Below are 144,179 nucleotides of genomic sequence, written 5' to 3'. Positions count from 1 at the left end.
GGGCTTTTCTATTTGACTTGTGCTGTGGCTATGATGAATTCTGACACTCATGTTGAAGGGATAGTTCACCCAAAAAATGAAAGTTCTGTCATCATTTATTCACTCTTATTTCATTCCAAACCTGAATGACTGTTTTTCCTCCTTAGAACACAAACGTTTAGCAGAATGTTTGACCTGCTCTTTTCCATGCAATAAAAGTGGATGTGACCAGGGCCTGGAAAAGCACCAATAAAGCATCATATAGCCATTCCATATTGCTTGTTTTCCTTTGTATAAAACCAAACGATAGCTTTGTGTGAGGAACAGACTAAAATTTTACTTGTATTCAATGAAAATCTTGCTTGACAGCCGTGGTCACCGTTCGCTTTTATTGTGGAAAGAGCAGCTTAAAAATTCAACCATAAATATCTCTGTAGAAAGAAAGTGGTGCTGGTTTTGAAAAACATGAGGGTAAGTAAATGATGACAAAATTATCATTTTTGGATAAACAATTCCTTTAAAACAATGCATCCAATATTACATGTAATGTAATGTAAAGTGTGTGTGTGTGTGTGTGTGTGTGTGTGTGTGTGTGTGGTGCGTGTGTACGTGTGTGTGTGTGTAGCATCCATGTTCCCCGAGGGGCTCGTAAAACAGATGTGTTCTATTTCCACATCTTTGATAGGACTTCGCTACATTTGTTTCCCCTTCATTTACACAAACACACACACATGCACCAGCGTGCGGATGCATGTACATACTTGCACTCAGGCACGCACACGCGTGTCATGTGACTACACTGGAGTCTCTTCTGAGTTCTTTGTGTGGAGCCTCTCACGCTGTCATTCGCACACGTGTGTTCCTGCATGTGTGTATGTTCTCTGTTGCTCCAGCATATTTGCGCATACACACACACATGGCATGGGGCTTTGTGTGGGTGGTGTAGTGGTGCTGTACAATGATGGGTTTTTTAGTCTGTCTGCTCGCTTGTGTGAGGATGAGTGTGTACGTGTGTATGTAAGTGTGCTTGTGAGTCTTCAGTGTTCTGAAGCACTAACACAAAGGTAAGCACTTTCTTCTATTATTCTGTCCTTTATTTTGTCTTTGTGTGATTTCTTGCAAAATTCTTGTAAGATGTTTTGTGAAATTCACTTTTCTAAGATGCTGCATGGGGTCTATTGTCATTCCTGTCATATGATTTTGTTGAGCTTGTCACTAAATGCAAAATCAATGATGAAAGCGTAGACAAAATTCATTTGAATTTTCAGCAGAGGTTTCTGTAACAATATAGGGATGGGCAAGGAGGAGGCAGGAACCAGCTGAACAGTCAACATAAAGGTTTAATGATATAAATGAACTTAAAACAACATAAAACATAAACGAACAGACACATATGCAGTGCGGCCGCGTGCATCTCTCTCTCTAACCGGCGTCTCTGGCTGCCCTTTTTCTCGCTCTCCCGCTGATCAGCTGATTCTGCGCCGGCCATGCTCCATCACGGCCTGGCCACGCCCTCCTCCTCGTCACAGTTTCCAACCACGGCCTTTGTCTTCACACCACCCACTTACCATATGATCATGTGTTTTATATATATAAATATATATATATATATATATATATATAATGTGGAATTTTTTTATCGTGATGAAGTCATTGTGAATGGATGATCAGAACATACATGATCATAATTCTTTTTTTTTTTTTTACTTTTTTCAGATTCATTTTTGAATTCCATTTTTTTAAATTCCTTATCAAATACTTTTATTATTATTATTATTATTATTATTATTACGTTATCCACCATCCATATACCTTTTTAAATACCATTCTGATTTCCCCCCCCAATTTTATTAACCACTATCCAAGTTCCTCTTAAAATTCCACATAAAATTACTAATATTTTTAAAATTCCACCATCCAAATTCCATAATCCATTATTCAATGTCCTTTTAAAATTCCTTATCAAATTCCTTATTTTTTTCATATTCCACTATCCACCAATTTCTTTTAAAATTCCTAATCAAATTATGAAAAAAATTCAAATTCCATTATCCACCATCCATGTTCCTTTTAAAATCCCTCACCAAATTACATTTTTTTTCTCACATTTTAATATCCACCATCCAAATTATTTTTTAAATTTCTTATCAAATTACTATTTTGTTTTCACATTTTAATATCCACTATCCAAATTCCTCTTAAAATTCCTCATAACATTACAATTTGCTTTTTCAAATTCCATTATCGACCATCCAAATTCTTTTTAACATTCCTTATGAAATAACTATTTATTTCTTTTATTTTTTATTTTTTTTATTCCATTTTCCACCATCCAAATCCACATTTTTAAACTCTCCATGTCACTGCATGTACTGTGCTTCCCAAAGACTCATTCCATCACACACATTTATGGAGAGGGGTGATTTGTCTGGCTTTTCTGCTCTCTTTTTCTCTCCTCCTTTCCTCCCTCCCCTCATTGTCTTCTTTGGCTGCCTGGCAGAAACGTGCCGAATCTGTGTTCACCTATTTCCATATCATAAGGTGAAGTGTCACCACGGGATTTATAAGTGGAAATTTCAGTAATTATTATGATGGATGATACTAGCTCTTTTTAAATCAGTATTGGGACCAAAGAATGGTTTGATTGAATAGGTTTAATTGACCTATTTTTATAGGTTTCACCTTGGTTTTATCTGTTCGTGCCTCTACCAGCCGTAAGAGGCATTATCAGAAAGGCTTTTTGCAGCTTTCAGATGCCTGTGCCAGAACTGCTTTCAGCTGTGAGGAGATATTGTGCACTATTCTTATCAAAAGAAAAGTACTTGGTGTATAACAGTAGTGTATGCAGAGATATGAAGTGCATAACCTTTTGTTCCTTATTTGTAACAAATCCTAGTTTTTATTGGGTCAGACTGACAGATTTGCACACTGCACATATTTAGCTCTCTGAAAATGCTGATTCATGATCATCCCTTAAGAAAAAATTAAACGAATAACAGTGTATAAACATGCAGCATAACAATAGATCTATTCTTCCAAGTATTTCACTTCCAAGGAATCAACTTCAGAACTAACTTCACTTTTCTTAGCCATTTTTTAAAATTACTTTTAACCAACTTGACCCAATGTTATTCTTAGAGGATTTATTCAATCAATTCCCATCATGTTTCATCACATCACACTTATGGATATATCCCACTAAAACCACCATTGTCTTACAAACAATTTTTTGTCAAATTGTTTTGCTTGAAAAAGCACCAGTGCTATCTTTCAGAATAATAAATGCCACTTGGATTGATATTTTGTAAAATAATGCACAGATCACAGATTTGACTAATCAGGTGTTATGATTGCATCCACTTTTAATGAAATACAGTATAAGAGAACTCTACCAGAGTACTTTGACATATTTCTCAGGGCTTTGTAGTGCAAAGAGGCATCACTTCTGTGTTCAGTAGAGTAGAAGAATTTGGCTTGAACTGTAGACTCAACCTCATGTAAACTTACTCACTCACTCATTCACTCACTCTCTCTTTCTCTCTCTCTCTCTCTCTCTCTCTCTCTCCTTTCATTACAGCTTGCTGCACAATGGTCAGGAGTGTAAATCACACTATAGAAATCCATGTTAAAACTGCTGAAAATTTACCAGATTTTATCTTCTGTAAAAGCTACCTTTGTCCAGCTCAAGACAACGTGTTTAACAGATGTCTGAAAGAAAATGGGATCGCGAATTTGATGTAATATTCAACTACTCAGTTGAGCAGGTATAAATGTCAGCCAATTTAAACACAAATGAGTTACATTTATCTGGCACCTTCATGTTATTTTGGCTAATTAGTGAGAAATGCATGGATTAATTGGGGCCATTTAGTACAGTATTTTTTCTTGCAAGACTACCCTATTTAGTATCCTTTAAAAATCTATGACTAGCCACCTTTTGCTTAGAAGCTTAAAATTCTAACTATACATAACATAAATGTACTGTACTTCAATGATGAATTTTTATCTTTAAGTAGTGTGGCATTCAAAATGAAGCATATCCACACTAAAATGTTTTCCTTTGAAAAAGCTATAATTTTGCTAGGTTTACGCCTCTCATCCACACTAAAAGGGTGCTTTCCTTCATCGAATATAGAGCGTTTAAAAAACGCTCTCCATTAATGCATATTTTAGAAAGCGATGACGTTAGGAAACTGAAACCAGAGTTTTCAAACAAGGATAAGTGTGGATGTTGCCTAAATCTACTGTAGACAGTTTGCTCTTTGCTCCCTTTTGTCAGACTATATATAGTCAATTCTCCATCAAAAACAGTTTTGTTCTATTCCTTTACATTTTATTATCATTATCGTTAACCACACAAACAAACAAACAATCAAACAAACGACTGAATTAAAAGGAGGGGGATGCAGGGTTTTTTTTACTGCCAGGAGTCATGATTTGACAAACTTTCTCCATATGACACAACTATTTTGCCCAATAAAGCCAAAAAGCAGTAATTGAGAATGAGAAAAATCACCTCTTTTTTTGTGCAGCCAAACATGGATAAACAGAGTTTAAGCTCATACAGTAGAGTTCAGCTTTGTCATTTATGAATAATGCAGATGATAACTGTAAAAACAGTCAATATTAATGCACTGAAATTGCATTGCAAGTGTATAAGAGGATTAGTTACATGGCATTAGTGTGCTGTCGGCATCATGACGGCACTGGGATAATTGCCATATTTTGTGGAATGCCAGGAAACAACCTGTGATGACAGAAGTAAAATCGTGCATTTAAGGGCAAAAACAGACCCACATGAGGTCAAAATGGTAGAAAACCTTTAATAATGTTTTTTTTTTTTTTTTTTTTTTTTTTTTTAATTAATGTTGATATGTAATTGAACTGCACACACATAGGGTCTGTGGTGTGTGAGTGTGTGTGTACTGTACACACATAGTTTGGGGACAAAACTGAGGTATTAGAAAATTCTTTAGCTCAGTATGAAAATGGAAAGTCCCCACAAGGAGAGACAAAGAAGAGTGTGTGTATGTATGTGTGTGTGTGTGTGTGTGCGTGCGAGGATCAGAGCAGATTTTAGAAATGGTTGCCGTGAAACCTGAATTGCCGTGGCTTTATTATCCTGAGGAGAGCTCTTCACATCACATGCTCTTATTATGTGTGTTTTAATAGAATGTAATACCTAAATAACCGCAGCTCTGAAGTAATTCTGTTCTTGGCTCTCTCCCTGACCCTTTCTCCTCACCTTATGAAACACAATCACACATTCACGTGTCCTACACAAAACTAAACTTCACAGTTCATCCGTTCAGCCATCAAATGCATCGGTTCTTGCTCTGCACATGATGGAGCGACACACAAAAGGCTTGTAGCACCAGTTTGCAGAGCCTGTTTTTTACAGGATGACATTGCTTGTGCCCGCAGCAGTCTTAAAGGGATTTCACACCCGTACCTCCTCAGTGGGGGATTTGTTGCTGCGGGGCTCAAACTTAGCCACAAACTGTCAGCAATTTTAAATTTGCTGCTTGAGGATCACAGATGCTTCCTTTCCATGATCTCTAACTGCAGGGAGTGAAGAAAATATGGATTAATGATAACTTAATTGAAACCAATATGGTCACATTAGGATTTTTCAAATGGACATCTGCTTGGAAAAGAGGCACTTTAGGAACATTAGAGGAAAATTTACTGTAGTTTTCTTTTATCAATTCTTGAACATATGGGAAATTGACAAAAAATACCTTTGTGAAGTTGACGGGTGGTGGGACATGCATATTTATTAGCATTTTGCTAATTGCTTTATTGTGATTATTATGCAAGCAGCTATTATGAACTCATATTAATTGACTATGTTGACTATTTGTATTTTTACAAATTAATTTGTCATAATAGGGCCATTTAAAATGAACTAGTTAAGGTGAAAGGGGATTTAAAAAATGGTTGTGTCCAGTATAGCTCCCAAAACAAACATTCCGTTAAACACTTAAAATCTTTGCAAAATGTTACATTTCACACTTTATAAAATGTATTTTTTTTCAGTGTATTGTATCACAAAATATCCAGCCAAGTGGCATCTGCATGGTGTTAGAGCTTCAGTTTTCTGAGCCATTTTTGTAATTATTTTTAATCAACTGATCCCAAGATCGTTTTAGTGGATTAATGAAGTCAATTACTCAAATTAAAGATTTAAATAAAAAAACATTTTATTTTTATTTATTTTTTTACTTTGAATCAAAATAATTTGTCTTAATTTTGAACAATATAGATATATATTGTTTTACATTATTCCATAAATTGTATTTATTTTGTTTAAAAAATGCAAGAACATTTTTAAATGTGGCTTAAAAATATTTCTGGGGCCACTGTGAATTTTAATTTTCAAATCTTGATGTTAATATAAAGTCAATGGGCATATTATGCATCAACTACCCATTTATACATGGTCCAATGCACATGTACACATACGCACTTCACATTACTCATAAATTCAGGTTTTTCTTAATTCCCTCTTTCAGTGGCACACTTTAGTTGAGTCCTGCCTGAGTGGAATATGACTTAACAGCAGATATCAAATCAAAAATAATCCCTTGAGTGTCAAGGGCTCTAAAATGGGAGGGAGATGTGGCAAGAATGGTTGTTGAAAAAAGCAGGTTTAATATGGTAATCATATCTGTAATGTCAGTGTTGTCTTTTACACTTTACTCTCTATACTCTGTCATGTGTCTCAAGATACTTCAGTCCGCATTTCTCTCTTTTGCTTTGGCAGTATTCATCACACTGCACTGCGCTGCTCACAGGGCAAACAAGAATAATCATCTTTTAAACACTATTACACTCTCAGTCTCTCTTTATGTAGAGCAATGTGTTGATCTAGATAATGGTACAGGTTGCCCCAGTAGCAGCAGAGATGGCTTATACTGTATGGCAAACTATATTTTTACACAATTTAGAACAGGCAGCAATCATGTGGTTCATGCCCTTGGGCTTTACAATAAATCTGTAAAATTAAAAGTCTCTTTTTTGGCTGCTCCAATTTCCCATCCTAATTTTAAGAGGTTGTGGACATATATTCTTTTATCACCTTCAAAATGAGCTGAAGGCATTTCTGTTCTCTGTGAGCGCAGGAGAGAAAGATCTACAAAGATCTCAATTAAAATAACCAGTGTGAATATATTAATTGTAATTATCACTCTGAAAACAGATTTTTGTGTGCATTTCGCTGTTAAAATAATGACTTTTGAGACTAAATCACTTGTTAACACACTCTTTCATTCATTCATTATGGTGCTAGCTAAGGCAAACATCTTTATTACAGCTTGAACAAACCTTTAACTCTATGTATTCAACTTTGGCATGTACTGTAACTCGCACTGTTTTTTCTATGAACATGAACGATACCTCAAATCATATGGCTTACAAGGAGAATTTTAATTTGGCAGATGATAAAATGGGCAAAAAATTCAATAGATTTACATATAAGGAATGTCATAGAGACCTGGGGATGATTGACCTGAAAGCAACCACCTATAGCAACCACCCAGAACCCCCTTTGGTTTTGCAAGGGCAAACATCACTCATATTTCTGCAGAAAATGTAAAAATGTAGTACATTTTATTATTTTCTGCCAATTTTGTAAAACACAACAAACATGATTCACATAAAAACTTTAGATATGTCTTTGTCCTTAAAGTAATTATGCTAGCGTTGTCACTTTTATAATCAACACAATTATACTCTTGAATAATTCATAATACTCTACCAAAACAATTTCTGCTAAAGAAACACCATTTCCTGCAGTGAGAGAACTGAAGCTTCACAGATTGAATCAGCAAGCAGGAAGCAGGCGATTATCTGAAAGAGAGAAGGTTAATGTACTGTACACTTAACCGTCTATCAGCCTGTAGCCCACACCACAAATGATCTTTGTTATGTCAGTAATGGCTTTCTGTAGAGTAATCAACATGCGTATGTCTCATAGAGGTGAAACAGCTGCGCTAGACAGTCTAACTGCTGAGAGCGTGCTGAGCTTGACTGTGCTGAGTTCTACACAGCAAAATCCCCGGTGTTAAATTAACACTCCTTGGTGTCTCCACGAGTCCAAACTACAAGAAACTAACACTGAGCAGTGTTGAATCTACTCTGTGTTGTGTTGAATGTTGAGTTGGCCAAACAGTTAATGAGATCAAGTAGATGCACTCTCTGAATGATGATTGATCATTAGTGATGACACCTGCTGTTAACAAGCAGAGTCTACTGAAGGAAAGAGGAACAACAAGAACAGGAAAACAAGAGAACAAACCAGCAATTGAATCTGTCTTACTGAGATGTACAGTACATCAACTGCAAATAAAATACATTATTGGACAACAATCTCTTAATATGTTGTGTGATGATGTTTAAGAAATGCAGGTTATTTTGTTTTCCATACGTGTACAAAAGTTATTTTTAAGAGAGGTTTGTCTCTATTTAGTATTGCTGATGTCATTATACTGTTTCATTTGAAGTCACCATTATGGTTATTAGTGTTCACTTTGGTTAGACACTTGAACTTTATTTTATCATACAACAAATTCTTTCCAGCCAGTGCAATATTGTTCAAGAGAACAACAATACTGCATTGTGATGGAGAAAAAAACATTTAGTTAAGTTCAAGTATGTCTAACTAAGACTCAAAACAAAATATAATTTGGCATTCTAATATGATTTGGGAAAAATACTTTTAAAATTCAGACTGAATATGGTAATAAAGAAGGCTCAATGTGATACTGTTGTGACAAGTTGAGCAGTTACTGTCTTTAGAGTATATAATCATTTGAGCTGACAATAAGACACACAGACATCAACATTTCACATACAAAACACAACAACGGTGAAAATCACAATTTACTACTCATTTTCAGCCTCATGCTGCAATTCATGCTGGGTGCCAATGTTGAGTTCTGTACTATGTAGACACCCACAATGCACTGCGGCATGAATCTGAAAATGAGTTTCTTAATTGTCACCGTTGTTGCATTTTGTATGCTGAGTCTCGATGTCTGTGTGTATCATTGATAACTCAAGTCTTTTATACCTGAGAGGAAGTATGTGCTCACTTTGTTAAAACCTAATTGCATTTACCCATCAGAATTATTTACAAATTATATTTCCATAGTAAATGCAAACTTTAAATTAAGCTATGACTTCTATTCTTTACACTTTGAATGATGTCTAAATGAGGTACTTGAACTCATCAAAAAGTATCCTCTTCATACAACTGCTCTCTTGAACAATACTGCACTGGTTGGAAGAAAATAATTTTATGATTATACAAAGTTCAAGTGTCCAACCAAAGTGAACACTAATCACCATAATGGTGACTTCAAATGAAACGATAAAATGACATCAGCTACACAATACAGAGACAAACCTCTCTTAAAAATAACTTTTGTACACATATGAAAAACTAAATAACCAACATATCTTAAACATGCTCACACAACATATTAAGAGATTGTTGTCCAATAATGTATTTTATTTGCAATTGATATCTACTGTGTGTGTGTGTGTGTGTGTGTGTGTGTGTGTGTGTGTGTGTGTGTGTGTGTGTGTGTGTTTGTGTGTGTCTGTGCCTGATCTCACAATGAAATCGGAAAGAGTAGACCGACTTTTCTTTCAACAAAATCGGTATACGTTGACCCAAATTTCGAAACACTGCCCCCCAGTGGTCAAAGCGGTAAGTGTTGTAGGGCATATGGGCACATGTGAGCTCCATTTATGTCCAGGAGAGGTCACCAAAAGCTAGTAAAGTTGTTTTCAGCTTTCCAGGACGTTATACAATGAAAAGAAAAGCATATATTTATAGATTCTATCCCCCAACCCAAACCCAAACCTTACCTTAACCATTAGTGGAGTAAAAAAGTAATGTTAGAGGGAAAAGTGAAACCTCCAAATCATGCCTGGCTTTGAACCCTAGTCTCCCACACAGCTGATGCAACGCATTGCCAATCGCACCAGGTGGAAACGTGAACGTGCTGAAACCACTGCAAACATGTCTGATAAGAATGCTTCATGTCAGCGCGTCGGCATACAATCGCTGATCCTAGGGTACCGAAACTATCGGAAACACACGACTTCACGTGTGATCATATTGATTTAGATGTATCTCGGGTGATCCGATCATATGTAGTCAGGTTAGACACATCATCTGGTCACTGAAATATGTCTCCTGTGACCACTTATGATCAGATTTTGAGGGGATGGTCTCTGATTTCAGGAAAACATACATCAATCACCATGTCAGTGTGTTACTGCATGACATTAAAGTGCAACAAAGTCAGAATGGCACAGTGTTTCTCTCAGATGCAGCTGAAATTTAATCTAAGCACAAATGCAACATTTCAAGCAGAATTATCCATTATTTTAATGGATAACCTGTATTAATGGAGCTTCAGATGTTCGTACTTCTCATCTGTGTTGATATCAAACACACTGAAGAAGATCTGTGAAGCTCTCGTGCTTGTGTGTGTCCCCACTTTTTAACATTTTTCGACATACACTGTTATTAAATAAATAGCATTACGTTGTCACAATGGGAACCTGCATTTAAATATCTTGTTACAGGCATTTTGCCAAAATGTAAACAGTAAAATAATTCATAAAACAAGAAAAATGTGAAAGTTAACATACAAATATATCACACTTCTTTGATATCATATATCATTGTTTGGTTAAGACAAATTGGATGTATTAATAAATTAATAATAAATAAATTATTTATAGCTAATTAATTAATAGTTAATAAATTATTATCAAGTAATTAATTAAAACTTAATAAACTGCATGAAACTACAACGTGTGATAACTTGCCCCAACCAGACATTTTTGAAAAATACTTTGTCATGAGAACACAGTTCAACCTTTTGTGTTAAAATCTTCCTTCAAAATAGTTGAACCTTGCCTGAATGTATTAAAGTGTGTATTTACTTGTGTTCACTTGCATTATAAAAATATGATTATATTGTAATTGTAGTTTGGAGGATAGAATTCACAATTTTTAATTATTAATTAACTTAATTTTATTTAATAATAATTGAGTAAAAAGGTTCTGTTTGAAATCATCATACAAAACCACTGCTAGAGAAAACACAGATTTGTGCAATTGCACTCAAAACCTTGTTACTAACAAATAGCCCTTGTGACAATTAGCACTAGTCCACATTTTACACATTACTTAGAGACTGTCTATAGATCACATCTCTATCACCATTAATTGACATAAGTGATGCTCTCTAAGTGGGAACATTCAAACACAGTACGATATTTCATATCCGCTCATCATGAGTGAATGAATGATTGCAGCATCCCATATCGTGTGATCACAAATCAGAAGTGCATTATTTGATGAAAGTGAATCCTTTTTTCAGGAACATATTAGCATGACAAATTTGTTAATTTGATCCCAGTGGTGCAAGGGAAGGGGGAATTTTTCATGGTCTAGTTTGTCAGCTTTTGTCCTTGAATCGCTTAGTCAATTAATAAACAATCGGGCCAGAGCAGTACCGCGCAGACAGCTGGAGAAAACCCCCGTTCAATCAATGAGTGTAATCATATGGCTTAAATCTGATATTGAGCCCGAGTGTGAGCCAGGTGTTTAATGACAACGTTAACTTTGATTAACGAGTCTGGCTGTTGTTGAAACACCCCCCTCATGGACAAAGCTAGAAGTATACTATTGTCCCTTTTCTGTTAGTCTCTCTCTCTCTATTGTACTATTTGCTTTCTGTTTGTAAAGGCTGGCTCCGAGATTTTTCTCAAGTGTCCAGGATACCTGTACTGCATTCCCAAATAATTTCATGCTAATTTGATGTTCTGTTTAAGATCAGTCAACTGGATCTCCCTTCAGAAATTGAAATTGATGTTTAAATATTTAATTACAGTTCATCACTTTTTAAAGAAATTTGAGGGAGATTATGGCTGATTATCTTTTTTCTTATTTTGTCTTTCTATATATTAACATTTCAAAGTTTATTGATAATCCTATTTAGTTGTGTCGACAAAGAAAGAAATGACTCAAATTTTTCTTAATGCCTGATTCCTGCCTCCATGCCTCAATTTGTCTCAGAAACCACAACAAAGTTTAAAAAATAATGTCGCCAATTTATCCCGTGTTTTCTTGCAGCAGTCAGAATGGAGCTTCCTAAATGATGTTAAATAAGACCACGTCAACCCTCTGAACTGTAAGTATGCAGCAGAAACAATGCCTCATTTTGTCCACATTTTGATGTTCTTCTCACATAATATGAATCCATCTGCATCATTGGAAATCTCATAAACAAGTGATGTCAAAACTACTGTATATTCTTGCTGTTCATGTTTACATCATTATGAAGCACCGCTGGATAAGTATTAACAGACAGTAAAACTCAAACTGAGCTTATTCTGGTGTGAGATCAGTGTGTCAGCATGAAACCCGTCACCAACATTATAAAACAACACTGAGACAGGATGCAAAAATAGCTACAGCCTCTTTCACGTATGTAAAGACTCATTTTCTGATGGTATCACAGACCCTATTTTGAATTGTGTATTAATCTGTGTTTAAAAGTATAAGAAAAGTTGCATATTTTATGTTACAATTATATGAATTTAAAATAGGGAAAGTGTATTTTGGGTCATACAATGTTTGTTTTTTGTTTTTCTACCTTTTTTAATCATGTTTTTGCATTCACTAGTTCATTTGAAATGGTCACTGTGACAATTTATTAGTAACACTTTACAAGAAGGTTGTATTTGTTAAATTTAGTGACATTAGATATCATGAACTAACAATGAACATTACTGTATATTATTACAGCATTTATTGTGTATGTTTACAGCATTTTTATTTTAATTTATAAATAAACAATTGTTCATTGTAAGTACATGTAAGCTCAAAATGCATTAACTAATGTTATACAACTTTACATTTAAAAAAAGTATTAGTATATGTTGAAATTAACAGAAGCCAAGATTCATTTAAGTGCTGTAAAAGTGTTGTTCATTGGGAGTTCATGTTAACTCATGTAGTTAACAAATAAAGCCTTAGTGTAAAATGTTACCAGTTCATTTTTAAAGTACAAATAATCCATGTAGTCTCTGAATTAATGAGGGCATAAAAGTTGCATGCACAATTAACAAATCTAAAAATTAAAAAAAAAAAAAAGACAAAATGCTGTTTAAAATATTTTTAGTTGGAGTATAGCATGTCACACGCAGGATATTTCAAAACACACAATTTTCCAATAGCATTTTATGGCAAGTACCCAAAACTGTATAAATGATTTCAGAAATAGGCATTTAATAGTCATGAATTGCTATTTTTCATGTATGCAAACTAGTAGGCTTTAGTATTTTAAACAAAATTACATTCAAATTATGCGTTCAATTTATGGCTTGTAAATCTAACATGTATTCAGCAAATAGCTTGTGGAAAAAGCTCTGTATCAACACTCATTTTGAATAAATTACTCTGTTTCTGCTTTGTCATGCTTTTTGTTGCCATGGCTTTGTAGCACTACTGTTTGTCGTGTAGCACAGTTATATTTCCTTTCCTCTCTTTGTTTCGACTGACAGGTAGAAGAAGGGTAAAAGATCTGCCGCGTGCCCATTGTATCACTGTGTGTGGGAGTGAGTGTGTGACTTTGAATGGTGTGAAAGCACCAGGCTAGCATTCCAAAAGCGCTTTTCAGCAAATATAACCCCGACAGCATGCCGTCTTCCTCTTATTTCTTTTATTTCATCGTTCTCACTTTCTGTCTCTACTTGTGTGGTACACCATTAATCAGATTATCAATTTAAAAAAAAAAAATTCTGCTAAATCCTCTCGCGACTGACTAAAGCATTCCTGTTCGTGTCTGTATCTTTACAAAGTAATCTATTTTCAGCTGAATCTGAACTGCTAACTTTTTTTTTTTTTTTTTTTTTTTAATTAGGCCTACATTGTGAGGTTTATTTATTTAAAAGCATTACATGTTGTCAGGTAACTAAATACTATTGCTACCAAATGACATAATATAGTAATCCACATGAAAAGCTTAGTAAGTTCACAATTTTGAGAAGGCTAATTCAGATGTGCACCATTTAATTTATAGATTAAATTTGTATCAGAGCGCATTTAAGTGCCAAACAAATTCGGATGCTTTTGGAGGTGTTAAAAGTAAAGTGTATGCCTTTACACGTTTAGAAACATCATACTCTTCAAAAGCAATTATAAATGCTTGGATAAAAATACAAATTTTTTACATTTCCTAGAAGCATATAATTTTCAGAGAATTTTGCTCTAATTCTTTAGCATGGCATAAATGAAATAATCATTTGATGAATGCAGAGCACAGTTTAAAAAAACTAGAAATATATGAAATACAAAAATAGTACATATTTGGTTCTGCATATCATGCACAAAAATATTATTCTATCATTTTATCATTCTACTAATTTAAAAGTAATTTGTTAATATGCAATTTTATCGCATATTACGGTTTATGTCTTTACTTTTGCAATAGGTTATTAAAAACATCTTTTATCCACTTCAGCCACGAAATTGTTGTAAGCTACTGTTACTTCATGTTAAGACATTTCAAAAGCATTCAAATGCTTTCAAAAACACAAAGCACTTTCATCAATATTCAGTTATATGACCAGACAACTCTTATGGACCAAATATTTAATGGTACTAAATTGGATCATTATGTTTGAACCATTTAGCAACCTATTGGCCACCATCAGCCGTAACTGCTTATTACATAATGTAGTTAATGTTGTGTGTCTTGTACATCATGTTAGAGCAGTACTTCTCTTCTGCCTACCCCTGTAATGAGTCTGCAGTCTGCTGTCAATCTGAACTTGCTCACATCATGTGCCACAACAGAATCATGTCGTATGGCTTTTTTAATAGCGATGATGATTGGGGAAGGTCGTGATGGGGAGAAGGAGGGGACTGGAATGCCTGCAGAATGACTTGCATTTTGTGGATTCTGCAGGGAGGCCCATAATCATACCAGGACTAATTAGCAGAAGACAACTTTTAATGGAGTTTCTCAAGCATCTCCACTCAATGTCCTCACTGTCCATCTGTTCAGTTTTTGCATGGCAGAAGGTAGAACACGAAAAATTGTCCCAGTATCTACCTAATACATTTTTAATGCAGGAAGTCCCAGATTTTAAAAGAATTAACTTCTGCCATCCCTCTGTATTTAACATAATGTATAGTTCAAATTAATTAAAAGTGATCTCCCTTGATAAGTTATTACGATTCCGTGGAGATAATGGAGATAATGGAGTGTTTTTCATCAGTATGTTCCAGGCGTAGTTGCCACTTGTCCGGCGGCATAAGAGAATTGTTTACTCTTTATTTCTTTATTTTATTTTTTTGGAAGCTTGTGTGCTGTTTGGCCGTAATGCTAATTGATTGGTTAAGTATTTAAAGTGTGGGTGCTCAGAAGTGCAGTAGAACTGAGAGAGAAACAGTAGACTTCCTCCTCTCATGCCACTGAACAAATTACAAATGACTTCATGACCTTCATTGACTTTCAAATGAACACAAATATTTGTTGCCTCTTGCACCCTTTCCTTTCCTTTTGTGTAAGTCAAAGAATTCCTTTGCTTTCCCTTTGCCTTAAGTTTAAAAATCTTTTTTTTTTTCCATTTCCTTTCCTTTCATTTCCTTTTATTTTATTTTTCTGTGAGTCAAAAATTCCTTTCCTTTTCTTCCATCCTTTCCTTGCCTTTCCTTCCTCCTATAAATTAAAAATGTGTTTTCTTTCGGTATGCCTTTCCTTTTCCTGTAAATAATATATATATATATTCCTTTCCTTTTCCTGTACATAAAAAAATATATATTCCTTTAATTGTTTCCTTCCATCCTTTCCTTTAATTTTTCTGTAAGTCAAAAATTCCTTTCCTTTCCTTTATAAGTAAAAAATTAGTTTTTTTTTCTGTGCCTTTCCTTTTCCTGTACATCAAAAAAGTATTTCCTTTCATTTTCATGTAAGTAAAAAAATAATTTCCTTTCCTTTTCCTGTAAGTCAAAACTGTATTTCTATTAGCTGCAGCACTGATATCTTGGCTGAATGACTTTGTCATGCTGCATGAAGCCCATGTCAAGGAAAACTCTCTATCTCTCTCTCTCTCCAGCAATGCCACGCCTGCCCAACACAAAAATGCTCTCAGACTCAGGTACGTTTACACGACAACGATGTACTAAAAACGGGAAAGTTTTTCCTTTGCGTTTTTGAAAAGTTTTGCGTACAGACGACAACGTTGTCAAAACGATCCCCGTTCACACGGATCTGCGAAAACGACAAAAAACGCTGTATTATGCATGATAGGCCAGTAGTTGGCGAAGAAACACTACGCACCTGCGCACATAAGCAGTGAATACAAACAATGAAGATGGTGAATGCATTGAGCAATTTTGTCTGGACGGACGATGAGGTTGCTTTATTACTACAATTACTTTGCTGGAGAAGCGTCAATAAATTCATAACCTTGAGCAACACAAACACAGTCCTGTAGTCCGCCATTGTAGTTTTGAATGTCTCGCGCGCATGCCTATAGACTGAACTCTCAAGATTATTCAATAAACTCTGCTCATTTTTACCATCACTTCGTCTCCTGCCTTCTTCTGTATTCCCGCTGCTGACTCTTGGGCTGGTAGGAGAGTGAGTTAACATAATAAGCTGTAGATGTTGACTGGTTTTGGAAGTCAGACAGAACTCTGATATATGGATATCTTCTGATGGAGAGAGAGGTCTTGTGTACACTGGATCTAACATGCATTGCCTCATGTTTTCATATTCTAAGCATATCATTGAATACTGTACATGGCATCACATCTCTGTCTATAGGCTATATACACAAGCGGTAGGTGAATTAATTGCAGGGTAAAAGGTACATCAAATATAATTAAGTAAATAAATAAATAACATTTAAAATACAAATACATTTTTCCCATCTGAATCCATACATTAATTTCAAGATTTTCAAATTGCTGGTTCTTCCTACTGTACAATGTTCACACTCCATACAAAACAATCCAGATGAATAAATTGTTGATTATTGTTATTTGCAAAGACACCGGTATTCATATTGATAATTATACATCTCAAATCGATGCCCATCAATCCATCATTCTTTATATAACATGTAATACGCGTGCGCATGACGTCATCGTTTTCAAAAATTCACGTTTCTGTATGTTTACACGGAGATGATAACAGCATCGTTTTCAAAAACTTGTACTTTGAAACCCGTTTACAAAAGTTTGCGTTTTCAGGCCCCAAAACGGCGTTGTCGTGTAAACTAACAGCCAAAACCAATAAAAAGTTACCGTTTTTAGTTGAAAACGTTGTCGTGTAAACAGCCCCTCAGAGGTCTGTATACAGACAGCTTCAGATAAGCCCAAGCCAACAGTCAGACGTCTAGTTAAGAATGTATCTTCCAGGGGCCTGGGTAGCTCAGCGAGTATTGATGCTGGCTACCACCCCTGGAGTCGTGAGTTCGAATCCAGGGTGTGCTGAATGACTCCAGCCAGGTCTCCTAAGCAACCAAATTGGCCCGGTTGCTAGGGAGGGTAGAGTCACATGGGGTAACCTCCTCATGATCACGATTAGTGGTTCTCGCTCTCAATGGGGCACTTGGTAAGTTGTGCGTGGATTGCTGAGAGTAGCATGAGCCTCCACATGCTGTGAGTCTCCGCGGTGTCATGCACAACGAGCCACGTGATAAGATGTGCGGATTGACTGTCTCAGAAGTGGAGGCAACTGAGACTTGTCCTCCACCACCCGGACTGAGGTGGGTAACCGCGCCACCACGTGGACCTACTGAGTAGTGGGAATTGGGCATTCCAAATTGGGGAGAAAATGGGATAAAAAAAAGAAAAGAAAGAATGTATCTTCCATGATTTGAATGTGTCTTGATGATCATTTAAATATTCACATAATAGGAGAGTGATGACACTTACTGTACTAACTTTGAACAAAGGAGAAATGGAGCAAACTTGGCATTTAGCATTGCTAACAATTTAACAGCAAATAGCAGCATGTAATGGGTGATAAAGACAGCCATTTTGTGTCTCTGGCTGTCCCTTACTCTCTGACTACAACAGGGAACACAGAAATGGAGAAACAGACATACAGCGTGGAATAAGATTGACTTAAATTTATCCTCCTATATTAAAAGTGATTAGCAGATTTGTAATCAACTTCAGAATCCTTACAGTAACAGAATGTTTATGCCATTACAAAATCTATGTTATGTTATAAACAGTGGAAAAAATTCAAGAAAATGTATAAAGTGAGAGATTGGTGTTTCTTGGAGAAGCAGCATTGTTTCCTACAGCACGCATTCTAGGAGACGGTCACTGCATGCCATGCGTTTACTGACAGTCTTGAGATCACAAGGATGTCAGACAAGACAGTTTGTGTATGTGTTTGTGCTTTGTCCACTCACAGAGGAGCTGTTGAATGCATGCAGCAAGATTCAGACCAGTAGCTCTTCACTTCGCTAGTTTTCATAATGAGCAAAATGCCTGCTGGCCATAACAAATTTAAGAAACAGATCCTCTGTAAGCTTTGTGAAGCACCCATGTCAGTGTAGCCATCAGATTATTTTCAGTTAATTCCTCTATTTGTAATTAACATTAACTTGTGTTTTCATGTTGCTGTTTTCTTTTGATTGATTCTTTTGATTAGCTGTTGGAATTTAAACAATTATATGCAGTAAATTACTGTATGTCAACGTTGCTGAATAATACTGAATAATGGTTTTGCAAAATGGCCTCCTTAGATCTCAGAAATGTCTGTCAAAAGTTTTTCACCCCCCAAAATGAGTCTGAGTTTGGAGGGAGATAAACTGATCTTTTTTCCATTTCTCTTCTCTTTGTTTGGTGCAGTTTGCCTTTGGCAGCTGCAGAGAGTGTGATAAGAGTATAAGCCGCATTGCTGTTTTGTCTGACGCCTTTAAAATGGCCATCAAATTCACACACACACAGACATACATACACACACACGTTTACTTAGCTAGCGATGTACCATAGACTTCTACTGATTTTATTTAAAGCTAATTAGAATGATTAAAAACTAACCCTGACCCAAACCCTACACTACTCTCAAAAAACAAAAAACAAAAAAAAAAACATTTTTAATCAACGTTGAAAGTAATTAAGGATGAGACATGATCCGGTAAGGTGATGGTGTGATCGTGAGTCTTAATCAGACAAAGAACTGAAGTCCTCCCTCCACAATCTCCTCCAACAAAATGCATCACTTCTGCTGTTTCACTGTTGGGAAGTACAGTAATGACAAGATGAAGAGAAGCACTGCTCAGCGGACCATTTTGCATTGCTGGGCAAAGAGGGACTGTAAACTAAATTAAACCTGTACTCATAAGGATGGATAGAACTGTAATCCAGTTTATAACACTCCAGATATTCTATAACTAGTAAGCTACTTCATTGCAATTCGGTTCTACAACTATCGATATAACAAGTTAACGAAAACACAACTTTACTTTGTCACTTAATGGCTTTGTTCACACTGTAGGAAAAATCAGATTTTTTTTTTCTCAAATCACATTTTTTAGACTGACTGTTCAAACTGCAGGTTATATGTGGACAGACCTTATTTTTCACGCTGCTAGTGTCTACGACTGTCCTGTTTTAGCTGAGACATCTCATATTTTGGGATACCCTGTATATTGTTCTGTATTTTAGAGGGCAGTGAAACGTCCCGTACTGAAGGCTTTGTGTCTCTTATTAATGCATAAAAGGGTCGGACAGCGAGACTCTTGAAGAAGACCGCTGTCCTGTATTGAAGCACTCAAAATTCTCAAGCATTCTGTATTCGTGTGAGCAGGGGCAGACTTAGCACTAGGCAAAGGTAGGCATCCGCCTAGGGCCCCCAGAAGCCAAGGGCCAAATAATATGCTTTGTTATTATCATTAATGGTGGTGGTTGAGGAGATTCCCTGTTCCCTGTGTAAAGCGCTTTGAGTGTAGTGTCAGAAAAGCCCTATATAAATGTAACGTTCATTCATTAATTCATAATGCTAAATAACGTGCTGAAATTTTAAATATCGCTGTAACAACACCGATATGATTGATAATGCAGTTATTTTCAGCACCATCAATTCAAGCAACCCCTTCCCCCTCATATCAGGCTGTAATGGAATATTCCAAGGTTATTTTGCATCTACACAAGTTTGTAAACAACTGAAAGTGAGCCAAACCGCTCAGAAAGTTTCATGTGATTTCACTGTATACTCTGATGCAAGTTACAAGTTAAGCTACATTGTTGATAGTTCAGTTTGTTTTGAATTTGTGGAGAGAAATAAATTAAACAGAATCGAGACTTCCTAGGGTAACACACCAAACGGATCAGACTGCTGCACAGCCTGCACCGCCACCCTCCGCTGCTCCCACGAGCCCAGGCTGCACAGCACTCATTACAGATCTTATTCACACTAGCGCCATCTTTGACAATGAGGCTGTGAGGGATAGACTTGAGGTCTCTTCAATAGGCTGTACTGCAGTTCCACGGACAAAACATTGAAAAAAATCTTTCCAAAAACGTTCAGTATAAAAGAACTCCAGACAACATGAGTTGTGTAAAATAAGATGTGATCTTGGAGCTTTATACAGCTTTATACCATCCGTGCCATTGAAGAGACTGTAAGGCTATCCCTCATAGCTTCATTGTCATTCCCATTAATAATCAAAGATGCCGCTAGCTTGAATATTTGCCAATACACAGTGTTGGTGATGATTATGATCAATGTTTTTTTGTTGTTGTTTTTTTAATGCGCATTTTGAAATTGCACAAAAGAAATCCTGAATGGAAATGCTTGATATGCGAATAAACTCTCAAAATGTGCATAAAATGTAATGCGCTAGGCGGAGGTGGATTTTCTAGAGTTTTGTATTAGTTTAAATGTGCATTAATCAAATCAAATCAAATTAAATTACTTTATTGTCACACAGCCATATACACAAGTGCAATGGTGTGTGAAATTCTTGGGTGCAGTTCCGATCAACATAGCAGTCGTGACAGTGATGAGACATGTACCAATTTACAACAACATCAAATTAACACAACACAATTTAAACATCTGTTATACACATAATTACACTCAACAATATACAAATAATAACATACACTGTACAATATACAATACGCTGTTTTTTTTTTTTGTTTGTTTGTTTTTTTTTACTATATAGATACACATTATTCAATAAAAATAAAAAATAAAAATATATATAAAAAAATATATATATATATATATATATATATATATATACATATGATGGGACTGTGTTCTCTGTCTTTTCTTCTGAAGTCCACCACAAGCTCCTTTGTCTTACTGACGTTGAGGGAGAGGTTGTGCTCCTGACACCAGTGTGTCAGAGTGTGCACCTCCTCTCTGTAGGCTGTTTCATCACTGTCAGTGATCAGACCTACCACCGTCGTGTCATCAGCAAACTTAATGATGGCATTGGAGCTATGTGTTGCCACACAGTCATGTGTGTACAGGGAATACAGGAGTGGGCTGAGAACACAGCCCTGCGGGGCTCCAGTGTTGAGGGTTAGTGATGAGGAGATGTTGCTGCCTATTCTAACCACCTGGCGTCTGCTTGACAGGAAGTCCAGGATCCAGCTGCACAGCGAGCTGTTTAAGCCCAGAGCCCGGAGTTTCTCATCTAGCTTGGAGGGCGCTATGGTGTTGAATGCTGAGCTGTAAGTCTACAAACAGCATTCTCACATAAGTGTTCTTTTTTTCCAGGTGGGAGAGAGCAGTGTGTATTGTAGATGCAATGGCATCATCAGTGGAGCGGTTGTTGCGGTAAGCAAACTGCAGCGGGTCAAGATTGAGTGGCAATACAGAGCAGATGTAATCTCTGATTAGTCTCTCAAAACATTTGCTGATGATGGGGGTCAGAGCAACAGGACGCCAGTCATTTAAACAAGTTATTAAGGTGATGGAAACAGTTTATTCACAAAACAATGACATGTTTTAACCATTCATGCATGTGTTATGAGTGTACGATATCTTGATGTGACTAGCTCAACGAAAGGAGAGAGCTTGGAAGTTGGCACACAGTTCTATGAACAAAGCCCTTGACATTTGGGAGTGTCTAACCCCTGGCTGGTCTTTAAATTTGGTCCTTACTGTCCGCCAGAACAGTTTTAAACGTGGATGCGGAGGCTGGCAGCGAATGGGCATCACATCCATTTCAGCCCTCAATATATCAGATAATACATTTTCCTGCGGCCTATCTTGGCAGCATTTAATTACTGTACAATTGCTCTAAGCAAGGAGATCATTTGGTTGCTTAGGAGACCTGGCTGGAGTCACTCAGCACACCCTGGATTCGAACTCGCAACTCCAGGGGTGGTAGTCAGCGTCAATACTCGCTGAGCTACCCAGGCCCACTTTTGCCTTATTTAGAAACTTTTTTTATGTTTTCAATTTTAAAAGTTGATCAAAGCCTTCTGGAAACATGCAGTCAAGTTTTAGTCTAATAATTTGGATATAGTTAATTCAAGGTCAAGTTGATGGAGGAAAAGTGCAATAAGAAAGAGGGAGAGTGAGAAAGAAAAAAAGGTATTGTAGTGGTATATATTGTAGTTCATAGTAGCCAGATTGTGTTTTTTATATAATGTGTTGTCAGACATTATTCAGTCCTTTTTTAGAAAGTTGGCACAACCAGGGGGAATGACACAACCGCAGACACATTTTTGTTTGCGGTTTGCACAGTCTAGTGCTGTCACAGAGACTGATGAGGTATCTCAGGACACTTACTGTATTTCAGTGATACTGTATCTTTTTCCAGGACGTAGGAATATTTTCTCCATACCATTCCATAAAAATAAAAAATAAAAAATAATAAAAAGGCTTACAGCACCTATAAGAGAAAATTAAGTAAATGTGTGTCATTAAAGAGGGCCCCATTCCTGTACTTTGCCTAGAGCCCCCAAATCACTAAATCCCCTGTGCGTGAGACATTCAATACCTTCTCGCTTTGTGGTCCCTTGCAACCGGTTAACACATCGCACCTTAACACATCTCTTTGAATGGGCAAAGCCAATGTCTGTTTTATTTTAAAAGATGTTTGCACTGCTTTGGCTGCCCTGTAACATATACATGAAATATGGGTGCGTTCCATTCAGAAGTGATCCTCCCTGAGCCCTCTTCCCCTCATAGACTTTACCTTCCACTGTGACAGATTTGGAGGGCTGAAAGGTGTAATAAAACGGTCATTCTGAACTCACTTTTTAAGTAATTCTTTATTGAAAGTTCTCTTGTAACAATCCTACTTGTTTCAAAAAAAAAAAAAAAATGGCCATCATTAATGTTTTCCCTTCAAAGTGCCCCTTGAAGGCATTGTTTAGTCAAAAGAGGGAGACGAGGAACAGTTGATCAGATAAACATGCTATTCAAGAAATAAAACACTCATGCAAACAAATACTATTGAAAAGGCCGGTGATCAAGTATAGTGCATTTCACAATACACAATTTAAAGCATATTTACTGAAAGTTATACCTGTTGTGTAAAAATGTCTTAAAGCTCCCATGTACATATGCCAGTTTAGCGCTTGAAGTGAGCGGGTACTCACTGGTACGCAGTACCTGCACTTCTAAAATTTAGTCAACAGAGTACCAGCAGTTTTCTTGAGTAACTCCACTCCTGGTACGATGGAATGTCTTTATTTAATGTAAGTCAGTGATTCGATGAGGCCTGACAATCACTTTTTTCTGACCCTCGATTATTTTTGATAAAAACGAGGTAAACATCCGAGCAAAACTCAGGGGTGCGTGCAACAGCATCAGCGGTCGTCAAGCGATCTGTAGTCGAGTTCCGGTCAGGATTGTGTGTGTTTAAGCTTGAACACTGGCCATAGTTCAGTTACACTGCTCTCAATAACATGAAACAGCATCTTTTAGATGAGCACATTTCATTGCGTCTTATTCAATCAAATGTATTTGTGCAAATTGCTTAGTTGCTGGGTGTAGCCAAAACTACAGACTTAAAAAATAATATGTCACAGCTGTTACAGAAGTGATGTCAGCTCACATGCACAACCTTTTCAACAAAAGATAAATCGATGATGAAAAATGAACCTTCAAAGAAAATACACAGAAAAGCTTTTAATCTCCATTCTTCAAATGTTAAGTGCACGTGTCTCATCAGTTCAGCGTCTGCAGTGCTGTAAAAAGATAAATTGAAGCGTCACTGAACCTGCTTACATCCATCTATCCTGATTGTGTTTGGATCTATACAGATGCGTGGGAGTGTTCTCAATCCCGAACATCATCAAATCAGTTTGTTCTCCGTTTACTAATGATTACTTAAAGGTACACTCAGTAATTTTTTGCTCATTAAAAAACTTTTACTCCTAAAGAAATTAATTGTCATTTTGATTTAATCTACATGGAGAGGGTTCCCTCATGAGGGCTGCCATGTTATGATCACATGACCAGCCGAACACTACTCAATCTCAGTAAGCATCTTGTTATTGGACACTTTCACTCATGGATTAAATTAATCATGGCAGACTGTGATTAGTGAATTTCTACAATGGCAATTCATATTTAGACACGCTACTTATACAAACATTTAAAGTCACTATTTTTACATTTTATTTTTCATATTTATACTACTACCCCTACAAACACATGTTCAATATGAAAAATCACTATTTTTACATTTTATTTTTCAGATTTAGTCTACTACCTTTACAAACCCATACCAATTTAAACAATTTAATTTGCACGTTCCTGTATAAAAACTCTGCGTACATACAGAATACTATTCATCTATATATTCATCTATACAATACAGAAATACAGCAGCTAGAGACAGAATTACAGGATATATCATCAGAGACCAAATGTCTTGTGAGAGAGAGAGAGAGAGAGAGAGAGAGAGAGAGAGAGAGAGAGAGATGAGAGAGCACATCTGGGCAATAACAATGTGATTTCTGATGGTATCAGATGGTAATACCATGGTACTTTGATATACAATTATCTTATTTATGTACCATTCTGTATTTGCATGGTGCTTCAAAGTACTTCAAAGAACACCATGTTACTACCATGGTAAATTGATATATGATAACCATATTCATATACTTTTCTATTTACATGGTGCTTCAAGGTAATTAAACAAATACCATGGTACTTCGCTATATGATTACCATATTCATATAGCCTAACACTGTATTAACATAGTGCGTCCAGGTAATGGTACATGTCCAAAAAACATGGTAATGTCATGGTACATTTTTATGTGTTTTCATGTAGGCTAATATGTGTTTTTATACTCTTTTGGTTGGAAAATGTATTCACCTGCAGAAGTCATTTACAAGCTGCAAACGTGCTGAACTTTATAAAGACCTTCTTCATCACTGGTAAACGATAGGACACATTTGCAGGTTTGGTTTACATTGGTTGTAGATCCACTGTAACCAGCGTTATTTTTATTTTCCGTGTTATAAAATATTCCGTGAGCTTACTGACAAGTGAGAGCACGCACAAATGATTCAGCAGCGTGCGCGCAAGCTTTCTGAGTCATTATGATTTAATTGTGAACCGATTCAGACAGCTTTCCTATCATGTGTGACCAATTTATTTTAAAGAACCGACTCAGATGAGCGATTCATTTGTGAACAGACATCTTTAATTTTAATTCAAATCTGTCAATAGTAAACACCGGGTACAAGGCATGATGTAGCGCTGTAGCTTTTCTACCTAGTTAAAAATACAGCTTTGCTACTGAAAAGCTACTTGATTTAAAAACTAGCGTAGCTACCACCTCGCTACTCAGCAATGTAGTTAAGCTAATAGATTCACTATTTGTAGCACCCATCACTGCTTAAATCACTCAAAGCATTTTATGCATTTTTTGCATAGACTTGAATTCTCATTCTCAATTCTCAATTTACATAAAAGGTCAAACTCCACACATGCAATCCATATGCATGCTTCAAAAATTATCCATAACAAACACTCAATTTTAACATACGACTCTACTGAACAAATATTTAATGCATTTAACAAAATTCTGTTATTTGTTAAGAATTCTCAACCGATGAACAAAACTGGGAGCTCTCTTACACCACGTATGCTCTTACATCTCTAAAGGGACGGTCACACTGGGCATTGCACATGAAACATTTTTTCGTACAACGCAACGGACCAGGATATGATGTCACGCGGGAGGACTTCTGGTGTAAGAAAATAATAGATCACAAAAAAACAAATAATATTATATTAAACATTTTAAAATATTTTGTCTACTCACTTTCCTGCAACAATAAATCTCGCAGTTTTGAATTAAGTATCATTTGAATTGAGCCAACAGGTCAGCGTGTGACGTTTCAGTCTCCTATTGGTTGCGCGTCCTCTTGCCATACGAATTCACGGTTCAGATGAACTTTGGACTTTGGTACGCAGCGTAGTACGTGAATGAAGCGTGAAGTGTATTGTGACTGCCCCTTAACACGAGAGAGTGCCGGAAAGCGTGTGTCGTAAAACTCTTAAAGGGGCCATGTCCATTTTATGACGAGTTAAATTACATGAAATTTCTCCACTTGGCTGCATTTATATGTATTTTTATACAGTATATGCAGCCTGATCTGTCATCAAAGATCTCATTGTTTTACATTACAAGATATTATGAATGAATGAATGAATGAATGAATGAATGAATGTTACATTTATATAGCGTTTTTTCTGACTCTACACTCAAAGTGCTTTACACAAAAATAAAATGATGATTATAATGTGCAAGGTGAGGAGTCCCTCCGCCAGCTGGTGCTGAGACTGACTGACCTCACACCTGCAGAGATCAACCAAACTCAGGACAAACTCACACTCATTCAGACCAACCAAATTATAAACACAGGAAAAGAGAAATATATCACCCATTGGACAAGCACCATTAAAAATCAACACAAATTGGAATGATATTCAGCACTTAATCGAGAGTACACTGTGGCAAACTACCTGAGCACGGTGACTGATGTGAAATTAAGAAAACCGTTGACAATGTACAGACTCAGCGAGCACAGCCTGGCCATAGAGATGGGCCAGCGCAGACAGACATGGGTATCCCGTGAGGAGAGACTCTGCTCCCACTGCAATCTGGGAATGATGGAGACAGGGCTGCACTTCCTCACGGAATGCCCAAAATATGAAATCATCAGGAACCACTATTATCCCAAAATATACAAAATATTTCCCCAATTTAATAATTGCACCCCAACTGAAAAACTTCCCTTTATTCTCAGCAAAAAAGCAGAATGTGCAAATATAGCTTTGTAGCATCCTGCCATCTCCTGAGGGACAACCACAACTTAGAAATGAACATTCCATAAATGTATTGTTAAAAATTGAAATCCTAATTCAATTGTTCAACTGTTCTAAACTATTTTCTATGTTGTTTTAATGCTTTGGCAATACAAAATGTAATTTTGTCATGCCAATAAAGCAACTTTGAATTGAACTGAATGGAATTGAGAGAGAGAGAGAGAGAGAGAGAGAGATTTTGTTTTTCAGTTAAAAACATATTATTACAAATATTTATCATTTTCTGACTATTATTTTATATGTCAGGCTTTATAGGGTTAACCTTCAAATTTTTACTACATTCTCACAACAGTTAGCTTCAGCCCACCAGGGCTAGCCAGACACTTTCAGATTCATCCTGTGTCTGCTTCAGGGTTGCTGTAATTGTATGATTGATCCTTCAGTTAGGTCTTCTGCTGGGACTTGGAGATATTTTTAAATTCCTAAGTTAAGTCCCAGGATGTGAGATGGGTGCTTACTAAGCCTAGCTGTCAGCAGGGCTCAGAAGCGATAGGTTGGTCTATAAGAACTTTGATTCAAACTCTGCTGGGATTGAGGAGGGAAGTCTGGCAGGTACTGTGCCATTGAATCCTCCCCAACAGAGCTCAGCTCAGGGTAATTTGCTTGAGAGCTTTAATTACGACCAGGAGGCATTAATGTTTGGGCCAGCGTTTAGCAAGCAGAACAAGCACGACAAACTGTCCCTGTTTGCCGTCAGAGAGCCTGTTTGATTTATATAGCATAGAATGGAGTTCTGTGAATGATCAACGAGGCTGATTTGATGAGGTAAAAGATTAGTAGAGTGTGAGTTAATTAACACGATATTGCATAGATGGGGAATATTAATTTTAACCAGTATTCATTAGCTTATTCAATATATTTAAATACCTAAATAACAGGCATTCCCACTTTTCATTCTGCTAGGCAAAGAAATGAAGCTGGCTGCAGAAGTGACAACTTTAAGACTAAATAGCAACATCAAAAGGACAAATGTAGATACAGGATATAGATGTAGGATATAAATAGGATATAGATAGGTATAGATAGGTAATATAGGATATAGATAGGTAGTTTGGTAGGTAGGTTGGTCTGTCGGTCAGTAGGTAGATTACTGTAAACTTCAGACATGAAGATGGTGATGAGACATTGACTTTGCTTTTGTTGGTGGGCTGTGTAGGACGTGTGAGTTGGTTTCTGATGTAGCAGACAGATTGTCAGAGGAACAGCTGGTGCTTCACCAGGAAGTGGCTAGCCCTGTCCATCAAGTGGACACATCACTTAAAAAATAACTCCAAAGCTATCAAGATTCTTCAATATCAATATTCAGGATTTAATTGTTTATTTTACCTGAAATTTTAAAACATAATTGGGAAAAAATATTTTCAAGAATAAAATACATTACAAATAGTTACAATAAAATAATAATAATAATAATAATAATAATAATAATAATAATAATAATAATCTATAAATATATCTTTTTACAGTTTTACTGTTATATAGTGGGTCCAAGAGTACTGAAAGCATTACAAATCTGGGATTTAAAATTTCTAAGAATTTCTATTGGTATTCTAATTTAAACATGATATATAAATTAAAAAATATTGAAAGTTTAGGATTGTGGGAAAAAAAAAACACTAAAATGAATGATATACAGCATATTAAAAATTCTGCACTATTTCTTGGTCACAAAAGAAGTATTAAGAAATTCTGATGTTCATCTTAAAATTAAACTTTATACTCAAATTCTCTTGATTTTTGGACCCAATATTCTTTAAAAAAAGTTGTATGTGTATATATAGTGTATATACGTGTATACACACACACACACACACACACTATTGAATTGTATGTAATATACTGTATATATATATATATATATATATATATATATATATATACATATATACCTGTATACATATATTATGTTAACATTGAGGCTGATAATTTAACACATTAGTTCCGTTCAATAATTACTTACAAAGTAACATCAAAACAATATTTTGACAATATATTGACTTCTCAAGTCACTTTTTTGTACTGTACAAACAGTTCTTTTAACTGTTATATAAACCATATGGTATTTAAAATTATTTGCATTATTATTGCATTATCTTTATTAGGGGGCCTTTTTTATAGCAAGCGTTTATATACAGTATGTGATTAATTCAATTAATAACTTGGTATATCATGTAATAAATGCAATAATTTGTTTAATTGATTGACAGCCCTAATTAACATATCAAATATCAAAAGCTCCTCAGTATGTATGATGCAATAAATAATTTGTAATTGTCTCCTCTGATTCACTTCTGCTAAGCACATCATTTTCAAAAGATTACTATTAGTCACCAGTAAAGTCACACTGTTAATGTGAGTGCTGCACAGTTAAAGATATGAGAAGATTTAATGTAAGTTTAATGAATACTGAATCACTGAGGTCAATTTGAAAATTAAACTTAATGCACTTCATTAGGGCTATTAAAATACGCAAAGACCACTGGCAGAGATCAGAAAGGGCATGATAAGGTCTGCCTGCCGCAAAGACCATCAATATGGATCTTACATGTCACTTTTAAACACACACTCCCACTTTTACAGTTGTCTGCCCAAAGTTTTCCAGTATGCCTGCATGTCTTGTCTTTATACATATGCCTTGTTTTATACTTTTTATGGCATCAGCTCAGCCCTGTGCTATTCTGTGTTTGAAGGACACTGGCAGACGTCCAAAAACCTCCTCTCGCCTCTCACAGCTTTTAATTGAAACCTTAAAAAGTTCTCAGCACAAAAGCCCTTATGTGGTTTTGTTGCAATTAGATTGACCATAAAGGGCAGATCAGCTGATGAAACAGGATTAGCTGGGAACATATTGCCTGGATATTATATGTGCTGTGACATATTCATCTGTGCAGAAATTAACATGGATTAACCTGTGGTGGATAGAGATGGCACAGTAGAACAGCCAAATAATAGTCACAGGAAATTGCTGTTTTCCAGTGAAAAAAAATTGTCTTTAAACTGAAATCAGAAACATAAGCAAGGCACTCATAAGACCTCTACCCTGGAGGCTCTCTTGTTGCATTTTATTTGGCCAAAACACAAAGTAGCAGACAAAACCCATCACAGTACTTTCCTAAGCACAGTATGCACTGTGGAATTGTCCTCCTCTAAGAGGTAGTTGTTTGTAAAGGTTGATTTTGTGGTAATGTGATAGTATAATTCTTGAAATGTTGCAGAATTAGCTAATATCAATCCCTGAAATCATCTCATATGTATTGGGACCAGTTTTGGGTAAGTTTCTCAAATAAGAGTAATCCATCACAAATGACTATTTACTTCTCTAAAACTGTAATCAGATTTATTTACTGATTACTTTGTTGAAAAATAAATCACAATGCTAATTATTTTAATTTTAAGTTTTAACAGAAAAGCTTCTGTTTTTCCTCAACGAATGTAAAATAATCTATTGCCTCCTTGTTCATCGTCACCAACACGGCCCTTTTATGATTCTTCAAATCTAAATGATTTTGTAATAGATAATATCAATGTTATATTATGTAAAATGTAATTTTTGCAAACATGTTTTGTTGTGTCTTGTGAAGTTCTCAAATAAAGTGTTAAACAATCAGGAAAATCAATCAATAGTATAGCTTGTAACTTATATATCTTATAACCCTTTACATTTGAAATCTGATCAATTTGTGATCAGATTTATTTCTATTTATGTCCTTTAAGAATGTATTACTATATAAATAATACATTGACTAGGTTTATCCAAATCTGATCTTGCACAATTGTCCAACTGTCTCATGTCTCTTAAGGGTCCATATATATTTCTCTGATTAACAGGTGAATCTGCATGCATGGAGGAGGTTGACAGCGAATGATGTGTTCGAATCTCTATGGAGGGGTGGGGCAGCTGGTGTTGTGAATCAGGCCGCCATGGTGAAAGGGTACGGCTTCTTCACAACACCAGGGTCTCACCTCACCACACACAACGGCATCCACACACTTACACCTTGGCCGAGTGAGAGGATACAGCTTTCCCACCATTCACAAACACATTTCATACAAAGTTAACCTATGGAACACAATGCAGTGTATTGTTCCATAAACACAGAGGTCAAGATAGTGGACAGAATTATCATGGTATAGGTAAGTATTTTGGGATTTAATTACAATGAAATCATTGATGTTGAATAGATTTATATAATGTTGTTATATTAATTATGATAAATAATGATATTATATTATATTACATTGTATTATATTATATTATATTATATTATATTATGTTACATTATGTTATGTTATGTTATGTTATGTTATGTTATATACAGTATATTACATTAGTAAATAAACATGTATGTTAGACTGAAATTGCATTAGAATTTTTTTTTTTCATAAATGAAAGCTCTAATTTCTTGATAGTTGTGATTGAAACAGCTTTGTATACAAGGAACAGAAGTTTTTTGCTATTTTATTTTGTGTTTTTGTGAAAATAAAATAAAATAATAAAATGACTGTGTGTAATTTTTTTCAGTCTAAATTCTGAGAAATATATAAAACATTAGATAAAAATAAAAAAGAAATCCTTATTAAATTCTATAAAACAATTCCAACTCAGTTGAACATAATGGTCAGATAAAAAAATTAATACAATCCAAATTAGCCTCTATTATTTTTATTTATTTATTTATTTTATCCATACTTTTACAAATATCATCTTGGTTTTCTATTTTTCTTTTTTGTGATTATAATACCCAAGTACCCATAGCCTTGTTTAAATAGGCCTGTAAGTGGCATTCTTCACTGCGCATTTTGGTTAATTTCGAGGAAAACATTTCATTACTTGCTCCCTCTAGTGGATACAAGCCAAATCTTACATTTTTTCTCTAATGGAGTCTCCTTAACCCTTTAATGCAAACATTATTTTATTTTTTATTTACATTTTTTTCAGATTAACTCTGAATTAGGGAAAACATTTACAAAAAATAAAGACCTATATTAAAAAAAAGTTGTCTTGACTTAAGTTGTCCCTCAGTAATCCTGTTCAACCTGCCCTTGATAAAATGAAGCTGTGGCCTAAATAACAGTCTAAATCAGGGGTGTCAAACTCAGTTCCTGGAGGGCCGCAGCCCTGCAGAGTTTAGTTCCAGCCCTGCTCCAAAATGCCTCCTTGTAATCTTCAAGCACTCCTGAAGACCTTGATTAGCTGCTTCAGGTGTGTTTAATTAAGGTTAACTCTGCTGGACTGTGGCCCTCCAGGAACCGAGTTTGACACCCCTGGTCTAAATAACAATGTATGCCACTACTACGGCTTCCCAGAGGGGTCAGTTTCTTAGATACAGGCATCAGCTTACCTCTCTCTTCTCCTCCAACACCAACACACTCCCGCCACCCGCGTGCAGAAAATGAATTGTGATGAGATCCTGATGCCACAGCTGACAAGTCCATCATCACAATCTCTGTCTGACTCAAGACAAGTCTGTCCTGGTAAGTAGAAGGTCCTGCTCTACGGCCAGCAGCATGAAGTATGTCCATCAAGGCCCTGTCACTGTTTCATCATTTATTATGAAATAAAAATCTGAAATCTGATTTGTAAGTCCTGCTCTAGTTTGGTCTTAGATGTTATCTGTCCAAACTCTCAGCTGAAACATGCAGTCAAACCTCCATCATCATGTCTGGCAAACCTAGCACATGATGTGCCTCCCTGCAGCAAGCCAATGGCTCTCCCCTTTAACTACTTCTGGTGACAGTAGCTGAATTATGGAATAATGTACAGAAATCTGTCAGTAGGTCCTCTTTCAAGCAGTGCCCTCTGAACTGGAATAAGTGTTGTATGATAAAAGTTAAATAAGTTAAATAATAATACTATGTATACTGTATAATATATATTAGGGCTTCATAGGGTTAACATGAATGAAAAACCTACTAGAGTTCAAAAGCAACAATGCCAGTGTATGCCAAAAATCAAGCATGCATTTTAATAACACAAAAGTTCACATCTGTTCAGAGGTAAAAAATTACATCTTTTTTGTTCATATAAGTACATAAACTGTACGTGTTGTCCTTAATGCTCTTTAAGATAATGCTATTTTTTTTTTTCCAACATACACATGTGGTTTTCTATAAACAGAACTGACAGTGATTTATGCTGTTCTGCTAACCCAATTTGATTAAAGGAATAGTTCTCCCAAAAATGAAAATTCTCTCATCATTTACTCACCCTCATGCCATCCCAGATGTGTATGACTTTCTTTCTTCTGCAGAACACAAATGAAGATTTTTAGAAGAATATTTCATCTCTGTTTGTTGATTCAATGCAAGTGAATGGGTGCCAAAAATGTTAAGCACCAAAAGCACATAAATGCAGCATAAACGTAATCCATAAGACTCCAGTGGTTACATTAATGTTTTCAGAAGTGATATTATAAATGTGGGTGAGAAACAGATCAATATTTAAGTCCTTTTTTACTTTAAATCTCCACTTATCACCCCCTACTGGGCATTGAGGAGAATTCATAGTAAAAAAAGGACTTAAATATTGATGTTTCTCATCCACACCTATCATATCACTTCAGAAGACATGGATTTAACCATTGCAGTCTTAAGGCTGATTTATGCTTCTGCATCGAATTTACGGCACATTCTCTGCCTAGTGGCCAACGCGTTGGTTTGCATTTATAGTTCTGCATTGGTGTGTCTGCGTCGTTCTGAGTACACGACAAAATGCTAAATATATGTTTCATAAATAAACAAAAGCAATGCAAGCAATGTAATGTCTGGAATCAAAAGTATTTCTTAAATTATTGTAGCATCAAAAATGAGTTTAAAGCATGTGAATGTTGAAATGTAGGTACATTTTATTTATTATACATGTTGACTGAAAAGGAAATTACTGTATGCTTGCTGTTGAGTCATTTAAACAATAATACATAAATATTTTGGCAAACTTGTGACGTTCTGTGCTGAAAAAGAAATCTTCAAATTAATGAATAACTACTCGCCTGAATAACACAAAATGGATGTAATTTTAAAAACTTTACAATGCATTTAGGCAATATAACCAACTCTTACCAGGTGTTTTGAATTTGCTGACAAATTAGAAGTATTCCGTTTTCATAATTTATGAAATATGATTATTTACTGTACACATACTGTCAAACATATGGTCAAATCATCGTGCAAAGTTTGCGAGTAGCCTACAATACAAACCATCTTATTTCACTCACATATCAAATTAATATCAAGTAAAGGCCCAGAGAAAAAAGCTTTTAGAGTTTATAAGCTGCAAACAGATATCTTTTGACATGTTTCGCTTCATGAAACACAAACGGAAAACAAATACAGCAGATGCTCCCGATTGAGACAATTGCTTTTATGGTCCAGAGCCAATGTAATATAAGTTATAAAAATAAACTTGGATAAAATGCAACCCTACCTCAGACATCCTTGTTATCATCCCGGGGGCGGTCTCTGATTAAAGTGGACCAATCACAGCTGCTGTGGTCTGCACCAACGCGACACGCAGTTTAATTTTTTGAAGAGGTGCACGTCAGGCTATGCCGTAGACTACACCGTAACCGCCATAGCAATGTGTAGCCTATGCTGTAGGTTTGAGGCAGAAGTATAAATCAGCCTTTATATTGTAATTACTTTTATGCTGTCTTTATGTACTTTTTGGAGCTTCAAAACATTGGTACCCATTCACTTGCATTGAATGGACCTACAGAGCTGAGATATTCTTCTAAAAATCTTCATTTGTTCTGGGATGGCATGAGAATGAGTAAATGATGAGAGAATTTTTTCATTTTTTGGTGAACTATTCCTTTAGAATCTGTCTGCCTGACAGATTCTAATCTCTAATAGCGTGCTCATTGTTCAATTGCTTAGATATCAAGGTAAATTGTGACATAAAATAATTTATAATGGCATTTTATGGATATCTGTTGTGTTGAAAAAGATGACACTAACTTAGAAGTACACTGTCCATTATGCCTATACACTAGATCGCTTTTTATGTTTTACTCTCACAGTTTGAAGCCACTCCACAAAATAAATAAAGTGTCAAGTCTTCTTGCATTCCTTTAACATCATATTTGTATTTCAGGGTGGCACAAAACTCAACGCATATCGTCGTTTCGTGAAAATCCATAAAATACCTATAGATGGCGCAAAACACATTAACAAAGATATGCAAGCGATTACTCCTGTCTGGATTGTAGACCGTTTTAAGAGCCAGAGATAGGCAGTCGATTTGTTCTGTCTGGATTATATGGCCTTAATGGGGTGCACGAGTTAACATTGAGTTTTAACCACAGCAAACATGGAGCATAATCACAGGTAAATCATTTTATGGTGTTGTTGACATTTCGATCTCATGAAGACATGAATTCTGCGTTTGATTGGTCCAGTCATGGGCTATTACGTTTATTTAAAGTGCAGAGAGTTTATGTTCTTGTTTACATTGTTGTTGTTGATCAGTGTTTATGTGCTGAGTTTACAGTGTGTGTAGTTTACGGTGTGTGTATTGAATGCTGAGACTAAATCTAATGGCACACTATTGTGGTATTTTGTTTTGGGGCACAAATGTTGCTTTTCGTTCGTTTTTATTGCATGTTATGTGTCAAAATAAGAGACTGTAGTAATTGCAGTATGTACTGTAGGTCAAGATCACACTTTAAGACTACTCGATTTCAAATGGTGTTGCTGTCTAACATTTTCTATAACAAGTCATGGTGGAACATTAGCATGAGACAAATTAGGCTATGCAGGTTGACAGGCTGACATTATCAGAGAAAACTTAGTAAACACAAGACAGGACAAAACGTACTACAGCACATGACAGGAATTTGTGGGAGACATTATAACACATGAACGGACAAAATAATATAAATAAACATATTACAGTATGTAAAGTTTCAAGTGTCATGTGAATTATTAAATTGGGTGGATAGGTATTCCTTGAGAATAAATAAAGCTGCAAAGCAACTGTTTTGTCAGTTTTTAGACAGTCCCTTAGAGAATAAGCAACATTATGCCAGTTAAAGGGATAGTTCTCCCAAAAATGAAAGTTCTCTCATCATTTACTCACCCTCATGCCATTCCAGATGTGTATGACTTTCTTCTGCTGATCACAAAACAACACCATACTTTTATGCTGCCTTTTTGAAGCTTTCTGGTCACCATTCACTTGCATTGTATGGACCTACAGAGCTGAGATATTCTTCTAAAAATCTTCATTTGTGTTCTGCAGAAGAAAGTCATACACATCTGGGATGGCATGAGGGTGAGTTTTTCAAATTTGGGTGAACTATCCCTTTAATGGGGAAAAATAAATAACATAATGAAGATTTGCGGTTTGGGGACATAATTGATTCCCACCAATCTTAAATATTTTGTTACATCCTTAGATCTAGCGTTGATCTGTAGTGTAATCTATGTCCTCTGATACTGTCCTGCTGAAGCTGCTATAGTCTGTCGTCTGGTCTCATGTACCTTAATTTCTCTTGCCAGCAGCAGCTAACGTGATGTGTGTGACCTACTTCCTGCGTTATATGAGGTAAGATTAACCCAAATTAGAAAAGAGAGATAAAAAAACAAAAACACAGTTCTAAACTGTATGGAAAATCTCTAAAAGTCTCAAACTTTTGGGATTAATGGCAATATCACCTTAAAGGCCAGTACTTAGATTTCGAAGTAATATAAATTTCCTGTATTGTGGTATTATTGTTCTCATGCATTGAACCAAGTTATTTTTCACTCATGTAGGCTTGGTGGTAGATGTGTTTCTGCTTTGATCGTTCAGAGGAGGAATCTCTCAGGAGCGGATGCCATTAATGCCCTGCGGCCCTTTTATTTTGCAGTGCACCCTGATTTCTTTGGCCAGCATCCAAGAGAGAGAGTAATCATTAATTAGAACTTTTTATCATATACATAAGCCCCAAATAGGATTTTTATTGCATGCATAAAGCTATTTAATTGTAATATATGAGTTATGGTAATATTTATATCTACTGTAGCTCTCTCTAGACTAGGCGCAAGTGTTTTTTGTTGTTTTTTCTAAGCTCAGTTCTGTTTCTTTTTTGTGTTATAGGAAGTAAATGAAAACTCCCTCAAAAGACTAAATGGTTATCTGGAAAATCTTCAGAAGCCTGGGGCGAGGTCCCCCAAACCAACAAACCTCACGTTTTATGTCAGGGACACAAAGGAAAGAACTGACTCTGATGACAGTCTGCTTGTCTCAAGTAAGATCAGTTCACAGCATGTAAATCGTGAAGTTCAACCCTTCTTTGAACTTCTGGAAATGTTTGTTTGTTTTCCGTATGAATAATTTTGTTCATGTGACATTATTAGATAAACTTCAAAAAGTTGCTTATCTGCAGCCATTAGGGATTTTGAGCTAGAACTTTTTATCAATACATGGTTGTATGCAGGGCCGGAGTGGCAATCGGGAAGATCGGGAGAATTCCCGCTGGGCCGGTCAAAAATTGGGCAGGTTAGGTCCGCATATTGATTGACAAACTTTCATCATATGTCGCATAACAATTGCCAACAGTCCGTAACATTCGGTATTTAAAGGATCAGAATTGCGTTCTGTATTATAGCGGACGCAGACTGTATTTTATCATCTCACACCCAAACAAATGAGAGAGCAGCATGTGAGAGACAAAACTGATGTTGCGCCGCTTCACTTGACAACACGGGAAGGATCACGGAAGATCCATCCAGAACAGATAGGCTGCTAATAGCTGAATGGATGAACATCCTTTAGGTACAAGATCATCACAAGTTTAATACTGACTGCAGTCTCAAAATCTCAATTAATTAATCTCTGAAATCCTCTTCCCTAGCAGTGCAGAATGATAATAGCAAAATTAATTTTTGTCACAAAATAACAGAATACTTAAAGTAAATGAATTCAGATGCAACAGCACGACACGGTACGAAAATAATGGGACTTCACAGCTCTCAAAAGATTAAACTCAATGAAACAAACTGCACAGAGTGCCTTCAGTGTTGTATAATGCGAATAAAACCCTCTTAAGGAGACAGTAACCATTTTGGCTTTGTCCTGAACATTTACATTCCAAGTAAAAGAAACGTACAAATGTGTTATTTTTAGTCTTTTATTTCACTCTTATCATTGTAAAATGGCACGTTTTTGAATGGCATGTAAAAATGTAAAAACAATCACTCAACCTTAATTGTTTCACTGGATCTGTTGCTATTTTAATTATCTAAAATACAAAGCACTGACCATTTAAAGTGTGAGCCTGTACATCTTGAAAGAGTTATAAACATTTACAGTTCTATAGTGTTATTATGTGCCTAGATAGTCTTTAAAATAAACTTAGTTTACCCAAAAATGAAATTTCTCTCATCATTTACTCACCCTCATGCCATCCCAGATGTGTATGACTTTCTGTCTTCTGCTGAACACAAATGAAGCTTTTTAGAAGAATTTCTCAGTTCTGTTGGTCCTTTCAATGCAAGTGAATGGTGATCAGATCTCAGAAGGTACAAAAATCACATAAATGCAGGATAAAAGTAATCCATACAACTCCAGTGGTTTAATCTATGTCTTTAGAAGAGATATGATAGGTGTGGGTGAGAAACAGATCAATATTTAAGGTTTTTTTTTTTACTATAAATTCTCCTCTCTGCCCAGTAGGGGGCGATATGCTTATGTAAATCACCAAAAACAGAACTCTTAAGATAGAAGAGTGCTTATGAAAGTGAAAGTGGAGATTTATAGTAAAAAATGACTTAATTATTGATCTGTTTCTCACTGCTTCTCATTTACTTGCATTGAATGGACCAACAGTTCTTCTAAACTTCTTCATTCATGTTCTGCAAAAGAAAGTCATACACATCTGGGATGGCATGAGGGTGAGGAAATGATCAAATATCCCTTTAACATTCACTTATGTTTACAACACATACAATGATGTCTTATGACAAAGTGAAAATCTTAGTGAATGCCGTATGTGGTATAATGACATGGAGAGCTTAAATAATTTTCAAGTTATTACATATATTGCATATTTTTGCTGTGATCTTGTTTTATTGTTATCATCTTCACCTCCAACCCCCCTTTTGGGTGTGGGCTGACTTGGACATGGCATCCCGGGCTGAATATGAATCCCACTCCGGCCCTGGTTGTATGTGGGTGACAACTAACGGTATCTGCCCATATTTTTTCCTAGGATTTCGCTCTGTGAGTTTCACTCTGCAGTCTAGGGATGTTCTGAGCACAGTGCTGGATGTTCTGAAGTCCTGTCATCTCTCAGATGAGCATATGCAGGATCTGCTCAAAGCTGAAACCAGAAAGAACTCAACACCACAGTCTGGAAACATACCTTTTTATCGGCCCATCAAATGGGACAAAACTTACTACACTTTTACAGGGTTTAGAGACCCAGAGCAGGAGTTAGAACAAGCCAGCAAAGTGGAGCCCACACTCAGGTACTGATTATTATTTTGTCCATTATTGACCCTATTAAAAAAATTAACATAAAACAACATATAATAAATTATGAAAGAATTATTGAATGTCAAATCCACCAAATGTCAGAAACTTCCCTGGCTCAACTTTATTATTTTGTTCATAGTTTTCGAAGAAATATAAACATAAATGATGATGAAAGCCAAATGCCATGGATAAATGTTTACTGAGTGATACGTTATTGTGGGGGTCAAAATTACAAATTTGGCCTTTGGTCCTTGAATTGAATCCTTCAGTGCTCCTGAATGAACTGGTTAAATGGATTTACATTTCTGCGAGAAAAATGTTTTCCCACTTTTTTGTTTTTTGGAACAAGCTGCTACTTCAAAATTGTCGTAGATGTTTTTCTGATTCGCACAAAATTTGGTATGTATCATCTAACTGTGCTGCTGCTAGTGTCAAGCAAGCCTGAATGTGGTTTGTTGTCTGTACAGCTGCGTGTTGCCTATACAGCTGGAGTTCCTCTTTCTGCCCCCTGCTGAAAACAGGTTTCAAGCTTAAATTGCTCAGAGGGTAGGAATATTCCTTATTACGGTCCGGGGAAATGATTAAATGCATTCATTTTATTGTACATATATATATATATATATATATACACACTCACCGGCCACTTTATTAGGTACACCTGTACATCTACTTATTCATGCGATTATCTAATCAGCCAATCATGTGGCAGCAGTGTAATCTATAAAATCATGCAGATACTGGTCAGGAGCTTCAGTTAATGTTCACATCAACCATCAGAATGGGGGAAAAAATGTGATCTCAGTGATTTAGACCGTGGCATGATTGTGTGCCAGACAGGCTGTTTTGAGTATTTCTGTAACTATTGATTCTCCTGGGATTTTCACGCACAACACTATCTAGTGTGTATAGAGAATGGTATGAAAAACAACCAGTGAGTGGCAGTTCTGTGGATGAAAATGCCTTGTTGATGAGAGAGGTCAACAGAGAATGGCTAGACTGGTTTGAGCTGACAGAAAGGCTACAGTAACTCAGATAACCCCTCTGTACAATTGTAGTGAGCAGAATAGCATCTCAGAATGCACAACACGTCGAACCTTGAGGTGGATGGGCTTCAACAGCAGAAGACCATGTTGGGTTTCAATTCTGTCAGCCAAGAACACAAAACTGAGGCTGCAGTGGTACTACCATCTGTGTACCTCAGCAGAAATCCAGATTTGTCAGACCAGGCGATGTTTTCCAATCGTCTACTGTCCAGTTTTGGTGAGCCTGTGCCCACTGCAGCCTCAGTTTCCTGTTCTAAGCTGACAGTAGTGTTACCTGGAGGCGTCTCCTGCTGCTGTAGCCCATCCGCCTCATTGTTCGATGTGTTGTATGTTCAGAAATGCTTTTCTGCGTAGCACTGTTGTAACGTGTGGTTATTTGGGTTACTGTCACCTTCCTGTCAGCTTGGACCAGTCTGGCCATTCTCCTCTGACCTCTGTCATTAACAAGCCATTTTCGCCCACAGAACTGCCGCTCGCTGGATGTTTTTTGTTTCACCATTCTCTATACACTCTAGATAGTGTTGTGCATGAAAATCCCAGGAGATCAGCAGTTACAGAAATACTGAAACCAGCCCGTCTGGCACCAACAATCATGCCACGGTCTAAATCACTGAGATCACATTTTTTCCCCATTCTGATGGTTGATGTGAACATTAACTGAAGCTCCTAACCCATATCTGCATGATTTTATGTACTGCACTGCTGCCACATGATTGGCTGATTAGATAACCGCATGAATAAGTAGATGTACAGGTGTACCTAATGAAGTGGCCGGTGAGTGTATATACATACAGCAGTATACAGTATGTATAATTAATCACACAGATTTAAGCCCTAATTACTTGACAAGGTTTTTGTGCCTTTTAATAGAAGGAGTAATGTATACATTCAACCACAGGTGTGCCCAGGGCTATGGGTCCTTTTTGGCTCAACAAAAACCCTTCAGTGGTCATCATAGCATAAAACTTAAGTTCAGGAAATCGCTTTGGAGACATCGAGGCTGTGGAAATTAAACATGATAGTAATTATTATTTGCTTCTGTTTTGTGTGGAGCAGTGACCATGGAACTGGCTAAAACTTAACCTGATTTCTGCATACTTCCTTAACCTATTTTAGGGAGTGAACTTTGAGCTGTTTGATTAATAATCTAGACAACAGCAGACTCCTTTTAAGGAATTTGAACACTGAATAGACAAAATACACTGACAGAAAATGTTATATGTAATATATACAGAAAAGTGAATCTTATGTGTTTTTATTGGCAGTATTCTTTGATGAAACTGAGAAATATAATGTTTCTTGGTTTAAACCAATGGCAGATCTGAAACATTGTCTCTCTTTGTCTGTTTGCGTCTCTGTCTTCAGTTTATGGCTAAGGAACAATGAGCCAGAGGCCACAAAGAAACAGAACGCCAGTCTGCCACGGCGTGAGGAGCAGAAGAGACTGAAAAGAGAGCTGATTCAGAAACTGGGCCTGCTGGATATCAGGTCAGCCCTAACTCACCCTTACAGCCCTCATAGATCCTGCATTACTCCAGGGAGATTAAACCTGTAATGGGTGATTCTTCATATAGGTGCGCATTTGACTACTGCAAAAATGAAACTTCATAAAAATATGTTTCGTCAATGTTAAAACATTTATCACATGAATTAAGATCTGATCATGGACTTGTTCAAACTTTAAGTGTACTTTGGTATGTCTACTTGTATGTACTTGGTAATGTCTAATGGTTTTTGGTATTTTGTGTTATGGTAATGACTTGGTAAAGGTAATGACTAATAAAAAAAAGTTTGATGAGCCTTGGACTTGCTAACACTAAGTTAGCTAGCACTTAATTAACTATGCATTTATAAAAGTTTAAAGAAATTTATTATTTATGAATTAAACTTCTCAAATATTGACTGATGTGGTAATGACACCTAATAAATCTAATTTCTGATCTACATTTCTGATCTGTCACTTTGCTGCCCTGGCAGAGTTGTGGTCCCTTGTCACTTCTCATTTCCTTGATAACCAACATTTTTTAAGAACATTTTGGGAATACAAATTGTCCTTGAAAGTACTTGGCATAACAACAGTATTAAGGGGCAGTGATTCTTTGTAATAATAATAATACAAAAAAAAAAATAATAATTATAATACAAATTGTACACATAAATATCAAATGAAAATGAAAAATATGATTTTTAAAGTTCTTAGTTGAAAGTGCAAAGTGCAATTGACCTGATTTTAACAGGTGGGGGCGGGGGTTAAAAAGCCAAAAATATTCTGGAAAAATGCATGATGATTTTTCAACACTCTTAAAATTAGGGAAATGTCATTAAAAAGACACAATTAAAAGGTTTAGAGCTATTTTAATATATTCTAAAAGTACAATTATTTAAAAAAAAAAAAAAAAAAAAAAGCATTTTATTTAAAATTATACTAGGGGACAGGAAAGTGTGGAGGGCCAAATTACTCAAAACTAAATAATTAAATCATTAAATCATTAATTACATAGTGAGTTAATTATTTGCATCATTAAATAATTAACTAAATAAAGAAATATTTAAATACATAGTGAATTGATTCAATGTATCATTAAATCATTAAATAAATATTTAAATAAATCATATAATACATAGTGAATGAATTAAATGCATCATTAAATCGGTACATACATTCTCCCATGTATTTCATTTCAGCACTAGCTTTGAATTAATTTCATTTAAACAGTAGCTCTCCACCTCCATTTTCATTTAAGAGCTTGTTTTGGGATCTTTTTCATTTAAACAAGAGAATTACCGACACGCCAATCAAAGCAGCTAAGTGTAATCAGCAGTCCTTTGAGATTTTCTCATTGGCTCAGAATGTCAGCAGTCCAAAGTTGAGAGTGCGAAATGTGCGAAGTCCGTAAATGTAAAGTTAACCCTAAAAAATGCAAAATAGTGCTAAAATTAAATACAAGGGACATGTATTTATTAAATGTTTTATTAATTTATAGTTTGTTTGTTTTTTACAGTTTCATTATGTATTTCTTGATATATTATAATATTTATTTCTTATTGAATGTTGCATGTAATTAACTATATATATATTCAATGATTTATTTATTTAAATAATCAGTTATTTATTTAACGATGCATTTAGTTCATTCACAATGTATTTAATTATTTGTTTAATGATTTAAATACTTATTTAATGATTTAATAGGAAAGTTTGTCCAATTGAAAAAAATCACTCTAATACATTGTCTTTGGTGCTGTTCTATGCTAACATCATTTGAAAGTGCAGCAATATTGGTTGTGCAGCAATAAAGGTTCTATTCTATTTGGACCTATTTGACACACATTAAAGGACTGTATATTAGTAGACAATCCTGTTTTACATGTTGTTGTTAGTGTTTTTCCTACGATCGTGTGGTTCTCTCTCCTGTAGGTGGCAGCGCAAATGGGGAGTCGCACACAAATGCTGCCAGCTGCAGAGCTTGAGTCGTCTCTCCGCACAAAGCCCTGAAGTTCTGCACAACCTGAGAGGTAGCCATGGAAATATGGTTTTATAAGATGAAATGTTTAATGCGTACAAGTATTTACACCTTTCTTCTCCAAATCATAGGACATATAATAGTTTTTACTGACCAATCAGGGATGAATGCCTCAGGTCATGTGATGTTAGGAACAATGGATGTCCACCACCAGTGGACAAAGGTAAAGCTTATTTTTTTTTAAATAAGTGTTAAGGTCATTTCAAATCATATTGCAAACAGTTATGCTGACTGTGATGGATGCAATGTGTGTGTTTGTATCTGTTTATGTGTGTATGTTCAGCTCTTTGAAAGATTACCCAGTTACCGCAGTCTGTTCCAGCAGTCGGACTGGCTGAAGGAGCGCATCAGTCACCTGTTGGGTGGGATTCAAGTGATCCATATCGAGTGGTTGGGCCCCGCTCTGCCCCTGGAGGAACACTACAGTACCCTTAACACCTTCCACAAGAGGCTGTTGCCCCAGCGCCTCTCGCTGCATCCCCGCAGTCTGCATGGCCTCACCATGACACTGGAGAAGTAAAGAATCATATACTTCCATTCCAGCCATTTTTATACTTTTGTGTTTTCTATGTTATTCATACATTTAAGGCAGGGTGCTCAATACAAAAAATACACTGGATCCCATGGTTGCTTGTCAAGTCAAGTCATGTGCAGGCAAATCTGAGGGAAATAACTTAAGCTTAAAGACAACATGAAATCTTAATAAATGTCAGTAATAAATGCCAGGAATTATGTGCATGTTTTATAAAGAAATAAAAAGTATTTTAATTAGGGAAATGACACACTGCAGCTTTAAATAGATTGATCTGGGAAATCATCTCATCTTTGTAAAGAATAGTATTCCACTGAGAGGAAAAGATGAAAGCTAAACATGAAAATTAAATAGAAGAGAAACCATATTGGACTATTAACATCAGATTGAAGATGAAAGGTGTTGTCTTCTGTTCATTTCTGTCCTATTCTCTTGTTTCTTGATATAGCCTCGCTGGTCATGGTTCTGGTTGATGTTATAGCAGCCTGATAACATTTTGTGCTGCTTAAGGTCTGCTCAGTCATTGTGTTTTCAATTCTGTTCTGTTGCCATAGTGATCGCTCCACCCCCTGCCTGCATGAGATGGGGCACTTCATCATCCCCACCAAGTGTGATACCCTCCTGCTGCAGAACTTCCTCCAGAGTCAGGCCAAGGAGGCCCGGAGGCGCATCCAACACAAAGACCAGTGAGTGCTGACCTGTCATTACACTTAAAGGGATAGCTCACCCAACATTGAAACTAACCCTCATGTTGTTCCAAACCCAGATGACTTTCTTTCTTCTGTGGAACACAAAAAGAGATGTTAGGAACAATATCAGCCTCAGTCACCATTCACTGTCATCATATGGAAAAAAAAAGATGCAATGACAGTGAATGGTGACTGAGGCTGTCAGTACCTAACATTAGGGCTGGGAATTGTTATAGACTTCCCGATTCGATTCCAATTCACACGTTTTCGATTCGATATTGATTTATATGGATATATTTCAGTTATAATATCTATTTTGCTTACATTTGAAAGAAATTCTCTCCTAGCTAATGCTGTTATTTATACAGGGGACCTTCTTACCAAGTACATTGTGAAAATATTAATTTTATAAATTATAGGTCTATTTTATTTGTAATCATTCTGGTCACATTTTGCTTTTTAAAAATGTACAAATTCATGTATTCCATCAATAAATATGTTATTATATTGCATATAATTTGTTACATGTTTATTGTTGAATGCATAATTTATACTGGTACTGTCTCTTTAACAAAACCAGCATTTCTGTAAAGAGTGCCTGTAAATGAGCGCATGTTAACAAGAGCGACCCGAATGGCTTTATCTCATCTGTGCTATGCATGATTAGAATTAATAGAAATGTTAATTTTGTTGTTGTTTTTGATCAACAACTGACTATAGAGAACAGAAAGAGTTTTAAAAGAGACATTGTTCAATGACAAATGGGTTGCATGGATCTCGTCTTTGGACACAAATTAAACGGAACAAGTTTTACACTCAACACGCAGTGAAAGGATGCTGAACTTCTTAGCCAATATACTGGTGAATGAAATCTGAACATTTACCAGCCAGTGGCTAATCACAGACCTTTTTAGTCACATAGTGCGTAATTTGGTTGCATATGAAAGTGATTTTCTTCCATTGTAGAGAGTTGCGCATATAATACAAGATCGATCTTGGGATTTAAGAATCGATATAGAGATTGTTCAAATGAAGATCACAATGCATCAGAAAATCAGTATTTTTACCCAGTTCTATGTAACATTTTGTCCAACGTGTCCTTTTGTGTTTTAGGGAAGAAAGAATGTCAAACAGGTTCCCATTCAGTCTGTTCACTTGGTAAAGCACACTGAGTATGGGAAATCGCGCTCTCACATACTCTACTGAAGACGCCTCTATTCACGCCTGAAAGGCCACTGACACAAGGCAACACCAGGTAGCCCTACCCACCTGGCTGGTATACAAATACCGTCGCCTGTGTCATCCCGTCATTCTTCAGCTCTTCACCTCACTGAAAGAACACCTCACGCTCGTTGTGGTTAAGCCCAAGCACGTCTACCCAGAGCAATAACATTCACGCATTTCACAGCAATGCATCCCTTCAGTTGAACTGTCCTACTGGTTGTGAGTTTATGCTCCCTCCTCTGGGCGCTGTTTGTAGAAGTCTTTGCAAGAAGAAAATGAAATATGTTGGTGGTGCATAGTCAACAGTCCATGCCGAATTGGCCCTTTCTTGCTCGAGGCATATAAGCGTGTTGTCACCGGCCTCGATGCTCGAGTCTTGAACGGCATGTGATTTTGTGGAGAGAACACTCAGTGCCCAGAATATACGCTGCATAGGGATAATTTGTGGGGGCCAATCCCACCCCAGATATATTTATTTATCAGAATTGTGTTCGCCAGGTAAAAGGTTTAGCAGTGCTAACAGTTTGCAGTGAACCCATTCTGCCCGCTTGTTCACAAAAGGGCACATCGCCCTTGACATGCTCTTCTGCCTGGGAAGCGCGTTGACTTGGTCTCTAAGTGACGGCATGTGGCAGCCTATCGCAAGTGTCTCACTGTGAGTTTCCTCAGTTTGAGCACCACTCAAACTTTTCAAGGGGTTGTGATGCCAGCTGTTGTGAAAGTGTGCTAAGAGAAGAGTCTCTTGGTCTTCCAGTCTCGGAATGTGCTATTTTATGCCTGTTATTTTCTTGCTCTAGAGAAAGATGGGAGATTGCGTCTTATGGACATGAGAAAGTTGAATGAAAAAACACCTGCAAGTGTAAAAGTTCACAAAATTCACACACTTCAGGTGCCACTCTGTGCGGTTCCCCACTATGGGTTCATGTCAGTCAAACAGACGCTTCCCTTCATATAGCAATATTACCCTGGTCATACCTGAGGTTTGCTTTGTAAGGAATAGGATATGGATTTTCATATCCTCCCGTTCTGTCACTGTCACCTTGCATATTTATAAATTGTGTAAGGTGGTATTAACACAGCCTTACCGGGGTGTGCAAAATTGAGCATACAGGCTTTGAGGGAGCAGGTTTTTCCTCAGATGAATGCCTTGATTCACCTCACACAGCTCTGGGATTCTGTTTAAATCTCAAAAAAAGCATTTTATTCTCTTGCCAGTGAATAACATTTCTTGGCATTGAGCTCGAGCCCATAGGCAACAAAGCTTATCTGTCACAGCATATAAGATATATGACATGATTTCACCTTGCCACCTCACACATTTTCCAAATGTGTTGAGACAAATATTAACACTGATGGGTAGTCAGAGTGTGCAAATTATAGTATAGATTATACTCTCAGAGAATGAAGAGCAGGCTTCTGTGCCTTGGTTCAACTCTTACAGGCTCAGGAAAAAAAAAAGAGAGCATTCTCCCTCGTAAATGAATAACATTTCTAAAATTTCACAACAAGCCATGTGATAAGATGTGTGGATTGACGGTCTCGGACGCATCTGAGATTCATCCTCTGCCACCCGGATAGAGGCGAGTCACTACGCCACCACGAGGACTTAGAGCGCACTGGGAATTGGGCATTCCAAATTGGGGAGAAAAAGGGGAGAAAAAAAAAAGCTTATCTGTCATGACAGAGAGTGGTTGTGTTTCTTTATTCATATCATAAAAAGGCAATAGCCTATGTAATGGTTTGACCATGTCACCTCGCACATTTCCCAGATGTGTAAAGGTGTATCTTGTCTGTCATGCAAATCATATATGGTATCATTTATCTGTGATAGATCTAGTGTTGCTATGGCATGATATATTAATATCTACAGTATGATACCATCTGTGTATTATGATACCATTCGTGTTGTTTGGATGCATTGTGTGGGTGCACAGGACACAAGACACGAGCCTTATGTTGTACTGGTGCCGATGCAGTCTGAGCAGCAAGCGACTCCGAGTACCACATGCTTGTGGGAATGTTAACTACTGTATATACAGCAGTTATTATGGTGTCACCGTAGTCACAGTTCTACCGTTTGGAAATTAATGTGGCACCACCAGTATTCTGGAGCTTGAGTGTGCCGGTTGTTCTTTAGTATTGGTATACCACGCAACACTACTGGGTCATGTTCAGTGTGCGTTCCCCGCCACTTCCGCTGAGCCCATGGTGGAACCCCCCACTGATCTATAATATATATATATATATATATATATATATATATATATATATATATATATATATATATATAGGTAGGTAGGTAGGTAGATAGGTAGATAGATAGAACTCCTCCTGCTCATGTGAGGAATCCCGATGTACATGTCATCACTGAGAAAGTAGTCCTTGTGGAAGGGAGTTTTCCATGAGAGGGCCATACATGATCAACCATACAGGTTCAATTCCACTTCAGATTTTGAGAATTACTGGCCATTTTCAATCGTTTCGCTTCATACTGAGCGAAGCAAACATGATCTGGTCAGATCAAATATGTGACATCTGTGTGACACAAACAAGCAAAGGAATGCGATTAATGCGAATAATCAGGCAATTACAGTTGTCATACCAGTTTCTGATGTGGTTCAGTGAGCATCTGTTATCGCTTTGACTGACTGACCGACAAAAAAAAAAAAAAAAATCTGGGAAAGCAGATCTGGGATCGGTTTGGCGAGGCCAACGCACCTTTTTAATATGAGAGCTGTGTGTCACACTACCCAGATCTTACTCAAACATTGGAAAACCTGTGGACAGAGCACGGTGATGGACTGCCATTCAGCGCTGTTACTGTTCACAGTGTTAAAGCCCTTTGTAGTCTTTGTACTTAGCGTGCCATTGTCCTCAGTGGTGCACTGTGCCATATTAGTGCCAGTTTGTGCATATATTCAGATATTCTAACGGGAGTTGTTTGATCATCGTCACCCTTTCTCGACTCTGAAAACCTAGTGACGGTCTAGTGATGATTTCATCATGTCATGAAGGGATCAACGACGCTTCCCGTGGTGCGCTCCTTTTAATTCAGTTCCCAAAAGATGTTCAGTGCCTGAGACCAACTTTAATGTTGAGCATGCCTCCTTGGGATTTTTCAGGGGCTGTGCTTCATGTCCATCCTTTTTTGAGCCTTTGAATCTGCCTATTCTAAAGTTTTTATTGTGCAAAGGCTGCACTTCACTTTTGTGTCAACAAGTCAACGATTTATTTTACATGTAGATGTGCACTTTCACTGCAATAAATGTGTGCCAAGCTATGACAGAGAGATTTGCCCCAGTGTGGCGTACATTCCTCAAATCATGCACACGTCCTTTTCGCCTACGAACAGCAGTCTATTTCAGTTTGTCTGTTTTGCCAACCTAAACTGGTGTTATAGTTCTGCATAAGCAACGTTTTTCGCATCGGATGCTGCCTGCTGCGACCTCTTCGCATTTTACAGCAAGGCTGTTGGTTGAGGTAGTGCACGTGCACTTAACACTCAACTCATTGAACTCTTGCCATGGAGTTTAAGGAGTTTCTACCCAGTATGTTTTTGCTATGGTCGGTTGGGCTTCACCACACATCTTGGACGATTTTGGATTGTCTGGACGTTACTGCACCTTCAGTGGCACAGTGCGTCTTCTTGATTGGTGAGAGTGCTGACATACAGAGGCTTGCATGTATCGGAAGCAACATTCACCCCTGTGAGTCATACAAGCTGTTTTATTTATTCCCGTTCGGTGTTAGGTGACTTCATGGGGCGTGAATGTACTGTAGGTCCCAGTAGTTATATGCATAAGTTTGCGTTTTGGAACAAAAGGAGATTGAGTAAATTATGACAGACTTTTTATTTTTGGGTGAATTTTGCCTTTAAGGACAACATGCAATCAAAATTGACCATGTTTACAGTACATTCTTAATAAATGCACCTGGTCTTATTTTGAACTATTCATCAGTGCACATTATTCCAAAGAAAAAATTAACAATAATATCATAGCATTTAATAACATGATCCAAAACTTTTCATGGTCCATTCAACCCCCAATGGATGAAATCAAGCCCCACCCTACAGTCGCAATTGGACATTTGTCATATCATGCAAGTTAACAAGATATTTCACACAAAAATGATACTTCTGTCATCATTAACACAGCCTCATTTATAAATTCATTAAACACTCTTTTAGAAAGATTGGTACTATTATTGTAATGACAAAAGATCTGCATAACAATTAGAATTAAGAGAATCACAGTAATAGATCAGTGACCGTTCTCCCTTGTGCAAATTTAGAAGCTTTTATTAAAACAGGAAATATTCTCACATGCACAGGTTGGAAGCAGAGGAGGAGGACATAATTTCGAGTTGTCTGCAGGATTTGTCTCTGCGCAGCCTATCTAAAGAGCCCAGTGTGTCGAGCAGTCAGATGATCCCCTGCTGTAGACGTCTGATGGTGGAGAGATCGCAGCAGATGCAGGGCCTTCGTCTCTGTGTCTCACACTTCTATTCCGTCATGCAAGATGGGGATCTGTGTATTCCCTGGGACTGGAAAGGCTAAAACAGACTGGATCAGAGTAGAGTTCATGTGACTGACACGTTTACCAAATGTTAACGTATGTCGTTTGGGCTTATAGTCATAATGGTTTTGGCATTTTAGAAATGGCCTAATGTAGGCTTTATTAATATACATGCACTTTGGCTCTAAAATACTAGTACATGGCTTCTCGCATTTAAGCCAATGGTTCTCATTGATGTGATGTTTTACCTTGGCACAAAAAGTGTTGATTGTATGCACTGCCAACAATATACAGATGTATGTAAAACACAGTTTATGGTAGGTCACTTCTGTTAAAACAAAAAGTACATTACTGATGAGTATAAGACTTCTTTTATTGAAAGAAAGAAAAAAACTGGGTCAGAATCTTCTTCGTTCACCATAGCTGTTGAAAATACTGAGGGTCTTTTTTGCCTGTAAACAATCACTTACTAGTTATATCATATCAAAGGTTTCTAATGCTGTAATTTAACATACAACATTTGTGTTTGGTTCTGGTTTTCAGTGTGGTGCTAGACTGATGCTGTATTTATGATTGACTTTGTCTTTATCATTTGAAAACCAGAATGTTCCTGCTTCAAATTTAGAAAGGCAAACACATTTAAGTAATGCTAACTGCCAAAAAATCCAAAATGCACACAATAGAGTCATACGAAGAGTCTTTTTTTTCTCTCGTGTCCTTTAATGTTCTAAAAAATGAGTGGTATATTCACAAGACTTTGGCTAACGATCTAATGCTGCGTGTCTAAAAGTATTCAGGAATAGCAAGTGTTCTCTTCAGATGTTGTATATGTACATTATCAATCCTAAATGCTGTAATATTGTCTATTTTGAGATGTAGAGTACAGTGTTTAAATGTTGTTTGCTGCTATTGTATTTCAAGGGTCTGTATGTATGATACATATCAGACCACTGAGTTTAAACAACTGTTAAAGTGTTAACGGTCACTATTGTATAACATGTTCTCAGTTGTTTTACTTATTTGGTTTACAAAGATTTTGTAAGTTTTTGTTGATTTTGACACTTAGAGAGACAAGTCCATGTCTTTTTCACTGTAACGAATATTAATAAAAGGTAATAAATGTGTATAATACTTACGCTATTTTCTCTCGTTCTTTATTTTAAAGCTCAAGCGCATAATTTTTTATGTTAGAATACTTTCTCCTATCCTAGCTTAATATGATAGAGAACTGAAGTAAACTGAAGTAAACTATTTGTAGGTTGACTTTATGAAAAGTGTAACTGTGGCTATATAAAATGTTTCCTCTTGTTGGTTAGAAGATCACGACCAGCCCAAAACGGTAATATTTGCTCAAACAATAGCATGAGTTTGGAGCGGGACTATCTATTCGACCAATGTTAGATGGAATATTCAGAAAACCTGTCTAAAAAACAACTGATATTTTTTCAATTCTGTTTAGTGGCTCAGAAATTACACACTTAACCTTTTAAATTAATGTTTTCCCAATTTCATAGTCATATCTACTGGATGATCGATAGTGTCTGGATGATTGATAGTTTTGATATCAAGTTTAAAGAAATATTCTGGGTTAAATACAACTTAAAATGGTGGCCAGCACACTGAAGGTCCAAAAAGCACATAAAAGCAGCATAAAAGTGTTCCACGACTCCAGTGGTTTAATCCATGTCTTCAGAAGTGATATGTTAGGTGTGGGTAAAAAACAGATCACTATTTAAGTTCTTTTTTTACTCTAAATCTTCACTTTCCACATTATTATTATTTTATTTTTATTTTGTTTTGTTTTTTTGGGTGATTCACATTCTTTGTGCATACCGCCACCTACTGATTGGGGCTGGAGATTTAGAGTAAAAAATGGACATAAATATTGATCTGTTTCATACCCACAACTATCATATCGCTTCTGAAGAGATGGATTTAATAACTGGAGTCTTATGGATTACTTTTATGCTGCCTTTATGTGCTTTTTGGACCTTTACAGATCTGGTCACCATTGCATTGAATGGACCAACAGAGCTGAGATATTCTTCTAAAAATCTTCATTTGTGTTCTGTTGTAAAAAGATAGTCATAAACATCTGGGATGGCATGAGGGTGAGTAAATGATGAGAGAATTAAAATTTTTGGGTGAACTATCACTTTAAAAGTTTTAAACTTTAAAGTATACATTAAAGTAAGATAAGTAAAGAACACGTCACAAAGTTGAACTTGCTGACACCCTCACATTATTGAGCATTAACCCTGTTCTGAATGACATGTGAATCATGGCTTTCAGACATTACCTGTGTGTCTGTTCATGGTCTCCCCCCTTGTTCTGTCTGCTTTTTGACAGATTTACACATGGAGGATTGAGACAGAGGCTATCAGCAAGCAGGTCACACACCAGACAGAGGTTTTTGTTTCTCTGTGGACAGGGAGGCCTCTCTTCTTTTATATTCTAATTTGAGTTATTATACATCAAAAACCCTGCCTTAAGTCTTACGGATTATGCTATGTCATTTCAAATATGGGGTTCAAGAAAACATAAAGGAAACTTTACAAAAAGGTTCCATTTGTTAACATTAGATAACAACATTAGTTAACATGAATTAACAATGAATTATTTTTATACAGCATTTATTAATCTTGGTTAATGTTAACTTCAACATAAACTAATACATATTTAAAATCAAAAGTTGTACTTATTAGCATTAGTTAATGCACTATGAACTAACAACGAACAATTGTATTTTTACTAATAACATTCAACAAATGCTGTAAAATGTTTGTTCATGATACCTAACGAATGGAACCTTATTGCAAAGTGTTATTGAGAAAATGTATATGAAATATTTAAGATTCTACACTATTTCTAGGTCACTACATTTGAATAAAATGGTCAGATTTGTGACAATGGCCATGTTAACTAGTTTGTACAGTAGATCAGGTTTCCTTGCATTCACTGAAACATAAAAGATGCTCTTTAAAATATTATCAAATGTAACATGGATCATCCGGTTTTGCACAAACCTTTGGAGTCCACACCAGCTTAAGTGCATGTTGACATTAAGCAAAAACGGGTCATACAAAACATGAAATTCATGTTGATTTAACTTTTTCTCAAATGTGTATGTTTTTGTCATTACATTTAATTAAAAAAAAAAAGTTTTACGTTTAATGAATACAAAACGGGCCTCTTAGACTTTTGAACCCACTATGTTTTGGGTGATATCAAGTTTGATACTGGAATCATGCACACTATTTAAATCCAAAATAAATACATTCAGAACTTTAACCTTCCATCCCGAATCCCAGCACAGGTCTTCAACAATGCATTGGTCATCAGTCCCTGCTTTGAATAAAACCACCATTATAAATAAAATTGAGAAAATAAAGCAACATTTTTAAATAAATTAGTATAAATTGTAGATTAAATCATTCATTGTAACAATATTATAATGTGTGTTCTGAGATGCACAATTGCATTTGCCCCTATGTCTTGTTCATGTCTCTAATTTAATCAGTTGGGTTAAACTCATGAATCAGTTGATCATTTGCTCTATTCGTTGAACCTAAACCACTGTCAGACCATCAAAACTTAGATAAATTCCACTAGATGACAGGCTGAAATTCAGACTAATCAGTGCAGTGGATCAAGAAGTACACAGGTTTGACTGATCATGGTTGCAACTAAAATGTGTTATCGTGGGGAAGATGTGTACATGAGAGTGTAGTCATCCTGATCCTATTTAAATTTTCCTCACTAGTAAGAGTGAGACAAATTCTTGTTTCAACATAAGAACTATTTAGTGTAAGTAAAGCCTTACCCAGAGCATTATGCCTGAACATTTCATTCAAACCTGTAATTTTAATGACATGAAACTTAAATCAGCAGATTGAACTTAAACAAGCATAATCAATGAGCAATGAATAGATATGAGCTGTTTAATGAAAAGCTCTACATTAGTATCAAACCCAGTGGCCATAATCTGTCTTATACGAATGTAGGCTACACCCTGTGTGCACTATGTCAAATGAGATTATGTTTGACATCTCCATATACAACCACATGGCATTTTCTGAGGATAATGAAAGGGTCAGCCACAGGAACTCGGACAGACATTCTTCATTAGTGAACTTTCAGAAAGCCCCTCATTAGACTCAAAGAAGACTTCAAATATCTCCTCCAAATAATCAAACCCATACCTGTTTGAAAGACTAGGCTACTGTTCTTTGGATATAACCTTTCTTTGGATATAACTGTTCATACACTGTGTGCCATATCACATTTTCACGAAAGAATATCTTCATTCATTTTTACCACATATACCTGATGAGCAATTTATAACCAGTGAGGAAGTCAAAGAAAGTCGATTGGTTATCATTTCACTAATACAATACATAAAAACCTAAATATTTAATTTTGCATCGTGGGTACTGTGATTGTATTTCATAGCAATTTCAGTGAAAGCCATGTTAGAAATTCAAGCTAAACAAGGGACTAATTATCAATTAGTCAGGGCAACAGTGATACGACAGCATATGACAAGGCACAAGTCTTTGTTAAGTAAGTGGATATAAATGTAATCCCATGATTAAAGCAGGTCTGCAGGAAACCCCTGCTGATAACGAATCTATCAGTTACATTGTTGAGGTTTAAGCACATAAAGCCATTCAAAAATGGACAATTGCACACAGATAGTTTTATTTGGCCACATTACACTATTCGCAATCTGATATTCTGAATAGAGTCACCTAAGACTCCTAAAACTAAGACTAAAAAATAGAGTTGTTAGATAAGATTGCAGATGTTAATCTATGTATATCTGTATAAGGATTGACCATAGCATGGAATATGTTTGCATTACACATACATTGCACACTGCAATTTCTGAACTGAATTGAGTCGCCATCTCCCATCATTTAAACATTTTCAAAATTGCACACTTACTTTTGACCACATGCAGGATTTGGGCTTTAATGGAAACATCTTTTAGAGGTAGATGTTGATTGAGAGTGACATTTAAAAGGACTTGCTTTTTCTTGGGCCTGAGAAAGAATCAGTGCTCCATTACATCCAGATCCACACACACACACACACACAACCCTTGTCTACATTGCCTGTGGTCATTTCCACCATGTGACATGACCTTTCCTTGCTTTGCTTAGTTTTGCTGAGCCTCTGCCCTCACCCAACCCCCGTTCTGTCTTTTTCCTCATGCAGATCAATGGAATGTCCTTCGGATGGCCAGAGCTTGGCAGCAGAGTGTGGGCAGCCTCCACTACCCCTAATCCCAGCTAATAATTATGGGGTCAAAGGGTCCCTCCCAAATCCCTGTCTTTCTGCCTGGCATCCCACTGCTTTATTGGGTAGCCTGCATCTGGAGCCTAAAGCCCCACCATGAAGCTTCCTCCCTTGTCACAAGAGCCACCCCAGCACCCCGTCCTGAGTGCCCATAAATGTGCACAAAAGCCAGTTCTACATGTGGTAGCTATCTATTACAAGAGGGGCCCTCTGGAGGGGAAGCATCCATTACAAAGGGTTAAGATTGATTTAATAGTTTCAGGTGTGGGAGGAAATTAACATGTACTGCTCGGAGATGATGGCTTTGAGAATTTTAAATAATGATAGAAGTACAGGGACAGACAGGCCTCATGTCACAAATCAGTATCTGCAGAACACAAATGAAGATTTTTAGAAGAATATTTCAGCTCTGTTGGTCCAGACAATTCAAGCGAATGGTGACCAAATCTCAGAAGGTCCAAAAAGCACATAGAGGCAGCATAAAAGTAATCCATAAGACTACAGTGGTTAAATCCATATCTTCTGAAGCAATATGATAGGTGTGGGTGAGAAACAGATTCATATTTAAGTCTTTTTGTACTGTAAATCAACATTTTTGCTTCCACATTATGGTGTGGAAGTGACTTTCACTTTCACATTTAGCCACCTACTGGTTGGGGCTGGTCAAAGGTGGAGATTTTTAGTAAAAAAAATAAAAAAAAATACTTAAATATTGATCTGTTTCTCACCCACACCTATCATATCACTTCAGAAGACATTAATTTAACCACTGGAGTCTTATAGATTACTTTTATGCACCTTTTATGGACTTTTTGGGCCTTCTGAGTTCTGATCACCATTCACTTGCACTGAATGGACCAACAGAGCTGAGATATTCTTCTAAAAATCTTCATTTGTGTTCTGATGAAGAAAGAAAGTCATACACAGCTGAGATGGCATGAGGGTGAGTAAATAATGACAGATCAGTTTTACTATAAAAAAACAAATAAAAAACAAACAAAACAAAAAAACAATCAATACTGTCTGTGAACATCTGACTCACCATATATTCTGTTAGGGGTGTCATCCACGCAAAATTATACTTAAACTTAAAAATACTAAGGCTGTCAAAACATTAAAATAACATAACATGATAAATGTAAAGATTTTTTTTTCAAGCTACTTTTTTAAAAAAAGGAAAGAAAGTTAAAGTTATTTATTCTGTTTTCCAAGTATCCCATGGGGTATATATGTTTGCCTGCTTGGGAATCACTGTCCTAACTGAACAGGATACATTTGATCCATATAAATTTTCTTAAAGAAAAATGAAAACAGGGAAGAGTAACAGGCTTATCCATTTTAGTTAGTAATTTCTAAATTAGAACATGTAACAATGAACTTGTGTAAATAAACAAACACCCTATCAAACAATTAAATAAGAATGAATTTTATTTTTTATTTCCGAGTTTAATTCAAGTTTAGCTCAATCAACCAACGTTATCACACTATCATATTAACATGTGTAATGTTTTTGTCTTGTGGCTATGCTTTTGAAACAATGTGTATTTTAGTATTTATAGAGTAGCTTCATTCACTTCCATTGTAAGTGCCTCAATGTAACCCAAATTAGTTGATGTATTTTATTTTATTTTATTTATTTATTTTTTTTTAAACAAAGGATTTTTTTTTTTTCTTGTGGAAATCAACATTGTGCCATAAATTCACCATACCCTCATGTTCTTTTATCATAGAAAAGTGTTGTGGGGAAATATATATATATATATAAGGAACAACAAAAATAATAATAAAAAATAATAATAATTAAAAAAATGCTGTTAATTGAGCGTAACTTGTGTTGAACCCAGAACATTCCTTTAACATGATATGCTGTAAAAATGTGAACAATCCAATAAGGCACATCTATTCAGCTTCCCAGTACAATATTCCAATTTTTGGCTCCTCACATTTATAATATTCCAGTTTTATTGGCCGATTCCTGCCCAACCCCCTAGTCACGTAATCCCCCGCCCCCTAGAGTGATCTCAGGCGGAAGTGACCTCGAAGCTTTTTCACTATATGGACGCGTTCGCATGATGGTCACGCGCGAGCGTCTTTCCCTATGAAACGAACGCGGATTAAAGAGACGCGCTGGGAGACCGTTGTTTTCATACGCACCGTAGCACGAGAGGATTATGAGCTGCGCTTATCTTTCCAATCAGATGGGCAGTTAAAACCTTGTGGTAAACGCTACGTTAATTTATTGCATTGAGTGGAAACGGGAGGTCGAATGGTTAGTTTTTCTTTTACACTAGTCGCCAAAGTGTTACAGCAATCGGACTGAGGGAAGTTCAAATTGGCTTTTTCCTTGACACACACAAGCGTCACAAGATCTTGAAGGAGCGCTGCGTGCTCACGAGCTACATGGGACATACTTTGAATTATTTAATTGCGTCTTGCACGAGCGCATATTGAGAAAAATCACGCGCAGATGGTAGACTGAAGCGCGTTCATGGAAAACGGACATTTTTTACGTTTGGGAAGGAAATAATTGACACTGTATCGAGCCTGTTTGGCCCCTCTCGTCATGCGGCGGTGGGGGAGGATCGGAGCAGGGACCTCGCACGGATTTCATGTTTCGCAACAATGTTAATGCCCCACACCGAGGTTTATAAAGCCTCAAAATGACACTTTGTTTCCAAATGGTTAAAGTGCACTCAAGCAGTTGCGTTTAGAGTTTGTCTACGAATTCGAGTTATTGTAAAACAGACAACTCCATTTTTAATTGATCTATCGCAGTTGATATTGATGAAAATAAAACCCGCGGTCCCTAGTATTGTTCTTTAGAAAATCTAAAAAAGTAAGCGTGAATAAATATCAAAATAGTTGAATGTATCTCACAGTGCAGCATATCCAATCTATGATCTGCATGAAGATCTGATCTACATAAAAACTCGCCACACTTGCTTTTATCAGGGGAAACATTTCTGTAGCCGTCGTGTGTATTAACGCATCTTTATGTCTGAAGTTATTTTGTGGTCCTCTGCACAAATGGCGTCTTTCCCTGACTCCGACCTGCAAACATGTCCGCTGTGCAAGGAGCTGTGCGGCTGCTCTGCTCCGATCTCCTCCAATTCATCTACCTCCTCCTCCTCTTCTCAGACCTCCAGCTCATCATCTACCTCATCCACCAGGAGACTGCACGTCCTGCCCTGTCTGCACGCCTTCTGCAGGCAATGCCTGGAGGGCCACAGGAACCCCGGTGACCCTCTGAAGCTCAGATGCCCCACTTGTGACCAAAAAGTCTCTCTATCCGAATCAGGCGTGGACGCCCTGCCCTCCTCCAACTTTCTCTTCAGCAATCTGCTGGATGTGGTGGTCTCTGCAGAAGAACAGGGCAAGAACGGTCGGTCTTCTTCGGTGGTCCACCATGGTGGTCTGCTGAGACCTCAGCACCTCTCAGATCCTCAGTGCAGCTCTTGTGATGAGGGTAACCCTGCTACCTCCCACTGCCTGGACTGCCAGGAGTACCTCTGTGATAACTGCGTGCGGGCCCACCAGAGGGTCCGACTCACCAAAGACCACTTCATCGAGGGGCTGATGGAGAGCTTGCACCTGGCCAACCGCACCAATAACTCCAACACCCCGGTGAACATCTCCCAAGCCTTCCATAACAGCTTCTCCATGCTCAATGTTTTCCAGGAGAGGATGGACTTCTGCCAGCAGCACGATAATGCGGTGAGTTTGGTCACAACTACTATATACACTGCCTGGCCAAAAAAAAAAAAAAAAAAATCGCTGTTTGGATTTAAATAATGGTTATGATCTGGGGTAGCTTCAATTGGTCAGGTCTAGGCTCCGCAAAGTTATGCGGCAATAAAATGAAGTCAGCTGACTACCTGAATGTACTGAATGACCAGGTTATCCCATCAATGGTGTTTTTCATCCCTGACAGCACAGGCATTTTCCAGGACGACAATGCCAAGATTCATCGGGCTCAAATTGTGAGAGTGGTTCATGGAGCATAAGGAATCATTTTCACACATGAATTGGCTATCACAGAGTCCTTAACCACATTGAAAGTCTTTGGGATGTGCTTGAAGACTTTACAGAGTGGTTCAACTCTCCCGTCGTCAATACCGCCGTTAGTTTTGATTACGGCGCGCATTCGTTGTGGCATTGTTTCGACAACCTTATGCAACATCACAACATTTATTTCCATCCATAGTTGCATTCATTTTTGGCTGAGATCTTGACGATGGGAGAGTCGAACTACTCCGTAAAGTCTTCTCCAGCACATCCCAAAGACTTTCAATGGGGTTAAGGTCAGGACTCTATGGTGGCCAATTCATGTGTGAAAATAATTCCTCATGCTCCCTGAACCACTTGTTCATAATTTGAGCCCAATGAATCTTGGCATTGGCCAGGCAGTGTATTAATCCATGGTCCATTGTATTTTTTCAGTGCATGTTAAAATTTATTGTACCTAGTGGATAAAGGTCTGCGCTGGTAACTGAAATGTTGTAGGTTCAAACCTCACAGGGATTGACTTAGGAACTAAATAATTTTGTGAAATGAATGTAGTTTTGAACATAACAGTGGCTGATCCATGAATTCAGTTATTTTGCCTAGTGGTTCATAAAGGTCTGGGTTGGTAACTGAAAAGGTTATTGGTTCGAACCTCACGGGGTTGATGCATAAACTAGCCCCATAATCAAAACAAGTACGTACACCCCCCCCCCCCCCAAATATTTACACCATGATCAACGGAAACACAGGTAAATGCTTAACATTGCAACCCACCTAATGTTTAAGCAAATCTACACCCTTGTCGTGTGACAAACCCATTTGAAGAGCTCAACAGAGATACTGCATATATTGAACAGTAATAACAGGAAAAAGAAAAAGATCTGTCCTGCAAAAATGAAGACATCTTCTCCCAAAGGCTTAATTTATTGTGATTTGTGTAACTAACCTAAAATAACTCTTAAAAGAGGGTAATCAGAGATAGGAATGATTTCTAAGTGTGTGTGTGTGTGTGTGTTTACTAGCCAGTGTCATGATGACTTTATTTGACAGTGACAACAGAACAGATCATATATTCTTTCTATAGCATAATTGTACTTGGTTATTTTTTAGAGTGGTGCATTGTGCTGCTGAATAAATATGGATCTTTAAAAAATAAATAAATAAATAAATAAATAAAAAGACAACATTCATATATGATCATTATATTAATATCACAGTTTTTATTTTTCAAAGAACCACAATTTTACAAGAATTAAGCTATATATCTGTATGTTTATTTTTTTATGTTAATTACATGTCCATGATGTATTAAATAGCATATTTAGCATTGTCTGCTTGACTCATTAATATGAAAAGTAATTAAAAATATTTTTTAAATAAAATAATAATAACAATTAGGTTATAAAAAAAGTGTGTGGCCCTTGAGGTTAAAGGGATCCTGCTTTCCGGCCCCCCAGCTTTCCAAATTTGAGTACCCCTGAACTTGCCTAAATTATTTTACCTAGTGGTTCATAAAGGTCTGGGCTAGGAGCAAAGGTTGTACATTCGAACCTCACAGGGGTTAATCCATTAATTAATTTGAATGTCTGAGGGCTACTGAAGATTACATAAAACATGCAGACAGATGTAATATACAGGTACGCTACACATCCTACACAGGGTTATGGTGTTCCACTAGTTGACCAACAAAAAACATGCAAGTTTAATATTTTTAGCTGTGGTACTTTTAAAGGGATGAATTGAGAGATCCAGCTTATCGGAATATCTTTTGTTTTTGCGTGTCAGTGTGGTAAATTGAGAAGTTTCGTCTCAAATCATCCTCATTATTTAAAGCATTGCTTGTGTACAAATTCACCGCATTCAACAATACATTTAAATTTTAGTCATCATCGGGCTTGAAATTGCCTGCTGTAAGCAGCAAGGTTCTCGTTAATATGCATAGTCCAGGTTTATTTGTGAGGTGTTGTGGACAGATTAAAGAACAGTATTTTTAATGGAGCCTGTTGCCGATTTATGGTGGGGTGTCTGACAGACAATAAATATATAATAAAAAAAAGCAAATAATTGTAAAACTGGCTAACCACAATTTTTTCTCTTATGGTAATCTTAAGTATCAAACTCATACCGTGGCATCCTTACTGGTAATTGAGAGGTTGTAGGTTAAGACCTCACAGGGGTTGATACATGAATTAAAATATTTTGCCTAGTGGTATGGGCTGGTAACTGAAATGTATGTTTAAACCCAACATGCGCTGATCCAATAACCATCACCATTTTGTCCATGAACAAAACATTTACCCCAGGTTTCTCTAAGGGTGTGTTCACACTTGGCAGGTTTGGTTAGATTAAAACGAACTCTGATGCGATTGCTCTGTTAGTGCGGTTCATTTGAACAAGTGTGAACGCTGCCATCCGAACCTTGGTGCGCACCAAACAAGCGGACCGAGACCCCCTGAATAGGGGTTCTTGGTCCGCTTCCAAACGAACTCTGGTGCGGTTCGACTGATATATGAATGCAGCATAGACCAGAGACATCTAAACGGACTAATAACAGGAAGTCATTTGCCTTTACTGACCTCAAGCATACCTGGTTCTTCTCATCATAGGAGCTATGTTGCCCATTATAGTTCGGTACAGGTGTCGGAACAGCCATCATCCATCCTTGCAGCATATCTTCGTTTGTGTGTGCAACGGAGGAATTCCTGGTGCTGTTTTTACTCCTTTACACATTTTATTAGCTCTTCGTTTGTTCTTAGCTGGTAAAAATATGACCATATATATATATACATAAATCCAACGAGCGCATTTAGCCCGGCAGCCAGCATTATTTTGGATGTTTGGCAAGTTCCGTCAAAAATATACATCATAAAAGCTGTCCAATCAGGTTGTGATCTTATCCTTGCCATTTGTTTTGTATCTTTAGGTTCGGTGTCAAAAATGCCAGTGTGAACGCTAAGCGAACCAGGACTAAATGTATCATTTTACTTTTTGGTCTGGACCAAGAGAACTGAACCACAAGTGGAATGTCACTGTAATAAGTGCATTGTAAGTAGCTTTGGATAAAACGATCATTAAACATGCAATTTGTAGTAATTGGGTACGATACAGATACAAGGGCACATCATATACAGATGTTTTTGGGTTCCCATTAACCACAGTCAGAACTAAAAGTTGTGAATCTAAACGGCCAAATCTTAGATGCGCACATTTGTGGTGTGTAATGGCCAGTTTTCATGAACAAAGACTGAAGACCAAAGTATAATGTGTCAGGGTGAATAATATGTTTGCTAAGTTCTTGTGTCATTTAAGAATTCCTCGCTGTGCATCAGTTTGAAGGTTTTATTCAAGTTTGGTGCACAAGCCTGGTTCTTGTTGTTTTCCTGTGGAAAGTCGGGGTCCCTGGATTCGATTACTCTGTCCTGATGCTTTCTAGAAATCAGCATTGGATAGGCCTATTTCTTTCCAGTGTTATGGATTCTAATGCAATATGCAGAGCAGCTGCGTATAGCATAGAGTGCCCATATGTTTTCTAGATTGATGTGAGAGTTCTCGTTGCTTTTTCATAAGTTCTCCAGGTCTTTATCTTGGACATGCTGTTCTCTGTTTGAGCAGTTATTGTCCACTGCTGCGTGAAAGTCACTGGACATGCAGTATATTTAAACTGTTTACCACTGTTTTCAACTGTTTACCAGAGAGGCTTGATTGTTCAGCTAATACAGTTCTAGCGATTTAAGATAAATCAGTGAGAAACATGACAAAGGCCTATGGTTTTTTAAAATGCAAAGTCATGTGATATTATAAAGTACATTAATAATTTTTGCTTATTATTGAATATGGTGATGTAAAAAGTACCGGTACTTCGGTACCAAGTCGGAACCAAAATAAAAAAGACTACAGAACTGAACACAGACTCAGTTCGATACCTGCACGCTGTCTGACTGACACACAACTGCTTCCAAATGCTCACAAATATTTTTGGGTTAAAATGAATGCATAATCAATCAAATTAAAAACATGACATGTCCTAGTGTGACTATTAAACTGCAAAAGACTACTAAGTCTGCATTAACTGCATGATTTAAAGTGAATGTGTGAAGTAGGGGTGGGCGATATGACAAATCTTATCACAATATCACATTTTATATCACGATAACAATGTACTATAATTCATTTTTTTTTTAAATCAATAAAAATTGGTTTATATATTAAATAACTATATAGTAATGCCTATTTTTGAAAAACCAGTCATTGAATTTAATACTTTTATAAATGAAAACTACTTCCTTGTACATTTCTCTTTATTTAGAACTTGACAAACATAATCAGAGTAAAAAACAAACAACTGGTGGTAATCAACCTTACCACAATGCTAAATTTCACATTTCAGTCTGATGTTGTTTACTAGTTAGAGCTTGGCGATGTGGACCAAAAATCATATCTCTGTATTTTTAGGCTGAATGGCGATACACGAAATATATCTCAGCATTTTCTATGAAGTGGAATAAATGTTCAGTTGTAAGTAGGGCTGCAACTAACGATTATTTAGATAATCGACTAATCTAACGATTATTCGACTATTGCAATGATTAATCATTAGTTCTTGACCGACTATTCAGCTTGTGCCTCAACAATACATAACCAGTTTCAATAGAGGACAAAATCATCTTTTAAAAATACCTCTAAATGACATACACTGAGTTACAAGGGAAAAAAAACAAAACATTTTTTTTAATTCAGTAAAAAATTGTGTTGCACACTCACAAGCCAGCTGTTTTGCTGCTCATCTGATCTTTTAAATCCAAACATCTCCAAATGAACCATTGTTTTTCTTTTTACAAACCAGGTGTTCTTTGGCAATGTGAACAGGCACTGTGTCTCCCATGTTGCAGGAGAACATGTGAGCGAGTGGGGCCGGGTTTGCGCACAGACGCAGAGGGAGAGTGGGGGCGGGGTTGCGCAGAGAGTGTGAGAGAGGAGAGATGCGAACACGCCACTGCTTTACTGAAGAAACTGGTTATGTAACGCAACAAACTATATCAATATAAATGGTATTGTCTCATCCTGTATCTCTTTTGAAAATATATCAATATATCTTAAGTCGATATACCGCCCAGCCCTATTAATAGTATTATTATTATAAAACACTTCATTAGGCTCTTAATGGTTTATCTCTGTAGACAATATTTGAATATCTGAAAGCAGATAGTGATTGAGCGATATCGGCTTTTAAGGCAGATACTGATATCTAGAGAGTGAGGTGGCCGAGAGCCGATATAATGCCGAAACAAGCATATTACAATTTGACAAAATTTACTCAAAATTCACAATCCAATTGACTCTCAATAGATTTTGGAACGGACACTATTGCCGGATGGATCTCTTCTATTAATCTTGGTTGATGCCGATAATCTCAAAACTATCGGCCGATTAATCCATTTAGCACTATTTTATGACTGCCTTCTGTTGGGTAGTGACAAGTGAAAGCATAATATCTAAAAGGTTGTTGTCTTCTCTTGTCTTGGAATGGATTAGTGGTCATCTCAATCAGCCAGAATAGATTCTATGTGGGATTAGTTAGGTCAGTGAAATACCATAGAAACCAACCTTCTGCTCTGCTCTCTCATGTGAGCTATCCATCTTTTTTGTGACACCAATGCAGGTTTCTTTTGCTTTCAGTTCAGTTCCCAACACTGAGTTATTGTGTACTGAGTGACTGATGGCAAATCAAGTATGATAAGCCTTTTATTTGGCCCATGCTGAAAGCAGATCTATAACACACAATATTTGATTTAAAATGTAGACATTTTTGTAAAACTAACATGTCTCCTAGACAGAACTAACAGGTTTTTTTATTTTATTTTTTATAACAGTTAACCTGAAACATGTAACTGAGAACATCCTTCCTAGAATAGTATCTGAACCTTGCAAAGGGACATTAACTAGAGCAGGAAATCAGCTTTGATGTTCATGGAGCAGTGTGCAAATGTAAAGCACTTTTCTTTGGAAAGACTACAGCCAATAATTGGAAATTAGTATTGCAAATACCCAACATCAACGCTTTGTCTTATTCGAGATCAGTGTTTTGTCAGGCTAATCTAGATCACATTAAGTGTGTGTCATTTAGCGGTAAGGTTAGAGCTGTCACCAATATGAAATTTCAGATGGATCTCACAGTGAAATAGGAAACAGTAGGTTGACTTCTTTAGGTAACGAAACACTTCTCCCAGTGGCCAGTGTTTTTGGGCATATGGGCATGTGCAAGCTCAAATTTCCGGATGTAATGTCCATGGAGGGGTGCCAAAAGCAAGTTGTGAAGCAAGTTGTTTTCAGCTGTGCAGACTGTAATACAGTGAAGAGGAATGCATATTTTATAAACTAACCCCCAACCAGAACCTAACTATCAATGGAGTAGGAATGTAATGTAAGGGGAAAAAATACAACCTCCAAATTGCGCTCGTCACTGATTATTGCAACGTGATTACTTCCTGGTTTCAGCGCAGGATTCGAACCCTACCACCCTGCTGATGCAACACACTTAAACCCACTGTAGCCAATGCAAAAATTTCTGATAGGAGATGCCACTTGTCAGTGATTCTGCATAATGTAGCCGATCCTAGTGTACTGTAACTCGGAAACAACATGCTGACTTCTTGTGTGATCATGTTAGAAATTTTTGGTTGCTAAGTGTTTGGTATACAAATAATTGCTATCAACAGTTGTTTTTGCCAATGTCATTTATAGTGGCTTAAAGGAATAGTTCACCAAAAAAGGAAAATTTGCTGATAATTTACTCACCCTTAGGCCATCCAAGATATATATAACCTTTCTTCATCAGAACAGGATTTAAGATTTTTAGGAAAGTATCACAGGTTTTTAGCTTCATCCAATGCAATGCGAATATACCTAGCCAAGTATAGTGTACATGCAGATATTGAGGTTTCCGTAAATCGCTGTATAACCCAAATTTGTCGTGTGCCATTACACAAAGATGGTTATCGTGGTTAAACCAAGTAAAATAAAAAAAAAACAAAAAAAAAAACAGGTGGTTTTGCAATACCAATACATAGAGGTAATAAAAAAACAAAACAAAAAACAAAATAAACAAAGGAAAATTAAAAATGGTAAAGCAACCTGTATTGGACCACTTGAGATGGACTGACCCCAAAGTCATTTATCCACACCAGGGTCAGAAATTAAAGGGGGCTTGAGGCAAAAATGCCACCAGAAGTGACAAAAATACCCCCCAAAATGTAAAAGATAGGGACAAAATGCTCAGTCCTGGTATAGGCTAGTTTTTGTTATTCTATTCTAGGCTTAGATTTGCATATCGCATATGAGTTGATGTTGATTTAATTTTATTGGGAGGAGGTAATAAATCTAATGATTCAGATTTTATTTTGATGAATTGATTAAACTAAAGAATTTGAGATAAAAGGATGAGAAACCATATCTTATGTTTTTAGAAGAAAAAAAAAACAAAACTTTTTAATGGTTAGAAAGGCCCACAAAAATTAATTCCAGGGGCCTTAACTGAAAAGTTAATTTCTAGCACTAATTCGCACTTGCAAACATAAATGTATCATTTCCTTTCAAGGATCTGTAAATAGATAGTACACAGGGCAGAATGACATGAATATAATCTTCTAAATATTAAAATACTTTATGTAAGTACTTTATGTAATACTTTAGGCTTTATGTTAAGTATTTTAACATTTTAAGTGTTTAAAATGTGCAATTCATTTGTTTTTTTGCTCACCTTATTTAAATGGCAATATGTGATTGGACTGGTCAATGATCGTGCTTCTCAAATATCACAGTTGCAACAGGGCTAGATAAGCAAAAAAAATTTATTAGCACTGACAGTTGTCTTAATGGTCCTCCACCAAAAATGTGCTTTTGGTCGCTCAGAACTTTCATGGCACGTATCTGGCTTTAGCAGGGGGTATTTAATGAATGCTGGCCAGAAGAGCTGTTCAGCATGCGTTTTACAACCCTGTCTCTGTAACTCCATTACCCTGCGACTCTTTGTTTTTAACCATTTTCATGTGCACTCATCTCAAAGCTTTGATATAGAATCTGGTGGGCCACACTTAACACAAACTGAACTCTCAGGAACCAAGACGCAAGCCATCTGGAGGAGGAGAGTCTTTCAGGGGTTAAGAGGAGTTTGCCCAGAGGGTTTTCCTCCAATGGAGGCGATGTTGAGGAGGAATGTGAACTCGTCAGCACATTATAAAGCAGATCCCTCACTGATACAAAGCCTAGCCATCTATAAGACTCCCTCTAAATATTTTCCCATATGTGGTCAAACACAATCCCATTTGTACCCACATACAGTTTTTTAAAGAAAGTATTTTACAGAAAGGGCTTTAAACATGGTTTTAACATAGCTCACTAGACTCCATCCTCCCCCAAGCCCTTCTTGAAAGTTTTTTAAAAGTGTCTGGCCAGAGGCTCTGCCTGCAGCTGTAAAGCAGGACGCCATGAGAGAAACATATGTCTGAACATTTAATGCTGTTAGAGGAAGAAAGACAGATGTACTCAGTCAGGACTCAAGATGGAGAAAGGGAGTGCACTCAGAAGGGCTCACAATGGAAACTTTTAGTAATTCCACCAGTCCAAACACTCCATGGCAAGTTTTGCCAGACATCCCACTCCTCCGTCTAGACTTTGGTTGTTTTGTTTCAGGGCTCAGACAGCGAGATGTTTATTAACATAATTATGTAGGAAGCCATTTGTCACATATAAAATGGAGGACACAAACACACCTTGTGGTGTCATGGGTAGTCCAATGTAAATCGCAAAAATTTCACGAGAGAGAAAAATAGGGAAATATTTATTTTGTGTAGAGATTACAGACAATATTGAATCAAAATTGACTTTTGTAACCACCCATCAATATGTAATTACTTTCTTAGACTCAGATTTTTTTTTAATTTTATTTTTGCTAACAAACCAAGACTAGATTTAAAAATTGTCATGTGCAGAATTCGACAAAAAAATGCGAATGTTGTTGATGCTTGCCAGGGAGTTATGCGGTTGCTAGAGTGGCTTAGGTGGTTGCTTACTGGCCCAAGTCAAAAGAATATCAAGTTTGCATGATGTTCTGGTCCATAGATTTGGCTTGGGTCCCTCCATCAATGGCTACATTTACATGCACCCCCATAATGTAATTATAATGTGATCAATGCAATACTGTGATGAAACTGTAGTTCATATAATCATAATACTGCAATTATATATGCAATTATGCTAATAATCAGAGTAATGATGATCACAGTAAGATATGTGGAGAACTCCTATTTTAATTGCTTTACAGGCATGTAAACTAGGGTTGCAACTAATGATTATTTTGATAATCGATTAATATAATGATTATTAGAACGATTAGTCGACTATTTGCCGATTATTGCAATGATTAATCATTAGCTCTTAACCGATTATGCAGCTTGTGCCCTGACTTAAAGGGGTCATGAACTGAGAAATTCCCTTGATCGTTTGACATATAAGAGATCATTGTACTATAAAAACATCCTGTAAGTTTCAGAACTCAAAACTTTCTCGTTAGTCTAAAAACTGCTATTGAAGCCAATCTGCCAAAACGACAGGATGTGGAATGTGCCACTTTATTACATAATAGTGTGGCTAAACAACGCCTCCGCAGAAGATCAACGCCTGTTTCTACATCACTGCCTGTTTAGCCCTGCCCACCGATTCACGCATGTAGTAGGTAAATAACGAGAGAGGCAAATGCAGGTCTATTCAGAAACCAAACGATAAAGATGGCTCTGAAGACAACAAGACGCTGTGCATTGCTAAGTTGTGGAAAAACAGTCTTTGCATTGCCTTCCTTCTGATCACAACATTAGGAAAGAGTGGATGAACTTTATTTTTAATTAAGTTAAATGTCAGTAAGAACTTGGTCCTTTGTTCACTTCATTTTACCGCGGATTCGTTTACAAAAAAGGCACAATTCGACGCAGGATTTTCAGAAAGATTGAAACTAAAAGACGATGCTGTGCCGACTATATTGGATCCGACAGTAATGTCGCACCACACAAGTTTGAGTAACTGTTTTTATTACGTGGTCACTATTGCTTTGTCTGTTATTACAGATCATTTGATATGTATTGAGTATTTATGCGTTTTTAACCTAAATCACAGCAGCACCCATCTATGAAGGATGTAGGCTGTCAAACATACATGCAGAAGTTTACATCGGTGGGCACACAGCTGTCATTTGGAACTTTGGGACCTAATCATAGACGCAAAGGTTTTTTAAATATGCAAAACTGTTAGCCAATCATACCAGTGGGCGGTTACTTCCGAATCTACAATCCGCCATGCCTATTCAAACAGTGTGTTACGATGAGGGGGGTCAAAACAGGACAGAAAATAGCCTATTACTTCTAAATTATGTTTTTTGATATAAAAATCTTGATAACATTATAAGTGGACCTCAGAGAACAGTAAAAAAAAAAAAAAGGCAGTTCATGACCCCTTTAAGGTTGTATTAAACGTGCTTACTAACAATAGAGGACAATCATCTTTTAAAAACACCTCTAAATGACATTCACTGTATTAAAGGGAAAAAAATAAGAAATTCACGGCAAAAAAACCTATTGTTATTAAGTGTTTTTGTCTTGTTTTCCATTTTAAAATTGTCTATAAATCCTTGAAACAAGATGCATTTACTTGAGAATCAACATATAAGATATTTAGACTTGCTTTAAGAGAATGTATCTTAAATATAAGTATATTTTGTATATGTGTATATTTTCAGTTGGTTATACTTCTGCGAGTGCAGTAAAGACAACATATATCTATCCTCTAAAAGCAAATCTGAATATTGTATATGCTGCTTTTCAGGTGAAAGCATTTTTTTGTTTTTTTTAAGGATTTTTAGATATTTTAAAATATTTGTTCTGCGAATATTTCTTGTGCAGTATAGTTGCTAAAGAAAATGTACGTTGTTTTAAAGAAGTTTTAGATATTTATATTGGAAAACAAGCCAAAACCAAAATAAAATTATAAGTGTATTTTGTTGCTGTGTATAATGGGGCGAAGACTTCCCTCTCTCACCTTTGTTCATTTCAATCCATCTTTAATAACAAACTCTAATTTTTTTTTTTTCCCTCCCTTATTTGGAATTCCCAATGCACGAAGTCCTCATGGTGGCATAGTGACTCACCTCAATCCAGGTGGCGGAGGATGAATCTCAGTTTCCTCTGCGTCTGAGACCGTCAATCTGCGTATTTTATCACATGGCTTGTTGAGCACGTTACTGTGGATAAATAGAGAATTGGCACATGTGGAGGCTTCACGCTATTCACCGCGGCATCCACGCACAAATCACCACGCGCCCCACCGAGAGTGAGAACCACATTATAGCAACCGTGAGGAGGTTACCCCATGTGACTGTACCCTCCCTAGCAACCGGGCCAATTTGGTTGCTTATGAGACCTGGCTGGAGTCACTCAGCACGCCCTGGATTCAAACTCACGACTCCAGGGGTGGTCAAACTCTCTCTTATTAATAAAGGCGCGTATTGCCAATTTTCTTCACGCTAAGAAATGCGCATTGACACGTATTATGATTCAATAAGTTGCGAGCTATCATGTTATAATCTAGCTGCATTGAGCGCGCGTGCTCGGGGACGAGTGTACCCGCGACAGATTGTGCATCAGCCGGGGCCAGTTTCAATCTCTCCCCCTTAGATCGGGACATTCACGCAACTCATAGAAGAGGCGCTGACCGCACAGAGAAATGCCAGTTTTGGAGTTTGTAATAATCTGCTGCCATATTATTTGAAATTTTTAATGTTCCACAAAGAGAGTGCTTCAGTATTGACTTATTTTGTATTTTCGAATTATAATTCTCTTATACTTTGCGATCTACATCACCTGAAGCTGTGAAAGTTTAGAGTGCATCTGGACTGTGATCTTCCTCTCCTCATTCAGGCGTGAACTGCAGTGCTGCTCTCACGCATCATAATTAGAGTTTAATGTGATCACATGTTACGTTAAATGAGATCAAATGACTATTCGTCAATTAAAATTTTTGTAGACAATTTTTAAAATCGACGTTGTCGATAATGTCGACTAATAGTTTCAGCCCTAATATAAATGCTTTAATTGCATTTCTTCCACTCTGGCCAGTGCCATAACGGATGATGTTATGCTCAAGCACAGGTTTGAAAACATTGCAAAACAATGATTCGACAAATACAAACTCTGATTGCTTTGTGATAAACTTTAGTCAACAGAAATTAAATGTTTTAAAGCTATGAACGTTTTAAAGGTTTTATCCAAAACCAAATGGGGAGCAGACAGTTAAACTCTTATGAATCTGTACAGAACCTTGATGTGCTCAAAGCTGGACTATGGAAGCATCATTTATGGATCAGCCAGGAGATCATATATACGACTTCTAGATACTGTTCACCACCAAGGTATTTGACTGGCCTTAGGAGCATACAGAACATCACCAATTCAAAGTTTATATGTGGAAGCCAATGAACCTTCCTTGGAAATCAGACGCCTAAAGCTGACCCTACAATATGCAATCAAACTGAAAACAAATAATGCAAATCCAGCCTATCCAGCAGTTTTTTCAATTCAAAATTCATTACTATATGAAAGAAAACCAAGTCACATTCGTCCATTTGGCCTACGTGTAAAAACCCATCTGGAGAATCTGAAAGTGGATCTAAACATTCTGGAGTAGACACTTTTTTGCTAAATCCTCCCATGGGATCTCAAAAAGCCCAAAATCCATCTGGATTTAACAAGAAACCAAAAATCAAAAACTCATCTGAATGAATTTTACCAACAATTCTTGGATATAAGAGCTGTGTTCCCACAACATATCCCAGTATACACAGATGGATCCAAATCTGAAAATCAAATGGCAGCAGCCTTTGCAACAAGTCAACTGTGTCAAGGCATCCACATCCCTGACCAAAGTTCAGTTTTTACTGCAGAGGCAAATGCTTCATTACTAGCACTGAAGTTCATTGAGACTGTTCCACAGAAATCCTTTTTAATGATAACTCTAAATCATGTCTGGAAGCATTGGAGTCTATAAGAACTGATCACCCAACAATTGTGAAGATTTTAAACAGTCATCTCTGGAATCAAAGAATTTTAGTATTATTTTCTGCTGGGTACCTGGCCACTCAGGAATCTCTGGAAATGAACAAGCAGATAGAGCTGCCAAAGAAGCATTATCCCCAGAACCAGTAAAATGCTCTTCCATTCACAGACCTAAAACCATCATTAAACGTATACACTAAAAAACAAATGGCAGTCATAATGGGATCAATGTTTAACCAACAAATTACGGGAAATAAATCCTGTTGCTGGGACAAGACACGTATTCCCTTTTAATAATCGTTGGGATCAAGTCACTTACATTCGATGCTGGATAGGACACGCAAGGCTCACACACCAATTTGTACGATCTGGAGAAAATTCACCAAAGTGCCCATCCTGTCAGAGCCCACTATCCATCTTAACCACCTTTTTTAGTTTTACTCTTGAATAACTAATCTGGCTTTCACCATGAATATAGCCATAGAAGCTGGCATGGCATTAAAAAAGGAAAGAAATTCAATGGAAATTTGCATCATTTGCACTGTGTACGAGTGTGCAGAATGCGGAAAACCAAAATATGCTTTGACCTAGGGCTGGGACATTTGGCCAAAAATGCTATCACACTTTTTTTCCATATCATTCGATATCAGTATTTATCAAAATACACATTTCATACCATTAATGAGGTAGAAAGACATCCTACATGTTTGTTAGACCTCAAGAATGAATGTAAATACAACTTGCTAGTTTACAAGTAAACTCCAGAGGGTGACCTTAAAAGTATACTCCGTTTCAGATTTATTCCTACATAAGGTGTTTGACTCGTCTGAAAGGCTTTCTTGTGATGCTCTACACCAGCTCAACTGCTATTAAACATCACAATAAGAAAAAACACTTCCTTGCCTGTGACATTTGTGCGATTTTACATTGATGGACTACCCATTCAAGCTCAAGGGCTTATGATTTTAAGATACATGATCTAATCAAATCCGGCTGGATAAAACCATGTCAGTTCTACAATATTTTGAGCGAAATATTCTGTTTTCCACATGAGTGTGTCACATTATGCCAGTTAAATATCTTGCAAATGCTGTCATGTTGCCTTTCATTTGCAATGTTACCACATAGTTGGGAATATGCTATAGTTATGTAGTCTGCTGTCACTGTTTGCTGTGCAGTCCTGCAGGATGGAGGTTTTTTTAGAGGAGGTCTACATGTTGTTCTCCCATTGTTCTACAATATAAGCTGATTTTAGGCTGTAATAAAGTAGCTGGGGATGTCACCTTTGCCATCCTGAAATACAGCAACATGTGGCAGTGGTGCATTCAAATGCAGGCAATTCAACCTCTTACCAAGTCTGACTTCACCATCAGAACTATTCAACTGTCACCTCTTATATTTCTACACATGTATGTGGAGCATACAAGTCTGTGTGTGTGTTTGCATGGGCTTTGGGGGGGGGTAAACGGCAGGTGGAGTTTCCTCTCACCCCTTCCATAGAAAACATACACACAGCCATGCCACATGGAAGTGCTTATATAATTGTATATAAGAAACCTCTGGCAGCTCATCAGAGAAGCCGCTGTGGTATGGAGACCATGTTTTGTGATAGTCCTAGGTGGATTTTTGCCACACTGCAGCGCAAACGCCGATCGTCATAAGACAGGAGGTCAGAGAACCCACAAATTCTGTTTGGACCCTCTGAGCAGCAAGATGCTTTTTGTTGTGGTGTTTTAAAGGGTTAGTTCACCAAAAAATGAAAATCCTTTCATGATTTACTTACCTTTAAGCCATCCCAGATGTGTATAAATTTCCTTCTTCAGTTTGATGGTCCAATAGTCACAATTAGGCAGCATACAAAAATAAAAAATAAACTGATAATTAAAACTTTTAACTTTTAAAAATCGCCTCCTGCCAGCAGACAATGCATCACGTTACAGTCACGTGATGTAAGCGCAATGGCACGTTCACGTGAGAAGTCGGAAGCGCACTCTTTGTATACAACAGAGGAACGAACATCACACAAGAGTTAGTTCATTTCGAACAGCAATACAACTCTGGGCGGAAGCAACGATTTAAAGTTAAAAAATGTTTATCAATTTGTTTCTTACACCAACCTATCGGTTTGCTTCAGAAGACATTATTGATTGGAGTCGTGCGGATTACTTGTATGCTGCCTAAATATGCCTTTTGGACTGTCAAACAGCCAGCAGCCTGATGGCACCCGTTTACATGCATTGTATGGACAAACTGATCTGAAATCTGCTTATAAAAATCTTCACAACGGTTCTGCTGAAGAAGGAAATTCATACACTTCTGGGATGGCTTAAAGGTAAGTAAATCATCAGAGAATTTTCTTTTTTGGATGAACTAACCCTTTAAGTGTTAATCAGGGTCAATAAATCTTGAGTTCTTGATATAATCCAGGCGGAATGCAGTTATAGTCCAGCAGTTATTCCTGACCGGATGATTGTGTGATGTAGTTTAAATGTGGGGTTACGTTTTAACAAATTTAGATGTGTGCAAGTTTTAACTTTATAAAAATTTATGCTACAACTATGCTAAAGTCATAACTTTTTCATAGATGGCACAATGTTCAGTGTTTGTTCCAAAAATTTCTTTTGGACCCTGTGGAGTTTAGTGACATATATAAAGTGCTTTACTGGTCGCTCAGAGGCAGGCAATTAAAGGTGCAAAGGAAACACATCTCTGCATTCAGCGAAACCACAAAAAACCTCAGCCGCATGGACAGCGTGTCTGTTCAAACTCATTCACGGTTCACAATAACTCTCTCTCTCTCTCACACACACACACACACACACACACACACACACACACACACACACACACTTGCACTCAGGAATCCAGGGGCCCAGCTGATTTTGTTTTGCCTCTCATCAATTGCCAATTAGGTCATTCGAATGAGCAGACACCTCCCACAGCGGGTAGAAGGATACAGAGCAATGTGCTAGTGGAGAGAGACAGAGACTTCAAGATGGAGAAAATTTTGTCCATGTGTGTTTTGGGAAGAGAGAACCTCAAAGGGATGTGTGACTTCCCAGAAAATAGATTAGGAAGCAGAGGGCAGTTTTAAGTTTGCCTGACGGATACTTCACAGTGCTTAAATTAGTGTGTTACTGTGCTCTGCAAACAAAGTTTTGCCATTTACCCTAACTTTCAACCTATAGGTGCTCTTGTTCAAGATAAATGCATTTAATACCTTTTTGACTACTATTAAATGTTTTTATCTAGAAAAATATGGCAAATTTCGAACTTAGGGAAAATTGGACTTTGTTGCTTTCAAGCATATTTGCGATTAAGGAACACTTTTGACTTTGGTTTTTTTTTGTTCACAAATTCTGTGTTTTCTGTCTTTTTCTGCAATCTGTATTTGAAAGGTTAATTCAGTTTTATCAAAAGGGTGTCTAGATGAATACATTCAATAAAACTTCAAATTAAAAACTATAATTAAAGGTAAATGGAACAATTCATTTTCGACTATACATTGCATTATTTTATCAAATGTACTTTTATCAGATCCTCAGCACAATCCAAAACAAAACATTTGAGTTATTTTTGTCAAATAAATTCACAGAGCATCACAGATATTGCTTAAATGTAATATAATTATAGTTGATTTATTTTCATTATTACATTTTAATTTTTCATAATGATTCAGTAGTATTAAATTTGTCATTTTATTTAATTTATTTATTTTTCCATTTAAATGGAGCTTTAATTTTGGCGGAAAACTGAGTGAAGCCACAAAAGGCTGTAATTTAAATATATAGTCTGTATGCTGCCTGCTTTACAGTGAATAAGCATTCTGTTCGGTGCACAGTGCAATACACTGTTGTTGTTTCCTCCTTGTCTTGTTGTCCACCAACATTTTGTGAAAGCAATGGCCCAATGGTGAGTGTTGCCGCCTTGTGGACCCACTGATTAGTTAACTAATTCCAGAGGCATGCACAGACTATGTGCACAGAGTACGCGTGGTTAAAAAAATAAACCTGCACGCGTACAATGCTCAAGCACTCTGCTGATGACAAATCGTTACTCGTCCTGTACGCATACGCTAGGATATGCATAAAAATACTTTGGGTGTAAATTCTCAATCTGCTCGAACATCAGCAAAGCTCCGCCTACTCACCTGTCAATCAACCGCTGTGCTAAAACAACAGTTTAAACTTTATTACAATCTTACACCGTATCGATTTACCTATCCCAACCCTGATTTTGAACCATTTTACCCTACATTCAAGTCTGCCATATTCTTTTTTATTTTATTTTTTTTTTATCACGTGTTGGCTGAAAAAAAAAAAAAAAACTGGAAGTGGAATAATTAAGTGGCAGTAATCACCATAGCCTAAATTTAGCAGCACACTTTCTGTTTGTGGCTGAAAAATAAAGTAGTTCTAACTCTTCTTTACCTCTGAGTGGGAAACTCTTATCTTTCCACACCTGCTTTAATGAAAGACCGGTGGACGCCACAGGCACAACAATAGGCCCCGATCCTACTTTGAGAGGGAAGATGGGGGAGGGGGAGAAGGAAAGAGTGAATGAAAGTTGAGAGGCCAGCATAGAAGATGGTGTGTGTGAGATAATACAAGCAAATGCACAGGCAGGAAAAGAAACGGGCACTTTGTCAAAGGTTTATACCAGCCATCACAGCAATGGCTTTGGCGTGCAGAGAAGCAGCCAACAGGAAAGTAAATGGAAACCTGTATATAAATGCTAAAGGAAAAATGCATTAGCCACAAGGCCAGAGAGAAAATCCTATTCCCTCACGCTGTTTTCCACTATACCTGGGCCAGTAAGGCTCAGATTGTTTGTAAAATAAAGATGCAAAACTTACATTTGATGGACTTCAACTCATGCTCGCATGCAGCTCCGCATGCATAGAAGTGATAAAACAAGTACATCATGGTAATAGTGTTTGGATATACACCAGGAAATGTTCTCACTAACAGGATCCACACAGTTCCCAGAGATGAGAAACCGCAATGTTGGACTGTGACTGGGAAATATGTGTTCACAGTTAAAAGCTTTTACTGGTGTTATGGCTAGATTTGGGAATCGACAGTGTACGACTGAGTGCAGTGTACAACAACAGAGTATATGCACTGTCGACATAAAAATAATTTTGACATTCAGTTCCATGAGTGTCATGAATGTCTGCATTCTAGTACCAATGCAGACTGAACACTGTACCAACATACTCTGTGTTTCCTGCTACAGAATCTAGAACGCCAAAGCAAAATAAATAGCTTTAGCTGAATTGAATATGATGAGAGAGAAACTCTGGGCTCAGAAAAATAACAAAAAAAACACTGTGCACTTAAGTACTAACTAGGGATGGGCAATAAAACGATATTGATATCAGAAAAATTAATTCCCCTAATATTGATAAACTTTTGAATAATTTTCAATATTTAGCCGATGTTCTACATCTAGACGATCGGATCAGGTACGTGTAGCTAAAAGGGCAAGCAGTTTGGCAAAGTTATATACAACTAGCAAATTGAATTACATGAAATCAGCCGATTAGGAAGAATTAGCTGGCTAGCGGCTACATAGCCCTGCTGTTGTGGAAACCGGCAATGAGGCTCGGTAGACGCTAGCTAGCTATCCGGCTAATATGATATTGTTGTGTACTGAACAAGACAGCACTGACAATGCAATACAGCTATTGATTACATTTACACTGTTGTTTTTTGAACATATATTTTTTTTAAACAATTTTTATATATATTTTATATAACATTTTATTATGCAATAGTAAAAATGTTCTGTCCTGAATTCTTAACTTTCACACGTTATTCTAATGCTCTGATTAAACCCATAAGCCTTAATTTCTCATGAAGCCAAACCTTCGAGATTTCGTTTAATCATTTAATCATACATCAGTCTGCAGTAAGTGTGCCTCTCTTCCTCTGTGTCACTGCGTGTATGATCCAGGAAAATGGTGTTTACTCAAGTGCTAAGAATCATGTAGTGGAATGCGTCTATGACTGAAGAGACTTGAACGTGTCCAGTGCTACACTACGTAATGAATGCTGGGTGGTAACTCAATGTTAAGTCTGTCGTCTTGTTTTTTTCCCCACCACGACCTCATCTGTAGTGGTTTATGCTAATTCCCTCCACTCCAGAAAGCTGTTTCCTGGGTCGTGCGTCCACGAGACCTCGGTACACACTACTGTAGTTGTAACATCTGGTCCACAGAGAGGGGACCCGCTTTTACGAGTAGGTAACTCGAGTGGAATCACAACTATAGATTTACATGCAGCTGCTGCCACAGTATGGCTGAGCAAGATATAATTAGCGTTTGATCTGGTCTTTGGTGAAGCCATTAAGTTGTGAGAAAGCAGCCTTGTAGGGTTTGAAAGGGAATACTGTACCTGACACTGAGCTCTGAGGATGATGGAGAATTTGTTTGGGTAAAATGGACGTAAGCCTGTTACACGGTTTTAGCTTTTAGTTGGTAATCTCAAGGAAATATTATCCTCCGTGTGTCCGATCAGCTTCTGCTTTATTAATGCATTAGTCTCGAACTTTTTTTGTAGTTAAAGCTTTTTTTTTTTTTTAGTCTTTTGATTGATGGACATGTCCTGTTTAACAGTACATCAAAATGAATTTAAAACAATAGTGCTATGACACCTAAATGGGTCAAATGAGTGACTGAACAATAGACTTCAAGCAATCCATCAGCGGACTGTCAGAACACAGGAAACCCAAAGCAAAACTAGCTTTGCGTTCTCGGGGTGATCATTTCCTTTTTTGCAAGTCATTTTAAAGATTCCAGATTAAGCTATAGAAAGTCAGATTTTTTTTTTTTTTATCATCAAATTGTTTGTTTCCAGGAGTGTTGGTTATTTGAGATGTTACAGACATTACAGCTGATTTTCTGTGAAGCTGAATAATTCTGATTAAAAGTAATAGCTAGAATTATCCAGTCATTGTTAAAATAAAATTAAGCATTATACATTTTGAATCTATGTACCAATTACATAGTTCGATCTCTACCAAATGTCATCTGCAGCCTGAAATGGAACTTTTGGTTGGATTTTTAGGAGTGAATGCACTTAGCTGCATAGAAAGCTATAGAACCCATGCTCCCTGTTTAGTGAATGACTTAACCTCTGTCTGCATTGGTCTCGGAACAGTTGGAAATGCACCTTATTTTCATCCTAATTCCATATAAAGTCTCTGAAAGCAACATTTTTCAGCTTTTGGATGAAACTATTTGAGCTCTTTATTATAGAGGGATCTTAGTGTAAATGTGGCCTTTACCTGTCACAAACACTGATTGCATATCCTCTTTGTGTGATTGCCTCCTTCACTCTTCTGTTGAAGTTATCTGCTCTTTGCTGATCATAGATCAGTGCACTTTTGTGTGAACTGCTTTTAATAAATCATGTGCCAAGAGCATACTGTATATGTCTTATTGAGTGGTAATAGACAATCTGTGCTATGCACTAGTCATGCACAGATCAGATTTAGAAAAAGATAACCTGTAATGTACTGCACTTTAGTTTGTTCCAGTCCTCTAATCTGATTAGAAATGTTTCAATCAAGTTGATATTTAGTCGACCACACATATAAAATGCATTGCAAATCAGTTTATTAACACTATTTCTTTCACTTTCTTTCACAGGTACTGCGTTTTTTCTGCGACAGCTGTGCCGTGCCAATCTGTAGGGAGTGTAGCGTGGGCAGACATGCAGGTCACAGTTTCACCTATCTGCAGGAAGCACTGCAGGACTCCAGAGCTCTGACCATCCAGCTGCTCGCAGACACACAGCAGGGCAGACAGGCTGTACAGGTTAGTTAACATAAACTCTCTCTGATAAACACAGCTCTCACACCTGCTGGTTTTTTAAAGAGAGATTTCTTTGCTCTATTTCTACTGTTTTGCTAGGTACATCAAGATTTCCCTCCACTATCTTTATTATTTTACTCTGAATTGTGTTTGGTACTGTATATTGCCCCAATTTATTACTTTTGCATGTACATGTGGTTTTTGTTAATGTTGTTCTAATGAACAAAGGGTAAAAATGTTCTGTTGTAACAGAAAATTGACAGCATGCCACAAAGCTTTAGTCTGCAATATTCATGAAAATGTTAATTATTGCCTCATTTAATTTCTTAAAAATGGTGATAATTTTGTTCCGCTTTGTACGCATGCATAAACACACTTTCGAAGAAGTGCCTGTGAGTGAGAGTCTTTCTCTCCCACTTTGTGGAAGTAAATGGATTTAAAAAAACACAGGGTGTAGAATTGAGCTGACTTTCTATTAGCATCACTGTGCATGCTCACCCCCACTCACTGAATAAAGAGAATAGAAGTAGAGGGTGGGGCGCTGACCCAGTGCTCAGTTGCTGCTTCTATTCAGTGCCCTGTTGGCCCTAGCAGGGCGGATCATTAGTTGCGCACAGAAGAAACATTTCTATCTCTCCGTCACTCTTCAAAAAGGAACCTTGGGTGGGGGCAGAACAGCACCCATTAGGGCTGTTCACATCCATCCTTCTCCAGTGACATCGTGTTTGTTGGCAAGGAAACCCAGGAGTGAATTTAAAAGTGAAAGACCGAAAAGATGGGTTTAATTAAAGGTACTATAGAGAATGAATTCCAGAGGGAGTTTATGCTGCTCAGCTTTTTCCAACCCTTATCCCATGCCAGTGATTGTGATTTTCTTACATAGAGATGCTCCAGTTAGGATCTTCAGAGCCAATTACCACTGTCTTGTCATCAGAATTGCCAGACCAATCCCAGTACCAATAACTGAGCTTTTAACAGGAGCCCTGTCATAACTGATTATACACCGATCAGCCACAACATTAAAACCACCTGCCTAATATCGTGTAGGTCCCCCTCGTGCCGCCAAATCAGCTCTGACCCGTCAAGGCATGGACTCCACAAGACCGCTGAAGGTGTCCTGTGGTATCTGGCACCAAGACGTTAGCAGTAGATCCTTTAAGTTCTGTAAGTTGTGAGGTGGGGCCTCCATGGATCGGACTTGTTGGTCCAGCACATCTCATAGATGGGGAATTTGGAGGCCAAGTCAACACCTTGAACTTTCTTATGTTCCTCGAACCATTCCTGAACATTTTTTGCAGTGTGGCAGGGCGCATTATCCTGCTGAATGAGTCCATTGCCATCAGGGAATACAGTTGCCATGAAGGGGTGTACCTGGTCTGCAATAATGTTTAGGAAGGTGGCACGGGTCAAACTGACATCCACATGAATGGCTGGACCCAGGGTTTCCCAGCAGTACATTGCCCAGAGCATCATACTGCCTCCGCTGGCCTGCCACACTGCCTATCTTCCCCAGGTAAACGACACATGCACCCGGCCGTCCACATGATCTAAAAGAAAACATGATTCATCAGACCAGGCCACCTTCTTCCATCACCCCATGATCCAGTTCTGATGCTCACGTGACCATTGTAGGCACTTTCGGCGATGAATAGTGGTCTGCATGGGCGCTCTGACCAGTCTGCGGTTATGCAGCCCCATAAGCAGCAAGCTGCGATGCACTGTGTGTTGACACCTTTCTATCATGGCTAGGATTAAGTTTTTCAGCAATTTGTGCTACAGTAGCTCTTCTGTGGGATCGGAGCAGATGGGCTAGCCTTCGCTCCCCACGCACATCAATGATCCTTGGGCGCCCATGACCCTGTCGCCGTTTCACCGGTTGTCCTTCCTTGGACCACTTTTGGTAGGTACTAACCACTGCATACTGGGAACACCCCACAAGATCTGCCATTTTGGAGATGCTCTGACCCAGTCATCTAGCCATCACAATTTGGCCCTTATCAAAGTCACTCAGATCCTTACACTTGCCAATTTTTCCTGCTTCTAACATATGAAATTCAAGAACTGACTGTTCACTTGTTGCCTATAATATACCCCTTGACAGGTGCCATTGTAACGATATAATCAATGTTATTCACTTCACCGGTCAGTGGTTTTAATGTTGTGGCTGATCAGTGTATATCCTCTCTGCTGAATGTCACTTGAATTTTCCAGTAAATGTAATACCATAGCTTATGTTATCTAGTTTTTGACAAAAATACTAGGGGTGGGAATTGCCATAGACCTCCAGATTCAATATTAGAACATTATGTAGTTGCCGATTCAATTTGTATTGTGATTTTGTAAGTATTGCGAGATTGTTACAATATAAACTCAGCAAAAAAAGAAATGTCCTCACACTTTCAACTGCTTTTATTTTCAGCAAACTTAGCATGTAAATATTTGTATGAACATATAAAAATTCAACAACCAAGACATAAACTGAACAAGTTTCACAGACATGTGACCAACAGAAATGGAATAATGTGTCCTTGAACAAAGGTGGGGGGACTGTTACAAAAGTAACAGTCAGTATCTGGTGTGGCCACCAGCTGCATTAAGCACTGCAGTGCATCTCCTCCTCATGGACTGCACCAGATTTGCCAGTTCTTGCTGTGAGATGTTACCCCACTCTTCCACCAAGGCACTTGCGGGGGATGTCCCAGACGTGCTCAATGGGATTGAGATCCGGGCTCTTCGCTGGCTATGACAGAACACTGATATTCCTGTCTTGCAGGAAATCATGCACAGAACGAGCAGTATGGCTGGTGGCATTGTAATGCTGGAGAGTCAGGATGAGCCTGCAGGAAGGGTACCACATGAGGGTGGAGGATGTCTTCCTGTAACACACAGCGTTGGGATTGAGCTTGTTGTCACTGCAGGCAATCCGATGATACTGTGACACACTACCCCAGACCATGACGGACCCTCCACCTCCAAATCGATCCCACTCCAGAGTACAGGCCTTGGTGTAACGCTCATTCCTTCAACGATAAACGCCATCCGACATAAAGAGTCCGACCATCACCCCTGGTGAGACAAAACCATGACTCGTCAGTGAAGAGCACTTTTTGCCAGTCCTGTCTGGTTCAGCGAAGGTGGGTTTGTGCCCATAGGCGACACTGTTGCCGATGATGTCTGGTAAGGACCTTCTTTACCACAGGCCTACAAGCCCTCAGTCCAGCCTCTCTCAGCCTATTTCGGACAGTCCGAGCACTGATGGGGGAGGGATTGTGTGTAACTTGGGCAGTTGTTGTTGCCATCCTGTACCTGTCCCGCAGGTGTGATATTCGGATATACCGATCCTGTGCAGGTGTGAGCCTCTGCGAGGATGATCGGCTGTCTTTCCTGTCTCCCTGTAGCTCTCTTAGGCATCTCACAATACGGAAATTGCAATTTATTGCCCTGGCCACATCTGCAGTCCGCATGCCTCCATGCAGCATGCCTAAGACACGTTCATGCAGATGAGCAGGGACCCTGGGCATCTTTCTTTTGGTGTTTTTCAGAGTCCGTAGAAAGGTCTCTTTTTAGTGTCCTAAGTTTTTATAATTGTGACCTTAATTGCCTACCTGTAAGCTGTTAGGGTCTTAACGACCGTTCCACAGGTGCATGTTCATTAATTGTTTATGGTTCATTGAACAAGCATGGAAAACTTTGTTTAAACCCTTTACAATAAAGATCTGTAAAGTTATTTGGAATTTTACAAAATTATCTTTAAAATACAGTGTCCTGAAAAAGGGACGTTTCTTTTTTTTTTTTTTTTTTTTTTTTGCTGAGTGTGTGTGTGTGTGTGTGTGTGTGTGTATGTATGTGTATATATATATGTCAATCAGCCACAACATTAAAACCACCTGCCTAATATTGTGTAGGTCCCCATATTGCCGCCAAAATAGCACCAACCCGCATCTCAGAGTAGCATTCTGAGATGCTATTCTTCTCGCCACAATTGTACAGAGTGGTTATCTGAGTTACCGTAGACTTTCAGTTCGAACCAGTCTGGCCATTCTCTGTTGACCCCTCTCATCAACAAGGCGTTTCCGTCCAGAGAACTGCCGCTCACTGGATGTTTTTTGTTTTTGGCACCATTCAGAGTAAATTCTAGAGGCTGTTGTGCGTGAAAATCCCAGGAGATCAGCAGTTACAGAAATACTCAAACCAGCCCATCTGGCACCAGCAATAATCCATGCGATTTATCTAATCAGCCAGTTGTGTGGCAGCATTGCAGTGTATAAAATCATTCAGATAGGGGTCATGAGCTTCAGTTAATATTCACATCAACCATCAGAATGGGGAAAAAAATTGATCTCAGTGATTTGGACCGTGGCATGATTGTTGGTGCCAGATGGGCTGGTATGAATATTTCTGTAACTGCTGATCTCCTGGGATTTTCATGCAAAGAGAGGCACTGCCCAGTATTAGTATAGACCATTTCAAGTAATGTTCTCTGGTGATGTCAAGTGATGTCATTGTTCCATGAACATTTCCTGCTTGTCAAAACAGAGACCATTTTGCAGAGATGGGCCACTTCTATTAAAATGAATGAGAAATTGGAACACCCAATGGCAGCCAATGGTCAACCCACCTTACAGGTAAAATAGCCAATCACCTTTTAGATACAGAAATCGCCTGTCAATCAACTCGAGAACATGCATGCACTTAAGCTATACAAAATGGTATAATTGCATTTTTAGCATAATCTGAGGTAAAGCACAATTTATTAAACCAGTTGTGACGGAATGGCACGCCCTTCCTGTGGATCATCGTTGCCCCACCTCGTGTGATGGGAATCTCATGATCCCAATGAAGAGCCTCATCACAGCTGCCTTTAAACACCGAGCACGCCTCTCCTCGGGAGACTGGTCTCTACCTGCTGGCATCTTTACAGGTCCAAGAACAGAGTGGGGGTCCGGTGCGAGGTAGATGCATCGTCGGACCCGCACCCCGGAAACCCGGCGTGAGTTGGAGCACGTGTCGAGGCCGATGGACCAGGGTGCTGTGCCACTATTCCCTTTAAGTGCTGAGGCCCTGGAAAGCCAGACCACTTGAGTGAAGCCACACAGTGTTTACCGACCGTTTTGGAGATTTCTGTCTTTCCCCATTCAAGTAGATAGCTGCACTTTCATGCCGCTTGTTTACATAGAAAAATAGCTGCCAAAACTGACCAAGAACATTCCAAAAATGGCCGTCGAGTGGAATGACTTGCCTTGAAATAGACTTTGTTGAAAGGATCCAGAAATACGTATGGACCATTCTGATTCCTTTGTTTTTGTTTACATTCTTGAAATGGTCTATAGTGTTACTAATAAAGTGCTCAGTGAGTGTATGTATATATGTATATTATTTATAATAAATATTATTATTTTTAGCAGGGAGACTATTTAAAAATAGTTTGTCCCAAGAATCGCAATTTGCAATAGAATTATCACAAAATATATCATATGAGAATGCATAGACCTATGAAGAAATAGCCTACAATGTTTAAGGTCAAATTAATATTATTACAACCCATTGTTGTAATTAAATGTAATGACTTATTTTTTAATAAAATAAAATATAAAAGTGACGGTAACACTTCACAATAAGGTTCCATTTGCTAATATTAACATTAATGAAAATGAACTTACAATGAACAATACTTTGTCAGCACTTATTAATCTTTGTTAATATTAATTTTAACATGTTCTAATATATTTCTAAAATCAAAAGTTGTATTTGTTAACATTTGTTAATGCACTATGAACAAATATAAACTAACAATGACCAATTGTATTTTTATTAACTAATATTAACCAAGATTCATTAATGCTGTAGGAAGATATATTGTTCATTGTTAGTTCATGATACCTAATGCATTAATTAATGTTAACAAATGGAACCTTATTGCAAAGTGTTACCAACAAAACAAACAAACATTCATTTCAAACAGATCTTGAATTAATAGAATGGAATAGTTTTCCAAAAGGAACATTAGTCTTATTCAGCAAGGTAAGGATAATTTGATAGGTAATGGTTAATAAGCAGTGGGTTTTTATTTATGAATATCAGCATAAAGAAACTTTTGGGAGACAATCTATTCTTCTTATCAATCAGATTGTGCATTTGCATATTGAATAGTTACTTGTTTGCAACACTTAAAGATGCAATCTTTTCATATTAGCCATTCCTCCCAGGGTGAGTCATTCTTAACTGCCAAATAAGGTTTTTTGTGTTAAAACCTTTAGCTGATGTTCCCCAACGCTATATTTATTTTTATTTTTTACCAAAAATATTCTGAAAAATGTAACTTAAAATATAGTTTCTTATTACACCAAAAATATATTAAACATTTAAATTTCATAAAATTCCATCAAATTTGAGTAATCTTTAATAAAAAAAATAAATGTTTTAATTTCATTAAATTAAAATGCATAAATCTTAAAAATAGGCAAACTTTGTTTTTTTTTTGTAGAATGGTTAAAAAATCGAAATGGTTTAGTGAGGTAAAATATAGCAATACTTTGAAATGTTTTTACCCCAAATAAGAAGTGATTATCGACTGATTCCGATTAGCTGCCTATCAATTGAAGTACCTCTACTCTTACATCTTTACTTGCCTCTCTCACAGCACTTTAGAAAACATACACTGTATTGCACACCACAATTTACACTGAATAGCCGCTTTCCCAAACACAGTTCTGGTACTTTTCCCTTAGTAATTTTATAGATTGGAACTCTTAAGAAGAACGGCAAATCCAATGACACTTTTCCCCTTTTGCATTCACTCGCACAAAAAGAACCCCAGTAGTTACGTCATCTAGTGTCGACCTTTTTTATTCTGATGTTGTTTGCACATGCAGTTCAATAGCAACAACATAATCAACAACACCGACGGAGGACGGCAGCATCGGAGCTACACTTTTGTTAGTACTGTTTTACACAAACTGTGGCTGCATCCAAAAACGTGAGCCTTGCTACCTAATCAGTTAAGCTTAAATGACGTGTTTTTGAATTAATGGAACTCTTAAGGAAACTGCTCTCAGAACAGTTTTAAAAGCATCTTATTTTCATCCTACCTCTGTATACAGCCCAGAAGGCAACATTTTCCAATTTTCAGATGCAGCCTGTGTCTTTACACTGAGCACACGCTGAACACACCTGAAAACATATTGAATATGAACTGTAAACCTATTTATCAACACAATCTTTTACAATAAAGGCTTTTATGACTCAACATAAAATACTGTACTGAACTACTCACTCATTGACTTAAAAAATTATGTCTTGATGCAAGTTAACCACACAGTAACAGGCATGCAACACTTTCCTCATGTAAATTAGACTTAATGAAACATTTAAGGTTAAGTTTATAATACATTTTATTTAGCCACTCTCGATAAACCTCTTATAATTATACCTGTTACCACAGAAAAAAACAATGCAGTAATCAAGAAATCAATTTATTTTCTGTGTAATGACAGAGTACAGATGTGATAAACTCAGTGTCTCCCGATGAAGTCACGCAGCAGCTCAGCTCACCCCTCGTACACACGTGTGAAATGGGCGAAACCAGAGATTTAGCAGAGATGGGCCACTTCTATTAATCAAAATCAAATCGAAATCAAATCACTTTGTCACACAGTCATATACACAAGTGCAATGGTGTGTGAAATTCTTGGGTGCAGTTCCGATCAACATAGCAGTTGTGACAGTGATGAGACAGTACCAATTTACAATAACATCAAATTAACACAACACAATTTAAAATCTAATATACACATAATTACACTCAACAATATACAAATAATAACATACACTGTACAGTATACAATATGCACTATATAGATACACATTATTGAATAAAAATAAAAATATATAAAAAAGTATATATAGAATGTACAGTATTGTACTGTATTGACATTCAGGCTGTCGGTTGATAGTCAGTTGTTAAGAGAGAATATAATATAATAATAATATAATTTATGACAGTCCGGTGTGAGATATAAGAGTAAGGGTAATAAAGTGCAGTGCTGATGTATTTGATCGTGGGAGATCAAGAGTTCAGAAGTCTGATTGCTTGGGGGAAGAAGCTGTCATGGAGTCGGCTGGTGCGGGTCCTGATGCTGCGATACCATCTACCTGATGGTAGCAGTGAGAACAGCCCATGGCTCGGGTGGCTGGAGTCTCTGGTCCTCCAAGCTTTTTTCACACACCGCCTTATATATATTTCCTGGAGGGAGGGAAGCTCACCTCCGATGATGTGTCTGGCAGTTCGCACCACCCTTTGCAGTGCTTTGCGGTTGTGGGCGGTGCTATTGCCGTACCAGGTGGAGATGCAGCCAGTCAGGATGCTCTCTACAGTGCAGGTGTAGAACCGTGTGAGGATGTGGTGGTTCATTCCAAACTTCCTCAGCCATCTCAGGAAGAAGAGGCGCTGATGAGCCTTCTTCACAACAACTTCAGTGTGGATGGACCATGTGAGTTCCTCAGTGATGTGGACACCCAGGAACTTGAAGCTGCTGACTCTCTCCACTGGTGCTCCATTGATGGTGATGGGACTGTGTTCTCTGTCTTTTCTTCTGAAGTCCACCACAAGCTCCTTTGTCTTACTGACATTGAGGGAGAGGTTGTGCTCCTGACACCAGTGTGTCAGTGTGCACCTCCTCTCTGTAGGCTGTTTCATCATTGTCAGTGATCAGACCTACCACCGTCGTGTCATCAGCAAACTTAATGATGGCATTGGAGCTATGTGTTGCCACACAGTCATGTGTGTACAGGGAATACAGTAGTGGGCTGAGAACACAGCCCTGTGGGGCTCCAGTGTTGAGGGTCAGTGAGGAGGAGATGTTGCTGCCTATTCTAACAACCTGGTGTCTGCTTGACAGGAAGTCCAGGATCCAGCTGCACAGCGAGCTGTTTAAGCCCAGAGCCCGGAGTTTCTCATCTAGCTTGGAGGGCACTATGGCGTTGAATGCTGAGCTGTAGTCTACAAACAGCATTCTCACATAAGTGTTCTTTTTTTTTTTTCCAGGTGGGAGAGAGCAGTGTGTATTGTAGATGCAATGGCATCATCAGTGGAGCGGTAGTTGCGGTAAGCAAACTGCAACGGGTCAAGAGAGAGAGGCAATACAGAGCAGATGTAATCTCTGATTAGTCTCTCAAAGCATTTGCTGATGATAAGGGTCAGAGCAACAGGACGCCAGTCATTTAAGCAAGTTATTTTTGATTGTTTTGGAACAGGCACAATGGTGGATGTTTTAAAGCATGTGGGGACTACAGACAAAGAGAGAGAAAGGTTGAAAATGTCCGTAAAAACACCAGCCAGCTGGTTCGCGCACGCTCTGACGCGGCCGGGAATGCCGTCTGGGCCCGCGGCTTTGCGGATATTCACCCGTCGGAAGGATCGGGTTACATCCACTACAGAGACGGAGAGTGAACTAACCTCTGTAGCTTCAGCCGCGAGAGCTCTCTCCGCGAGGGCGGTGTTATTTCCCTCGAAACGAGCATAAAAAGTATTTAGCTCATCCGGGAGAGAGGCAGCGGTGTTCATGGCAGAGTTTTTATTCCCTTTAAAGTCCGTGATGATGTTAATTCCCTGCCACATGCTTCTAGAGTTGGTGGTGTTAAACTGTCCTTCAGTCTTGCTCCTGTACTGGCGTTTTGCGGTTCTGATAGTTTTTCGGAGGGCATAACTGGCTTGTTTATGCTCCTCCGCGTTCCCGGAATTAAAAGCGGAGGTCCGCACATTAAGTGCCGCGCGAGCATCGTTATTTATCCATGGTTTCTGATTTGGATAGATCCGTATTGTTCTGGTCGGAACCACATCCTTTACGCACGTTCTGATGAAACACATTACGCTATCAGCGTAAAGCTCGATGTCGTCATCAGAGGCGGACCGGAACATCTTCCAGTCCGTGTGATCAAAACAGTCTTGTAGCGTAGAATCTGATTGGTCCGACCAGCACTGGATCTTTCTGAGGGTGGGTGCTTCCTGTTTCAATTTCTGCCTGTAAGCGGGCAGAAGCAGAATGGAAGAGTGGTCCGATTTGCCAAATGGTGGGCGGGGGAGGGATTTGTAGCCATCCCGGAAGGGAGAGTAGCAATGGTCCAAAACCCGGTCCCCTCGTGTGTTGAAACTAATGTGCGGGTGGTATTTTGGTGCGACTGATTTTAAACTGGCTTTATTAAAGTCCCCGGTCACAATGAACGCGGCCTCAGGGTGCGCGGTTTCCTGCTCACTTATACTCCCATACAGTTCCTTGAGTGCCCGGTCTGTGTCGGCTTGTGGGGGGATGTACACAGCTGTGATAATGACCGCTGTGAATTCCCTCGGTAGCCAGAATGGTCGACACAGAAGCATAAGAAATTCCAGATCAGCACGGCGTCTTACTCTGATGAGAACGCCGGCTCTGTTTCCCCTTTTCCTTTTGCGTTTCCGCGGCCGTGCTGCCCAGACAGAGGGCTCCGCTTGCGTGTTTGTAAACAGCGGGTCGGCATTGAGGAATGTGAAGTCCGGTTTACGGTGTGAAATTGCTGAACCAATGTCCAAAATTGTTTGTCTGTCGTAGACAATAAGGCAGACAACATCCAAGACAAAAAACATAAGAATTGTGAACAAAACAAACAAAACACTATGTTGTGTCGGAGCTCGCAACGCAGCAGCCATACTCGGCGCCATCTTGAGTCCAAAAAGCATCAAATGAATTGAATGAATGGGAGGATTTGAAACGCTCAGCCATGAAGCTCTAGTACCCAGTGGTAAAAATGTAGAAAGGAAGTCCTGTCTTACAGTTAAAAGAGCCAGTCACCTTTTAGATACAGACATCACCTGTCAGTCAACTCTAGAATGTGCATGCGCATTAGCTACACGTGCTGGGAAATTTTTGTTTTTAGTGTAATATGAGGTTAGGTAAAGAATCACAATTTATGATTCCAGTATTGTCAGTTTTTATTGCTGATTTGAAATGTTCTTTGATCGTAATCTTGGCCAACCATTTTTGAGATTATGGTCTTTCTTCGTTCAAGTAGATAGGAGCTCCACTGGCATGACTGGACATAGCCTCCCGAGAGCATTCCAAAGATGGCCGACAGTGGACTGACTTGCTAGAAAGACTTTGGTGATACTTGGTTGGTTTTAAGTTATTTCTGTAATGGGAATTAGAAAAATAGCGCAATCCTCTAAGTAGCAGGCTAGCAGATACAAGTTTGTTTACTAATGGCAGCTACTGTCTCATGTTTTTTATTGCTTTGTGCATCATACAGGTTGCAGCACTTCCCACAGTTTTTCTTCTGAGGATAGAAGTACCTTCCCCAGAGTAGGAGCTAAAAAGTCAGTCTAAAGTCCCTCTTAACAGCTAAGAGGAACTAGTTCCTCTCGTACAAAAACGACGAAAAGTACTAGTTCAGGGTTAAAGTACTTAAAACTGGCTTTAGTTCCTGCAGTGGGAAAGGGCCTAATATCTATTTGTGGTTTCTAAAGCGGTATACCCATGTCCTGTGTTAATCGCATGACGCTTCATACTCTGGCCATGTGTTTATACTGCAATCATCTAAACCTCTCCTAAAGCTTGATCAGGCTCACCGCTGCAACATCAGCTCTAAGAGCCTGACCTGTGTTTTCATACGCTTGATTGGCTGCTTGTCCTAGTATGTCTCTAATCCTGTTACTGGATGGTGTTAAATGGGAAGCCTCTAAATGTTTATAGGTTTGAAAGCACATGCAAGGTTTTAGAAACACTGAAGCCCGGGGCCATAATTTCTATTCTGGGAGCACCCTGGCCGTGAAGGGCCCGCTCCATACCTGACCCCCAGACAGCTTAGGCTGCTTTAGCGCAGCATAATCTCATTTACTGGGTTTTAGTCAGTCATTTTGCAGCTGCTTATTCTTTGCGCTCACTTCCCGTGTCTTGATTGGTTTATATTTTGATATTAACAGCTCAATCTTAGAGCATAGTTAGAGAAGAGGAGTCCTGTGTGACGTGGAAAATACATTTGATTCAAAGTGCTATCTTGATCAACAACGATGCAGTTTCTTCAATACACATTTATATATTTTGTTTGTGATCAGTGTTGGGGGAAACTACTTTGAAATTGTAAAGTAGTTACAAAAATGAAGCCATTTAATGGGGCATTTTTTATAGTTATAAATATATAACTCAAGTGCAAAAAACAAAGTGAATCTCAATTAGAGTCACTGCAAACAGAAAAATGTGCACTGTATACAACAGCCGTGCTGCTGACACGCTACAGGGAAATTTAGTAAAATTACTGACGCTTCTTTTAGTTAGTCCACAACACTGTTTTAACATGTATTTCCTATGGACCTATGAACTATGAACCTGGACTGAATTATGCTCTCAATGTTGATTCCTCATCAAATATTCCAGGGCAAATTTAAATGTGTCAGGGAAACCAGCCTGTGGAATCAATTGTTCTTTGTAGACCTGCAAACCTTCTTTGAACCTTAGATTTGGTTCAGATTAGGTAATCTGCTCCACAGTCAGCATTCTTTTCTAAACAGCGTTCTTTCCCACGCCATTTCTCCCTTAATCCCTAAACCCTCTAACCTAAGTCATGTGACCAACAAGTCCTATAGTATTCCCTCATTGTGAGAGTTTCAAGTGCCACCACAGATTGGATTTTGTGTGATCAGTCATCCATAATCTTGGAAATGTGACAGAATAGGCGTGGGAGCTGATAGAGACAAAAACATTTAGTTTTTGAACCGTTTCTCAGTTAAGAGGGGGCACAGTTGAGTTTCATGCTTTTAGGATCACCATATCTAGATAAAAGTTAAAGCCCTGGATGTATGCACTAGGGCTGGGCGAGATGATGATATATACCATGGCAATGATATAAAGTGTCAATCGATAGAGATTTTGCTATGTCATATATATCATGAAACGTAAATATCCATGTTTGCAGTATGGGCTTATCTATCAGTGGGCAGGGCTTCACATTAGACTGAGAGAATTTAAGAAACATGGACAGGGGTTTAAATGTTTTTGGTGGCCACCAAAGCAAACTCAATGACATTCATCTTGCTTTCTGTGCATCATAAGTGCTTAATATGCTTCTCATCTGACATGCACATCTGTGTTTCATGTGAGCGGCGTGTGCACTTTCTTTGGAGCATGCAAGTGCGCCAGTCCAGCAGGATTCTCGATATTTACAGGAGTGCGCAGAGCTGGATCACACGCGCTACTTAATTTTTGACATAGGAAAAGCCCTGAGAAAAACATCTCCACAAAATGGGACGACTCCCAAACAAGTCAAGAAAATAAAGAGAAGCTTGTTATTAAAACAGGTGTGGCATCTGTGGTGTAAACCCAACACAGAGCAGAAAAATGTAATCTGCAAACTGTTGCACGACGATAATCATTCGTAATAAAAGCAATTTGTTTTACCTCAAAATGAAGAACACAAATTAATATTATGAAAGCCAAAAGATGTGTTCTGCATTAATTTGGCCAGAAGTGTTTTATTTGATATTTATTTTCTGTAAGAAAGTTGTACATAATTTTGGATATTTTCTGCAAGAAGTGTTTATTTTCATTGTATTATTATTATTATTATTATTATTATTATTATTATTATTATTATTCTTTTTACTTCTGTATTGTCTATGTTTTGTTGCTTTGGGATGATCTCGAGTTTCTTGAGGAAAGTTTATAATAATATTGGTTAACAACATGTGGCATAATGAGAAATTTAGCATTATGGTAAGAATGATTTAAAAACAATTTGGGTTTTTTTGGTACTTGGACTATTGTCAAGCTCTAAATAAAGAGAAAATTGTATAAGAGGAAATATTTGAAAGTATTTAATTTATTGACAGGACCATCCAAATATAGACTTTATGGTTATTTAAGACATAAGCCAATTTTTATTGATTTTCCCAAAAAGTTTACTATATTGTGATATAAATTGTTATCATTCATGATATAACACTCATATTGTGATTATATGATTTTGGTCATATCGTCCAAACCTAGTATGCACAATCAGATTTGGATTTAGATGAAACATTTAAAACCGGTTAGTCGACAGTTTAGATGTTAGCCTCAAAGAAAGGACTATGTGCAGATCGACTCCGCCACACTAGCTGATTTTTCCAGTGGTTTTCAGGTGCGAGCTTCATTAACAATCGCCGGCCAGGGCGAAGGGAGACTAAGTGCTCATTAGCGTCTCTCAGTGGGAGGTCGTTAATCACTTGTCCATCGGGACTCCCTGCTGAGTTAATGGTTCAAGTAACGGAAAAGCACAGCAAAATGGTTAGGAAAAAAAAATCACACTGTCGTCGAGATGGGGTCCTGTGTTCTCGTCAAGTGACCAATGAGCTTCTTTTACTGAAACTCTAAGCTGTCAAGCTGATTTGAACGTTTTCATCACACTCGGCTGCATATCACGAACGCTGATTGTAATCCATAATGATTTCAAGCGTTTTTCCTGCATTTTTCTCCTACACTAAATTTACTAATGCAAGCAAAAAATGGATGAAAAAGTGGAGGTTTTTATTAAACAATTTCTTTACTCAATGAAAGCTGCATATGGTCATACGCATTCTAGAGTAAGCCTCAATGGGATAAACATTCATGCACTTTCACAAGGTAAAGTTACTCCATGAATCGCACACCTGGCTCGTTTGGAGCATTTGTTTTGGAACCTTGTGTGTGTTCTCCCTTGGATCGTTTCATATAGGCAGATATGAACACGGCAATCACACTGGGATCCACACCAAAACAATCGGTCCGAGACCACCTGGATGAAGACATCTGTAGGTCGGCTCGTCAATGTAATTCATCATCAAAACGTGGATGTAGCCTTTTGGTGTCTATATATAATATAGGCCAGTCTTCACGATCACTTCTCTCTTTTGGAGAGCGACAGAACAGACACAGGTATAAACCTGGATTCACTCGTTCTATGTGTGTGTTTGTGTCAGTCACGGGAGGGAGCGAGAAAGAGCTCCGTGACACTGAGAGCAGGTACTTTACAATGCAGAAATAATGCGAATGCAACTAATGATGGATAAAAATAACCACAACGGAAATTGTAAAACTCATCCATTTGTCTGATAATGTTTATTTGCAGTGCAACCTCAGACTGGAATGGGCATTCTGTACCATGCGGTGACATCTTGCATAACCATGACATAATCAATACTCTAATATTTGTACCTGTTGACACCTTTTTACAAGTATATCATTTGAACTGTATATCGATGTATGAAGAAAGTGCAACATTTTAACTGTTTTAGCCACTGTTTTGGAACAAATCAATCAAGCTACATGTCTGAAAATGCCTTTTATCACTCTATTACAATTGTTCATGCTCACGTCACATGCTACTCATGTTATTTTGTCGAGATCTACGTGACAGAATCGGAGAGAGCGAGTTGCGGTGAGTTGGTATGTTTGTCACCACTCCACCATTCTAAATCGACAAGTGTGTCAAACCTCCGACTGAAGAGAGCGAGATCTCAGCTAAACAGTCTGCATGTGTGACACCCTCTGAGTTGTTTTTAGTCTGCTAGTGTTGCGCTGGCTTTAGCAGTTAGAGGTCAGGGCACCCTAGACTGACATTTTATCCCTCCTTTGTGTGAAATCACAAAGGAAGCCCTCATGCTTTCCTGGATCCTTTCAAATTAAGACAGACATATTAGTTTTGATTTGGTGGAGAAGAGTTTTACAATGGTAATAATTTTATTATTATTAGAACATTTCTGTCAGTAATATTTAATGTAACACTGTTTTTAAAGCAGTGTTTTACATGGATTTCCATAGTGAATTTCTGTTTTTTGTCTAACTGTAATTTTATAACACATTTAAATGTTATTGAATGTGTAGCTAAAATGAAAGGGATTTTGAAGACAACACCCCCAAGTTCAGTGAATTGATTCAGTTAAAGCATTTTCCACAAATGGACACCGCTTTAAGTTTTCATAGAATAAAAGGAAGTCACAAAATATTATTTGTAAGCCCAGCAAATGTCTGAAGCCACAACTTCTGAAATGGCATTTAAAATGTTAATGGATGTATTGCTTGATTTAGATATTTGGTCAGATTCATGTATGTTGTCTATACTCACAAGAAGCCTCAAATCAACAAATTTAGTTTACTATTACATTTTAAATTGCCATTGAAAGTTTTTAATTTTGTCACCTTTGCGACCAGTTCATTTGCAGTCTAAAGCCCTGGAGCTATTCATAAAACAAAGTTATTGTCCAATCAGTTTTTTTGTTTGCAGATATTATATTACCATCCTTAGAATATTTTAACATGCAATGATTTATGCGTGTTCTTGCAAATGTTTATTTTTTTATTATTATTTCTCCCCCATATCAAAAATGGATTTACTCATGTTTTTATTTTAATTCAAACGTGTTTAAGCCCAATTTCTCTAAATATTCTTTCAGCTGAGCATTGAGAAAGCCCAGGCCATTGCCGAGCAAGTGGAGCTGAAGGCAAAGGTTGTGCAGTCAGAGGTGAAAACCATTACTCTCCGTCATAAGAAAGCTCTCGAGGAGCGTGAGTGCGAGCTGCTCTGGAAGGTGAATTAATGCATTTTTACCTTTCTTTTATAGACAAACCATTCCTTCCTGGTATTTAAGGCTGAACCAGTTTGTAGGCTATAAAGTAACAGCATATTCTGAGGCATCGAAGGTTACTTTAAGAGAATTTTAGTGGGATAAATATTTCACATTTCTTGTAGTGCTATTTGGTTACATTCTGGCTGGTTTCCAGGTATCTCACTTGATATGTGGTGGTTAATTGTTGATGTAAAATTATTTATGATTGGGTGGTAACCAGCTCTGTGACCATTTTATTTGATGAATAGTACATTAGCAAGACACTTTAAAAACTTAAAGTAGATTTTAAAGCATTTTCTTGTTAATGACATCACTGCTGTTCTTTGAAAGCAATTTTAAAGCATTTCTGTCCTATGGGTAAATTCAGGAACCTTTTTTTTGTTTTCTGCACAGGTTGAAAAGATCCGCCAAGTGAAGGCAAAGTCACTTTACTTGCAGGTTGAGAAACTACACCAGAATCTCACCAAGCTGGATAGTACCATCGCCACAGTGACGCAGGTACTAGAAGAAGGCCGTAGCATAGATGTCCTGCTAGCACGCGAGCACATGTTAAATCATCTACAGGAGCTTAAGTCCCTTCACTGCATCCTACAGCCCCAAGAAGATGATCGCATCATGTTCACTCCTCCAGACCAGGCCCTTCTGATTGCCATCAAGTCCATGGGCCTCATCAGCAGTGGAGCCTTTGCCACAGCTTCCAAAGCTCACGGTGAAGGCCTCAAGAGGGCACTGCAAGGAAAGCTAGCTTCCTTTACTGTGGTAGGGTATGATCATGATGGTGAACCTCGGTTGTCTGGTGGGGACAGTGTGTCTGTTGTGCTTATGAGTCCAGATGGTAAACTGTCTAGTGCAGATGTTTCTGACCACCAAGATGGGACTTATACAGTCAGCTATCTTCCTAAGAATGAAGGTGAGCTATTGCTGTCAGTGCTCATATGCAATCAGCACATTGAGGGAAGTCCCTTCAAGGTGATGGTCAAGTCTGGTCGCAGTTACGGAGGTATTGGCTTGCCAGTTGCTTCGTTTGGAGGAGAGGGTGATGGTGATGGGCAACTCTGTCGGCCTTGGGGCATTTGCGTGGATAAGGAAGGCTATGTGGTGGTCGCGGACAGAAGCAACAACCGTGTGCAGATCTTCAAGCCTTGCGGCACGTTCCACCACAAGTTTGGCACTTTGGGATCACGACCGGGTCAGTTCGATCGGCCGGCCGGTGTCGCTTGCGACAGCCAGAGGAGAATCATTGTGGCAGATAAGGACAATCACCGCATACAGATCTTCACCTTTGATGGCCAGTTTCTTCTCAAATTTGGTGAGAAAGGAACCAAAAATGGGCAGTTCAACTACCCGTGGGATGTGGCTGTCAACTCCGAGGGGAAGATCCTGGTTTCGGATACACGCAACCACCGCGTGCAACTCTTTGGGCTTGACGGGACATTCCTCAACAAATACGGCTTCGAGGGTGCCCTCTGGAAACATTTTGACTCTCCTCGTGGTGTGGCCTTCAATCAGGAAGGCCACCTTGTGGTGACCGATTTCAACAATCATCGGCTGCTCGTCATTAGGCCTGACTGCCAGTCAGCACGCTTCCTCGGGTCTGAGGGAACCGGAAACGGGCAGTTCTTGCGCCCACAAGGTGTAGCAGTGGACCAGGAGGATCGTATCATTGTGGCTGACTCCCGCAACCATCGCATTCAGGTGTTTGAACCCAATGGCAACTTTTTATGCAAGTTTGGAACTCACGGTAACGGCTTTGGTCAGATGGATCGACCCTCGGGTATAGCGGTTACGCCTGATGGAACGATTGTTGCTGTGGACTTTGGAAACAACCGAATCCTCATGTTCTGACCTCCAAGGTTTGAAACACAAAACTCTAACTGTGGACAGTTGGGAAAAGGAGATTTTGCACATCTGTCAGGAGCAAATGCAATTGAATGATAGAAAAGTGATAACAGTTATGGAGACTTGACAACTTTGTCTCGATCGGTCCTTTATCATTTTGTACGGTTCTCACAAATGCTTACCGTTACGGCACAGAGTTTTGAATTCTACAAGAGTGTTTTGCTCTTGGAATGCATTTTCAAATCTTTTTCTTTTTTTTTTCTCAGGGAATTTCTTGCATTCTTGAAATATTTTCTCTCTGCATTACACCTACCTCATCTAGCTAATGTATGAATGTAATCGCATTTGTGCAGAGACCTAGTCCGTGAAGTTTTAAAAAGGAACGTCTACCTCAGTGGGTTTTTTTTTTCGTAGAATGTGAGGACATGACATATTAAAGTATGAAACAATGTTTAGTTATTTGCACAGTTCGCACAATTTTATTTCCTAATTGTTACTGTGCACAGGACACAAGTCAAATCCCTGAATATTTCTCATAACGATGGATGACACACACAAAAAAAAAAGCTGCATGTTTTGGCAGAAACATTGGATAATATTTTGATATATCTACTGCGTTGTTTTTGAATTTTCATGTACATTTTAAATCGGACTTCATCTATCTCGTACCTTATTTTAACCTCTTACCTCATTTACCGTGATATACCTCTGGGTCCTTGAGCCTCATTACACATATACCTCTCTTTATGGTCATTTCCATTTGAAAAATTATCTAAGTGGAAGCGATTACCAAAAAGTAACTTTGTATTGATAAAAGTGATGAAAGATATATTGCTGAACTAGGCAGATTAATGTAGTAATGTGATAAGTCTCTCATTATGTAATCGAGACTTTTTGCTTTGGCTATGACAAATGCTACTCGGAGAAGAGTTATTATTTTAAATGTGTTATGGAAAAGAAAATTAAGAATTGGAGGGTGGTCTTTAAAGATGATATTTAGATCTATTTAATTTTTTGGGGTGGGACACTTATTAAAAAGAATGTAGACACTAAATGGAATATCTAAGTGTTAAAAAAGGCCTAGCCCTTGTCTTTGTGTTTATTCATTGTGATTATGAATGTTTTTTTCTTTTGTTTTTCAAATCTACGATTTATGCAAAGTAAAAACTGTTTAAGTGATAGAAATACACGATTGACATAACTGGCAAACAAGAATACAATCCAGTTTCTCTTTTTTTTTTTTTTTTTTTTTTTTCCTATTGTGAAAATGTCTCCGTATTGGACGTGTACATCTATATAGGCCAAGTTCTTAGTTTTACCCAGCTGGCTTTATTAGAGTCCCATTACAAACAGCTGTATCAGATCAAAAGTTGTTTTTTGTTGTTCTATTGATTATAGCATGGCCTACAGTGCTTCCTGTGTCCATTTAAAGAAAGATCTCCAGGGAGACCATTCACTCTGTCAGTGTAACATCGTTTGAAAACACTTAGAATCAATTGAGCCCAGTTTGAAATTGGATAGTTTGTGCTTGACTTGTGGGTAACCACTTTAAAGTGTTGTTTGCTTCTGCATTCAATTGATTAAAAGAAAAACAAGAGGAAGCAAAGCATTTGGAGGAAAAAAACAAAAAACAGAATATATATATGAAAGCATTTATACAGACAGGAGAGTATATCTCACCAATGGCATTCCATACCTTTGAATTGCCACAGGCCTCTTGTGTAATTAATTATTAATCACTAACTTTCACGTTTTCCCTTTCTGGGATTAAGTGGCCCACGTTCCCTTGTTAGTTTGTATGATCCTGTCCTTTCAAGACAAGGGTCATGTGTGCATTGCTTTGGTGGTTTTCAAATGGAGAAGTGGCCAATTGTGTGGTAGGCCCACTTACAGAGCAAACCCTTTTCATTTGATACTCTATAATTCATGCATTACAGATTAGGCATGATTTGCATGATGCTTTGATTTTTACATGTTTAGGTGACAACATTTAAATTCAGCAAATTGTGGGAGAGCTAGATGACCTGTTAGTAAGCGGTCATGATGTTTTGTCCTGGCCTTGTTCTTGTCATCTGCCAGTCTAGTAATCTTGTGTCCTATCAATCCAATCATAAGTATTAGTAAGCTTGCATGTAGTTACCCGTGCCTTGTCATGATGCTACAAAAATAATCGCATTTGAATGTCTTTGCCAAAGGATGACTATAGGAAATGGGCAAGTGCCAAAAATTATTCTGAAGGTCTCTGAGATGAGCATTTGATTCTTGTTTAAGTAGATCTCTTTGAATTTGCTCATCAGACTTTTTGCTTACAATTACACCGATCAGCCACAACATTAAAACCACCTGCCTAATATTGTGTAGGTCCCCATATTGCTGCCAAAGCAGCGCCAACCCGCATCTCAGAATAGCATTCTGAGATGATATTCTTCTCACCACAATTGTACAGAGGGGTTATCTGAGTTACTGTAGACTTTGTCAGTTTGAACCAGTCTGGCCATTCTCTGTTGACCTCTCTCATCAACAAGGCATTTCCGTCCACAGAACTGCCGCTCACTGGATGTTTTTTGTTTTTGGCACCATTCGGAGTAAATTATAGAGAGTGTTGTGTGTGAAAATCCCAGGAGATCAGCAGTTTCAGAAATAATCAAACCAGCCCGTCTGGCACCAACAATCATCCATGCGATTTATCTAATCAACCATTCATGTGGCTGCAGTGCATAAAATCATGCAGATATGGGTCAGGAGTGTCAGTTAATATTCACAACAACCATCTGAATGGGGGAAAAATGTGATCTCAGTGATTTAGACCGTGGCATGATTGTTGGTGCCAGATGGGCTGGTTTGAGTATTTCTGTAACTGCGGATCTTCTGGGATTTTCACACACAACAGTCTCTAGAATTTACTCTGAATGGTGCCAAAAACAAAAAACATAGAGTGAGCGGCAGTTCTGTGGTTGGAAATGCCTTGTTGATGAGAGAGGTCAACAGAGAATGGCCAGACTTGTTTGAACTGACAAAGTCTACGGTAACTTGGATAACCACTCTGTACAATTTTGGTGAGAAGAATAGCATCTTAGAATGCTATTCTGTGATGTGGGTTGGTGCTGTTTTGGTGACACGAGAGGGACCTACACAATATTAGGTAGATGGTTTTAATGTTGTGGCTGATCTGTGTAAAACCTTGTTATAGTGCTTCTAAACTTATTTTCTAATAGCTTGTTGATCTTGGGATATTTATGTTGCATTTTAAAGGAGAGATGTTAATTCTGTATAATTATAATTATGTTTGTATTTACATAATGTAAAAACCAGAAGGTAGGAAATTAGATTACAAAAAGTAAAATTTGGAGCTAAAAGACATCGGCACATAGACCATAAGAAAATTTAAAGGACCAGCAAAGGCTTCAATGCCTGTTTTGATGGGAATAAGGAGCTTATGCAATTAAGAAAGATTTGCTGCTTCCACATTAACACAGATCCGCTTTGTCTTACAGTATTAATATCATACATTTGATCCGTGTTTAATATTTAGCTGCAGAGGTCTCCCTGAATCCCCTACTCTCTGTAAGAGGGAAAGTTTAAATGTATATTTTTGCATGCTGTAATGGTCCTTGTAGACAGTTGGATATAAAATATAGATGTTGGGAAGAGGCGGGAGGAGTAAGAAATGGACACTTTTAGAATATACCAAAAAAGGAAAATTGTTTGTTTGGGTGAGTGGTTGACTATACGATTGTACTCTCTATAGAAAGCTTTACAGAGTAAGGGACCTCATTGAGCTTGATTCAAATGCCTTACCACTGCTGCAGCTCTCCTTAGCTTTAGATTTTGGAATCGAATCAGAACTGGAAAACTGCCAAAGACCTCGTTCAAATGAAACCTCAGTGTGTCGTTATATTTTTAACTATCTTTTTCTCATTTGCCCAAAGATTGATACGTTCGGCATAGATAATTTGCTGTTGATATCTTTAAACTTAGAGATAAATCGCTTGCAGAAGATATTCCTAGATGTTGGGTGTGGTGTTTGTGCAATACAACTTTAGAGTTTTTGTGCAGGTGCCCTACAGGACCAAAGATGAACAATGTTTGAATCTAGCTCCCAAAGTTCCCCACTAAAAACAGATCTCTAACTGTGTAGTGGTAGTGTTACATTTGGTGAAGGAATTGGAGAGCAATTTTGTAGATTGTGATCAATAAAACTCGAGATCAGTATTGACAAGCCACTATGTAAAGTCTCTTCAAGCAGCGATTCTTCTCACAAAAAGACACTATAGAAGTATAAGTTTTACTTCAAGGGACAAATAACTTTTTGAAGACTGATATGTCATCCAGATAATGTTGCTGTCTGTTAAAGATCATTTTTGCTCAATGGAAATGACAGTCGCTGTTATCAAACTCGGTCTGTGTCTTTGAATTTGAGATCATTAAATACTATATTTCTTTATTTTGTTTTATTTTTGGACCTCTGGTCTCTAATTGTACGGGTTTTGTCACCATTTCTGGTGGATTCCAGCTAATGACCTCTTCCTTACTAGGAAAAAATGTAACAGTTCAGAATTGTATGGTCATAGACCCTTTTTATGATTGTATTATCTAATGGAAAAAAGAAATGTGTATACACACATTAAGACAACTCAGGTAGCTTTGTAGAGATTTGAGATTTAATTAAAATTCGATATTTGTTTACTACAATTTGATAGTGAATCTTTTGTTAGTACCTCATCCTTTTGTGTGTTTTGATGAAAATGCTGTTATGAATTCCATGGGATCCTTTTTCAGCCATGTCTCATTTAACAGTCAGTGAGGGGGTGAACTAAATCCATAACATACTAGCATGTCTCAATGTTATGCCATTTACACAGCCCATCCTTGATTTTATAACCTTGACTCCCAAATGATTGAGTTTTCTGTTTGCCTCTCTTATTGATGGAAACGTGTACTGTGGTAAATCTGTTCAAATTAAATGACTGCTACTGACTTCTTAGCCTTGAGATGAATCAGAAAAGCATTAAAGCTCAAGAAATTTGTTTTCAAGAACGTTCAGAGGGCAGCAGTCTATCTCATAATTGAAATTAGAGTGCTAATAGAAGTTAAAACACCTGGCACTGAAACTTGGCATGTACATCAATATTTTCTGAACTCTCAAAGACACAGGCCTTTGAAGAGGCTTGGCTGTGAGACTAACTAAGCAAAGAGGTGTTGGGAGATTCCGCCCCAAAGCGCTGACCTGGCATCAGTTTCGCCTTTTAAAATATAATGATTAGGGTAGAATCAGAGTAGCAAACACTGATTTCAGGTCAGTTGTCCTCTTGGGTGGAGAGGATTTTGGCTTGGGGGCCCTCCAAGAGGCCCACAACTCTCTCTTCACCTCTCTCTCTTTGATTTTTATACCAGTACTTGCCATCCCTCCATTTGTCACCCCCTCAACCAAAGCAACAGAACCGGCATGTATTATGCTGTGAATAAGGCTGATGAGACTATATAAAATATTTAGTGGTCTGCAGTCTTGTTCTCGTCTTTGTGGACTTTAAACGTTTCCTATGCAGTTTATTTTTCTTCTTATTTTATGTTTGGTTGTTTACACTTAAATAAAGTTGTACCTCTTCGGATCCTGTATTTGTTGCAAGTGTCATTACTTTGTTATGAAATGATTAACAGAAGTAAACTCTAAATAAAAGAACATTAAATAAGCAGTTCAGCCAAATAAGATTAGATTCAACTTTGTCATTGTGCGGAGTACAGGTACCGAGCCAATGAAATGCAGTTAGCATCTAACCAGAAGTGCAAATAGTAGGGCTGCACCTAACGATTATTTTTTTATCGATTAATCTAACGATTATTTTTCTGATTAGTCGATTAATTTAACGACTAATTTGCCGATTATTCTAAAGATTTTTTTATAATTATTACTTGATTAATATAACAATTAACCCAAAATAAATATACAAAACTTGTCTCATTAATATTTCAATATTTTATTAAATCATCTTCTTAAACACAAACAAATGTACAAGAAACAAAGTGTGCACTGCAGGGCATTATTCTGCAAAAAAAAACACAAAAAAAAAACCAGTGTTACTATGAATGCAAAATTCGTAGAGCTAATGTGTGCTTCTAAATCACTTGCACCTTTATTAGCAACTGTCACATAAGTGCCAGCTTTACATGTCATACATTCTGCTTCCCACAGATCTCGACCTGGATGAAAGCATGTGAATTTTATTGCAGATCTTCTGTAAATTTGCACTTTCATTTGGGCATTGTTTCCACTCAGCTGTCATTTGCTGCTACTGTCAAGCAACTGTTTGATGCCGAACACAACAGCACTTTGAGCGTTCGCGGAGAGATTGACAGGCAGGAATTTGGCCAATAGTTGCTGCAAGCCTCTTATAATCGACCAATTGGTGTGCGAGAAGGTGGGACTTTCAAAGACGGGTTAAAGCAATGCAAATATGCGCGCGCACACAATGAAGTATTAGACCAGATGCACATCATAATGCAACTAAAGCCGAATCCTGGACATTTTTGCAAATTTTGATATCCCGGCCGGATGCTTTTTTAAGGTCCGAAAAAGAGGACGTATGGTCACCCTACGTTAGCAGCGATGCAGAAATTACTTTTAACATGGGGGCGATGAGGAAACATTTAGAATATCAATGAGACAACTACTAACAGAAACACGTGTTGTAATATTAATATGTCATGCTTGGGTGGGGACAAAAATTAAACAGGACTTACGGTGCTTCCTTGCTGCCGTCTTGACAAAGCACTCTGGGATGCCTTCGCTTCAAGTGTTCGTTCATGGCGGTTGTACTGCTGTGATAAGCCATTTCCAATTTGCATAGCTTACACAGCACCACATTATTGGGTCTCTGGCTAAAATACTCCCACGCTTTAGATGACCGTAGGCAAGTTTTTTTTAGCTGCAGCTTGTTCTTCGGGGGAATCCATACTTAAACCGGGCGCTGCCATTTTAATTATTCCTTTGCGACGCACCGACGCATGTTATGCAAATCGACGTATTTCTGTAATCGATGATGTCAATTACATCGATGAATTGTCCCAGCCCTAGCAAATAGCAGTGTGTGTGTGTGTGTGTGTGTGTGTGTATATATACACGAGTATATACAATAAAGATTTTTATGGAGTGCAAAGTTATGAGGTAGAGAAGCAGAGACCAGCTCAATGCAAATGTCTATGAATACAGTACAAGGTGCAAATGAAGTATAAACACTGAAGATGCATTGTACAGAATGAAGTATAAATATGTAAAAAAAAAAAAAAAAAAAAAAATATATATATATATATATATATATATATATATATATATATATATATATATAATATGGCAGTGACCATAACAGTGCAAGTGGCATCAAGAGGTAAAAATTATGTGCAAAGAAATGTGCTAGGGAATGTGCAAAAAAAAAAAAAAATTTAGTCTGAGTGGGTTGTAGTGCTCAGCGCCTGAGTTTAGTAGGCTGAGGGAAATAAACTTCCTGAGTCTGGTGCAGCAGCGAAGACTCCTATAGCGTCTCCCAGATGGGAGAGGAGTAAACAGACCATGGTTGGGGTGAGATGTGTCTTTGATAATGCTTCAATATATGTTCGGCTATAATTTACTTGTCATTTAAAACCGATATGACTTTACGTGGAACTTAAAAGGAGAATTTTAATGTATATTCTGGTTTGTATTACAATACAGTGGCAGTTCATACAGGAACTCACTTTAAAGCTTTATAAAGGACCCAGAATTATCATTAAAGTGGTCCATGCAATTTAATTGTATTCTTTTTTTTTTTTTTTATTCCAAGTCAAAGAACCCAAAATTGAAGTCGTATTTCAGGGAAAAATCAATAGATGTCCAAATTTTTGCTACAAAGGTGACTTGAATTTGAGGTTGTTTCTCACTAAAACCGATTGTATGCCTTACGAAGACTTGAAATATGATGCTCCAGTCTGACCTGGCTGTGAATTTGGCAACAGTAGGTTGAATGTTCTTGAGCGAAACGCATTCTGTGCTTACCGAAATTCTAAGCAGCACCCCCAGTGGCCGAAGCAGGAAGAGTTGAAGAATGTATGGGTGCGTGTGAGCCAGCCAAGTAGGTATACTGTAGCTGCAGACCGGAGATCAATGAGCCAATCACTAAGATCTCATTTTTAATCAGTTGCTTTAATTAAAAACTACACAAAATGAGTATCATTGTGATGCACAGACAAGGGATATGTTAGGGCTAAGTTAGTTTGCATACTATTTACTTACATCACAGTAAGTTCAGTAATGCATACTATTATTTTCTATAGTAGGAAGCAAAGCAGTAGGGATTATTTCAAACAATGTCATGTAACATTTTCACATTGCATGTGAGTGCTGTCCAGTCATCATCTTGAAAATGAAACTGGTTGTTCTGCATTTTTATTTTAAATAAACAGTTTATTCACATGAACTGAATTCGCATTACTTACATGATACTTTGGGGTCTTAGGCTTTAAAATGAATCCTGATAAAGTACTATTATCATTTTGTGTTCCACATAAGAAAGTCTTATGGCTTTGGAACCACATGCGGGTGACTAAATGATGACAATTTTAATTTTGGGGCAAACTATTCCTATATATATATATATATATATAAACTTTGATCAAATAATGATAAAATTGTAGCTGTATTTATTTCTTGTTAATGCATCACACTGGAAATGGAAGGTCAAGTCAAGCACATTTAATTGTGAGATGAAGTATTGTGTGCAATGTGCTTTGTATAAATGTACTTCACATTTAGGTAAATGTTGTAAATCATCTGTGTATTCATGCATACACACAATTAGCACACTGTGCACGATACATGCTATATACTGCAGATATAGAAGAATAGTATGGTTGTACTAGGATGTAGCCAAATGTATGCCAACTCAAATCACTGTGTGAAATATTTGTTATCCTGTTAAAAGAAGACTATCACAAGGAGTCTTTGTTTTGTCTAAATTACTTAACAAAAGCCTCTCAAGGCCACCAGTGCTGTTTGAGGAATGGGCGTCCCTGCATACCAACAGGTCAAAGGTCAGAACAGGGCGTAGCCCAGAAGGTCATCTTGAGCCTGCAGGAAAATGTCTGTTGTCTGGCAGATGGGACCGACTAGGGTGTAAATAATAGCCATTCAACAGATAAAAAAATTTAAATTGGGCAGGGATTCTGATATATATAAATTGTACAGTCATTGCAATGGCATAATTATGAATAGTATTCTTGTTCACCCAAAAATGAAAACGCACATGACTTTGGGTAAATGATGAAATATTTTTCATTTTTAGGTTGGTTCTCTTTTTATTTTTAAAAAAAAAATGTATCTGCATTTACTGGCTTTTGCTTACATGAACCCATGATATTTTAAAACGATGCAGTTAGTAAAAATGGTAAAATGTGATTTTAAAAAATCTAATGATGCTTTTCAACATTGACAGCAAGCTGCTGGCCAAAAAAATAAAATACATAAATCCTCAGGGTCTATCTAGGTTTAAAGAAGAGCTCTATTTCTCTAAGAGATCAATGACAGCACGCCAGAAGGGCAATCTGTGCAACAATGGGGAGGGTTGTGGGTGGAAAAAGGGGGGGTGTGGGGCAGAGGAATTTAGCATAAGAAAAACTCAGCATGGGAAAGGTGATGGCCACCCTCAGGAAAGAGAGCAAAAGAGGAGAGACCACACATGAAAGAAAGCTGACATCTGTCCACCCACGCAGGAGTAGCCAGAGACAAGCTGACATTTATTGTAGTCTTTATGCAGCAGTAAAGGAGGAATCAAGTTATACAATTACCAAACCTTTAAAATTATACAAAAGCCTTTAAAATTTGTCAGAGAACATTTTTTGACATTTTAATTCATGTTGAAACATGTCTCAATGATTTTTATGGTTTCCATCGTTGACTGTTGATCCATTATTTTTTTGTTTTTATACTACCACATGATATATCTCTTCTTTAAGGAATATACAGTAAGTGCTCCATGCAGATTTTCAAAACTTTTATCCTTTATTTGTTTTTAAATAAGTCCCAGTCTATATACAATCGGTCAAATAATCTGGATAATGGTCACTTTGGCTTTGTTTAGACAGAAAAAATCTGATTTTTTGTTGCATCTGACTCAAATCAGTTTAATTGTAATCTGAACAGTGCAAAAAAAAAAAAAAAAAGAAAAACTTTCAAATCTGTTTTTCTACACCCCCGATCTAAACCACATATATATGAGGTTTGAAATCCGATTAAAAAATTCTTTAAGTGTTTCAGTCTTAACAGTAAGATTGGATTTCAAGTAGTTTTTTTAGGATGTAATGTGACTAATGTCATACACAATGCATAGTAGTGTCTATAGCTGTGCCTGAATTCATTCATGAATGAGCGGGTTCAAAAAAATTGCATGAATGATGATTTCAGCACTTGCAAAATGACAGTGCAGACAGTCAGTTCTCAAGATCGGATTTGAAAATTCAGATTTATGTGCAGTGTGAACAAAGCCTTAGTCACCAACCCATAAATGTCACACACTAACAGCAAGTGTAAATAAAATGTATTTATAATTTCATAGACTTAGACAACCAGTCTACAATTCTCCAGTTCCTTGCTTCACTGATTTCCATCCATTCATCCGAGTTGCTGAAGCCTCATAAATAATTTTAAAAAGATGTGTTTCGGCATGTGTTTGGGAGTTTGTGTGCAGGTGGAATCACTTGCGCTGTACTTGTGTAAAGGAGGAGGGTGTCTGTATGGGGTGTACAGGCTGGGATGACTGGAAGGGAGCAGGTTTCTTGCAAAGGTCAGGGGAGGAGACGGGCTTGACGGAGGGGAGGAGCTGATTCCGTTTGATGATCTGTAGGGCCAGCTGTGTGTTTCCTGTTGAAGCAACAATGACAGTTTCGAATCATTTATAAAAAATCCACATTACAGTGCCTGACAATTTTTTTAAGGTAAGAGAACTAAAGGGTGAGAAAAGGCTATCAAAACAAAAGTTGTTCTGTAATAGGAGAATGGCTAACAGGCTCTGTTACAAACCCTAATAAACCATCTACCTAGACTGATACCTTCCAAGGCAGCATGTCAATCTAAATAGAAGCCCATAAGTGTCTGACTTTAAATACTATTCATGGACCAAAACTCTGTTAACCTTAATTTTGCTGCCTACTATTTGAAACAGACTTCATGTTGCCTATTAGGACTGGGTAAAAATGTAGATTTTCTGATGCATCTCAATATTGATTCTTAAATGCCCAGATCGATCTTTTCCTCTATGCGTAACCCTCCACTACAATGAGGGGAAGAAAAAAAAAAAAAAAAAAGTCATGCTATAAAAAAAAATTATATACAGTAACTGGCTGGTAAATGTTCATATTTTACTCACCAGGGATTGTGTAGTTTAGTGGTGGAGTTTTCAGAAGCAAAATCCTTTCACTGCATGTTGAGAGTAAAAGTTGTTTCGTTTAATTTTTTTGTCCAAAGACGAGATCCACGCAACCCATTTGTCATTGAATACGGTCTCTTTTAATACACTTTCTATTATTTACAGTCGGTTGTTGATCAAAAACAACAAAAAATATTTAATTTTAATCATGTATAGCACAGATGAGATAAAGCCGTTCGGTCGCTCTCGTTAACATGCGCTCATTTACAGACGCTCTTTACAAAAATGCTGGTTTTGTTAAAGAGACAGTACCGGTTTTTAGCACATGTTCAGCAAATCAATGTAAATAGTACAAATTATGCAATTAAACAATCGTGTAACAAAAAATAAATATATCATCGCTGTCTGATGAAAAGCACGTATCTCCAAAAAATACATTTTTCAAGAGCATGGAAAAACTCTCATAACCAATCTTACAAAATTAATGAAAATAACATAATTAGTCACCTTTAGCACCATAAATAGAATTCTATCATTACACATCTGTTAGTGAACTGTTTGATATTTTAATTGGACTTACATGGATATTTGTTAGCGAACGTGGACATACACGGTTTTCTTATCATGGGTTCCAGTGGCGCATGTTCAGTTACAGACTCGAGTCTAAATGTTCGTGTTCCCAGAACGCAGTTGGTAGGTTATCAATTGCTAGAGAATTTATTTTTGGATATAATCTGAGCTTTCACTTACTATTTTAGATCGAAATCAGTTTTATGACTAGGGTTTCTAGTCCGGTTGTTGAGCGCTTTCGAGACACATTTTCCGGATCCAACGTATAAATTGCCTGTCAAAGTTTTGTGAAGATGGAAATCTGGCAACAGCAAATGGCTGCTATAGTCTACTTTTTAAAGCCACCTGACATTGTGCGTGCATGAATGGCTTTGGTTGTCAGGGAAATCACAGAGCCAGCATGATGTAGGCAATCTCTTCACTACACTTCAGCCAGAGAGCTGAGGTAAATTAGTTGACGCTCTTCAAAACATAAGGGCGGGACATATGTGGTTTTGACAGACACTTCTCGAGGCCAGTGGAGATGCCCGATTAAACATCTTTTCATTGGTTATTTCGATGCACAATTCAAACAGTAGGAAGAGGTCATTCGGCACATTCCTTCTATGGTAAAAAGTCAAAATTGCAAAAAGTGGAAAGACATGTTTTCCATCGGACAGCGACGATATGCAATATTATTTCACATTTATTGATTTATGGATGTTCATTTTTAAAAAGCTAAAATGTGACCAAAATATGAAAAGCTAAAAATATAATTAGTAAAAATTTATGTTTTCGTTACGTACCTAGTTAAAAGGTCCCCTGTATAATTGACAGCATTATCTGGGAGAGAATTTCTTTCATATGTAAGCAAAAGGGAAATTTTAACTGAAATATACCCATATGAATCGAAATCGAAAGCTTGTGAATCAGAATTCTGCATCAATACCCAGTCCTATTGCCCATGTAGGCAGCTTACTTAGTTGTGGAACAGAGTTATAGTATAATGTTCATATGCACAGTGGTGAACACAGTAACACACCAAATCTAGTTCTTACTGTGACTTACCATTCTGGAGTTCTAAGTAGACACCCAGTAAAATGGCTTCTGGAGGAATCTCCTTGGTGTTCACCATTGAAGCAGCCTACACAGACGGTAATCAGAATGTTACGTTAAATGGTCTAAAGACTGTTCTGATTGTACGGGAGTGAGTAAATATATTTCAATAACAAATTGAAGCTGGAGTGCTGCACATGAAAAGTTTGCTTACCTGATGAAGGCACTTGCGGGCTTTCTCATACTCACTCCTCAAGCAATACGCACTGCCTAAGTTGAAGAGCATTGTGGCCCTGGCGGAGCTCACTGAGCTGGGGTAACATAAAGGAGTCTGCTTCCCTGCTGCAACACACACACCAAAAATTATAATAACAGACTTCAACTTTTGTGTACAAGTGAATGTAGATCTAAATTTTCTATAGTACTTACTTAAATTGACCCTGTTTACCTTCTTAATAAATGTCCCTGGTCTTACTGTACACAATTCATCAGTGCATTTTATTCTGAAAATAGTTTTCATAATCTTAATAAAAAAAAAAATCAAGTTGTGACTTTCACTGCCTTTAAAATTACGTATTTCTCTACTGATATAGCAAAGCGTAACAATCTAGCCTAACATAACAATCCAATCGAATCCCAATGGATATAATCAAGTCCCTCCCCATATTTTTTCCAGCGGAATATTCTACATCATTCTGAAATACATCTCATTATGGAAGCTAATGCCTTTCATGTAGTTGTCTTTCAAAATATCCAATTGCAATATCAAAGACACTTACAGGACTCCACAGGCTCTAGATCTCCTTTATCAGAACCTGTCATGAAAAGCACAAACATGTCAAGTATCCATACACCACAAGTTCTATGATGTCTGTATGTTTTATCATGTGTGTATTTGCATACCTTGGTCTTGTTCGCTGGGTGACACCCCTAATGAGACATCAGTAATGTTCTCTGGGTTGAGATGTGCAATAGCATCAGAAATTCTGTCCAGAGAGATCAGGGCTTCAGCAGCATATAGGTGACCCAGGAACCTGAAAACAAACAGCAAACAACTAATCAAAAATGTATTCCAGATAAACAGAATACATTATTTAAAGCAACTTCCCAAGACAAAGATGAAAACTAAATGGACTGAATTATATTATGACCGGTGATTCCCCATTTAGTCTCAAATTTATCTGTCTATGAAGTCCAGTTGGACATGAGACCAGTAAAAGAAGCTGTTTTAACTAATCGATGATTTAAAGTAATACACAATTATATGCATTAGAAAGTGTAATTTGTCATGTTTATCTTTTGCATTCATTGCGCTAATGCACTAACATGCTATACACAGCCATAATGTGTTTTGGTTAAACTCTGTTTTTTGTAATTTAAGATGACACTGATACTACTGATAATATGGGTGTATAAAAGAGTGTTAATGTGTAGAACACAGACAAAAGAATGATGATAGGCATATCTTACTTTTAGCTTATGTGTGAATGGCTTTCGCTGCAGATGGCATGAGTGAATGGGCACTTATGAGTATATTTGATTTCTTTTGTCACACCCATTCGTTCTTTGATTTCATATGAAGTGTTCTTCTGCTCTGACCTGTATTTTGTTTTGTTTGTTTATTCCTTGACGTGTAACGCGACCTTGAGTTGTCAGAAAGGCGCTATATAAAATTAACTTATAATTATTATAATAAAGTGTGCAGGGGCCTTAAGGCATTCTGTGACACTTTAATAAAGGAGTCTTCGGAGGGACTCAGTATAACTTTTGTCTGTAAAGCATCCCATCACTCAGGATTGGCCAGATCAGCAAATATTTACTGAATGCTCTAAGTGTGAGTGGAGGACTCATAAAAGATGTAAATCAGACAGACAAAAGAGACAGACTCACTTGAGAGATCCTGATAGCTTCGTTTGATGTAGGAGCTTTTCTGCATGGTTAAGAGCCATTAAGTTGTCCCCAAGAGCAAGAGCCACATATGCACTGCATGCTAGAATTGAGCACCTGGGAGAGATTGAAAAAGACCAAAAAATAAATTAAAAAAGCAGACAGTTAGTTAATCCGAGTACAAAATTACACATTTTATAGTTTAATTGTCTCTTCACTGGCATTGAGAAATGAATCAGCCAGCCATAACAAACTTAGCCAGCAAAATCATCTGTAGGTATGAGAATCATAGGAAATTTCATGATTCCCATTCCAATTCCACTTAACTAACGTGTTTCCTAAATAATTCCATCAATGATTCTTTGAGACTTTGAGAAAGCATAAAATAATACATCCTAACTATATTACACCATTACCTATAGTTACTGTAGTTTATATACAGCGGGGTTCTGATGGAAATGGTTCAAGTGGAGTCCACTTGTGAAAATTCTTCTATTTTACATAAAATCTGTCCTTTTGTACAATGTAGTCAATTTCATTAATTTGCTTATTTGATTAGTGACCTAGAAATAGTGCAGAATCTGTAATATTTTTATTACATTTTATAACATTTGTATTAAAATATTACAAATCCTAAACCGTTTATTTCTAGGTTTCAGATTTTCAATCCCTGATTTTCAATGTGGTGAAAAAAAAAAGCTAAACCAAAAATGTTACCAAAAATAGTGGCTTTTAAAGCATCAAATTATTGTTTTAAAGTAATTAAAAAAAAGAAAAAAGCTCCTTCCTAATGTGTTTCTTTGACTACACATAAACAATTAGTAATTAGACTGTTTTAATTCGGATATGACCGTAAATCATGACTTGCGGTTTAGTGAGCGAGTCAGACATCATTTCTGTAACCGACTGATTCAGTGAGTGAGTAAGCCATTTTTGACCAATGAGTTCATCTGGGACTCATTTGAGTCACTTGACCATTACATTAAAAAGAACCGAACCAGCATGGACACCACAATAATAAGATGTGGTGTCGCAAGAAGAATGCATACGTTCAAGATCCGTTAACTGTTACAAACATCATTTAAATCATTCAGTTCAGCTGGATTTTTTTTTCCTGTTAAAAAAAAAAAAAAAAAGAAATGCAACCGGTTCTGAATCAATAACAGTTTCTGCATTCCCAACCCTAATCATGTGCAATGCAAAGACTACAAAATCCTCAAGTTTTACGTTTGAATGAAAACGAAACTGAAAAACTGCATATACAGAAATGTGGGTACATATGAACTTGCACTGGTAAAAACTTCATTCAGTGAAACATGATTGGTATAGGGGGCAGGAGAGTGAGAGGCGGAAAAAGAAAAGAGGGGGAAATGGAAGAAAGCTCAAAGCTCTGAGTTGCTGCCTGTGACACATTAGCCTGCAGGATTCCAGGAAGAATTGTTTGAGTAAATGGAGCCTGGACTCATAAAAAGTGTCAGTGGATCAGGGTGTCAAAGCAGGGTCAACACAATCCACACACCACACCCCTTCCCTTCACAAGCAGCCATGTCTGACCAGCCCACTGGAGCAGACTCTGACCCTGGATCAAATATGAGGGGGGAGGGGAGAGAGAGGGATGGAGGTGGGGTTGAGGCTCTCATCGATTCCCGAGGCAGTAACAGTAATGGGAGAGTGAATGGTGGAGGCATAAAATAAGAGAGGTGTGTACTAGAAGAGCCAGGGGCAGGGTTATTCACAATTACAAGGCATAAAAAAGGTACACCTGAAACAAAGCAGTGTCCATCCGAGACTCAATGGGTTCCAACTAATGAAGGTTATCTGGATTAACAGTGACTATCAGTATAACTACTAACTGTTGCTTTGTATTACTGAATGTGTTTCGCCATGATCTTGTGTACACTGTCATATCAATATTTTCTGTAATAAATAAGCACATTTATTGCATCTATTCCTAAACTGTTAGAGACACACCATTCACAGAAGTCAGCAATTTTATATCACTTTTATGTGATGTTTGTTTTTAGATCATTCAGGCTGAGTCAAAGCAAAAATCGGATATGTGGGCAGAATGTCTATAATCATAATCAGGATGGACAGGGCTTAGTTGCCTAGATGTTGTGTTTAGTCGGTTAGGTATGATGGATCTAAACGATAAAATCTTTTTTTTTTTAATTCTTCACTGGCTATGTTTACATGCACTAATTTTCGTCAATCTGAATAAATTCAAATCTGATTGCAGATTCCAAATGTACTGTTTATATGTCCCCTAAACTTTGCAATCCGATACAAATATTCATCTACATGTGCATTACACGTATTCCGAACCAAACTTCTGCGCAGACGGGACGCTACACAAAAATCACTTAGCAATAACAATGGCGGAACAGAGCATTTAATCATTCAAGAGAAAGAAAGTTAGGCTATTTAAAACAGCAAGCGATGGGATGCTTGCAATGTTAAATAACTGTCAGAAGAAGAGTTTTACTCATGTACGATATAAATAGCCTACGTCTAAAACCTAGATATTATTATATGTAATCTACCAATATTTTTGAGGATTTTTATTTAAAGCCTATAATCGTGTGTAATTTAACATACGTTTTGAGGAGGATGTTTAGGCTATTTACTGTGTTCACTTTGCATAATCTCTTGTAAAACATATTCGAACATTTACTTTCCTAATCCATCACGATTCCAAAGAAATGCTTTAGAAATGTTGGTTTCAACTTCAGGAAGTGAGTGATGTCGAGTACACGCAATGGAACGCAGAACGCTGTAACCGCATCTGCTGCTTAAAGTCCCTATTAACAATGACACAACGTTCTTTTTTGCTTTATGTGATGTCATGAAAGAACATATGTGCCCTACAGAATATTCAGTGTGAGCCCACATACCCTTAATAATACGTTTTGTCAATGCTTTGTATAAATTAGTTTCCCGCAACGAGTATCATGTATAGGCTAAACATACCTACGCACCACATCTCTGCGCATGAGCGCTAGGTATTTTAGAATACGGTTGAGAAAGTAGTCGGATTCAAACGTTTACATGGCTAGTTTTTTTCTTTTAATCGGTTTATTTTAGGTCTGCACCACTCCCTTCAATCGGATGGAAATTTCATTCCGATCCAGCTCAATCGGTCATTTTTGTGCTTACATGAAGGTCTGATTCTAAATGGATTATTTACTTGCATGTAAACGTGGCTACTGTGTAGCTTTTTGAGGTGGCTCGTACTCCCTTGTGGAAGGCCCTTTTGTGTCTCATAGGAAACTTATTAGCCTGCAACATCTGCAACCCAATGGGCTGAGCCAAATCAAATCTGTACACACAGTCCTTCAAATTTTCTTTAGGTCGTCTCCTGTAGTCTCACCTGAGATTCTCCACCTCTTGTTTTCTCAAAGGTGATGAGGGGGCAGCAGGAATGAACTTGTTTCCCTCTTGACTCTTCCCACTGTCAGTAAAAGCACACCCAAAATGTAACCAGGTCATCTCACAACAGCATTCAAATATTAATAGATTGTCTGTCTGACAGACTGCTATACCACTGCAACCGAGTACTGGAACTTTGTTTTTAATCTAGTAATTAAAGATGAAGAAAATAAGTTGTTCCAATTCTTTTTTTGTTCCTAGCTTAATATGCAGAGACAATTTAGAAGGAAGCCATTTGCAGGTTGATTTCCATGAAAGTGTAAATACTGTGGCTATCAACAATGCACTGTTTAAGCATCCTGACCAGCCCGATATAGCAGCACTGGATAAACCATTAATATTTATGTTCTGCACACAAAGAGATCAGTTTTATACATGTTGTATATGTGTATGTTCATGTACCTGCAGGCATCGCTTGTCTCGCTGCCGCTTTCCATGCTGCCTGACTGGTTGCAGCTCTTGGAGCCGTTGTCTGGTTTGCTGTCGTGCTGTTGGTGCTCTGGTAGCAGGAGCAATGCGTTACGCAGACAGATTGCCGCAAACTCCATACTGGCCACTGGGATTGCTGCTGACTGACCCTCACTACACACAAACACATTCATCATTTAATTTTAGCATGTCGAGAGCGTCAGAAAGATTTCAGTACTATTTCTTCCATATGGGTGGTGGAGCCTAGTGGTTAAAATATGGGATTAATATCTGATAAAAGTTTCTTCTAAATGGCTAATTAGTAAATTATTATGGTTCTTAGAGATCTGGGATGACAACAGAAAGGTTGCAGGTTTGGTTCTGCACCAGTATGTTACTGAAGTCACTGCTGAGGAACTGTATGTGTAAATAATTTAATTTAAATAATTTGGATGAAAATGATTTAGATCTGTTATGGGGCAAGTGGCAACTAACCATCTCCCTATGTCACTTCAAGAGAGAAGCTTAAAATGATGACTGACATCTTCTGGAGAAACTGTGACATTGCAATACGTAGAGCCACATGAAGTCTAGGGACTTCTCTTCACATCTGGCTTTGTGAAACGACCTGCATTACCTGTAGATGGTGTTTTGTGTGGACTGTGATGCTAGAACAATCTTGCGATGGTAGCCCAGCCCAACAACAGCCTGTACAATCCCCTTTTTACAGGGCAAACCCTTTGTTTCCTGCTCTGAACTCTGAAGAAAACAAAAAAGGAGCTGTTTACAATGACATTTTCATTTACTAAAACAACAACTTCAAAGTGTGAAGTGCTATTAAATAACCTCAAAGCATTCACAAGGCCCTCTCAAAAAATATTCTTATAAGAGAAAGTGTTTTCTACTACACCAAATTTGATTTTGCAGGTAAAAAGTTTTATTTTCAGTGCACAACAAAAACACTGCTTTGCACTCTGTGTAAATCATTTTGGTGTGGAAAAATTGTTAGCAAATATTTTATATTTTGATGTCATTTAAGCGCTTGGTGTGAATAGGGCAAGATTAACCAAATACACATTTTCACCAATTTGAGGTCAAGTTCTTCCTGCCACATTTGAGATGTAGGGGGTCTTTCATTCTAAATATTAAAGGGATAGTTTACCCAAAAATGAAAATTTATTTCATCATTTACTCACCCTCATTCCATCTCAGATGTGTATGACTTTCTCTCATCTGCAGAACACAAATTTATTATTCATTAAGATTTTTAGAAGAATATTTCAGCTCTGTACAAACATTCAATGCAAGTGAATGGGAGCCAAAATCCTGACGCTCCAAAAAGCACATAAAGGCATCATAAAAGTAATCCATACGACTCCAGTGGTTAAATCAATGTCTTCAGAAGTGACAGGACAGGTGTGAGCGAGAAACAGATAAATATTTAAGTATTTTTTTTGAAAGAAATTATTCTTCTTGCCCAGTAGGGGGCGATATGCATAACGAATGTGAATCACCAAAAACACAAGAAGAAGAATGTGAAAGTGGAGACTGACTGAGCAGCGAGGAGAATTTATAGTAAAAAAGGACTTAAATATTGATCTGTTTCTCACCCTCACCTATCATTTAGCTTCAGAAGACACTGACTTAACCACTGGAGTCTTATGGATTACTTTTATGCTGACTTATGTGACTTTTGGAGAGTCAAAATGTTGTCACTCATTCAATTGTATGGACCAAAAGAGCTGAGAAATTATTCTAAAAATCTTCATTTGAGTTCTGCAGAAGAAAGAAAGTCATACACATCTGGAATGGCATGAGGGTGAGTAAATGAGAGAATGATTCTTTTTTGGGTGAACTATCCCTTTAAAAACACATGTGGGTTAATGTCTGTACCCCTTTATTAGCTGTGATGCAGCACTCTGCAAGTCTGAGCCAGAGTCGAGGGTTAGAGTGATACACCTGCACCGCCTCCATCAGACACTCAAAAGCTGCCAGCGGCCGGCCGAGATGAAGCAACTGAATCCCACAGTTATACAGAAGCTCATAGCGCTTATTAGCTAACAAAGCGCACATGGGGATGCCTGTGAACTTCTTAGCTGCTGTGGAAGGAAAAATGAAAAATCAATACAAAACTATAAAATCCAGTTTAAAAAAATTTGTGTTAAATATATTATCACAAAGACAGCTAAAAGTCTATCATTGTATAAAGGGGAAGTCACACTTGACTTTGTGTTCCCTTCACTTCTATTTACACACATACAAACACAGGAAAGTGGGGTATGCAAGCATATCAATTTTGACTTTCACTTTGTGCTAAAGTTAAAGTTCGGTAAACTCTGATCTGCGAATTCGTATAATGAAATGACATTGGACTAATAGTGAATCCAAATGTCACAAATTTTCCCTCTTGGTTACAAATCAATAATGGATGAAACTCTCCTTTTAGCAGATTTACATTAATATGAGTTTAAAAGACATCAAACTTGAAGAGAACCTGAAATAGATCATGCATTTTACCATTTAAAAAAAGAAAACCTATATTTTGTTTCTTATTTAAAACAGCTGCCTTGCAGCATGACATCATATCCAGTTGCCCATATTCTGCAATATTCCTTTATAATTTTGCATGCTAAATATCTAGTATGAATGCCTCTTAAGTATGTTGTATGAGATCTGAAGTATGATCTGGCATGCAGTGTAGGTTCTGATGTTGTGCTCCATTCTCTCACCTGGTCCATTACTGCTGTCCCCAAGCTGAGCGCATGTGTGGTCATTTTCCTGAAGTGCTTTTTTGAAGTAAAACAGACCAAGGTTGTGTTTCCCCATGGCAAAATGGATACAGCCTAGATTATTCCAGAACATACACCTCACACATTCACCTTTGAAGGAAATAAAAGACATTAAGATCGACGCTATATAGTGGCCACTGATGCATGCCATAAGAGCCTTCCACTTCCCTCCATAATAATGTATTTTGCGCTCAAAAGTTTGCATACCCTGGCAGAAATTGTGAAATTTTGGCATTGATTTTGAAAATATGACTGATCATGCAAAAAAAACAAAAACTGTCTTTTATTTAAGGATAGTGATCATATGAAGCCATTTATTATCACATAGTTGTTTGGCTCCTTTTTAAATCATAATGATAACAGAAATCACCCAAATGGCCCTGATCAAAAGTTTACATACCCTTGAATGTTTGGTCTTCTTACAGACACACAAGGTGACACACACAGGTTTAAATGGCAATTAAAGGTTAATTTCCCACACCTGTGGCTTTTTAAATTGTAATTAGTGTCTGTGTATAAATAGTCAATGAGTTTGTTAGCTCTCACGTGGATGCACTGAGCAGGCTAGATACTGAGCCATGGGGAGCAGAAAAGAACTTTCAAAAGACCTGCGTAAGATAATGGAACTTTATAAAGATGGAAAAGGATATAAAAAGATATCCAAAGCCTTGAAAATGCCAGTCAGTACTGTTCAATCACTTATTAAGAAGTGGAAAATTCAGGGATCTCTTGATACCAAGCCAAGGTCAGGTAGACCAAGAAAGATTTCAGCCACAACTGCCAGAAGAATTGTTCGGGATACAAAGAAAAACCCACAGGTAACCTCAGGAGAAACACAAGCTGTTCTGGAAAAAGATGGTGTGGTTGTTTCAAGGAGCACAAGTTTTTTTGCATGATCAGTCATATTTTCAAAATCAATGCCAAAATTCCACAATTTCTGCCAGGTTATGCAAACTTGTGAGCACAACTGTGTGTGTGTGTGTGTGTGTGTGTGTGTGTGTGTGTGTATATATATATATATATAATTACTTTACTAAAGCAAAATGTGATGTATAAGTAGTTAAATAATGTAGTGTCTATTATAAAGCGTACCTGTTTTCAAGGGTCCTGGATGTTCTGCGATGTTTGAACTGTTGAGGAGTTTTACAGCTTTACGGTAATTTCCCCTCAAGTACTCAAAATTACTCTTCAAGAAGAGTGAGGAAGCAGACTGAGAGAGGAACATACACAAATGCTGTCAGTGTAAATTACTGCTACAGACAAACTTGATCAACATTTATTAGAATAGACATGTATTAGAATAGACATGTATAAGGAGTGTTTCAAGGGATAGTTCACCCAAAAATGAAAATTCTCTCATTATTTATGCAGCCTCATGCCATCACAGATTTGTATGACTTTCTTTCTTCTGCAGTACACAAAAGAAGATTTTTAGAAGAATATCTCAGCTCTGTAGGTCCATACAATGCAAGTGAATGGTCACCAAAACGTTGATGCTCCAAAAAGCCCATAAAGGCAGCATAAAAGTAATCCATATGATTACCATTGATTTAATCCAGTGGATTAAATTAATGTCTTCAGAGGCGATATGATAGAAGTGGGTGAGAAACAGATCAATATTTAAGTCCTTTTTTAATATAAATGTACTTTTAAACAGCCCTCCTATGCACAAAGAATGAGAAATGGCAAAAAACAGAAGAACTCCCGTGAATGTGCATAGGGTTGTTTTAAAGCACATTTATAGTACAACAGGACTTATATATTGATCTGTTTCTCACCCACACCTATCATTTCGCTTCTGAAGATATGGATTTTACTACTGGAGTCGTATGGATTAATTGTATGCTACCTTTGTGTGCTTTTTTGTGTTCTGATCACCATTCAATTGCATTATATGGACCAACAGAACTGAGATATTCTTCTAAAAATCTTCATTTGTGTTCTGCAGAAGAAAGAGTCAGACACATCTGAGATGGCATGAGGGTCTTAATGGGTGAAATATTCCTTTAATGCTGCCAGTAATATACTGCATGTATTCATGAATTTCATAAATTTCATAAGACTGTGAATGTACTCACATTACCAGTTGTGTTCATCACAGATTTGATTTCTCGTTTGCAGGCCTTCAGTGACTTCATCTGTATATAGGCTTGTACTTTATACTGCACACACACACACACACACATCCCAAAACAGCTTGAGTTTTAGACTGAACTTGTTGGTTGTAGTAACATATTTAGTGGTTGTTTGCTGATCAGCATAAAATAAAAACATACTTTCTTAATTATTATGTATTTTAGTTTCAGAGTTAGCCTTTTGAACCGAGTAAACTAAGTTTACAGCACAATTTCCAAACCTCTTCTTTGCAGGTTATGCATCTCAACACAGTAAATTGGCACCAGGCCCTAAACAAGTCTAACATCCATCACACACACACTTCTCTTACCTGGTGCATCTTTGATTTAGCTGCCTCGATCATAGCTGTGAAATCTGCCTTTTGAGCAGCAGACTCTTTATTTGTGCTGCTGGTGCTCTGTTAGGATGACACATAATCAAAGTTAGAGTTAAAGGAATAGGTAGGTGGGTAATTAAAAGTTTAATGCCATGTCAGCAACTAAGGCTATTCTCATGGCAGGAACTGTGTTGTTTATAAGGGTTTAAGTTTTTCAGTTGAGGGAATAGAAACATAAAAAAACATAAGTGTCTCTCAATTCTGAATGTCTTAATTCTCATTTGATAAGCTACAATTAATGAGATATGGAATCTGGTAAGCTACAGCATCCTATAATGGACATTATCAAGTGCTCAAGCCATTTGAAACGTGCTGTCTGTGGTAGTATATTTCTCTTTAGTATTACTACCACTAATAAATACACATTTAAACACAATGAGCACTAGTGAGACAGAAAAAGAAAATAAAGAAAAAGGGGTGACACATAATAGAAAATAATCCTAGGAAGACCAGCGCACGTCTCTCACCTCTCCTTTGCCATTCTTGTTGGTTCCTTCCTTCATGGTCAGTTTCTCCAGCACAGCCAGCAGATGCAGGGCCTTCTCTGGCTGGAAGGTGAGCAGGTAAAGATCCACCAACAGGAAACAAATGGCCTGAGCAAACCTCTCTTCTAGGACAGAGAATACCATCAAGCCATGCCATACTACTGCACTAGACCAGCTACAAGCAGACCTAAAACTGTGCTATTGACTCTAGTGTAAAACTGTAAGTGCACTAAAGAACTCACGGTTCAAACCTGTGGAGTACGAAAACGTACCAAAAGGTTCAAGAAACTGGTAGAGCTTCTCCCCGATGGATATAGCTTCTGAATATTGTCGCATGTGGTAATGAATCACCGCTTGATTGTAGTAAAGGATACTGTTTTCAACATCATCCAAACCATCAATATCATCCACAGATGTGTGCATCTGCAAACAATGATTAGCATTCATTATAGCATCAAAAATCAATAGAATTAGACAGTCCTTGGCATTTGTTGTACAACATCATCCCATGTCAAACTACAGAGATACACAATTTATACAAAAAGTACAAAATTTAAAGCAATTTAAACATCTTAAATATGTACCTGTTTAGACCCTTTCCTTATTTTTTAGAGCAAGATCTGATGAGCTAAGAGCATCCATTTGTGGTTACTAGCCAGTGATCATGCTGTCTGAAAGATTTTTTCAATGGCGCTAGACTGCTAGTGTCAAAAAAGCAGTGACATACAGGTTTCGTACAACAGGAGAGTAAATAATGATCATATTATTATTTCAAGTGAACTGTTCCTTTAAATAAAAACAAATCACAAACTGAAGACACTAATGAGAGATATCTGACCTGATTCTTCAAGATCATCAACGTCTGCTTCAGGGTGCCGGTTGTTGTCTGTCCAGTTTTAAAGAATTCGGCGACAGCTTTATTCATCGAAATCTTGTAGTCCTCCTTGTTCAACTCCTGAAGGCAGTCTAGGTGTTTCAGGGACACATCATAGCTTCCAGTCTAAAGAGATATCACAGTATAACATTCATATGTCATCAGTGACAACGGAAAACAAGAGTTTGTACAAATCACCTGTTCAGAAAACTACATTACAGTTGTTTACCTTAAAGGCCTCAAAAGCATTGGCTGCCATCTCTTTCTCTTGATCTGAGATCCCAGGGTATGAAGTGCTGTCATGCTTCATGTCATCTGCTTGATCTTAAGAGTAAACAGATTGACTTAAGCAACAAATATTTTACTTAACTCGTTTTCTCCACCATTGTAAGACTGCAAACTACAAATTGAATAGCTTTAAAATCAAATAACTTGACCTTTTTTAATGCAAGCTACCAAAAGCAAGACAATTAAAAGTCCTAATTACAAAACAGAATAAAAGCTAAAAAGAAGAACATATACTTAATATAAAACACATAATTGACATTCTCTGCAAGTATATAAACATTATCAGGCCAGTTCAATGACACACCTGCTTTGCTGCTACAGCTCGATATCATACAAAACATACACTGTTAATCTAATAACATGGTAGTGTAGTTATATAAATGTGAATTAAACATAAAAGATATGTTCGGTTGTAAACACACATATGTTTACATCCTCAGCTGGGCCACATAACATCTGCAGTGTTTATCAGACTGGGTGAATACTGTAAACGCCGCTCACCTGAGCCAGTTTCAGCCATTCCTTTAAATGTACGGCTGATTATTCACTTTCCCAACAAGTAAAAGTGGAAATTATTCACACTTTTTGAATTTATAGAGAGATATAGCAGAAGACGCGTTTCCCCGGACAAGATTCAGAATTCCGCCATCAATTTGATCAGAGATTATTTAGCAGAGACGGGCCACTTCTATTTAAATGAATGGAGAAATTGGAACGGCCAACCAAGAAGCTCTGAGCGCCCAAGGGACGTAGAAAGCAAGTCCCGCCTTACAGGCAAAAGAGCCAATCACCTTTTAGATACAGACGTCGCCTGTCAATCCACTTGCTAATGCGCATGCGCATTAGCTATACAAGCCCGGAAAATTGCGTGTTTTATCGTAATATTAAGTAAATAAGCAAAAAATTTGATTCCAATATTATCATATTTGACTGATTATTTGAAATATGTCCTTTGATCGTAATCTTGACAAACCGTTTTTGATATTTTCGTCTTTCTACATTCAAGTAGATAGGAGCTGCACTGGCGTGACTGGAAATAGCCTCCCGAGAGCGTTCCAAAGATGGTCGCGAGTGGACTGACTTACTAGATACACTTTGATTTTACCCACAACCACCGCGCGACTGCGAGTGATGCTTTTAAACGGGCCTTTGTGCACGTGATTGCTACCTTTCGGTTTGGCGGGTGAACTGCAGCGGATCGGTGATGACATTCATCCAGCAACCATTAGATGTCGACAGCCTCAAACAAAAATCAAACTGAGTTTCCCGCTCCATTTGTGTCCAATGTTCTGAAGTTTGTTACAGCAATAGGCTGTGAGTTATAGGGATTTTACCACGTAGATTGTTCTCACACACACACACACACACACACACTTTTTTCATAGTAAAGACAGTAAATATCCCTTTAAGAGGTGTTCTTAGGCACAGTTGTCAGATATCATGTATTGACAAATATTGTTTAGCTCGAGACAGAGCACTTGTACTAAAATGAATGGGAGAAATTGGAACGGCCAACAGAGGGAGAAAAGTAAGTCCTGCCCTACAGGTAAAAGAGCCCATTACTTTTCAGATACAGAAATTGCCTGTAATTCAACTTGAGAATGCACATTAGCTAGACCAGCCTGGTTTTTTTTTTTTTTTTTTTTTTTCTGCGCTAAAGAAGACAAATTTATGAAACAATTGTTGTCAGACTTTATTGTTGATTTTCAGTATGTTCTTTGATTGTAACCTTGACCAACCGTTTTAGAGATTTTATTCTTTACAAGCAGATAGAAGCTGCACTTTCATGCCACTTGTATCCATAGAAAATAGCTTCCCCATGGGTGACCATATTCTGGTTTTCCAAAAAGAGGACACCTTTTTTTTTTATTTTTTATAATAGGGTTCAAAACAGTGTTACTATGAATGCACATTTTAATACAGTGAAAAAGACACTCTATTAGCATAACGCAAATATATATAAAAATAAATAAAAATGTCCAACCTTCTTTTGAATGTCCATGTACTAAAATAAAATATTTGATGCCATGAGTGTACCTTCATTAACTATTACTATTATTTTGAATGGCCATGGAAAATGAAGCAATGTGATAATTTTACCTGGTCACAAGTAGTCCATTAATTTACCTGATGAACTTTCACCTTTTGCTGACCCTTTATGCTTCGCAGAGCTAATGTGTGCTTCTAAATCACTTGCACCTTTATTAGCAACTGTCACATAAGTGCCAGCTTTACATGTCATACATTCTGCTTCCCATGTAACCTGGATGAAAGCATGGGAATTTTTGTGCAAATCTTCTGTAAATTTGCACTTTCGTTTGGGCATTGTTTCCACTCAGCTGTCATTTGCTGCTACTGTCAAGCAACTGTTTGATGCCGAACACAACAGCGCTTCGCGCGTTCACAGAGAGATTGACAGGCAGGAATTTGGCCAATAGTTGCTGCAAGCCTCTTATAATCGACCAATTGGTGTGCGAGAAGGCGGGACTTACAAAGACGGGTTAAAGCAATGCAAATATGCGCGTGCACACAATGAAGTATTAGACCAGATGCACATCATAATGCAACTAAAGCCGAATCCCGGACATTTTCGCAAATTTAGATATCCCGGCCGGACGCTTTTTTAAGGTCCGAAAAAGAGGACGTATGGTCACCCTACATTCCCACAATGGCCAACTAGTGGACTGACTTGCCTTGAATGGGACTTGGTATTGTCCTTATTGTGTATTGTGGAGTTATCTACAGTATCTATATAATTCATCTACATAATTCAAGTCATAGTAAACAACAACTCAATATACAACCTTTGTATCACAATAGCTTCTGTGTTTAACTAAACAGAAACCTTTATTGACAAATGGCATTCTGTCAAACTGAGCAATGTATTCATCTACCATCAAATTTAATATTTCATGTCATGTCCTCTTTTAGTGTGGAAATTCTGCACATCCGATTAAAAGTTTAAAAGCAATATGAGTCCAAGAAACATTAGCATCAATGTCCTTCCAAGTGAGACAAGCTGTTGCAACAATAAAACATAGCAGATCTCATGGATTTCAATAGATCCTTTCAGTCAGAAAATGTACGATCTCACTGCATCTGAAAATGCAGGCATCTGCAGTGAACAGTGAACAGTGATATTGAATTGCCTTTCCACTATGACTTCAATTGGTCTAAATGAGCCTAGGATCCAAAGAGCTTAAAACCCCCTCTCTAACTGACAAGAAAGGGAAAGAAAGAGTGACGAGAGGAAAGCAACAGTCGTGATTGATGGCCTGTGAATTTCAGGTTATTCAAAGAGCCAGTAACTATGACTGATCCTCCTCTCAGGGCACAGGGGAAATCGGAGCATTCCAGAAAAAGAACTCATTACTGTTCAATCATTTTTAGCGAAGGAAGATAAAATCTAGAGACTTTGAACTGCTAACCAGCCAATCCAAAGATACTTCATAAGTCTATTCATTTCCTCTAATAACGTGATGTAACCCTGAGAACTGCCTCAGGTGGTTTAATATCCAATTCCTCTATGATTGTGAACAGTTGACTCATTCATCTCTGTCAAAGGTTTGCCAGAGGGCAAAAAGGTAACATCTCTTGGGACAACTCTGGGGACATATCATATATGTTCCTGTGGCAGCTCCCTTGATAGTTGTTAGGATTAAAACTACTGAACCACTGTTTATACCAGATTAAATTTGCTTTACATTGCAGATGTTTCTATGCATGTTTGATTGTTCATTCATAACCATTTGAAAGCAATTTAAAAGTTTGTATTGATCGTTTCTTCAGTTGTGTTTTGTCATGGATGTTCTAGCAAGAAGCGATTTCACCTCTCCTAATTTGCAATCCGGACAATTATCGTGAGTTACTGTTATTTGCAATGGAGTCGGAAGTCATTGTGGAGTGAAGGAGCTGCTTTTATTGGGCTCAGAGGGCATTCAAAGACATGAGAGAGCAGGGATATGAGTGCTGGTCTCTTTGATAAAGTGTTCAATTAAATTTGTGCTTGTGTGGAGACAAACAGCATGTAACTGCCCTGCAGCTGGTGCTGTGCAACTGTAGTCACGCTATCAGATTTTGCATACAGGAAGGTTGTGTGTTTACATATATGAGCTCCAAAGGGTTTCTTTGGGACACAGAGCAGCTGTAAAAATGTACAGTTATCATATTCAATATATTTTTGTAGTCATAATTACAGTATATGGAACTCTTTCTTTCTTTCTTTCAGACACACATGCACAAACACAGGAGAGATAGACTGATATTATCTGATTCTTTTCATTGTCAATACTTAAATTACTCTTACTGTAATTACACAAGCACACACTTTTCATGAAAAAAGCAAAACGAATAATCAATTGTAAATTCAAGAAAATAGAAACTTTAGAACACAAATAGATTTTTTTGTTTGTCTGTTCAATATTACATGTTTCATTTTGTTAAATATTAATTTCTGACACATCTCTAAAATGTATGTGTTAAAGGGATAGTTCACCCAAAAATGAAAATTCTCTCATCATGTAATCACCCTCATCCCATCTCAGATGTGTATGACTTTCTTTCTTCAGCAGAACACAAACGAAGATTTTTAGAAGAATATTTTAGCTCTGTTGTTCCATACAATGCAAGTGAATGGTGACCAGACCTTTGTAGCTCCAAAAATCACATAAAAGAAACATAGAAGTAATCCATAAGACTCCAGTGGTTAAATCCATCTTCAGAAGCGATATAATAGCTGTGGGTGAGAAACAGATCACAATTTAAGTCCTTTTTTAACTCTAAATCTCCACTTTCACTTTTACATTTGAAAGTTAAAGTGGAGATTTAGAGTAAAAAAAAAAGACTTAAATATTGTTGTTTCTCACCCACGCCTATTATCAGGGTTGGGGAGTAACGAAATACATGTAACAGGATTACGTATTTAAAATACAAAATATAAGTAACTGTATACCACTACAGTTACACTTTAAATCATTGGTATATACAATACAGTTACATTCAAAAAGTATTTTGATTACTGAAGAGATTACTTTGCATTTTATTGTCATTTGTTTCATTTAATATTTAGTCCTTTCAGATGGAAAAATGTATACATAAATGATGCGATCCAAAATGCATTTGAACAGCAGTGAAACACTTTCTTATGATGTGTTACATTCATACGAGCAGACAGAGAAGTAAGTTTGAAGTAAGTTTGGAGCAGAAGAAATAGAAATAAACCTTGTGTAAATTGTCAGCTTTACGCTAAGCTAAAATGCTATTTCTAGCCATTTTACATGCACGTTACCAGGCACAATCATATTTTTTATCAAGAAAATTCACTTTGGATCATAATTTCTTTTTTTCTAGTAAGACCTGTGATATTAGGACAAAAATCATATTCTTGATAATCATTTTTGTATTGTTTTCCTGTAAAAATATCGTCTTGGTTACTGTTGTAACCTCTGTTCCCTGATGGAGGGAACGAGACGTTGTGTCGATGTAGTGACACTAGGGGTTGCGCTTGAGAGCCCCGATCACCTCAGATCTTTGAGAAAAGGCCAATGAGAATTGGTGAGTGGAATATGCATGCCACTCCCCCGGACATACGGGTATAAAAGGGAGCTGGAATGCAGGATTCATTCAGGTTTTGTGCTGAGGATCCGAGACACGGTCCCAGCCATTTCAGCGGCTAGTACAGCTTTGTGGCAAGAGGGACACAATGTCTCGTTCCCTCCATCAGGGAACGGAGGTTACGACAGTAGGTGACACTAGGGGTCCCTATGGAAAAAACACCACAACAGCTGAACTGTGTTACGTGAACTGCCGATGCAGGTGCAAGCAAGCTGCTGCGTGCGTAATAGCAGGTGCATCAGACTGCACGTAACCTTCCCCAACGCCCCAAAAGACGTTATGTAGTTCCCCACATCCCTGAGGGGGGGAAGCAATGTAACTAGCATGGGAGCAGGCCGTGCCAGCCGAGGCCTTTTCTGTCTATGTTTTCTCTGCACAGAGTATTAGATTCAGCTGGGGCCATCTAACACTATCATATGCATCGGGGAAGGTGTTCTTTTCCTTTCCTATTCTTTCAGGGGGAAAAGACCCTGTGGAGACCACATCCTGCACAAAAGGGGAGGTCAACATGTGGCAATACGACACATGGGCTCAGCAGCTGCACATGGAAGAGGCGCGGTGGTAGGTCCCACCACGAAAAGGGGGGGGAACTCTGCAAACACAGCGACTGGGGGCAGAGAGAGCTCTGCCCAAGGGAGACGTGGGTCCGCCGACAGGGAGACCATACCACGGAATATACATCACAGGGGTTACCGGAGTAATCAGCACCTGTGGAGCACCTATCCCAGTACAGGGCATAGTGGGGCTGGCTGCGAACTCCTCCACCGAGTTCACGAACCATAGGGCTAGGGAGGAAGGACATCCAGGGTCCACGACTTTGTGATCTCGACTGGGGGTAAAAGCATACGTTTTTGCCTCAGGGGAGGGGAAAGGTGCTATACGCAAGCGAATACTGTTCCGTATTACCGAACTTCTACCTGTTCGTACCTGAAAGAACACGGGACGAAACCGGCTCAACCCGGAGATTGTAAAATCTCATGAAAGTATTGGGTGTTGCCCAGCCCGCTGCTCTGCAGATGTCTGCTAGACAGGTGCCATTGGCCAGTGCCCACGAGGATGCCACACTCCTTGTAGAGTGTGCTCGAACCCGCAAGGGGGCATCTGCGTGCGATCCAAGTAGGAGCACAAAGCACGCACCGGACACAGCAACGACAGGGCTGGGTCTGCCTCCTCCCGGGGCAGCGCTTGCAGGTTCACCGCCTGATCCCTGAAGGGGGTCGTGGGAACCTTGGGCACATAGCCCGGTTGGGGTCTCAGGATCACGTGAGAATCTGCCGGACCGAACTCCAGGCAAGTGTCGCTGACAGAGAACGCTTGCAGGTCCCCCACCCTCTTGATGGAGGTGAGCACAATCAAGCCGTCTTTAAGGAGAGGGCTTTCAGCTCGACTGACTCTAGTGGTTCAAATGGGGCTCTCCGAAGGCCCAGGAGGACCATGGTGAGATCCTATGAGGGGAAGAGGCAGGGCCTGGGAGGATTAAGCCTCCGGATGCCTTTGAGGAAGCTGATGATCAGGTCGTGCTGTCCAAGGGACTTACAGTCGACTGCGTTGTGGTGAGCCGCTATAGCAGCTACATAAACCTTCAAGGTGGAGGGGGACGGCCGCACCTCCAGCCTCACCTGCAGAAATGAGAGCACTGAACCGACTGCACATCTCTGGGGGTCTTCGGCTCGGGAACAACACCAATTTGCGAATAAGCGCCACTTTAGGGCATAAAGCTGCCTGGTAGAGGGAGCTCTGACTTGAGTGATCATGTCTACAACTGCTGGTGGTAGACCGCTTAGACCTTCTGTGTCCCATCCAGGGGCCAGACATGGAGATTCCAGAGGTCTGGGCATGGATGCTAGAGGGTGCCCCATCCTTGAGAAAGAAGGTCCTTCCTCAGGGGAATCCGCCAGGAAGGTGCTGTTGCGAGGAGAGTGAGGTCCGAGAACCAAGTCTGAGTGGGCCAGTATGGGGCCACAAGGGTGACTTGTTCCTTGTCCTCCCTGACCTTGCACAGGGTTTGTGCAAGAAGGCTCACTGGGGGGAATGCGTATTTGCGCAGCCCCCGGGGCCAGCTGTGTGCCTGCACATCTGTCCCAAGGAGGGCTTCTGTCAGGGAATACCAGAGCGGGCAGTGGGAGGATTCCCGGGAAGCGAACAGGTCTACCTGTGCTTTGCCGGATCGACTCCTCGAGACTCATCACAACCGGCTGGCCGTAGGTGTGGCACGGCCAGGCGCGTGAAGGCGGGGGGGCCGCGTTCGTGGGGCCCTGGCTGCGAATGCTCGGTGTCTAGCGGCCGTGACAACGGTGGCCGTGAACACCGATTATGTGACCCAAGGAGTGAGGAAACCACTCTTTTTTTGTTGACAATTTGGGTACTGCAGCCCGTTCAGGGTGTGGCAAACAAAAAAGAAAAGGAAACAAAGGATTTACCTCCTGGCCCTCCAGCGGGGGATGGAGTGGTCTGGATATCAGCTCCATAGCAGACATCTCGCTCCCTGGGTCATCCGTTTCAGGGGCGCTTAGGAGCCTTCTGGATCCTCGTGCCAGCCCGAGAGACGGGGGGGCGTCAGCTTCGTGCGGGGGATCTACGCTGGGGCCGAGAGCTAGGCTCGGGCTGAGGCGGAGCCGCTTGGGCTTTTGCCACCGCAGGGGGACACCCTCGGCGAGCAGACAGGGTGCGGGACCAGATGTGCTGGATGGCCTCCATCTGCTTCTTCACTGCCAAGAACTGCTGAGCGAAGTCCTCAGCGGTGTCACCAAAAAGTCCAATCTGGGAGAGGGGCGTGTTGAGAAAGCGTGCTTTGTCTGCGTCCCTCATCTCGACCAGATTCAGCCACAGGTGGCGCTCCTGGACCACCAAGGTGGACATCGCCTGCCCGAGTGCTTGCGCCATGACCTTCGTCGCCCGGAGGGCGAGGTCGGTCGCTGAACACAGCTCCTGCAGCACATCGGGATCAGGACTACCCACATGCAGTTCTTTTAGTGCCTTGACCTGGTGTACCTGCAGGAGGGCCATGGCATGCAGGGCGGAGGCGGCCTGTCCAGCGGCACTGTAGGCTTGGGCCACCAGAGACAAAGTAGTCCTACAGGCTCTGGAGGGGAGCGCAGGACGATCCCACCAGGTGGCGGCGTTTTGCGGGCACACGTGCATCGCAACCGCCTGATCCACCTGATGGACCTCCGTGTACCCGTGGACCACCCCGCCGTCGAGGGTAGTGAGAGTGGATGAACCCGGAAGTCTGTTTTGGGCAGCGAAAGGTGCCTCCGGGAAGAAAGGAACCTGGGCGGGGCGTGGCCGTGAGCGGCGCCCCGAACCAAGAACCAATCATCAAGCCGTGAGTGCTCAGGGGAGGCTGGAGGGTTCCAATCCAACCCGATACTCACGGCGGCCCGGGCAAGCATGGTGGTCAGCTCTGCGTCAGCCTCAGACTGGGCAGGCAGACCCGAAGGTGGCAGCCCAGTCGAGTCCTTGGCATCCGACATCACCAGTGCGCTCTCCGATGCAGCAATCAAAGACTCATCCTGCTCGCGGGCCCTGAAAGAGACGTCAAGCCGGCCATGAGGCGGACTGGTCTCATTTCGGAACCGGATGGGAGCAAACGAGCGTGCTGGGGAACGGGAGTTCTGCGAGTAATTACCTGGCGAGACCATGCCCATTGAACTCCCTAAATCGCCTCCAGCACCAGCCGGGCCGGCCTCACACCCATGGGTAGAAGGCAGAGCGTGGGGGGCGGCTAGAGTGCCTTTCCCTCTGAAGAAGGAAAGCTGCGACTGCAACGTTGCCATGGTCATATCCTCGCAATGAGAACATGAACCATCCACAAACGCTGCCTCAGTGTGATCGCTGCCCGGACACATGAGGCAGCACCCGTGGCCATCGGAGGCGGAGAGATAATGACCATATCCAGGAATCACACAAAGATGGAAAGGCATCTTTAAAAAAATGCGTGTTTAAAAAGATGTTCAACGTCAATGTGCGTACTCTAATAGAGAAAATATACTCTTTAGCAGGAATATACACTCTTTTAGCGCTGTTGAAGCGCCCAGGGGCGAAATCTGCACTCGTCGTGCAGAAGGAGAGAAAGCCGCTGGAAATGCGCCGTATATCCAACATACGCTTCTTAAGAGGTGAATGGAACAGCAGTAGTATTCAGCTCGCTGATTGTACAACCACTTGGCTCCAAAGAAAAATTGGAATGAATCCTGCATTCCAGCTCCCTTTTATACCCGTATGTCCAGGGGAGTGGCATGCAAATTCCACTCGCCAATTCTCATTGGCCTTTTCTCAAAGATCTGAGGTGATTGGGGCTCTCAAGAGCAACCCCTAGTGTCACTACATTGACACAACGTCAAGTGAGTGACAGAAGGGGAACTAAAAATCCTTAAAACAAGATCAATTTAATTTTTGATTTCTTGTTTTACAAACAACACTGTATAAGATATTTAGGTTTTTCAGAGAATGTATTTTTAACATGTGTATTTTGTCATACTGCACTGGCAGAGTTTTTATAGTCAAAACAAGTGAAAAAATCTACCAGTGCTGAAGAAGTAATCCAAAGTATTTAGAATACATTACTGACCTTGAGTAATCTAATGGAATACGTTACAAATTACATTTTACTGCATGTATTCTGTAATCTGTAGTGGAATACATTTCAAAAGTAACCCTCCCAACCCTGCCTATTATATCCCTTCTGAAGATATGGATTTAACCACTGGAGTCATATGGATTACTTTTATGTTTCCTTTATGTGATTTTTGTTGCTACAAAGTTCTGGTCACCATTCACTTGCTTTTTAAGGACCTACAGAGCTGAAATATTCTTCTAAAAATCTTCGTCACATCTAGGATGGCATGAGGGTGAGTAAATGATGAGAGAATTTTCATTTTTGGGTGAACCATCCCTCAAAGAGGCAATATTTGCTCCCTGGAATTGATATTCAGGGTCATTTACCACCTTGGAATGGGATATTTTTCAATGTTTTCAGAGCTGATTTATTTTTTATTTTTTAATCATAAAATGTTTTGAGCAAATAAAAAATCACTTCATGTTAGCTACACAGTGTATGAAGTGGCCCTTTAACTAGGTTCGGCTAGAATATAATATGAAATATCAAATGTTTTATGTTTACAAAATTTGATTCAACTCTATTGTACAGTATATTTAATAAGATTTTCTGTTCATAAAACAGCACATGCTTTACAGATCATCCTGTTCATTCCACAAGGTTGCACAAATAGATCAGTGTAGATGACTCCACCAAGGAAAATGTGGCATTTGGCAGGGAAAGTACTCACTGAGCCTTCTCCCATTGTCAAACAGTCACCTCTGATTGGTGGAAGTGTTGAAGAGAGCAATCTGTATTGTCCCTCTCAACTCCTCCAGGTCTCCATAGCCTTGTGCATCCTCCATCAAACACAATTCAGTTTCACAATTCCTCCTTGTTATCAGTCAGCCCCTTTGCTCCTCACTTCATTGAATGCTACTGTGAGCATATCTTGTTCTAAATATGGACCCATAAATAATTCCCCCCCCCAAAAAAGTAAAAAATAAAAGAATTGAGAAAGAAAAGAAATACATTTTATGTTGCTGTTCTAAAAATGGCCACAATGCCTATTCTTTTATTTATTAAAAATAATGTGTATCTGCATATGCATGTGTGTATGTGAGAGATAGATCAGTTAAGAGCAGTTAACAGTTCCTAACTTGGAGGAACCATTAGCAAAAATAGCTAGAAGACTTTGCTTCATCTATTTTAAATAAGCTTCTGGGGCTTCATTTGGTCCAAAGTCAATTAAGACTTATCCAGTAAGAAATCAGCTCATGAATCCCACGTTAAGATTTTGAAGGCAGATCTGAAACAGACCCTCACTCTTAACACTTGTGGGCACTTTTCTACATTTGATAGATGCTAATTGATTTAATTTAAACAGTAAGTTGATGTACAGTCAGATCAGATGATGGCTGATGTGTATTCTTACATAAACGTTCAAGTGCACTGTTTACAAAGACTTCTCAGCAAAGCTGACTTTGGTGACATTACAGTGCTACAGTGTTTCTGTAGCTCATGGTTATGTGTTCAGTCCCAAAAAACAAATACTGATACATGTATACCTTAAATATATGTATCTTTGGAAAAACGTATCTACCAAATGCATAAATATAAGTATTACAGTGCTGTTCCACCACCAAAATCTGCAGGAATATAAGTATATACACCACATAATAGTATACCACAACCCAAATCCATTAATTAATAGAACTTTTCTAAACAACTCTTAGTTTGAGAGACCTCAGTTTTTAACCTCAGACCTTGTGAGTCACTGTGGTTTGAACCTCCATAAACTGAAATAAGAAATCAAGATGCACTATTCAGAATGAGAATGTATTGTTCCCTCAAGAAGAATAAAATTATTTTGGAATAGAAGATTAGGTAGATTTAAGATATTCTATAGCAGCAATATATTAGTCATATCACTGTGTTTCTCAGCATGCTCTGTGGCAAACTGACCAAAAAACCTGCCTGATATAGAAAATGTACATAACTGATCTTATGACTGTTAATTTACTAATCTCTGTGCATCTTAACTTCCTTAGGAACTACCTGACATGCCCTTCAATCTCTTAACCAACAGGAGAGAACACATAATGCATTAAATCATAACTCTGAAATTGAACCAATGAGACCAGGCTTCAAAATGATGAGGCTTTTAAATTTAGAAATGACCCCATCATGTCTAATGTTATGGCAGTGTATTTCTTACTTTTCTCAATTCCTGTATATGTCAGACTGAATCAGGGTCAGAAATCAACTTTTTCATTAAGGGGCAATATTTGACTTCCAGGGGCATTTAATTTTTTTTACCTTTACAAGGGCAATTGTTTTTTCTATTCTAACCTTATAAAATGACCCTGTCATCCTTTTAAGTTAGAAATTAAACAATTAATTCAATTTGAATAATGGCATGTTTCAATAATTACATGAATTAAATTGCATGATCTATGCATTGCATAATGTGCATTGTTACTCCGAATGGCGCCCTGGGCTAACCCCCCTTCAGCCCACCTGGCAAGCACCTTCAGCAAAATTGGTTGGTTGGGGGTATCATTAATTATTGTATCATTAATAATGTTTTATTTCCATCAAGGCTATTTATCCAGATATTATTTTGTTAATATTATTATTAACTACATTGTAGCATTTGGTTACATTATATTTTGTGTTCTCTCAAACCTGATTAACTTAATAAATAAAAAACATCCATCCCTCCGGCACTTTTGGCTTCTAGCAGGTGAGGAGGCTTTTCAAACGGAGAGATGGATAAGTGAGATGAACTGATGGTAAGTAGGCTATAGCACAGGGAGTGACAGTGTTACTTACTAGGACAGTATATTTTGATCAAAAGGACCGAATGGTCACATAATTTAGCACGGGAGCACAACACCAAACTGCTGCGGAGTGTGAGAAGCGAGAGCCCGTTTGTGCGCATTTATGGCGCGAGCATATGCCACTGGCTCTTCACAACGGATGTCTCGAAACAAATTATATTCAGCAAAAGTTCCAATGAAGATCACGATGTATGTATTTGGAAGTAGGCCTATAGGCTATCAGATGTTATTAATAAAACAACAAAAACTCTTTGCCGGGGCATTTTTTGCCCCCATATTTTGAATTTATCTGGCAACCCTGAGCATGTTAAATGCTTGTTGAGGCACGTTAGGTCCCAATGCAAAATAACTGAAATATCCCAAAAAAAAAAAAAAAAAAAAAAACGCTTTATGATAAATGAGCCCTGGGCCACATTAAACCATGTGGAAGGCCGTAAGTTGCCCAGGTCTGAGCTAGACATTAAAATATTGTCAAACATTTTGGCTCACCGATTAAGTAAAGTTATGACATCTCTTATACATATAGATCAGGTGGTGTTTATTCTGGGCCGTAACTCTTCTGATAACATTATGCGTTTCATCAATATCATGTGGTCAGTGGCGAATGATCAGACTCCGGTCACTGCCATCTCACTTGACGCAGAAAAGGCATTTGATATGGTAGAATGGAATTATCTTTTTAAGATTTTGGAAATATACGGGTTCAGGAATACTTTTATTGGATGGATTCAGTTATTTTATAGACACCCGGTAGCGGCGGTACAAACAAATGGATTAATTTCAGATTATTTTACTCTGGATAGGGGCACCAGGCAGGGTTGCCCTCTTACCCCATTATTGTTCTGTCTTGTCCTGGAACCATTAGCAGCTGCGATAATAAAGGAGGATGATTTTCCAGGGGTGGTGGTGGGAGGTATGGTGCATAAGCTTTTGCTTTATGCAGATTCTATTTTATTATTTGTCTCTACTCTGCTAGATCTATGTCTTGCCTACACAGAATTATTAATTCCTTTTCTAAGTTCTCAGGATACAGAGTCAATTGGTCTAAATCCGAAGCTTTGGCTCTGACAGCATACTGCCCAGTAACAGCTTTTCAGCCGGGCACCTTCCAGTGGCCCAAACAGGGCATTAAGTATTTGGGCATTTTATTCCCAGAAAAGCTGTGTGCTTTAATTAGAGTTAATTTTGATCGTTTAATAAAAAGGTTTTCGAGTGATGTGGGCAGGTGGGCTTCATTACATTTATCTATGATTAGGAAGGTTAATGTTATTAAAATGAATTGTATTCCAAAATTCAACTACCTGCTACAATCTCTCCCCATAGATGTCCCCCTCCTTTATTTCAAGCAATTTGATAGCATAGCGAAGTCCTTTATTTGGAATGGTAAACGTCCCAGATTACATTTCACTAAGTTGCATAGGCTGATTGACAAAGGTGGGCAAGTCCTACCCAAGATTTTGTTTTATTATTATGCATTCGGTCTCATATATTTGGCTCATTGGTCGCTTCCACCTGAGAGAGTCCCTCACTGGTTTTGTATTGAACAGGAAGTTCTTGCCCCTATTTCTATCAAACTAACCAGAGAATTTAAGTTACACCCCGTTATCTCGCATTTGCATGCGGTATGGACAAAAGTGTCCAGAGTGTTTAATTCAGACATTTATTTAAATGTTGCTTCGAGCATATGGCTGAACCCAAAATTATGTATTAATAAGTCCCCTTTCTGCTGGACAGAGTGGATTGTTAGGGAGGTTAGTACGCTCGGTGACTTGTACAAGAGTGGAGTGTTGAGATCCTTTGAAAATATGGTTCAACATTTTGGGATCCCCAGGTCTCAATTCTTTAGGTATTTACAGCTGTGCCACCTCCTTTGTACTATTTTTGTGAGTAGCATACACCCCCCTAAAGCGGCAGATACTCTGGAAATGGTGATTACTGCTTTTGGAAAAGACCATGAGGCATCAGTGTATTACTCCCTGCTAATTCAGAGTCTGGGGGATGGAGCTTCAACTTCTCTCAAGAGATTATGGAAGAAAGATTTAAACTTGGTATTGGAGGAGGCAATGTGGGCTAGGATTCTAAAAAACATCAAGTCTACATCTAGAGATGCAAGGGTGCGTCTTATGCAATTTAAGATTTTACATTGATTCTATTGGACCCCCTCTAGATTGTATAGGCTTGGTCTTAAAGACACACCCACCTGCTGGCGATGCCAATCAGAAGATGGGGACACAACCCAAGTTTTTTGGTAGTGTGTTAAGATCCAAGATATTTGGTTGAGGGTTCAGAGTTTTATGTGTGACATATTGGACACTCAGATTTCATTTTGCCCCAGACTCTGTATTTTAGGCGATGGGGCAGTCATTAATTTAGGGGATAAATATATAAAAAATTGTGTCCTAGCCAGTGTTATTATCGGCAGGCAGGTCATCCATAGGGAATGGAGGTCAGCTGGAGTGCCCTCATTTCAGGAGTGGTGCATAGAGATGGGTGGCAGCATTCGAAGAAAAAAGGCAGGGAAACTTGGAGTTGTTTAATGGAAAATGGGGCAGCTATTTGGCATATTTGGAGGGCTCTCAGGGAGGGGAAGTGGAGAGAGATGTGTAGTTTTAAATGTGTGTGATTTTTTATTTTAATTATTTTTTTTATGTTTTTTTATATATGTATTTTTTCTTTTTTTTTTTTTTTGGTCTATTCTCAAATTGGAACACAGGGATGTTTGTTGGGGGTCAGGGTGGGGTTGGGGTTTGGATGGGTGAAAGGGAATTATGGGGGTTAAAAGTTGATTCGGTGTATAAATATTTGCTTTTCTGTTTCATGTGTCTCAATCAATAAAAGTGTTAATCAGAAAAAAACCCCAGCATGAAATCAAAACTGAAAAAAATTATAACAAAAAATAAAAAATAAAGAAATAATCTATGTCGGTCTTTGTGTCTGTCTCTCACGACCGTGGATGTGTGTTGCGCTCGCTTTGCGCCATGTGCCTGGGTCAGGAGCTGTCTTCACATTGTGCTGAGATTCTGTCACTTCGGTAAGGTGTCGGATGTGTGTGTGGCCGAACTCTCACACAAGTGTCCTGTCTCATCTTGTTAGTCGAGTGGCACGAGTGTATATTGCCTCATTGTCTTGGCGGTGTGCGCTCATGCCATTCGAATGTTTTGCCCTCTTGTGAGAACACGCGGTTTTGTTATTATTTCTGTATCGCCGCGTGCTTCTCTGTCTTACGTCACACCCTGCCTCCTTGTTTGCTCATTATTGTTTAATTAGTAACACCTGCCCTATATTAACCCGCTTGATTTCTCTCCCTATTTTAGTCTCCTTGTGTGTGCCTGTTCATCTTTTTGTCTAGTCGATCCTGTGTGTGTGTTTTCTAGTGTTCCTGTCGGTCCTGTTCCCTGTTTCACCTCTGCCCCATCCTGAATTATTTTTTCCCCCTACAGAGTGGTTTATGTTTTTCCCCATCATGGGAGTTTGTTTGTTAATAAAGTATTTTTGGTTTTAAACTCTGCGCTTGGGTCCTCATCTCTGCAACAAATGTGACATTATGAACTGGCCATAATGGACCCAGCATAGAGATAGTTTTTTCAACAAGGACTTTTTCTACTGCTGCCAGCGCACTGCCCATCTTAAGCAGCTTTTCAAGCTACAGCAGAAGGACAGGTCCATGTGGAGATATGCCGTCGAATTTTTATCTTTGTCATCGGGTCTGGGATACAATCAGGCCCACCTAGGTGAGCTCTTTTGGGCAGGTCTGAACAAGCCAATTAGATCTTGTGTCTCAGATCGGGGTGAGAATGGAGGTTTTTTCAAGGTAGCCAGGCTGGCTATGAGGTGGGAGGAGTTTATTTCAGCCTGCACCTCGGAGGACTTCCATTCTTCATCCCAATCCGAGGACGAGGGCACCCCCCACACGAGCCCGCTGCTACGGACCACCAGGAGGCTAGGCTGCATCAGCAGTAGTGCATCTCACCGCCCGGAAGAGAAGGAGTAGGGCACCTACTCCTCAAGTGTCCATGGCAACAGATGCCGTTCCCCTACCGCTGTCAGTGTCCGTGGCCACAGAGGCTGTTCCCCTACAGCTGTCAGCGCCCATGGACATGGAGGCCGTTCCCCTACTGCTGCCAGTGTCCACAGCCAAGGAGGCCATTCCCCTGCCGCTGTCAGCACCCACAGCTACAGAGGCTGCTATTGCAGCAGTGCCCCTCATCGCCCGGAAAGGGAGGAGGAGGAGAAAGGCACCTGCCCCTCAGGTGCTCACGCCTGCCACGACTAACAAGCCAGCACCCACACCTGCCACAGCCAACGAGCCAGTGCCCACACCTGCCATGGCCAACTAGCCAGCGTCCACGCCTGCCACGGCCAACAAGCCAGCGCTCACGTCTGCCACGGTCAACGAGCCTGTTCCTGAAGCCTCATCTGTCCCAGAACCAGCGTCTGAAGCTTCATCTGTCCCAGAGCCAGCATCTGAAGCCTTGTCCATCCCAGAACCAGCGTCTGAAGCCTCGGCCATCCCAAAGCCAGCGTCTGAATCCTCGGCCAACCCAGTGTCAGCATCCTGGGTCATGATGGCCACTCCCACAGCAGTGCTCCTGGATGTCTGGAAGAGGAGGAGGAGAAGGGCTCCTTCTCCCCAGTCACTGCCAGCGCACCCGGCCACAGAGGCCAATCCCCAGCCACTGCCAGCACTCCCGACCACGGAGGCAATTCCCCAGTCACTGCCAGCGCTCCTGGCCACAGAGGCCATTCCCCAGTCGCTGCCTGAGCCCACAGCCACAAAGGCTGTTACCCTGTAAATGCCAGTGTCCACGACCATGGAGGTCGTTCCCCTCTCACTGCCTGAGCTCACAGCCATGAAGGCTGTTCTCCCATCACAGCCAGTGCCCACGGCCATGGAGGTCATTCCCCCATCACTGTCTAAGCTCACAGGCAATGAGACTGTTCCCCCATCACTGCCAATGCCCACAACCACGGAGATCGTTCCCCTCTCACTGCCTGAGCTCACCGCCATGAAGCCTGTTCTCCCATCACAGCCAGTGCCCATGACCATGGAGGCTGTTCCCCAGTCACTGCCTGAACGTACAGCCACGAAGGCTGTTCCCCATCACTGCCAGCGCCCATGACCACAGAGGTCGTTCCCCCATCACTGTCTGAACTCACTGCCACTGAGACTGCTCCCCTGTCACTGCCAGTGCTCACAGCCACAGAGGCTGCCCCCCTATATATACCCGGATATTCATACTCTTTGTCTGTCTGTTATTGACGTAGATGCATTGACCTTGTGTCATCTTAGCTGCATTCACTCACATCAATAATCTATGTTGGTCTTTGTGTCTGTCTCTCGTGACCGCAGACACGCATTGCACTCACTTTGCGCCGCACGTCCGGGTCATGAGTTGTCTTCATGTTGTGCTGAGATTTGGTCACTTCGGTAAGATGTCGGATGTGTGTGTGGCCGAACTTTCACACAAGTGTCCTGTCTCGTCTTGTTTGTCAATTGGCATGAATGTATA

At 38.4% G+C, this 144,179-nt stretch overlaps 3 protein-coding genes across 10 annotated transcripts; 2 read left to right on the top strand and 1 right to left on the bottom strand.

The window, feature by feature from the left end:
• The first annotated feature begins 35,583 nt into the window (after positions 1-35,583).
• On the top strand, positions 35,584-57,025 carry LOC127452566 (T-cell activation inhibitor, mitochondrial-like). 6 transcript variants are annotated; one of them, XM_051718113.1, is made up of 13 exons: positions 35,584-35,687; positions 36,861-36,906; positions 37,116-37,248; positions 37,441-37,591; positions 39,554-39,812; positions 40,287-40,340; positions 42,228-42,350; positions 44,281-44,378; positions 44,458-44,549; positions 44,670-44,902; positions 45,473-45,604; positions 53,698-53,757; positions 56,569-57,025. In XM_051718113.1, exons 2-13 carry the CDS (start codon positions 36,875-36,877, stop codon positions 56,747-56,749), a joined length of 1,548 nt encoding a protein of 515 aa, XP_051574073.1. In that variant the 5' UTR covers positions 35,584-35,687; positions 36,861-36,874; the 3' UTR covers positions 56,750-57,025. The 6 variants fall into 6 exon arrangements, 5 of the variants coding, with proteins under 5 accessions (XP_051574073.1, XP_051574072.1, XP_051574076.1 ...); XR_007899285.1 differs by lacking the exons at positions 53,698-53,757; positions 56,569-57,025 and adding exons at positions 46,721-50,538; positions 51,164-51,308 and having other exon boundaries at positions 35,595-35,687; positions 36,864-36,906; XM_051718112.1 differs by having other exon boundaries at positions 35,595-35,687; positions 36,864-36,906.
• Positions 57,026-58,715: 1,690 nt separating this feature from the next.
• On the top strand, positions 58,716-102,381 carry LOC127452560 (E3 ubiquitin-protein ligase TRIM71). Its single transcript, XM_051718097.1, has 4 exons — positions 58,716-60,363; positions 81,403-81,570; positions 97,997-98,131; positions 98,564-102,381. The coding sequence occupies exons 1-4, from the start codon at positions 59,644-59,646 to the stop codon at positions 100,013-100,015; spliced, it is 2,475 nt and encodes an 824-aa protein (XP_051574057.1). The 5' UTR covers positions 58,716-59,643; the 3' UTR covers positions 100,016-102,381.
• A 7,338-nt stretch (positions 102,382-109,719) lies between these two features.
• Positions 109,720-126,354, bottom strand: LOC127453379 (CCR4-NOT transcription complex subunit 10). Of its 3 annotated transcripts, none has more exons than XM_051719707.1 (19): positions 126,178-126,354; positions 125,618-125,712; positions 125,353-125,514; positions 124,757-124,937; positions 124,497-124,636; positions 123,964-124,050; positions 123,596-123,679; positions 122,610-122,727; positions 121,458-121,607; positions 120,622-120,827; positions 119,366-119,487; positions 118,723-118,902; positions 118,262-118,342; positions 114,895-115,008; positions 113,908-114,038; positions 113,784-113,819; positions 113,219-113,346; positions 113,017-113,092; positions 109,720-110,894 (listed from the first exon to the last, which is right to left on the bottom strand). In XM_051719707.1, the coding sequence occupies exons 1-19, from the start codon at positions 126,194-126,196 to the stop codon at positions 110,728-110,730; spliced, it is 2,277 nt and encodes a 758-aa protein (XP_051575667.1). In that variant the 5' UTR covers positions 126,197-126,354; the 3' UTR covers positions 109,720-110,727. The 3 variants fall into 3 exon arrangements, with proteins under 3 accessions (XP_051575667.1, XP_051575668.1, XP_051575669.1); XM_051719708.1 differs by having other exon boundaries at positions 124,497-124,639; positions 124,787-124,937; XM_051719709.1 differs by having other exon boundaries at positions 124,787-124,937.
• Positions 126,355-144,179: the final 17,825 nt, after the last annotated feature.

This window comes from Myxocyprinus asiaticus, chromosome 15 (genome assembly GCF_019703515.2).
Source record: "Myxocyprinus asiaticus isolate MX2 ecotype Aquarium Trade chromosome 15, UBuf_Myxa_2, whole genome shotgun sequence".
NCBI classification, from domain to species: Eukaryota; Metazoa; Chordata; class Actinopteri; order Cypriniformes; family Catostomidae; genus Myxocyprinus; species Myxocyprinus asiaticus.
This window is presented reverse-complemented; position numbering and strand designations above follow the sequence as displayed.

Coding starts and splice junctions, on each gene's coding strand:
- LOC127453379 (XM_051719707.1), bottom strand. Junction 124,938..125,352: donor TGATGATCTTGAAGAATCAG/GTCAGATATCTC, acceptor CATTGTTTGCAG/ATGCACACATCTGTGGATGA. Junction 124,637..124,756: donor GTACTCCACAGGTTTGAACC/GTGAGTTCTTTA, acceptor CTGTCCTAGAAG/AGAGGTTTGCTCAGGCCATT.
- LOC127452560 (XM_051718097.1), top strand. CDS start 59,644: ATGTCTGAAGTTATTTTGTGGTCCTCTGCACAAATGGCGTCTTTCCCT. Junction 60,364..81,402: donor GCCAGCAGCACGATAATGCG/GTGAGTTTGGTC, acceptor TTTCTTTCACAG/GTACTGCGTTTTTTCTGCGA. Junction 98,132..98,563: donor AGTGCGAGCTGCTCTGGAAG/GTGAATTAATGC, acceptor TTTTCTGCACAG/GTTGAAAAGATCCGCCAAGT.
- LOC127452566 (XM_051718113.1), top strand. CDS start 36,875: ATGTGTGTGACCTACTTCCTGCGTTATATGAG. Junction 37,249..37,440: donor GCCAGCATCCAAGAGAGAGA/GTAATCATTAAT, acceptor TTTGTGTTATAG/GAAGTAAATGAAAACTCCCT. Junction 39,813..40,286: donor AAAGTGGAGCCCACACTCAG/GTACTGATTATT, acceptor TTGTCTGTACAG/CTGCGTGTTGCCTATACAGC.